The sequence below is a fragment of the Ranitomeya imitator genome, chromosome 4, assembly GCF_032444005.1.
Source record: "Ranitomeya imitator isolate aRanImi1 chromosome 4, aRanImi1.pri, whole genome shotgun sequence".
Lineage (NCBI taxonomy): Eukaryota > Metazoa > Chordata > Amphibia > Anura > Dendrobatidae > Ranitomeya > Ranitomeya imitator.
The window spans coordinates 479,605,613-479,749,791 of record NC_091285.1 but is presented as its reverse complement, the minus strand read 5'-3'; the positions used below and the strand labels follow the sequence as shown (position 1 = coordinate 479,749,791).

At 41.6% G+C, this 144,179-nt stretch overlaps 1 protein-coding gene across 2 annotated transcripts; it reads left to right on the top strand.

Moving 5' to 3' along the window:
* Nucleotides 1–27,199: 27,199 nt before the first annotated feature.
* Nucleotides 27,200–137,639, top strand: MYZAP (myocardial zonula adherens protein). Of its 2 annotated transcripts, XM_069765919.1 has the most exons (16): nucleotides 27,200–27,681; nucleotides 70,551–70,640; nucleotides 90,332–90,415; nucleotides 93,369–93,530; nucleotides 93,905–93,997; nucleotides 98,556–98,669; nucleotides 102,797–102,949; nucleotides 106,003–106,128; nucleotides 111,580–111,708; nucleotides 111,829–111,923; nucleotides 112,786–112,891; nucleotides 122,639–122,722; nucleotides 124,214–124,314; nucleotides 130,129–130,218; nucleotides 130,778–130,825; nucleotides 132,740–137,639. In XM_069765919.1, exons 1-16 carry the CDS (start codon nucleotides 27,625–27,627, stop codon nucleotides 132,852–132,854), a joined length of 1,647 nt encoding a protein of 548 aa, XP_069622020.1. In that variant the 5' UTR covers nucleotides 27,200–27,624; the 3' UTR covers nucleotides 132,855–137,639. The 2 variants fall into 2 exon arrangements, with proteins under 2 accessions (XP_069622020.1, XP_069622021.1); XM_069765920.1 differs by lacking the exon at nucleotides 130,129–130,218 and having other exon boundaries at nucleotides 132,740–135,564.
* Nucleotides 137,640–144,179: the final 6,540 nt, after the last annotated feature.

Here is a 144,179-nt window from a genome sequence, read left to right as displayed (position 1 = left end):
TTGCATGCATAGACATTTAACCACCATGCATTTGAAAGCTTGGACTAACTACCAAACGTCCCTTAAGGTTGTTGCACCCTCGGCCAATGAAGCTAGTCATCAACGCAACATCCCTTCCGGCAGTGTAGGACCACCATTTAGCGCACCACCTGCTGTATCTGTGCAGGTATCTTTGCCAGGCCAAAGCAGTCAGGGTCAGGGAATCACCAGTTTCGTAGTAGGAAACACTGCATCTAGGGCACCGGCGGCAACAATACCATCTCCCACCGTCTCTCAGTCTGCCATGTCCACCGGCACCCCCGCTAGTTCCACGATCTCCAGCTCTCCAGTCCAGCTCACCCTACATGAGACTATGGTTAGAAAAAGGAAATACTTAGCCTCGCATCCGCGTACACAGGGTTTGAACGCCCACATAGCTAGACTAATCTCGTTAGAGATGATGCCCTACCGGTTAGTTGAAAGCGAAGCTTTCAAAGACCTGATGGACTACGCTGTACCACGCTACGAGCTACCCAGTCGACACTTTTTTTCCAGAAAAGCCATCCCAGCCCTCCACCAGCATGTTAAAGAGCGCATCGTCCATGCACTCAGGCAATCTGTGAGCACAAAGGTGCACCTGACAACAGATGCATGGACCAGTAGGCATGGCCAGGGACGTTACGTGTCCATCACGGCACACTGGGTAAATGTGGTGGATTCAGGGTCCACAGGGGACAGCAAGTTTGGGACAGTTCTGCCTAGCCCACGGTCTAGTAAACAGTTGTCTGTAGCCGTTCGCACCCCCTCCTCCTCCTCCTCCTCGTCCTCCTGCAGAAGCAAGAGCTCGTCCACAGACCGCAGTCGCACAAACACTCCATCCGCACCTGCCACTGTTGCACACCAGGTCTCCCATTATGGGGCAGCTACTGGCATACGTCAGCAGGCTGTATTGGCTATGAAGTGTTTGGGCGACAATAGACACACCGCGGAAGTTCTGTCCGAGTTCTTGCAGCAAGAAACGCAGTCGTGGCTGGGCACTGTAGATCTTGAGGCAGGCAAGGTAGTGAGTGATAACGGAAGGAATTTCATGGCTGCCATCTCCCTTTCCCAACTGAAACACATTCCTTGCCTGGCTCACACCTTAAACCTGGTGGTGCAGTGCTTCCTGAAAAGTTATCCGGGGTTATCCGACCTGCTCCTCAAAGTGCGTGGACTTTGCGCACATATCCGCCGTTCGCCTGTACACTCCAGCCGTATGCAGACCTATCAGCGTTCTTTGAACCTTCCCCAGCATCGCCTAATCATAGACGTTGCAACAAGGTGGAACTCAACACTGCACATGCTTCAGAGACTGTGCGAACAGAGGCGGGCTGTTATGTTTTTGTGGGAGGATACACATACACGGGCAGGCAGTAGGATGGCAGACATGGAGTTGTCAGGTGTGCAGTGGTCGAAGATTCAAGACATGTGTCAAGTCCTTCAGTGTTTTGAGGAATGCACACGGCTGGTTAGTGCAGACAACGCCATAATAAGCATGAGCATCCCCCTAATGCGTCTGCTGATGCAAAGTTTGACGCACATAAAGGATCAGGCGTCTGCACCAGAGGAAGAGGAAAGCCTTGATGACAGTCAGCGATTGTCTGGTCAGGGCAGTGTACATGACGAGGTACCGGGCGAAGAGGAGGTGGAGGATGAGGAGGATGATGGGGATGAGTATATTTTTAATGAGGAAGCTTTCCCGGGGGCACGGGAAATTGGTGGCGTGGCAAGGCCGGGTTCTGGTTTTTTGAGGGACACAAGTGACGTAGATTTGCCTGCAACTGCCCCTCAACCAAGCACAACCGCAGATTTGACAACGGGAACTTTGGCCCACATGGCGGATTATGCCTTGCGTATCCTCAAAAGGGACACACGCATTACAAAAATGATGAACGATGACGATTACTGGTTGGCCTGCCTCCTTGATCCTCGCTATAAAGGCAAATTGCAAAATATTATGCCACATGAGAACTTGGAACTAATATTAGCAACAAAACAATCAACTCTTGTTGACCGTTTGCTTCTGGCATTCCCTGCACACAGCGCCCGTGATCGTTCTCACACGAGCTCCAGGGGCCAGCAGACCAGAGGTGTTAGAGGGGCAGAAATCAGAAGTGGCGTTGGCCAGAGGGGTTTTCTGACCAGGTTGTGGAGTGATTTTTCTATGACCGCAGACAGGACAGGTACTGCAGCATCAATTCAAAGTGACAGGAGACAACATTTGTCCAGTATGGTTACAAACTATTTTTCATCCCTTATCGACGTTCTCCCTCAACCGTCATTCCCATTTGATTACTGGGCATCCAAATTAGACACCTGGCCAGAATTGGCAGAATATGCATTGCAGGAGCTTGCTTGCCCGGCAGCTAGTGTCCTATCAGAAAGAGTATTCAGTGCTGCAGGTTCAATACTAACAGAAAAAAGGACTCGTCTGGCTACCCAAAATGTAGATGATCTAACCTTCATTAAAATGAACCACAACTGGATTTCAAAATCTTTTGCCCCACCCTGCCCGGCTGACACCTAGCTTTCCTATGAAAAGGTCTTGCCTGTGGACTATTCTGAATGACTTTTCCAATCTCGTAATTTTCTTCACCTGATTGTCCAGCATACGACATGTTTCCACCTCACGAAATGGCCAAACTCCCCACACGGGGCCGTGCTATCGCCACTTTGCGCTTGGACCCTTGAGAGTGCTGTTTGTCTGAAGAGGTGGGTGTGGCCGCTTTTGGTCGACGGCACTGCCACTGGGTCCCTCATAGTACAATAAAGTGTCTCTGGCGGTGGTGGTGCGCACCCAACGTCAGACACACCGTTGTAATATGAGGGGCCCTGTGCCTGTAACGCCGGCCACAAGACAGTTCCCCCCCCCAGCTCAAACAGTGCTCTACCACTAGCAAAATTATCTCTCACAGCTTCACCAATGTGTAGTCTAGGCGCTGACATCCTTCAATGCCTGGCACTGACAATACCATTGTTTTGACATTTTTGTTATGTTAGGCCTTCGAAGCCTGTCTGCGGTCCCTTCTTTCTACAACTACTACACTGACCAGGCCACTGCTGGCCGTGTTACCCTGGAACCAATTTAAAAGTGCCTACAGTCAGCCCAATTTTGTTATGCTAGGCCTTCGAAGACTGTCTGCCGTCACTCCTTCCACTAGACTTCCACTGACCATACACTGCTGCCCATGTACCCCTGGAACCAATTTAAAGTGCCTACAGCCAGCCCAATTTTGTTATGTTAGGCCTTCGAAGCCTGTCTGCGGTCACTCCTTCCACTAGACTTCCACTGACCAGACCACTGCTGCCCGTGTACCCCTGGAACCAATTTAAAAGTGCCTACAGCCAGCCCAAGTTTGTTATGTTAGGCCTTGGAAGCCTGTCTGCGGTCACTCCTTCCACTAGACTTCCACTGACCAGACCACTGCTGCCCGTGTACCCCTGGAACCAATTTAAAAGTGCCTACAGCCAGCCCAAGTTTGTTATGTTAGGCCTTGGAAGCCTGTCTGCGGTCACTCCTTCCACTAGACTTCCACTGACCAGACCACTGCTGCCCGTGTACCCCTGGAACCAATTTAAAAGTGCCTACAGCCAGCCCAAGTTTGTTATGTTAGGCCTTCGAAGCCTGTCTGCGGTCCATTCTTTCAACTACTACTACACTGACCAGGTCACTGCTGCCCGTGTACCCCTGGAACCAATTTAAAATTGCCTACAGCCATGTGTTATTATTTTAGGCCTTCGATGCCTGTCTGCGGTCACTCCTTCCACTAGGCCTCCACTGACCACACCACTGCTGCCCGTGTACCCCTGGAACCAATTTAAAATTGCCTACAGCCAGCCCAATTTTTTTATTTTAGGCCTTCGATGCCTGTCTGCGGTCCATTCTTTCAACTACTACTACACTGACCAGGTCACTGCTGCCCGTGTACCCCTGGAACCAATTTAAAATTGCCTACAGCCAGCCCAATTTTTTTATTTTAGGCCTTCGATGCCTGTCTGCGGTCCATTCTTTCAACTACTACTACACTGACCAGGTCACTGCTGCCCGTCTACCCCTGGAACCAATTTAAAATTGCCTACAGCCATGTGTTATTATTTTAGGCCTTCGATGCCTGTCTGCGGTCACTCCTTCCACTAGGCCTCCACTGACCACACCACTGCTGTCCGTGTACCCCTGGAACCAATTTAAAATTGCCTACAGCCATGTGTTATTATTTTAGGCCTTCGATGCCTGTCTGCGGTCACTCCTTCCACTAGGCCTCCACTGACCACACCACTGCTGTCCGTGTACCCCTGGAACCAATTTAAAATTGCCTACAGCCAGCCCAATTTTTTTATTTTAGGCCTTCGATGCCTGTCTGCGGTCCATTCTTTCAACTACTACTACACTGACCAGGTCACTGCTGCCCGTGTACCCCTGGAACCAATTTAAAATTGCCTACAGCCATGTGTTATTATTTTAGGCCTTCGATGCCTGTCTGCGGTCACTCCTTCCACTAGGCCTCCACTGACCACACCACTGCTGCCCGTGTACCCCTGGAACCAATTTAAAATTGCCTACAGCCAGCCCAATTTTTTTATTTTAGGCCTTCGATGCCTGTCTGCGGTCCATTCTTTCAACTACAACTACACTGACCAGGTCACTGCTGCCCGTGTACCCCTGGAACCAATTTAAAAGTGCCTACAGCCAGCCCAAGTTTGTTATGTTAGGCCTTGGAAGCCTGTCTGCGGTCACTCCTTCCACTAGACTTCCACTGACCAGACCACTGCTGCCCGTGTACCCCTGGAACCAATTTAAAATTGCCTACAGCCAGCCCAATTTTTTTATTTTAGGCCTTCGATGCCTGTCTGCGGTCCATTCTTTCAACTACTACTACACTGACCAGGTCACTGCTGCCCGTGTACCCCTGGAACCAATTTAAAATTGCCTACAGCCAGCCCAATTTTTTTATTTTAGGCCTTCGATGCCTGTCTGCGGTCCATTCTTTCAACTACTACTACACTGACCAGGTCACTGCTGCCCGTCTACCCCTGGAACCAATTTAAAATTGCCTACAGCCATGTGTTATTATTTTAGGCCTTCGATGCCTGTCTGCGGTCACTCCTTCCACTAGGCCTCCACTGACCACATCACTGCTGTCCGTGTACCCCTGGAACCAATTTAAAATTGCCTACAGCCATGTGTTATTATTTTAGGCCTTCGATGCCTGTCTGCGGTCACTCCTTCCACTAGGCCTCCACTGACCACACCACTGCTGTCCGTGTACCCCTGGAACCAATTTAAAATTGCCTACAGCCAGCCCAATTTTTTTATTTTAGGCCTTCGATGCCTGTCTGCGGTCCATTCTTTCAACTACTACTACACTGACCAGGTCACTGCTGCCCGTGTACCCCTGGAACCAATTTAAAATTGCCTACAGCCATGTGTTATTATTTTAGGCCTTCGATGCCTGTCTGCGGTCACTCCTTCCACTAGGCCTCCACTGACCACACCACTGCTGTCCGTGTACCCCTGGAACCAATTTAAAATTGCCTACAGCCATGTGTTTTTATTTTAGGCCTTCGATGCCTGTCTGCGGTCCATTCTTTCAACTACTACTACACTGACCAGGGCACTGCTGGCCGTGTACCCCTGGAACCAACATCAGAAAATATAAAAATAAGTATTTTGCTTATAAAAAAGAAAATACTGGTGAGATATCAAATGCAGACATTTTAACATTAAAAACAAACACACAACTAAAATCTGGTACAGTACTAAAAATGGCCACCAGCTACAATTACTTTCTCCTGCAAGTAGTTAACTGAAAGTTTTTTTAAATTGAAAACACACATATGGCATCCACCGAGTGTTGTCCTGTCGCGTCTTCTTTATATTATTGCCGAGAAGATGCAAAATAATGAAAATAATAAAATCATTAATTACCAAAATAATAGAGAAAGTCAACACCACATTGCAAATAAACATTCATTCCAAATAAAGAAGCAGGGCGCGTCCGAGGGTGAGTATATACCTAATAAGAATCTAATCACCCTCGGACGCGCAATGCTTATTTCCAACAGCCTTCCTTCCTAAGAATCATCCCTTCCGTGGTGTAGAGAGACGTTGTGTTACACTCCAAGGTGTTCCCCAGGTTGCCTTTCCTGAGCTTCGATCTACCGGCTCTCGTTTAGTAGTTGTTGGAAACTACGCTGCATTAGGCCTTCAAATTGGGTATGGGGTGTAGAGAGATGGTGTGTTCCACTCCAAGGTGTTCCCCAGGTTGCCTTTCCTGAGCTTCGATCTTCCGGCTCTCGTTTAGTAGTTCTTGGAAACTACACTGCATTAGGCCTTCAAATTGGGTATGGGGTGTAGAGAGAGTGTGTGTTACACTCCAAGGTGTTCCCCAGGTTGCCTTTCCTGAGCTTCGATATTCCGGCTCTCGTTTAGTAGTTGTCGGAAACTACGCTGCATTAGGCCTACAAATTGGGTATGGGGTGTAGAGAGAGGGTGTGTTACACTCCAAGGTGTTCCCCAGGTTGCCTTTCCTGAGCTTCGATCTTCATGCTCTCGTTTAGTAGTTGTCGGAAACTACGCTGCATTAGGCCTACAAATTGGGTATGGGGTGTAGAGAGAGGGTTTGTTACACTCCAAGGTGTTCCCCAGGTTGCCTTTCCTGAGCTTCGATCTTCCGGCTCTCGTTTAGTAGTTGTTGGAAACTACGCTGCATTAGGCCTTCAAATTGGGTATGGGGTGTAGCGAGAGGGTGTGTTACACTCCAAGGTGTTCCCCAGGTTGCCTTTCCTGAGCTTCGATCTTCCGGCTCTCGTTTAGTAGTTCTTGGAAACTACACTGCATTAGACCTTCAAATTGGGTATGGGGTGTAGAGAGAGGGTGTGTTACACTCTAAGGTGTTCCCCAGGTTTCCTTGCCATTGCTTCGGTCTTCCGACTCTCGTTTAGTAGTTGTAGAAAAGTACACTGCATTAGGCCATACAAAATGGGTATGGGGTGGAGAGAGATGGTGTGTTACACTCCAAGGTGTTCCCCAGGTTGCCTTTCCTGAGCTTCTATCTTCAGGCTCTCATTAAATTGTGGTTAAATGGAACAACTGCATTTGGCGTACTAGTTGGTTTGGGGCCTACTATCGGTGTCTGCCACTCCTTGCTGTTCTCCTCCACTGAACAAAGCTGTGCCGCCTGTTTACTACGGTTGCCAATTTTGAACTGCATTTCGACTACTTACTGATTTGGCCCTACTCTCTGTGTCAGCCTCTCATTCCAGTTGTCCTCCACTGCAATGCCCCCTGGTTATTCCTGTGTTACCAATTTTGAACTGCATTTAGCCCACTTTCTTCTTTGGGCCTATATCTGTGTTTCCACTTCATCGTGCCCATTGCCCAGCCAGTGATAGATGAGTCTGCTGGTACATTGACCCATAACGCAACATTCCCCGTGCACGCTACACAACAACATTGTGACCCTGCTGAAAGTCAGGTTGCTCTTCCCGCATACCATACCACCTTACACGGGGACAAAGAGGAAGGTGCAGATGAAAGTGCAGGTTCCTTCATCAGGTGGGGGGAGGAATACTAGTTGGCGACGTCACTGGCACAGGGCCTCTCATAGTACGCAAAAGTGTTGCTGCCGGTGGGAGGCGCCCCCGCCGTGCAAACACACCGCTGTACTTTGAGGGGCCCTGTGCCAGTGCCAATGCCAACGAGTGGGCCCCCCCTGCTTGCTCAGGTTCACAGCACTTGCAAAGTTGAAATACTTACCTCTCCCTGCTCCACTGCCGTGACGTGGTCCAGATTTCCTGGGCCCACTAATTACTTGAACCAGCCCTACCCCCCACAACTTTAGCCAAATGACCCCCAATTTCAAATGCCTTCCAATTATTATAAGGTAAATTACGCTTGACAAGCTTCATTAAGAAGAATGGATGGTTTTGACATTAAAATGGGCACTCTAGGTGTTTTCCTGGCCCCCACTCACTGCCGACTATGCTGCCCCATTGACTTGCATTGGGTTTCGTGTTTCGGTCGATCCCGACTTTACGTCATAATCGGCCGATTTCACTCGACCCGACTTTGGACATAGTCGGGTTTCGCAAAACCCGGCTCGACTCTAAAAAGGTCAAGGTCGCTCAACTCTACTGCCTACCAATAGGACCTCTACTTAATTTACATTGATATAGAGAATAGAATTGGACACATCTGTAGTCAGTAACTTGTAAAATGATTACTGGTGTCAGCATGAATTATTAAACAGCAGCACTGTGGCCGGCAGCGCTATAAAGCATGCTCAAATGACTGATCGTTTAAAACATAATGCTGTGTTCCCCCAACATGTTTTACTACACCAGTGGTATCTTCAGGGAATTAAAGAGTATAATTTTAGGAAGTTTATGTATTATCTGTATAGTTGTTCTGCTTCTATCTGTTCAGTCATGTCCAACCCTTGGATACTCTAAGGCTATGTGCACACGTTGCGGATTCTGTGCGGATCCACAGCGTTTTTTGCTGTGCAGAAACGCTGCAGATCTGTAAATGATTTACAGTACAATGTAAATCAATGAGAAAAAAAAATGCTGTGCACACTTTGCGGAAAATCCGCTGCGGATACGCTGCGGTTTAAAAGTAGCATGTCACTTCTTTTTTGTGAATCTGCAGCATTTTTGTACCCATTCCATTATAGAAAACCGCAGGGGTAAAAAACGCAGCAAATCCGCAGAAAAACCGCAGCAAAAATGCACCAGCCTAAAGGTCTTTTCTCATCATGTTTCTCTATTTTCGATTGCTTCTTTTGTGGTTTGATGTGCATTCTGACGTCATTTTTAATGGTATCCAACCAGCGATCCTTTGGTCTCTCGTTTTCTTTTAACACTGACCACTCTGATTAGCATCTCCCTCCATAGTTAATTTGCCCTCATCACATTTCAAAATAGATCATTTTCAGACTAATGATCTTGCCTTTTAGGGACAACTAGACGATATGATCAAGAACATCTTTGTAAATGATCCTAGCTGCCCATGGGATTTGTAGAAGTCTTCTCCAGCACCACAGCTTTCTTGAGAGTTCTTGTACTACGGTAACATGTTGCCATTGGGAACATCAGTGCAATTATTAATCTTTGTTTGATAGAGACTGAGATATCCTTGCAATTCTATATTTGTTCCATGCTCAGCATGGATACACATCCCAGTGCTATTGTTCTGCCCATTAATGTGCAGCAAGTTAATTCACAATGTAGTACCAGTTGTCACCATTAGAGGTCATTAGGTACACATATATCCTGTTCCTGTATCCAGGAGCATTTTGCTTTAAGCCTGTGCTCTGACTAGAACCGCCTCCCTGGTTTCCCGGGCAAGTGTAGCCATTTCCCCCCGGACCTTGAGTCTTACACACATGTTCCTGGCTCTTTCTTCCTGCAGATCATTGCTCTTGATAAGCAAATTCCGTTGAGGCACAAATGTACTTACATGTGTGTGTTATGTTAGAACAGTTATGCAGCCACTGTGTAGCAGAGTGTGTAGTTAGGCATATTGTGCTGTGTTTCACATTGCTGTTTCTCTGTATGCAGATAGATGTTTGCCTGTATAAAGTAATACAATGCTGACAGCCTGAAATTGCCATAAGATAGCTATGATAACTGTGTATCTGCCTTGTTCTATGTTAGCTCTGCAATCTCTTTTGTTCATGTTATTGCATTCTGTAATGTGCCAAATACTGATGCACTGTTATTTCCTTTGTAGTTTTTACCTGATCATCCATTATATCGCATATCTCACAATATCATCCACTATTGTTGTTCATCGTTCACCATCTCAATAAATATAGACTTAAGAACCTATACAGTCTGTTTACTGAGGAAATGGATGAAGTTTTAGCTGTATGCTAGAATCCACACAGCATCATACGTCGAGGAAGGCAGAACAGTAAAACGGAACCGTCAGTCGCATGCGGTGATTACTCAGACTGTACGGAACCGCTACCACCCAAACAGCTCCGCATATGGGTATTACAGCAGCCGCCATACAGCCGCAGGGAATAAGAACCCAGGACCCAGTCTGAACAGATTAGCCCCCTTCAGTGAAACTGATAGCCGGTCATAGGCTGTAGTTTATCAGACTATACGAGACCGCTAACACCCACACTGCTCCGCATATGGGTATCACAGCAGCTGCCATACAGCTGCAGAATGATACTGCAGCCCGCCAAGAAGTGCTACGCCATTCCAGCCAAGCGGAAGCTCGCCCGCACAAAACTCAGATTCCCACCAAAATACTCAGTAGTACGCAGCTAAGCGCACAATGTCTCAACGCAATTCATCCTCACTCAAAACGAGGTCACGAGCAGACTCTAACAAGTCTTCAATAAGAAAGCTTGCTGCTGTTGCTCGTGCTGAAGCCGAAGCGGCCAAAGCGAGGTCCTCTTTTGCCAAACAAGAGATGCATCTAAAGATAAGACAAGCAGAACATGAAGCAGAAAGTGCATGCCTGCAAGCATCTCTAGAAAGACTTGCGGCAGACAAAGAGACAGCAGCTGCAATAGCTAAGGCAGAGTACTTAGAGGATCCTGATGATGAGAGATGCAGCAACATTCTCGGAACACATCTAGAGTAGCAAGATCCAGCGCAGCGCATCGCAGAGTACATCCACCAACATTCTGGCATGGATGACAGCCCTGATGCACTACGCCGTCCAGCCTATGCTGATTACCAGCGATCCAACCCCGAACTTCGCTACTATAGACAAGAGGATGCCCAGCATAGAGATGTCGACCACAGCTACCATTCCACTGATCAGAAGGTACGGCTCCAGTCCCGCCTTAAAGAGACACCTTCACCGGAAAGGTACTATGCAGACTATCCAAACCCAGGAACGTTTCACAGGTATGGTGGTATACCACACATTAGACATGACTATAACACACCGGCTCATACCAGCACTGACCAAGCCACCATGAACTTTTCAAAGTTCATTGCCCTCTGAGAACTGGTTACTAAAGGACTTGTAAAGTTCACGGATAAAGCCGAAAACTATAGATCATGGCGTGCCTCATTCCAGAACGCCATTCAGGGACTGGTCCTTTCTAGTAGTGAGGAAGTAGATCTCCTGGTAAATTGGCTCAGAAGTGAATCGGTCGAGCACGCCAAAAGACTAAGAGATTTTAATATAAAGCATCCACACATAGGTCTACGTAAAGTGTGGGAAAGACTTGATGAATGCTGTGGGTCCATTATCAGAAGCTTAGAGAATTGAGTGATTTATTGATTGAGGTACAGATTGCCCAGAAGGAAGGTCACGTGCCCGGATTGGCATTCTTAGACACTGCTAGGGGTGTACAGAAACTCCCTTACAACTTGGGTTACACATGGTTCACGGTATAAGCAAACTCATAGCGTACCATTCCCTCCTTTTACTGTATTTGTGTAATTTGTCACCCAACAAGCTAGTATCAGAAATGACCCTAGTTTTGACTTCACTCTGTCATATTCCACTGCCCCTGGTGTCAAACCCAGTAAGACACCTGTGGCAGTCCACAAAACTAATATTGTTTCCACAGGTCCTCCTCACAATACAAGTAAGCCCCCTCCAGAAGACAACAACCCTCAAGATCAGTAAGCAGTGTCCTCTACACAGGAAACCACATCCTCTACTGAAATGCAGAGCCTTCAGGGAGAAGTCTCTGGAGGATCGCAAAGGTTTCCTCAAGGAAAACAACATTTGCTTCAAGTGTTGTGCCACAACCTTTCATCTTGCCAGGAACTGTGAAGCTAGCGTGAAATGTGCAGAATGCAGCAGCACGGATCACAACACAGCCTTGCACCCTGGACCACCTCCACGAGCATTGTCGCAAGCAGAGGAGCATGATGAGAAGCAAAAGAACACTGAAGAAGACACCCCTGTGGTTACCTCTCAATGTACGGAGATCTGTAAAGGACTCACAGGAGGAAGATCCTGTTCAAAAATCTGCCTTGTCCGAGTCTACCCAGCAGGCCACAGGGATAAAGCATTCAAGATATATGCAATCCTGGATGACCAAAGTAACAGGTCTCTAGCCAAGTCCATCTTCTTTGACAACTTCCGCATTGTAGGCCCCAGTTCTCACTACTCCTTGAGGACGTGTTCAGGTACCGTTGAGATGGTGGGGAGGAAAGCAACCGGCTACAAGGTGGAGTCCATAGATGGCCAGACCTGCCTATCACTACCGACCATCCTGGAGTGCAACCAGATTCTCGACAACAGGTCTGAGATACCTTCAACGGAGGCGGCAACACATCAACCCCACCTGAAGCGTATAGCCCACCTGATACCTGAGTTGGACACAGAAGCCCCAATGGCTTTACTCCTGGGAAGAGATATACTAGGAGCCCACAAGACTAGAGAATATATCAACAGCTTCCGGAACGCTCCATATGCACAGAGGCTCGACCTTGGTTCGGTCATTATAGGAGACGTCTGTCTAGGAGGAGCACACATGCCGGCCTCAGTCAACAGTATGCTTACCAGCACACTTGAAAATGGATATCCGTCTCTCTTCCAGCAATGTCACAATGGTCTACTGGTAAAGGAATGCCCAAACAGCACTTCCCTACCTTGCCCTTTCTCAGTTCTTACCGAAGAAGACCACGCCTGTGAAGGTGAACAAGATTACATAGGATGTACAGTCTTCCACAGGACGAAGGAAGACGACAAGGTAGTGATGTCTATAGAAGACAGGATGCTCTTGGACATCATGGATAGTCAAATTGTCAAGGACTAGTCAAACAGTTGGATCGCACCATTACCATTTCGACTACGGAGAACATGTCTACTCAACAACAGGGAACTGGTCTACAACCAATTCATCTCCCTCAGACACAAGTTTCAGAAGTCACCTGAGATGAAGGAACATTTCTTTACCTTCAAGGGGAATATATTCCAGAACAACCACGCAGAGATTGCACCTGCACTTCTGCACTCAGAGGAGTGTTGGTACTTGCCCATCTTCAGAGTGTACCATCCTAGGAAGCCAGGGCAAATAAGAGTGGTATTTAACTCAAGCGCCAAATGCGACGACTTTTCATTGAATGATGTCCTACTGTCAGGCCCAGACCTGAATAACAGACTTCCAGAAGTACTACTCTGTTTCCGCAGAGATACGGTGGCATTTATGGCTGATATACAACAGATTTTCCACTGTTTTCTGGTCAAGGAGGAACATAGAAACTACTTGAGATTCTTCTGATACCGCGAGAATGACCCGGGCAAAGACATCGCAGAGTACCAGATGAGAGTACACACCTTCGGGAACAGCCCTTCCTCGGCAGTCGCTACCTTCGGCCGCCGGCATTCCGCCATAGAGGGTGAAGAAGAGTATGGGTCAGACGTCAGACCATTTGTAGAAAAGGACTTCTACATAGACGACTGTTTGAAGTCCACACGAACAAATGAAGCTGCCATCAGTCTACTAAAAAGGGCTCAAGATATGCTCGCTCAGTCTAACCTAATGTTACACAAGATTTCCTCCAACAGCCGAGAGTTGATAGAAGCTTAAGACTATTCCAGCGATCTAAAAAACTTAGACCTAAGCATCGGCTCCCTTCCCATGCAACAGAGCCTTGGATTGCTTTGGGATCTGAAGACGGATGCCTTCCCCTATCAGATCTGCAAGGATGAGAAACCCTTCACGCGCAGAGGAGTTCCTTCTTTTGTGAATAGTCTATACGACCACCTGGGATTTGTAGCTCTGGTAACCATCCAAGGAAAAATGATGCTAAGGGACTTCACCCAAGACACATCTGATTTGGACAATCCACTTCTGGCAGACAAGGCTGACCTGTGGGCAGAGTGGAGGAAGTCTCTCGAAGCCTTGACTGACTTTTGTGTGAAATGACCGTATGCTCCTGTGCCATCCACAGAAGTCAAAACACAGACTTTGTATCTCCTGTGATGCATCAGTCAAAGCGATCGCAGCAGTGGCGTACCTCAAAGCCATAGACGACAATGAACAATACCATATCGGGTTTGTGATGATCCATGTGTCGTAGCTGTTTTCGTTCTGACCAATGTCAGCTGACAGATCACCAGTGAGGGCCAAATTGTGGAATTACGCCCGTCATTTTACAAGCGCGCTTGGAGACAAAAAGACACCTCACACATATCCTGTGAGCAAGTCACTTTTATCTGAAGTAATAGAGCAAGAAGCAATATTTTATACCATTTGCAAAAAATGCATTTCAATGTAAGTCATGTAGCCCCCACCATCACCCAGGGTCATACTTTATTTACCATAACCCAGAACTTGGTGTGACTGACTATTAAGAACATACATTGATAAGAAGTATAGTCTCCTTGAAAGGAGACCATCAGACTACTGCGTCAACAGATTCTAGCAATTCTAACAATTAAAGGCAAAAGGAACTTAAAGGCAAACTATTAACCCTTCTATATCACATGCTAAACTGGCGCCACTCCGTGAACACACGATACCCAGATTGGAACTCTGTGCTGCTGTTCTTGCAGTGGAGTTAGCTGAGCTTATCTCAAATGGGATGAATCTGGACATCAAAGATGCAGAGTTCTACACCGATAGCAAGATGATACATCTGTAACGAAACACGATGCTTCTATGTCTACGTCAGCAACCGGGTATTGAGGATAAGATGATCCACCTGCCCAAATCAGTGGCGCTACGTGCCTACTCACCACAATGCTGCAGACCATGTGACTAGATCCGTTGCACTAAGTCATCTTAAGGACACTACATGTTCACAGGCCCTGCCTCCTTGAACTGTTCTATGCCTCAAATCAGCAGGTCTGATGCATTCGAACTAGTAGATCCAGATACCGGCGAAGAGCTCCGTCCTCGAGTGTCTGCTTTACATACAGTGATTTCAAGTCAACACCTCAAATCTCATTGGTTCCTCAGGTTCTCAACCTGGAAGTCACTTGTTCGAGCCATCGCTTGTCTACTTCATGTAGTCCAGTCCTACAAGTGAGCACTACCTGCAAGCCAGAGACCTTGGAAAGGTTGGCATCACTGCAAAGAGGCGTTTACCGTTTCCAACCTAGAAAGAGCCAAGGTTACAATACTTCATGTTGTACAAAAGGAAACCTACACCAGAGAAATTGACAACCTCAACAAGGCACAACCTGTTCCTGGAGATAGTGTGCTGAAGGAGCTCGATCCGATTGTCGACCAAGACGGGCTGCAGAGAGTAGGTGGCCGTCTTCAAGAACTTGAGGTGGAAGTTTCAGAGAAACATCCAGTAATAAATCCTGGACGTCATCACACCACAACCTTGCTCATTCAGCATCATCACAATTTAGTGAGACACCAAGGCCGTTTGTTTACCGAAGGGAACCTATGGACGGCTGGACTTTGGATAATCGGAGCAAAGAGAAGAGTGAGCAAACTCATCTTCAACTGTTATTATGTGTCGCAAACTCTGAGGCATGTTACAAAATCCAAAGATGGCCAATCTGCCATCCGACAGACTTAGTACTAAACCCCCCTTCACTAACGTCGGACTGGACGTATTTGTTCCTTGGTCTGTGGCTACACAACGCACTAGGACGATCCATACTGAAGCAAAGTGTTGGGCAGTTCTATTCACCTGTCTGTCCATCAGAGCTGTTCATATCAAAGTAATCAAATCTATGGACACTTCGAGTTTTATAAATGCACTTCGACGCTTCATCGCAATCAGAGGCCCTGTGAAGCATATTCGTTCTGACTGAGGTACAAATTTCGTTGAATCAGCAAGATAACTCCAAATCCCTTCCAATTCAGACATTGTTATTGTTGAAAGGTATCTAGGTGACCAAGGCTGTACCTGGACTTTCAGACTCCCACATTCTTCACAAATGGGAGGTGCCTGGGAAAGAATGATAGGGATAGCACGTAAAATACTAGACTTTATCTTCTTACAAGCGAACACCAGACTTACACCAGTTTAACTATGTTCTTGGCTGAGGTCTCAGCTATCATTAACGCCAGGCCGCTGACAGCACTTTCCAGCGATTCTGGAGACCCAACAGTCCTTACTCCTGCAATACTGCTCACGCAGAAAACCTGTGTCCCGAGAGCTCCACTCAGAGAATTCAATGACAAAGACCTCTACAGGTGACAATAGAGGCAAGTGCAAAGCGTGTCCAATGTCTTCTGAAACAGATGGAGAAGGCAGTGTCTCTCCACTCTGCAAATCAGGACAAAGTGGCAGAAAGACCACCCAAACATCCAACCTGGCGATGTTGTTCTCGTCAAAGACAGTCAGTCGCATCGAAACTAGTGGCCACTCGTCACCAAGCCCTTTCCCAGCAAGGACGGGAACGTGCGCAAGGTAGAGGTCAGAGTGTGCAAGCTTGGGGAGAACAAACTGTTCCTCAAGCCAGCTACTGAACTTGTATTGATATTTTCCCCAAAAGAACCAAATAGTGGCATCCGTTGATGTCAAGCGGGGAGTGATCTGCCCATTAATGTGCAGCAAGTTAATTCACAATGTAGTAACAGTTGTAACCAGTAGAGGTCATTAGGTACACATTTATCCTGTTCCTGTATCCAGGAGCATTTTGTTTTAAGCCTGTGTTCTGACTAGAACCGCCCCCCTGTTTTCCCGGGCAAGAGTAGCCATTTTCCCCTGGACCTTGAGTCTTACACACATGTTCCTGGCTCACTCTTTCTGCAGATCATTGCTCATGATAAGCGGATTCCGGTAGGCACAAATGTACTTACAGTACATGTGTATGTTATGTTAGAACAGTTATGCAGCCACTATGTAGCAGAGTGTGTAGTAAGGCATATTGTGCTTTGGGTCATATTGCTGCTTCTCTGTATGCAGATAGATGTTTGCCTGTATAAAGTAATACAATGCTGACAGCCTGAACTTGCCCTAAGATAGCCATGATAACTGTGTATCTGCCTTGTTCTGTGTTAGTTCTGTAATTTCTGTTGTTCATGTTATTGCATCCTGTAACATGCTGTAATGTGCCAAATACTGATGAACTGTTATTTCCTTTGTAGTTTTTACCTGATTATCCATTATATTGCAAATCTCGCAATATCATCCACTATTGTTGTTCATCATTCACCATCTCAATAAATGTAGACTTAAGAACCTATACAGTCTGTTTACTGAGGAAATGGCTGAAGGTTTAGCCATATGCTAGAATCCACACAGCATCATACGTGGAGGAAGGCAGAACAGCTATTCAACACTTGATCTCTGCCACTGTGTTTTATGAGGAACCCCCAAAAAAACAAAGCTATTGAGCACTTCTTTTTTTTTCTGTGATCTTTTTCTGGACTTTTTTGTTGGTAGAAGGCATAATTTTGTCCACTTCTTCCTTACTCAGCACTTTTCAAGACTTATCATGCTCAACACAGCTTTAGGCCTTGTTATAATTATTGAAGCACAAGTAGAGCTCCTTTTGATACTCCTTCATCTTTTCTATGTCCAATTTCATTTTAGGTTTGCAAAGTAAACATGGGTTCCTCTCACATTACAGAATCCAGCTTGGAGATCAGAATTTGTATACTATCTAATATATATTGTATTTATACTACTTTTCAAAAATTTGCCCACTATGGTATTGATCACGGCCTGTTCAATTCTTTGTTTTCCTAAATAGACTTCCTGTCTTGGATACTAACCTGAGTTTTCTCTAACCTTGCCTTGTGGTTCACATTATATACCGGTCCAGTAATTTTTTGTCTTGTTTGATTACCCTTCTCAATCTGCCCTACTAGTTACTGACTGTTCTGAAAACACATCTTAGGAGCCCCAGCTACAAGGTCCAAATCTCAGTACATGTGTTAAAGGGTACATACCTGAGAATTCCTTAAATGCTGCCAAACAGAAAGCTGAGTGCCAAGTTTGACTGTGGAAACCCATTTCGAGCCGTAGGTATAATTACAATAGTTCTTTATTTCTTCACCAGGCCTTTAAAGTTGGTGTGCTGCCAATTGCGTGAGCTATTCTCCCTCCTCCCCGTAGTCCTTAGGCATATACTATCATTGTTATGCTTTCACTCTTCCTAAACACGTCACATAGAGTATACCATTCCATATATAGTCTGAAGAATTCTTGAGCAGCATTCACCAATGTTTAATAGGCAAGTTTCTTCATAACTACAGGTTACCCAGTGGTGTCTGTCGTGTCATACATGTAGAGCTGAAACTAAATGCAGAAGCCTAGAGAATACTGATCATAGTAAAGTTAGCATTACAAAGCAAGCATGTTCTATTACCTTATAATACATTTCAGGTTGCATTTTACAAATGGATGCAAAACATACTGCATATTAAATATCATTACAAGGCTAATAGAAAAAGGTTAAATAGTAAACATTGTGACATAATCACCTTACTGATTTTGCTTTGTTTCTCTGCCATCAGAATCTTCAGTATGACTTGATGACCACCGCTAGTACATCAGCACATAGAATTCTAAAAATCAAGGTACCAGGGAAATGACCTGGAGGGAAATTTAATAACCCTCTACATTATTTCTTCTATTGTCTATCAACTTTATGCATGTTTTTAGATCAGATTCAATTCTTAAAATAGTGGTAGAATTGTTATTAAAAATTATATCCGTAGTACCTGCCACCAGTTTGAACGAGGGATAAGTTAGACGTCAGCTGTTATGATATGGTGGTCTAGGAGCAACATGGAACGAGCTGTGAAGGAAGTGGTAACTGTACTGACCGCAGTCCCTAAGCTCAACACAACACTAGAAGTAGCTGTGGGATGCTCCTAACTCACCCTAGGCACCTCGTCACAGCCTAAGAGCTAACTACCCCTAAAGATAGAAGCAGAAAAACTATCTTGCCTCAGAGAAAATCCCCAAAGGATAGATTAGCCCCCCACAAATAATGACTGTGAGTGGAGAGGGAAAAGACATACACAGAATGAAACCAGGATGAGCACAGGAGGCCAGTCTAGCTAAATAGATAGGACAGGATGGAATACTGTGCGGTCAGTATAAAACACTACAAAAAATCCACGCAGAGTTTACAAAAAATCTGCACACCTGACTAAAGGTGTGGAGGGTAAATCTGCTTCCCAGAGCTTCCAGCAAGACAGAATTAATTCATACTGATAAGCTGGACAAACATAGAAAGCACAGAACGGATAAGTCCACAATCTATGGACAGAAAAGAGCAAAAACTTAGCTTTGCTGAACTGGTCAGGATAACAGGGAAATCCAAAGAGATGTGAATCCAACCAGGAACCATTACAAGTGGCACTGGCTGAAGGAAAGAGCCAGGCATAAATAGCCGAGCAGAAAAGACGATCAGTGGAAGCAGCTGAAGACAGCTAAATCCAAGGAGCAGCCATACCACTAGAAACCACAAGAGGGAGCCCAAGAGCAGAACTCACAAAAGTGCCACTTACAACCACCGGAGGGAGCCCAAGAGCGGAATTCACAACAGTCAGCATGCTGAATTGACAGTGCTTTTTAGCCTGGTGCTAGCAAAGAACCCATAGCAGTTCCAATTATTAGTATAAATATTATTTTCTTTTTAACAGGCAAAACATGTGAGCAAATTCTGCTGAAGAATTTATATGAGTGTGAAACTCTACTTAACATTTGGGTGTTGCTTTACCCACGTGCCACAGGTTTGTTATTTCAATTGTCATTTCCTCGAAGATATGCTTGATCTCACATGGATTTTGGCATTACAATGAATTATTGAGCGAGTCACTATTATGCTTAGATCTTAATTGGACATGCATATGGTGTACATTGCACCAGAACATAATTAATGCAAGTAGGACTGAAACCCAATATAAAAATAAATATATTGTGTTTGAATGGTGAGACCAAATAAATAATGAATGAGCAAACATAGGCATACTTTACTTAACCAAGGCCAACATGAACATTTCCAGAGCTTGAGGAAATGCTGCTGAACATTACTTCTCTATGCACAATGTAAATAAAACAAACTTATTAGCTGATAGTAAAGAAACATTATCAGGCAGATCATTATAAGCTGAATCTGAAATGTACTAAAACAAATGGAAAGATAGTAACATGACATAAAAGTTACACAAAGAAGCCATGTAGGAGTGATACGTTAAATGGCTACATTCCTCTAGTAAACAGCGAGCACAAGAGGGTGCTTTCATTGGTATTGGAATATTGAGTCTGTTGGAATAATTATAAGGACACTGTCACTGGGTTACCGCAACAGAGAGGAGCCAGAAGACCGCAGCATCTGATGGCTCCTACTCCTGCACTGAGAAGAAGCATTTCTCCTTTGTTTTAATGGTGTTTATTTCTTTTGGCAGAACAGGGGTTCAAATCCATGTCAGAGCTAGCATTTGCTGTATGGCTTAGGAGAAGAGATGTTCCTATGAGATGGAGTTTTGGAGGAGTTATCTGTGACTGTTCCATGGTTTGATAACAAAGCAAAATCTGTGTAATAAATACAATAAATAATCCTATAAATAATCCCAATACATGTTCCATGGTTTGCAAGTGTGGTAATTCAATTCCCTAATCTACTTTGCATTTTTCCTCATTCTCCACTCCCCGGTGCATTCCTTTGTTATATGTGAGTGAATACTTTGTATGCCTGGTTTTCAGTTTACCCTTGTTTGTGTAACCTTGCTTGTTGAGTTGGTGTACTGGGGTGCACAGTAGTGCCCCTCTTTCCTGGGTGGCAGAAAAGAACAGATGGAGGGCTGACTCAGGAGATAAGGCAAGGGTGGCGGCCCCAGCATCTTCACCTTCAGAAGTATCTCATGGAATAGAGCGAGCTAGGGTGCCCCCTAGTGTTTGGGACAGGGAAGGATACCCTAGTCCTGGGTCACCCGCCAGCTGAGTCGTGACATTAGCTCTGACCGTAACCATTTTTTCTGATCCATTATGGTTGCTATCACTTCTCTGACAAGGCAACTGCAGCAGATCAGCCTGGAGGTGGCAGATTTACCCACGGTTCATTTTGCAGTACCCAAATACATCTGATGTGGAAATCACGTCTCCCAGGTAAACCGTAGTAGAGCCCAAGATTGTTTTGTCTGACAGGTTCTCTGGGAGGCGTGACAAGTTTGTTGTTTTCAGAGAGGTCTGTAAACTGTACTTTAGGTAAAATCCTGTTTCCTTAGGTACAGAAGAGTAACATGTGAGGATGATAATCTCGTTGCTCCAGGGGGACCCCTAAGCATGGGTGTATTCTCTCCTGACTGACTCCCAGTCGCTTCCGACGGTGGAGGAATTTTTTCTGGTGCTGGGTCTTATATACGATGACCCCGACTGCGTCTCCTTAGCTGAGTCCACACTGGGCCGACTTCAGCAAGGAGACCATCCGGCAGAGGAGTGTTGCTCTGAGTCTCGGAGGTGGGCTACGGACACATTCCATAGCCAATTCTGTGAGGGACTTACAGTAAGGGTGAAGGATGCTTTGGCACTGTATGAGACTCCAGTCTCCCTTGAGACAGCCATTTCTCTGGCGATCTGGGTTGATCGCCATCTTCGCAAGAGACATAGAGAGACACCCTTGTGTGCAGGAGGTCCGGGATCAAGGGAGATCAGGACTGAGTCAACTTAGAAACCCATTCAGGTGGGTGCAGCATCTAACTCTTGTAAACTGTCTGTTGTTCGGCGAAAAGGGGAGTGGGTTTTTACTGTGATAAAAAGAGCCATATTATGGGCCCATGTCCTTCCCGACCTCACAATAAACAGCCACTGGAAAACTAGGTGACCCAAGTTGCGGGGAGGTTTGCATCCCAGGTGGGCTCATCACCTCCGTGGGTAGGACACAACTTTTTCTACCAGCTGAAATCCACCTGGGTGAGATTAAGGTAGATGTGTCTGCTTTTCTGGACAGATTGGCGGGGTTTAACTTCATCGATGCTAGGTTCATCCAGGTCCGAGGCCTCATTCCACATACCCTGTCTAGACCCATAGCCATAATCGCCATCGACTCCGCCCCTTTGAAACAGGGCTATTTTACTCAAGTCGTCTGAGGCTTACATCTTTAGGTAGGGGCTATGCACTCTGATGTAATAGACTGTTATATGTTAGAGGGTCTGTCCTCACCCGTGGTTCTTGGACTTCTTTGGCTCGCTCTGCACAATCCTTTAGTAGATGCGCAGACTCAGGAAATCGTAAAGTGGAGTGGGTATTATCAAGGACACAGCTTGGGTACCCGGCTTGCTAGGGTGGATACCCAGTCTGTGCCAAAATACCCGTCTAATTTTGGGGGGTGTTCTTGGAGCAGGGTTGCCAAGAACCTCCTCCCCATCATCCTTATGACTGCGCCATTAATCTTGTTCCTGGTGCCAAGCTGCTTAAAAACAGACTATATAATATCTTTGGTCCAGAAAAGCTGGTCATGAAGGACTATATCGCGGAAATCTTGGCAAAGGTTCATAACAGACCATCCTCATCCCTATTGTCATGGGGATCTTTTTTGTAAAGAAAAAAGATGGTGGGTTACTAGCATGCCTGGAATTCGGTGAACTCAATATGATCACGGTCCGTGATCCTTATTCGCTCCCTTTTATCCTGGACCTATTTAATCAGATTGTAGGAGCAAAGCTGTTCTCAAAACTGGACCTCAAGGGGTGTATAATCTCAATTGCATTAAAGAGGGGTATGAGTTGAAAACAGCATTCAATACGCCTGATGGACACCATGAGAATCTGGTTATTCCTTTTGGGTTAAAAAACGCGCCCGCCGTCTTTCAGCACTTTGTAAATGACATCTTTAGTCACATGGCAGGCAGATTTGTGGTTATCTATCTAGATGACATAATAATTTATTCACCTGACCTTGAGTCATATCAGGTACATGTCAGGCAGGTCTTATTTATACTCAGAGACAATATATTATATGTGAAACCCAAGAAGAGTATATTTTCAGTTAAGGAGATCCCTTTCCAAGGATATGTGTTGTCATCCACCGATTTTTCACATGGATTCGGTGAAAGTCTTGGTTGTATTGGATTGGGATGGTACTGAGGATTTGAATGCGATGCAAAAGTTTTTAGGTTTCACCAACTACTACCATAAGTTCATCAAAAAGTTTTCGGTAGTAACCAAACCTCTGATGGATATGACTAGGAAGGGGACGGACTTCTCCAAGTGGTCCAGTCCCACCAGAAAGGCATTTGATACTTTGAAGAGGTGATTCTCATCTGCACCAATCCTTATGCAACCTGACTTCTCTAGGTCTTTTATCGTTGAGGTTGATGGGTCTGAGGTGGGATTGGGGGCTGTGTGGTCGCAGGTTGCGTCTCCTGGTAAATGGTGATCATGTGCTTATTTTAAAAAAATCTTGCATCTGCTAAGAAAAATTATGACTTTGGTAGCAGGGATCTTGTGGCAATTAAGTGGGCTTTTGAAGAGTGGTGTCATTTTTTGGAAGGAGCAGTTCATCCGGTTATGGTAAACATGGATCATAAGAACCTAATATATTTAGAATTGGTGAAACGTCTAATGCCTTGCAAATGTTGGCAGGGAATACTGTAATTCTGGTGGTGGTAGATAGATTCAGTAAGATGTCTCATTTTATCGCATTACCGAATGCCAAGTCCTTGGCGCAAATTTTCATCAGTTATATTGTAAGATTACATGGGATTCTGACCGATATTGTTTCTGACCAGGGTGAATAGTTTGTTTCCAAGTTTTGGAGGGCATTTTGCACCCGTCTGTAAATCCATCAGTCATTTTCGTCTGCATTTCATCCGCCTCTAATGGGCAGACTGAACGGGTTAACCAGAATCTGAACATGTATTTCAGGTACTTTGTGTCTGAAAATCAGGAGGATTGGGTTACCTACTAATAGCTAGCTGAATTTGCTGTAAATAATCATTGTCATGAATTTACTGGTAAGTCCCCATTTTTCAGGGCGTATGGGTTCCATCCTCAGTTCAGCTCATTTAATAAAAATTGTCCTTCTGGATTACTTGAAGAGGAATGGTTTTCATAGTCTATTACATCCGTATGGCAGGGGGCTACTAATTTGAGGAAGATGGGATCCAAAAATAAGAGTGTGGCTGATCGGAGACGTTTGGTGAGTCTTGACCTGTGTGTTGGATACTTGGTGTGGTTGTCCTCTAGGAACATTAAGTTGAAGGTTTCATCTTGGAAACTGGGTCCCATGTTTATCGGTCCTTATAAGATCATAGCCAGCGTCAATCCCGTAGCATTTCAACTTGCTTTGCCACCCACCTTTAGGATTCATATTGTATTTCATCGATCTCTCCTCGAAAAATATGTTACATCTTCAATACCATCACCGCTGCCATCATCTCCTGTCATTGTCGATGGAAACTTGGAGTTTTGTATAGCAAAAATCATGGATTCTCATTTAGTCCATCAGTTGCTTCAGTATCTGGTATATTGGATGGGGTATGATCCTGAGGAGAGGATGTGGTAACCAGGATCTGACGTTCATGAGGCCAGACTGATCTGGTCTTTTCATGTGGCACACCCTGATAAACCTGGTCCTGAGGTTCCGGAGGTCCCTTGTAGAAGGGGGGGGGGGGTACTGTCACAGGGCTACCACAACAGAGAGGAGCCACAAGACCGCATGATCTGATTGTTCCTACTCCTGCTCTGAGTAGAAGCACTTTGTTTTAATGATGGTTATTTCTTCTGGCAGAACAGGGGTCAATCGACCAAGTTGGAAACTGAGATCAGTTGTTAGCCACTCCCATCCCCTTTATAATCTGGGTCCTGATTCAAATCCATGTCAGAGCTAACATTTGCTGCATGGCTTAGGAGGAGAGATGTTCCTATGAGAAGGAGTTTTGGAGGAGTTATCTGTGATTGTTGAGTGGTTTGTAAGTGTGGTAATTCCCTTCCCTCCTCTACTTTGATTTTTTTCCCATCTTCCACTCCCCAGTCCATTCCTCCATCCAGTTATATGTGAGTGAACACTTTGTATCCCTTGTTTGTGAAGCCTTGTTTGTCGGGTTGGTGTACTGAGGTGCACGGGAAGAGAACAGACGGAGGGCTGACTCAGGAGATAAGGCAAGGGTGACGCATCTTCACCTTCAGAAGTTTCTCCGGGAATAGGACGAGCTGGGGCGCCCCTTAGTGCTAGGGACAGGGAAGGAGCCCCTGGTCCCGAGTCACCCAACAGCTAGAGTCATCACAGGCACTTTAACTTCGGGAACTGGCTAGGAGTTTCTTAGAGCACAAACTGTGGCTTGGAATATTATATGGGCACTTACTGTGAATGACAATTTATTGGCAAGGGCACTAATTGATGCTGGGACCTAATACAGTGAAGGTCACTGAACATGTCTCAGGACAAAGAGTAGACCTGTACACATTACAGTTTAGGAATTAAGAGTAGTTGTTCTAAAATGTTTTTAATAAATGAAGAACCTGATCTGAATCATCCAAAGGGAATGTGACCTGAACAATGAAGATTTCACTCCTGGATACAGAATAATTAAATGTTACATTAGATTGGCTTTAAATTCCCAGACATAGACAAATGTCCTGATATTTACAGTGGAACTATCAAGTCTCCAATGCTAACCTATGTAAGGGCAGCTAAAAAATGAGACGCTGTCTTGAGGACATAGAACAATGATTTAAAGAGAACCAGTCCAAACTGCAGGCACCAGGTTATGGAGCTGGGGTGAGCTGAGAAGATTGATATACAGTTTTGGGACAAAATATTCAGTATAATCTGGGTTTTAATCCTTTAATCCTCTGCTCTTTTGGGGATCTTCAGTCAAGTGGGCGGTCCTTTCAGTGACTCACAGCTCCCTGAGCACATACTTAACATACTTAAACTGATACTGATAGGACTACCCACTGGACTGAAAATCCCAGAAAGAGCAAAGGATTAAATGATGAGAACACAGGTTGTACTGAATCCACTCCAATAAAACAATATATTAATTGTCTCAGCATCCCCTGCTCTATAACATGGTGCCTGCAGACTGAACTGTATTTTCATGGTGACAGGATCCCTTTAATTCAGTATTTTCATGTAAACGCAATGCTGCCAGTGCTCCAAAAGACATTCTGTAAATCCTGCTTGCCTCGCAAACACAGAGTGATTGACAACTTTTCCTGCATAAGTTTATATGTAGAGAGAAATGTCAATCAACTCCACGTGGATGGGGGAAGCAGGGCACATAGTTTTTATCAGTTCTGGCAGCATCTGCATAGAAATATTATATCAGATCATAAAAAACTATACTTCCCCAAATTCAGCATCACATCCTGTTTTTTTTTTCACCCTTCATATAGGGGACAACACAGATCGACCTTTAGGACATCATTTCGGAATGGGAATAGATAAAAATGCATTCACATAACTTCCTAATCTCTGTGTAATAACAGAGGCAGTGATCAGCGGCCGAACATAATCGAATTGCTGTGCTTCCACTACACATCAGGTCATCAGTAACACCCAACCATGTATAGATAAGATCCCTTACACGTAGGTAATCATTGCTAATAATGAATTGCAGATAGTATTTCTGGATGGGTCCACACCCTGACAATAAATCGCATATCACTGTCTACTGTCATGTACTGCCGCTGTCATTGAGTTGTGTAATGATGTACAATGCGCTCTCTGTTCTTTTTGCAAGTACTTCTCACATTATGGGAGGCATTTAACCATTACGATACGGTGGTTTCTGGCAAACAAAGGGTTGAGGTTGGCCTGTGTGTGACAGCTGTGGTGAACACTCCACCGCCCTGTGTGTGAGGAAGGTCTGGTAACAGGATCTGCCTGTACTATCAGCTGTCGCTGTGTATTGTGCTTGTTTGCCCTTTAGTGCTGCCTGCATGCTCCGCATCCCTTGTCAACTTCCCTAAGGGTGTGCCTGTGTGACCTGTTGTGTGTCAGGAAACTTCCACATCTGAATTTACCTCGATGACCATAATAATAATAATAATAATAATAATAATAATAATATATAAAATATGTAATAGAAGAAAATATAAACATCAATGTAGAAAAAAATAAATGCATGAAAAAAACACTTAAAAAAAACCTTAAGGGTGCAATAGTGAAGGGAAAATCTTTAAAAAAAACTAAATAAAATTGTTTGTGGCCACTTTACATATTCTGAGACTTTTAACACCACTAGAAGTTGCTAAAGAGCCAGAATGAATGTAAACCCCCGGATGAAACTCTCAGACAGTGTTCGGCATTGAAGATGTTAATAATTATGAAGGATTGTTACGACAAGGCCCCACCCTCGTGCTGGGAGGGTGTCGTCGCTGACTGCCACATGCGTATGTCCAGGTAAGGATCGAATATGAATGCTGCCTGACAAGTCGAGTAGGAAACTCCACGTGAGGTGACCTGGAGAAAAAACAACCCAAGAGTGTTTCTTGGCAACACGACAGTGGTCCGTGCAGGTGCTCGGAGTTTGAGGCATTAGCACAGGCTGGGAAGTTGTCTACTACGCCGAGTAAAGGGCTGACACTTGTGTACTGAGGATTACTGGTTGAGGACATCTACAGCAGCAGGAAAGGGGTGGAGAAGGAATTAACAGGACTTCCACTGATCACTGCGAAAATTCTTTCTCAGACAGTCTCCGGAACTCTTGGACATGCTTACAGATGTGAGGAGCGACTGAGCAGGCACTAAGATACAAGAATCTGACATTCGGGTCACTTTTTGGACTATCTGGACTTAAACAAGATGATGCGATATAAAACAGCGTCAACTGTGACGACCTCAGAGACTTCCCAGAAATCAGTGAGTATAGATGAATTGAGAGACGTATTCTGTAAATTCCTGGATTACATAATAATAATATTTAATTCTTGGTTAGGCGTCATGAAAAGGGCACAGTTTAAAAGATGCGACACCATGTCATAACACTTTATCGGAAATTAATGCAGAGCAAATATATACAAACACATACACACACATGTATATATGTTACCTATTTGGCATCAACATAGTCCACAGTGCGGATACTGTCATCACTCTTATCGGTCTGTGTCCCCAAATAGTTCTCACAAGCTAATTATTAATCTCACAAACTCGCATGATCAGTTTTATAGAAACAAAATTAGATAACACTAGGAGAACTTACAAACTCTAAGCAAGACCCCCGAGCTTCAAGGCAAGACTGCCAACCACTGAGCCACCATGCTGCCCATAGAGTTCTACACATGTAAATTCTGTCCATGGACACACAGAATAAATAAAAATGATAATTTTACTCATATAACGTCAACATATTCCGCAGCACTTTACAATTAATTGGTAACATATACAAACAATAAATTCAATACAAGGTAAGACAGTTGAACAGTTACAGGAGGCGTGAAGGCCCTACTCGCAAGCTTACAATCTACAAGGATGTCATCCGACCATACTGTTCCCCTAGACCTCATACTCTCTAAGCTGTTGCAGAAGATAAGTTATCAAGTGTAAGTGATTTAGAATCTTTCTTCTGCAAATTATGAGAACATTTAATTGCACATGGCCAACATTGAGAAGGTCTGCCACAGAAAAAGCCCGCTCTATAAACCAGAGAACAGAGTCTCTGTGAAGAGCTGTGGTGGTCTCAGTATAGGCATGTGTTATATTGTCACCCATCGATTTATGGTTGCCATTTACTGCTACATTGAGTATAGAGTGGCTGCATTGAGCTAACCCTGGGTTGTTTTAAAAATGCCATAGATAATAATTTTATAATTATGCAATAATGTAGCCATTTTATGAATTAGATACTGCTATGAGTACAGTTAAGAAAATCATGAGAGGTGGCTCCCAGGTACCAATGAAAAATCTGTTTTTGTCTCCCTCCTCCTTACCAGGTTCTGGCTACATTACTGGTGCTTTCTTTTGTAGCAGGTGCATCTCTGGGTACCTTATAGAAGCCCTGAAATGAAGATTTTTTTTATATTTAACCTGTTTATGTAATGTAGTGTGTATACGTTAATTTACTCCCCTACCGCTGCTCTCTCCGGGATCCAGCGCCGTTCTCTTCTCAGTGACATCACCACACTTCAGACGTTCCGGCTCACTCTATGCTCTATGAATGAGGGGAGGCCTGTTTTACAATGTAAGTCTATGGAGCGTCATTCTGACGCTCCATAGAGTTTAACTGTAAAAGTCACTTCTGGGTCACGCAGAGCACAGCGTGACTCAGAGTCTAAAGAGCGGTGACATCACTGAGAAGAGTAGTAGAACAGCATTAGACACAGGAGATGATGGCGTTAGTACAGTATATTAACACTGTCACACTAAAATCTACTATATAATTGTCTAAGGGTCACTTCTGTCTGTCTGTCTGTCCTTCGGTCACGGTTATTCATTCGCTGATTGGTCTCGGCAGCTATGTCATAGCTGCCGTGACCAATCAGCGACGGCCACAGTCCGGAAAAAAATGGCCGCTCCTTCCTCCCCACAGTCAGTGCCCGGCATCCGCATACTCCCCTCCGGTCAGCGCTCACACAGGGTTAATGGTAGTGTTGACCGTGGTGTAACGCACTCGGTTAACGCTGCTATTAACCCTGTGTGACCACCTTTTTACTATTCATGCTGCCTATGCAGTATGAATAGTAAAAATATCTAATGTTAAAAATAATAAAAAAATAAAAAATAGTTATACTCACCCTCCGGTGGCCCCCTCGGATCAGGAACCGGCCTTTTCCACTCCGCGCGATGCCCCGGTGACCGCTGCATGCATTGCGGTCTCGCGAGATGATGACTTATGGTCTCGCGAGACCGCTACGTCATCATCGCGCGAGACCGCAATGCAATCTTCAGACCGGACCATGCGCCAAGCATCGGGAACCGGCCGCTTCGATCCGGAGGCTCCAGGAGGTGAGTATGTAACTATTTTATTTTAATTCTTTTTTTTTTAACAGGGATATGGTGCATACTACGTGACTGGCCAATATACTATGTGACTGTGCTGTATACTACGTGACTGGGCAATATACTACGTGGCTCTGTGCTGTATACTACGTGGCTCTGTGCTGTATACTACGTGGCTCTGTGCTGTATACTACGTGGCTCTGTGCTGTATACTACGTGGCTCTGTGCGTAGCTGGGCAATATACTATGTGACTGGGCAATATACTATGTGAACTACATGGCTGGGCAATGTACTACGTGGCTGGGCAATATACTACGTGGCTCTGTGCTGTGTACTACGTGGCTCTGTGCTGTATACTACGTGGCTCTGTGCTGTATACTACGTGGCTCTGTGCTGTATACTACGTGGCTCTGTGCTGTATACTACGTGACTGTGCTGTATACTACGTGGCTCTGTGCATAGCTGGGCAATATACTACGTGACTGGGCAATATACTACGTGGCTGGGCAATATACTACGTGACTGGGCAATATACTACGTGACTGGGCAATATACTACGTGGCTGGGCAATATACTACGTGGCTGGGCAATATACTACGTGACTGGGCAATATACTACGTGGCTGGGCAATATACTACGTGGACATACATATTCTAGAATACCCGATGCGTTAGAATCGGGCCACCATCTAGTACATGTATAAATACACGGATTTATTAATAAAAAATCTTCATGGGAGTGCTTCTTTAAGACCCTGACTGTCCATAACCTATTAGTATACTCTTTCTCTAATACATCACACACTACCTTCACCGTTATTGTTTTTGTAACTACTGTATTGTACCGAGACTATGAGCTTTTTTTGGGTTGTTCACAATCATAGAATGTAGTGTAGTAAAAGGTTACTAGAATGAGAATGTGTTAGTTTTTTTCTATATTTCTCTAAGTCTCTATAGTGATCTAAGTTTTGGTTCAGGAGAAACTTGTAGGGTCTGGGTGTTGGGATTATAATGCAGAAACGAAAAGGAAATCTTATCACGGGAACGCAAAGAGGAGGCTCACTAAAGAATTTACATCAGTTTTCTATTCTGTATGGTTTATAATTTGATGCATATTTTGTACTAAATAAATCACCTCCACAAACTGAAAGAAGGATAACATGCAGAACCCATTCTCTATAAATGTGACACATATGCTTTTGCTACTTCAGCTGAAAAAAAATGTCTTCAGTTTTTTAAAAACGTGCCCCAATGTCTCCTTCTACAGTTCAGCTTTCTTGAAATAGCTGGTAGGGATCTTGACAAATCATGTCCGTGACAGCTTGTTTCCTCCACTTGTAAAGTGTCCTATCACCTGATAAATACCTGTCAGGCACGCATATTTCATTTAGGAATGTGGGATTGCTGGATCGCTGTGCAGACAATCACTCTGATGACTCAAATTATGAGCAAATTACGTGTACAAAACTCACATGTAAATGTCCAAATTCGTATACATACCGGTAAATATGAAATTTACCGTCTGCGTTGATTCATTTTTTCAGTATGACAGTGGATTTATATTTGGGTTTTTATTCATATATGATTACTTCTGAACATAGCATATTACATGTCAATTAATATTTATCACAATGTAAAATATACTCCATATTGTTCACACTCAGAAATACATTTTGAAATGGTGTAAAATCTCTATGTTTGGCTATGTGTATCGCAAATAAAATGTTATCTGTGCTACATGTAGTCAATATTTTCCATTCTTCAGCTGTTTGATTTATGAAAACGCATTGTCATTGAGTGAATACAGTAGAGTATCTTGATTAGGACCTTCAATTCTTAGTAAAAGCAGAAAACTGCTACAAAGAAGACTCGGCACATCGGTGCACCGTAGACCGTAGACATCCAAATTATAATAGACTATGGAATTTCTCCTTCAATGGTCCAACAGGCAACATCACATTAACATTACTACTGGGTTCCCCTACAGAATATGTGTTATTGGTGGGGCTCATCCACGGGACACACTGTTATCCGCTTATAGCCTAGCAAATAGTTATTGTCTTAAGTACAGACCTACTCTTACGTTAACCATGATGTCCACAAAAAACCTGTAATTCTGCCCGTATAACACAAACCATACTGTCCAGTTAACCTTGTTCACATTGCATCAGTCATTGTTCAACTATAATGGCAGCTGCAGTCTTTACATAATACCAGCCAAACTGCATAGAAAAGTCCACTTGCAGTGCCACAAATTACCAGCCACAAAATGCAACTCACAGTAAACCAGCTCTATATATTACCAGCTACTGCCCAGAGATTATCAGAAATATTGACCACATATAACTAATCATTGCCTATATCTAATACATGCCACATTGAACACATATTAGCTATAATGCTCACATAATGATAGTCATAAAGCAACAATGGCACATGACACCAACCAATCCATGAACATAGTAACATAGTAACATAGTTAGTGAGGCCGAAAAAAGACATTTGTCCATCCAGTTCAGCCTATATTCCATCATAATAAATCCCCAGATCTACGTCCTTCTACAGAACCTAATAATTGTATGATACAATATTGTTCTGCTCCAGGAAGACATCCAGGCCTCTCTTGAACCCCTCGACTGAGTTCGCCATCACCACCTCCTCAGGCAAGCAATTCCAGATTCTCACTGCCCTAACAGTAAAGAATCCTCTTCTATGTTGGTGGAAAAACCTTCTCTCCTCCAGACGCAAAGAATGCCCCCTTGTGCCCGTCACCTTCCTTGGTATAAACAGATCCTCAGCGAGATATTTGTATTGTCCCCTTATATACTTATACATGGTTATTAGATCGCCCCTCAGTCGTCTTTTTTCTAGACTAAATAATCCTAATTTCGCTAATCTATCTGGGTATTGTAGTTCTCCCATCCCCTTTATTAATTTTGTTGCCCTCCTTTGTACTCTCTCTAGTTCCATTATATCCTTCCTGAGCACCGGTGCCCAAAACTGGACACAGTACTCCATGTGCGGTCTAACTAGGGATTTGTACAGAGGCAGTATAATGCTCTCATCATGTGTATCCAGACCTCTTTTAATGCACCCCATGATCCTGTTTGCCTTGGCAGCTGCTGCCTGGCACTGGCTGCTCCAGGTAAGTTTATCATTAACTAGGATCCCCAAGTCCTTCTCTCTGTCAGATTTACCCAGTGGTTTCCCATTCAGTGTGTAATGGTGATATTGATTCCTTCTTCCCATGTGTATAACCTTACATTTATCATTGTTAAACCTCATCTGCCACCTTTCAGCCCAAGTTTCCAACTTATCCAGATCCATCTGTAGCAGAATACTATCTTCTCTTGTATTAACTGCTTTACATAGTTTTGTATCATCTGCAAATATCGATATTTTACTGTGTAAACCTTCTACCAGATCATTAATGAATATGTTGAAGAGAACAGGTCCCAATACTGACCCCTGCGGTACCCCACTGGTCACAGCGACCCAGTTAGAGACTATACCATTTATAACCACCCTCTGCTTTCTATCACTAAGCCAGTTACTAACCCATTTACACACATTTTCCCCCAGACCAAGCATTCTCATTTTGTGTACCAACCTCTTGTGCGGCACGGTATCAAACGCTTTGGAAAAATCGAGATATACCACGTCCAATGACTCACCGTGGTCCAGCCTATAGCTTACCTCTTCATAAAAACTGATTAGATTGGTTTGACAGGAGCGATTTCTCATAAACCCATGCTGATATGGAGTTAAAGAGTTATTCTCATTGAGATAATCCAGAATAACATGCCTCAGAAACCCTTCAAATATTTTACCAACAATAGAGGTTAGACTTACTGGCCTATAATTTCCAGGTTCACTTTTAGAGCCCTTTTTGAATATTGGCACCACATTTGCTATGCGCCAGTCCTGCGGAACAGACCCTGTCACTATAGAGTCCCTAAAAATAAGAAATAATGGTTTATCTATTACATTACTTAGTTCTCTTAGTACTCGTGGGTGTATGCCATCCGGACCCGGAGATTTATCTATTTTAATCTTATTTAGCCGGTTTCGCACCTCTTCTTGGGTTAGATTGGTGACCCTTAATATGGGGTTTTCATTGTTTCTTGGGATTTCACCTAGCATTTCATTTTCCACCGTGAATACCGTGGAGAAGAAGGTGTTTAATATGTTAGCTTTTTCCTCGTCATCTACAACCATTCTTTCCTCACTATTTTTTAAGGGGCCTACATTTTCAGTTTTTATTCTTTTACTATTGATATAGTTGAAGAACAGTTTGGGATTAGTTTTACTCTCCTTAAGGCTGATGCCTAATGAAAACCTACGTTGATAGAACTGAATTTCTTAAGATAGTCATACACGTTAGACAGCTGATGGCTGAATGATCACTACTAAGCAAATCCTAAAATCATATCCTGTTAAACACTCTTGATTTGACAATCACTGCTTTAGAGGATACATGCAAGCAAGCAATTTTAACCCCTTCACAACATTTGACATACATTTACATTATGGTCAGAAAGGGGTTACCGTTAAATGACATTTACGTCATGGCGATCATGTGGGCACAGAAGCAGTGCTCTCATGATCGCTGCCGGGTATTTGACCACATATGGGGTATTGGCGTTCTCAGGAGAAATTGTGTAACAAATTGTACTATTCATTTTCTCCTACTCTACCTTTTGAAAATTAAAAACTTGGGGCCAAAGCAACATTTTAGTGGAAAAAATGTTAATTTTCCATAAACTCAGCTAAATGTTATACATTTTTGTCAATTGCTTGATGGTTAAAATGCTCAGTACACACCTAGGTAAATTCCTCAAGGGGTACAGTTTGCAAAATGGAGTCACTTGTGGGGGTTTCTGCTGGTTTAGCATGTCAGGGGCTCTTCAAATGTGACATGGCATCCAAAACCTAGTCCAGTCAATTTTGCACTCCAAAAGTCAAATGGCGCTCCTTCCCTTCCCAGCCCTGATGTGCGTACAAACAGCAGTAGTTTTCCAACACATATGGGGTATTGGCATACTCAGGAGAAATTGCACAATAAACTGTATGGTCTATCTTCTCACATTACGCTTGTGAAAATGAAAAATTTGGTGCAAAACTAACATTTTTATGGGAAAAATGTATTTTTTTTATTTTCGGGGCACAATGTTATAAAATTCTGTGACGCACCTGAAGGATCAAGTTGCTCACCACACCACTAGATACATTCCTCGAGGGGGGCAGTTTCCAAAATGGGGTCATTTGTGGGGGTTTCCACTGTTTAGGCACATCAGGGCCTCTCCAAACACAACACTGTGTCCGCTATCTATTCCAGTCAATTTTTCACTCCAAAAGTCAAATGGTGCTCCTTCCCTTCCAAGCCCTGCTGTGCACCCAAAAAGTAGTTTTCCACCATATATGGGATATCGCCGTATTCAGGAGAAATTGCACAACAAACTGTCCATTTTCTCCTATTACCCTTGTGAAAAGTGCAAGATTTGAAGCTAAATCAACATTTTTGTGGGAAAAAAGTAAAATTGTATTTTTTTTACCAACCATATTGCTTTAAATCGTGTAAAGCACTTGAAAGGTTAATAAACTTATTTAATGTGGTCTTGAGCACTTTGAGGGGTACAGTTTTTAAAATCATGTCTCTTTGGGGTATTTTTTGTAATTTAGACCCCTCAAAATCACTTCAAATGTGATGTGGTCCCTACAGAAATCGGTTTTGTAAATTTTGTTGGAAAATTGAGATATTGCTGATTAACTTTTAACCCTTCTAACTTCTTAACAATAAAAAAATATGTTTCAAAATGCTGTAAAGTACACATGTAGTAAATGTTATTTATAAACTATTTTGTGTGATCTAACTACCTGGATTAAAGGCATAAGAATAAAAATTGCTAAATTTTCAAAATGTGTGCCAAAATTCCGATATTTTCACAAATAAATAAAAAAAAAAATCAGCCTAAATTTACCACTAACATGAAGTACAATGTGTCATAAAAAAACAGTCTCAAAATCACTGGGATACATTGAAATGTTTCAGAGTTATTACCATACAAAGTGACACTGATCAGAATTGTAAGATTTGGCCTGGTCAGGAAGGTAAAAACAGGTGCGGTGGTGAAGGGGTTACTACAGGTATAGGTTTAAGCCACAATTGGGAATGAATCCAAATAGCTACCCCCTCCCCTCACCAAAATAGAACAACATATACCGTAATGTGCAAATGTTTTAGACAGGTGTAGAAAAAATGCTACAAAGTAAGAATGCTTTCTAAAATAGAAGTGGAAATAGCTTATTTGTATTAATTAGCAAGATGCAAAGTGAAAAAAAACAGAGGAAAAATCTAAATCAAAGTTAAGTGTGACTGCCCTTTATCTTCAAATCTGCATTAATTCTACTAGGTACACTTGCAAACAGCTTTTTAGGGAAAAGCAAGAAGGATGTTCCAAACATGTTGGAGATTAATACAGATCTTCTGTGGATGTATGTCCGTGCAAACCCTTCTGTCCCTTCATAAAATCCCAGACAGACTCGATGTATTTGAGATCAGGTCTCTGTGGGGGCCATAGCATCACTTCCAGAACACCTTGTCGTTTTTTTATGCTGATGATAATTCTTAATGACATCGGCTGTATGTTTGGGGTCATTGCCCTACTGCAGAGGGGGCAGCAATGCAATGCAAAAAGAGCAGTAAGTAATAGTAGAAGTGGTGGGATAGCCAGGCCCGCAAGTGTCCAGCTAATGGACTCTCATGGGCAATCCGCAACAACCCCTCTCTAAATCGAGAGGGCATGACCAGCTGTCTTTCCCTCAACCACTCCTGTTTTGGGGTTACAGGGAAGAGTCTCCCGGTACAACCTCCCCTGGTCCCAGAATACCCTCTCCTTGTTGGATTCGGAGATGGGCTTCTCTGTGATGTCCCTCAATACATCTTGATAGGCATCTGAATGCATAGCCGCCATGACTAAAGGCCCCAACCACACTGGAACCCTTTGGAACCTGCTCTGAGTCCATAACTGGTTCTATTATCCCGCTGGATGATGGGTGTCCAGAAGGCAGTGCCTTACCTGCATTCTGGGCACTCTGCCTACTGGTGACTGCTGTGTATGCTGCCCCTGCAATGGAAAACAGCTTCCCATCATCCTGACCCAGCTGTGGATACCACTTTTCCACCATCCTGACAGACTAGGCACAACATTACAAGACCATAAGCTAATGCAGCATTATAATAGTATGGATCATCCTAAGTAGGAGTACTGACTATATAGTGATAAGGCTGTACAGAGTATATTTTTGTGTGCAAGTGCATACCCATGCTTAACCTGTCCAGATGTATCCCACGGACTAGTTTCAAACTAGCATTTATTTTATACATCTAAGCCAAACTGATTGGGAACATTCTCAGCTTATGGAATTTGGCGTTTGAAGACGCCACAAATGTAGATTGTGTTCTGTACACAATGTTTTTTTCTTCTAATTTCTATATTGTATGTAAAAAGTAATAAATAGTTCTGAAAAAATATGTGTAAAAAATTAACAAATGGCATTAAGCGCCTAGCACAATTTCGAGCCTCTAGGCTAATAAGTTTGACAAGAGTTCGTGAACAACATAAGAAGGAGAACAAATATTGACTTGAAGCTTTCTAAAACTACACACTAACACACTTGTGCTTTATTTTTCTTTAGAACTTCATGTAAGTGATATGTAAATATAAATTGACAGTCTACACAAACCTATTGCATTCAAGCTGACTTGTAATTCCAAACAATTCTTTTTCACCAGTGCTCGTAGTTAAACTTTTCTCTACTTAAATAAAATTGTTAACATACTTTATTTCTAACTTTTGTTTTCATGAGAACTATTTTTGCACTCCTCTTAATTTTAAAGCCCCTGTTCACATTAGATTAAAGTTAGATGAACCCGTCGACATGTGTATAGGGGCCTCCTGACACTAATACATATTGGGGAGAAATGGAGCGGACAGTTCGAATTCAAATTTCTGATCTTTTTTTATACAGGCGACAGCGGCTACCAGAGCTAGCAGAGTAATATTAGTGTTATAGAATACTATTCTTTGCCTTCTTCAGCAACTGGTAGGTGGATGTCTGTAGAATTGTTTCTTTTTTGTATTTAAAGGAAATTTTTCAGTAGGATCAACCCTCCTAAGCTGTCTAAATGGGCATGTAGGTCATAGGAAGATGAATAAAATGATATCTGTAATCCAAAGTCTTAGTCCAAAGAAATCCAAGTTTTTCTAATATGTAAATGAGCTGTTCAGGGTAATGGTTCGGAAACTGATGTGCATGAGAATCTGCCTCCAGAGCTTATTTTTAATAAAAGGGGGCATTTTTTTGTGTTGTGAAGATTCTCCGATGCTGAGAGCAGCGGGCACATGATCGCAAGTATACAATATCAATACATGCAGCCACATACTGACTAGGGTATTGAGCGAGGCTTGACACGTCTAGTCGGAATGTGACTGGAAGTATGCAATTCACATACTTACGGTAATATGACCGACTGCTCCCAGCACCGGAGAATTCTCACTGTGTGCAGTACACAATATTTGAAGATTCATAGGGTGACTGCAGATTTGTAGCCTAAAGCCGAACAGTACCTTTAATGCTTAAGTCCTGAATAGTTCTGTTAAGGGGCTATACCAGTAAAAAACAGTCTGATATTGAATGATGCATGGCAGGGTACATGAGAGAAACAGCTTAAGGCTACGTTCACATTTGCGTTGCTGGGCGCAGCGTCGTCGACGCATGCGTCATGCGCCCCTATCTTTAACATGGGGGCGCATTCACATGCGCCGGTATTGTTGTACTGTGTTTTACGATGCATGCATCCTATAGACGCACAAGACTGGGCGCAGAGGACGCTACATGTAGCGTTTTCCCTGCGCTGAAATTCTTGATCTGTAGGGTCTTATGACAAAGCATGCGTCGCAAAACGCTGCATTGTGTATTTGCGTTGTTGGTTGCATTGCGTCGCTGACGCTGCGCCCAACAACGCAAATGTGAACGTGGCCTAACAATGTAGAACTGTTGAAAATCTGTAGAGATCTCCACTTTTCTGTGAAGCCTCAGAAGGGATTGAGAGGAGAAGCATTGGTATAGATAGGAAAGAATAGGTTACATTATTATTGAATCATTCTGTAATGCATATGGGGTCATGTAAAAAGTTCTTAGTTCTCATGACTAGACATGAGCGAACATTGTCAGCTCCCTCCTTATTCAGCTCGCTAATAGAGCTTACCGAATATCTGCAGTGTTAACCCAGATACCTGGATCCCTCCCGATAATCAGGTGTCCAGCTACGCAGCTGCATGTGTAGCGGCTGTGTCACTGTCACAACATTCAGGCTCTCCATGCATGTGTCGCGACTGTCACACAGCCGCGACACATGCAGCTGCGGAGTCGGACACCTGATTATCGGGAGAAATCCAGGTATCCGGGATAACGTTACAGCAAGTCGGTAAGGTCTATTAGAGAGCCAAATAAGGAGGGAGCCGACTATGTTCGCTCATGTCTACTCATGACTTCGACTTTGCAGCGTCTTGTCTACTGCTGTAACTAACAACTTTATTCCAAGCCATGTCGCTCAATGGTAATCGTGCTTCAAAAGATGCAAATTACCAGTAAACATACCCTTTTGGGTTAATTTCTTCAATTACTTTCAAAGCCTAGAAAAATAAACTTTTTCAGATGTTAAATCTGCAAATTATCTAACCATAACTATTGGACAGATTAAAGAAGACTTGTGATGGTAAATCAAGCGATTGTACGGACGTCAGCTGCCGTGATCATCTGCTCTGCGCTGTGCTCAATGTCATGGGAGGACAGAGGCTCAGTGAACGTCTTAATGAATATTTCAATTGTCTACAAAATGTCTTGTTACAGAATAAGATTTTTGTCACAGGATGAAATAATCAGCACGTATTTCATGCTTTAACGAAGCCAGAATGTAAATGGTCTGTGTGCTATAATGAATGTCAAAAACAAGATTGAGCGCTAATTACAAAAATATAAAAATGTATATGCTGTAATTTGTTTCAAAAAAGAGAATATCAGCAAATGCTACAGTAAAGCATTGGCTGATATATGTCTGCTGAATATCAATACATTACAAGTGAATTATATGCATTTTCACCAAATAAAAATAGAATAGAAAGATGAGGTGCATAGGACATGTTCTTCTGATGTTTATAGGCCCACGTCGGGAGAAAAAATGATCATGAAAGTTGAACTGGAAACTTGTGTGATCCCCTATTCTCAAAATAGATGAGCCTCTGTCAGAAGTGTCTGGAAGATGATTACTCCATTCAGAGCACATAAATGAGTTTGCATGTGTATAGAAAAAAGCATTATAAAAAGGGCCGTTATATAGGGAAAATCTCGCTCAGGACCCCCTGAACGATGGGCAGGTAACACTACATTTTCCTCGCAGGGAACATGCATGGTCAAAATTGCTCCTTGTCCCTAAGTTAAACATCGAGGGTATGTGCACACATTGTGGATTCTCTGCGGATCCGCAGCATTTTTTGCGGTGCAGAAACGCTGCAGATCCGCAATTGATTTACAATACAATGTAAATCAATGAGAAAAAAAATGCTGTGCAGATGGTGCAGAAAATTCCGTGCGGAAACCCTGCGCATTAAAAGAAGTAGCATGTCACTTCTTTTTTGCGGATCTGCAGCGTTCTTGTACCCATTCCATTATAGAAATCTGCAGGGGCAAAAAACACTGAAAATCCGCAAAAAATCCGCAGCAAAACCGCACAAAAAATGCAGCGGAACCGCACAAAAAACGCGACAAATCCGCAGCTGCGTTTTCTGCCAAGACATGCAGAATCCGCACCAGAAATTCCTAAGGCTAATCCACAACATGTTCACTGAGTACCCTGAAGAAGTTAATTTGATCTATGGTTTGATTGGTGAGGTATGCATTCTGAGACAACTAGTCTTTAGAAAAAAAGGGGCACAAGTTATTTTTTGCACTGGTCAGGAACTGACAGATCCAATGAGAGAAGTAAAGTCTATTGAATTTAGTGTAAATGTATTTTCTTAAGTCTGGACTCAACTTTTTTAAAAGTCACGGCTCTTGGGAAAGTAATTCTTCTGCATCTAGACACTAATGGAGGTCTCTGCACTCGGACCACAACAACCAAGACTTTGACCCTTTCAGTCTGGAAAAGGAATGTGTGCAGCTCCAGTCATCAGCATGTGCATACTGATTCAGTCCTGCATAGAGCCTATAGAAGGTATACATGTGGACACATGGATTAGGTACTGTTGTGTGTGAACATGGGTGAACCACCAAATATTCAGAATAGGGCTTAGATCTGGCTATCTCCTTGTTTTAGTGCATTTCTGCGTAGCTCTAACTTCAGGTTCGGGATTGTTGTTGTATTACAAAATAATTCTTCTCCCAAATGTCAGTTCAGATGGAGACTACAGCAGACTTTCCTCCAGGATTTCCCTGTATTTTCCTGTATTCATTTCATCTTGTAGTTTCCCAAGCTTTCCGGGAGAGGGAATTACAGGTCGCATTGGGTGTGAGATTTAGGACTGATAAGATATTAAACTCACTCTCCTATTTAATAAAATCAGCCTTTGGACCTTTGGGGTTTCCCATGGTTTCTAAGCTTAGGGTAATTCTGCAAGATCATAAAAAGGATTTGCTTTTTTATTTCTTGGCATGGTGTCACTCCTGCTCATGAATTGCGTCTTTTATTGCTCTTCAGCCGTATTCAGTTGACAAGGCTGACCTACGGTACCAAACACAGCCCATATACTAATTTGGCACTGCTTCCGTGAAGGGAAATTAAACACAAAACATACTATAGATAATGAACAAAGAATAAAAAGAGATTGTCTCTATGTAACCTAAGAAATCTGCCCGCTCCCCATTATACTGAGTATGGCTGTGAGAAAACTGGCTGTTTGGGGCATGACACAAAAGATGACTAATCTCTGCCCCATTAACTAAGCCTCACCCTTCAATCATTTATCAGCCAAAGTTAAACTGGTCATCAGATTAAAGGGAACCTGTCAGAAGGTCTTCCAAATATAAACTAAAGTTATCAACTTTAACCTGTGTTGTGTCACAATCCAGAAATCTATTTAGGCCCCCAACTCCCCCTGCATATCAAAAAAATGCCTTTGAGAAGTCTACCATGTCATACGCAAATTGGCTCAGTGTAGTCCAATGGGTGTTTGCTCAACGCATCATCTTTCCTCACAATTGTGTCTTCCTGCCTTGGTTTGATGTGAACGACCCATCATACATCCTCTACACAGCGCTGTACGTCTCACGCCTGCACAGTTGAAGCACAAGCCTGCGCAGGTGCACTGTACTCTGCCCTACTAAGAACAGAGCAAAGTCCTATAATGCGTCTGCACATCCGCTAGTAGGGACAAAGCAAAGCGCACCTGCGCAGGCCTGTGCTTCAACTGCACAGGCGTGAGATTTTCAGTGCTGTGTGACATGACATAGGACGCGTCATCCACATCAATCAAGATAGGAACACACGACTGATTGGATAGAGCCAGGCAAACACCTGCAACACCCACTGGACCGGATGACACCAATTAACACATGATTTGGAAAAATCATAAAAAGTATTTTTTTTATATGCAGAGTAATTTGGGAAGTTAAAGGTGGTAGCTTTAGTTTATAATGGGAAAATCTGCTGACAGGTTCCCTTTAAACCCTGATTTCTTTACAAGTGTTCTCTTTTAAAAGACTGTTTGATTTGGAAACATGTAGATGATTGCGGAAACATGCTTGAGAAAAGCTAATGTTGTAGCCGAAATGTTTGACTACTACACTTGTTTGCAAAATGCTTGGAGTGCTGTCTCCTTCTTCTAAGATTATTACTCTTATGTGGTGGTCTGTCTTGGATTATCCACCATGACGCGTGCACTTGGATTGATAGATTGGAGTTCTGTCCGCTCTTCTATCTTTATTGAAGTAAATAGGAGAGGTCATCCCGAGAACAGGTAACAAATATAAAAAATAGTGGACAACTCCTTTAAATATTCCCTTAAGTAAACAATCTGTATTACAATAGTACTTAGAAGACATTCAGTCCTTAACGTCATGTATTGCCTAGGACAATGACCAATGAGAGCTGTTCCAGGCTGGCAACATTCTTCGGCATGTCTCCGGGACTCCTGTGTGCTCTGTGTAAGTATAGAAGGGAAGGGGCACAAGGATTTCCTGTACATAAACAGTCAGGATCAAAGTGTTGAGCAGTTCAGTAAGATGAATCCGACAGCTGTGTTACTTTATACTGTATATCTGTGCTTATTCTTCTTAGAATATACAGCATATCAGTAATTATCTGTATTCTATTCATTTTTATTCATCTATGTGAATTTACAATACAAATATTGTGACAAATACAGATTCGATTCTACTGAAGTAACCAATGTAACAGAGACAGTAAACTGATTTGAGGGCGATGAAGTATTAATAATGTTTTAGTACTATCTGTCTGTGTACAGCGGTGGGCAAACGTTTTGAGGCTGACACAAATTTTGTTTTTCACAAAGTTTATTGCTTCAGTGTTTTTTGATCTTTTAGTGTATGTTCACACGATCCGGAGTTGCTGCGGGTTTGACGCTGTGTACTTATGTAGCGACAAACCCGCAGCGACCAGATGTTGCAGCATAGTGGATGGGATTTCAAGAGATCCCATGTCCACTATGCGTCCACAGATGCCTGCGGATCACCGGCGGAGATGGACATGCGGCGCGTCTTTCCAGACCACAGCATGTCAATTTCTCTTGCGAAGACTGGCGTCTCAAAGAGATTTCTGGCTTTTCTCAAAGAGAATGTTTTGGATGGAGTGAATCTGCACGGTTCAGTGAATAGATGCGGATTCACCTGTGTTCAAAAGATGGCAGCGCTTTGGACGCAGCGAACATGTGCTGCGTCCAAAATGCTGCTACGTTCGGATCACGTGCTCACGGCCTTAGTCAAATGTTTTTATGATTACTGGAGTATAATTATCAGCATTTCTTACATTTTTACACTTTTATTGAGTAATACATCAAGTTTATGCCGTGACACAATATATACACTATTGACCCTTATTTTCCAACATTTCTGCAATTCTACCTGACGTGTCGGATATCAGTTTCTGGGCCAAGTCCCGACTGATGGTAAGCAGAGTTGAGCGATTTTGTTCAGATTCCTTCTTATTCGGCCAGCTATAGTGCTTGCTGGATAAGCTGCAGAGGGAACCCGACTTCCTGGATCACGCTGGCTGATCAGCTGATCGGCGCTGCAGCTGCAAAAGCTTGTTGGCAGACAGAAGCATGAAGTGCTCTTAAATTGCCTGGTAGATGGCTGCACTGACTTTGGTCTTCATAAAACACAGTGGACCTACACCAGAAGATGACATGGCTCCCCAAACCATCACTGATTATGGATACTTCACACTTGACCTTGGAAATCAAGGTCCAAGAGTCTGGAGGAAGAGTGGAGAGACAGACAATACAAGCTGCTTGAGGTCTAGTGTGAAGTTTCACAATCAGTGATGGTTTGGGGAGCTATGTCATCTGCTGGTATAGGTCCACTGTGTTTTAGGCCAGTTTCACACGTCAGTGTCTCCGGTACGTGAGGTGACAGTTTCCTCACGTACCGGAGACACTGACACACGTAGACACAAAAAAATCAATGCATCTGTGCAGATGTCATTGATTTTTTGCGGACCGTGTCTCCTTGTGCCAAACACGGAGACATGTCAGTGTTCGTGGGAGCGCACGTATTACACGGACCCATTAAAGCTCATTTACAGTAATGAATATGCAGCTCCACCTCCCATAGGGGTGGAGCCGCATATTCATTACTGTAATCGGCGGCCCCACGTGACCGCATACAGGAGAAGATGCGGCCAGAACAGGAAGCAGCGACAGCCAACGAGGGAGCTTGGTGAGTATTTTCAGAACAGCGGGGGGGGGGCACACAGGTTAGGGCACATAGATCTTTATTTTAAACACTATTATTGATATATTCTCTGCAGTAAACGCTGCTGCAGGGAAGATATGAATCGCGGCTTCAGCACCAGATGCTGGTACGTGTGGTACCCAGCACGGTGCGTGTGGTACCCAGTGGGCACACGGGCAGCACACGTGTGCTGCACGTGTGTCACAGAAACGTAGGGGCAAACGGACACGGATAATTCCAGTACCGATTTTTTCCGGTACCCGGAATTATCTGGACGTGTGAAACCAGCCTTATCAAGATCAAAGTCATCGTAGCTGTCTACCAGTGTTAGTGTTTAGCACTGGGGCTCTGGGATCAAGTCCAACCAACAACAGTTTTTACCATGCTTGCTCCTACATGTAAAAAAGGAGGGGAATTTGGTTCTCTCTGTGTGTATGACATAAGGAAATTAAACACGTGAGCCACTTTGCTGTACAGGAGCTGATATAAATGGCAAATGTCCCTGTATAGTGTAATATGCTATTGCTATATTAGCACTTGAATGAGATGGATTCTACCTTCAAACTTTCATTAGGAAATAATATACACATCTATTGGTTTTATTTATGAGACAATGTTGGGAATATTCCCGAAGTTGGAGACAATATTGTTCGCTGTCACAACAAGAATTTGCATTAGGTAAACCCTTCCATCAGGAGCCTCTACGTGTCACAGGTAAAAAAAAAAATATCTGAGCACGTATGCATTACCTCCAGACTCAAGATGAGAAATATGGACATGTTAAGATACAGCATTTTAACTACAGTAGAACGAAAATATTTGGAATTGGTCACCGAATCTGAATATGCCATATTTGTGCCATATTGGTACCCTATTCGTGTCGAATTTATGTTTAACGATTGATTCCGAACATAATCATTCATTTCTACTCCCATTTACTCCAATGATGTTTGGCTGTGTTTGGCAAATATTGCAAAATCAAAATTTGCCACCGATCGTAATCGGAACCGAATTTTGATAAAAATCGCTCAACTCTAATTTTAACCCCTAACAGGCATATGACATACCAGTACATCATTAGCCGGCTCAGAGTTTGATGTGAGCTCGCATTTCATCAGCCATTATGTGCCTCTAACAGCCGTGGCTGGAGTTAAATCCCGCTTTCAATCCCTGACGGCGGCATTTTTCATGATCCGCAAGGGGGGCACATCATTCCACACGCCCATCGGCTTGCCTGTAACGTGATTGGGGGGCGCCAATGGGTTGTCATGACAGCTGGGTGTCTGCTGAAGACCCCAGTGCCTGTAATTACAATCCACCTGTGAAAGTCGCCTGTGGCTGGGATTCACAGGAGATTGTGATATTAGCTATACATAGCAGTACTCATGCTCTGCTACGTATAGCACAAGTGATCGGGTGATTGCAACTTCAAGTCCCTTAACAAGACTATTAAATATAGTAAAATAAAAAATAACAGTTTAAAAAAATATGAAAAAAAAATAAAAAACACAAAAGTTAAAATTACCTATTTTCTGCCCCATTAAAAATAAAACAATAATCAAAAACAAACATATCTGGCATTGCTGTGCATGTAAAGTCCGATTTATCAAACTATAAAATAAATTAACCCTATCGGTAAACAGCGTAATGAGAAAAACAATCGAAACGTCAGAACTTTGTTTTTTTGGTGGCTGCAACTGACAGCGCTAAAATGCAATAACAAGTAATCGCAACAACATATATACCCCAAAATTGGTATCAGTAAAAATGTCTGTCTAGATCCCCAAAAATGAAAACATTACAGGTCTCATACAGAATATGGTGACACAAGAAAGTTTTTTTTCCACCACTTAAATAAAGAAATACTATGCATATTTGGTATCTGCCTACTTGTACTGACCTGGAGACCCATAATGGTGGGTCAGTTTTACTGTGTTAGGGCTCATACTCACTTGCGAGCAACTCGGATGACTCTCGCACGGCAATACCCGCACTGCACCTGGCACTCAGATTGGAGCGTGCGGCCACATAGCAATACACGCAGTCGCACGCTCCGCTCCTGAGTGCCGGGTGCAGTGCCGGATATTGCCATGCGAGACTCATTCGAGTTGCTCGCAAGTGAGTATGAGCCCCAATGAACATGGTAAATAATCCCCCCCTGCAAAAAATAAGCCCTCATATGGCTATTTGGATGGAAAAATAAAAACATAAATAGAAAATAAAAACATTATGCCTCTTAGAAAAAGGGGAGGAAAAAACGAGAAGGAAAAAAATGGAAAATAGCCATGCTGTGAAGGGTTTATATACAGTAGTTTTCCATAAAATCTGTTCCAATCTTTTGCCGACTCTTACTGTGAATCCAGAAACAAAGCTATGCTTAAATTCTAACAATAATTAGAACGTCATTTTTTATTTATATACTGTATATTTTTGCTGATTTTTTTTCATCCTCATTTGTTACATAAATTTAATATCTCATAGTCGATAGAAACGGTAGAGCATCTGCTTCATGATATTATATAACTCCATATTTAACTGTAAGTGCTAGCTGCTAAAGGTAAAATTCACGTGAACATTGAACTATGTGTCATCACTGGGAGATTTGCAAGTCAAAGTGCGGGGCTGGGATCTGTTTGTTACTGGGACATGACAAGTACAGAAACCGCGTTCTGCTAAGTATGGCTCAATGTGACCATGACAAGTACGGTATATGCAATGGAATATTTCAAATATTGATCTGTTTATACCAAGGAAGGTGACGGGCACAAGGGAGCATTCTTTGCGTCTGGAGGAGAGAAGGTTTTTCCACCAACATAGAAGAGGATTCTTTACTATTAGGGCAGTGGGAATCTGGAATTGCTTGCCTGAGGAGGTGGTGATGGCGAACTCAGTCGAGGGGTTCAAGAGAGGCCTGGATGTCTTCCTGGAGCAGAACAATATTGTATCATACAATTATTAGGTTCTGTAGAAGGACGTAGATCTGGGGATTTATTCTGATGGAATATAGGCTGAACTGGATGGACAAATGTCTTTTTTCGGCCTTACTAACTATGTTACTATGTAAATCTTTCTCATTTCAGACCACAAATATTATTTTACTTTTTAACATTCGATATCTGTTTATTCAATCTTCTGTAAGCTAGATACTATTGTCTCTTGAATTCCTGCCCTGGAATGAAATATTTTGGGTGCGTATTTCTTTTACAAACAGCAATATTTAGATTTTTTTTAAAGAAATGCAAAATTAAAATATTGTAGAAATTTCCATTGAAAATATGCATAAAGTTAATTGGAAAACTTGTATAAAGTAAATTTTGCTCTTTTTCCGGGTTGTATTTTATGCCCATAGAAACAGATTATACAATCAGAAGCTAGTTTTTCTTAGGTAAAGCTGATTAATGCAAATATCAATCCTGCAGCAGCAACTAATATATAACGTACTAGCTACTGAATCCATTCTAAGCCTGAATGGCAAGTCTCTTTAATAAAATGGCATCGGAGATCGCAGTATGTGCATGCACTGACTTCAACGCCATTTTATTGAAGTAATATACTACAACATCAACAAAGCACTGTGCATGCGCCAGCCATTGCCATTATCCATATGACTGGCGCTTGTGCACTGCTATGTTAACATTGTAATAGAATTCTTCAATAAAATGGTACCGGAATTAGTGCGTGCGTGTACCATGTTATATGGCGTAATTTTTTTTAAGACACTGTGTCTGTGAATTCGCATATACAGTATCTTCAATAAAATGGCTCTGGAGATCGCAGTATGAGCATGTGCTGACTCTAGAGTCATTTTATAGAAGTAATGTACTACAATGTCAACATAACAATGCGTACGTGCCATACATAGGGATAATGGAGACGGCAAGTGCACGTGCGCACTGCTATGTTGATGTTATAGTAGAATTCTTTAATAAAATTGTGCCAGAGTCAACGCGTGAACATCTTGCAATATCCGGCCCCACTTTGTTGAAGTAATGTGCTACAAAGTCAACATTGCAGTGCCGGACAGTGCGCACATGCCAGACAATGGTGATGACCGGCGTGTGCAAACTGGTATGTTGATGTTGTAGTAGAATTCTTCGGTAAAATGGTGCCAGAGTAATCACGTGCGCTTACTGCGCTATCCAACGCAAATTCGCAAACACGGTGTCTTTAATAAAATGGCACCGTAGTTGCTGTAACGAAACAAGAGTAGGGGGATACAGATATTCCACTGCTGCCACCAATCTGTGATGGAGCTTACCCAGTCACAGCTCTCTGGTGTCCCCTTACCCTCAGGTCAGTCAGAGAACTGCACCTAAGATAAGCAGTCACCGGAGGGGCTACCCTGTTACGTACTGGTTATCAAGGCACTCTGCAATGAGGGCAGTATATACATCACAGTCCCAGGCTGGGAATATATATGTAAACCTCCGGTTCCTCACCGCCAGGATCCCCCAATAAGACCAGAATGGTATGCTGCCACTAGTTCCTCATTAGATATAAGCCCGGTCCATTAACAAGCTTATATCAGGTCAGAAACCAACCCCAAGTAGCGTATAAGTACTAGCCGGACTCACTGACATGGGAAATCGGAATTCGAGATAAAAGAGCAGCCCAAAATTAAATAATATTTTCATTGCCGAAAGGCACTCTAGATAATACAAATATATACAGAGGAATATACAGATATTACAGCCATAAGTACATATAAAGTAGGGTACAGGTATGGAATTGCAGTTAGCTGTATGTGTCAAGTTACCATTCCTTATAACATGTGGGCCAAGGGAAGCGCATGAGTCCACAGGTACTGTCTTAGTTTCTGGTCCATCTCCTCGTGTGATGTAACGCGGCTTCCATGACAAAACAATGACACTGGCTAAAGATGTGTAGATATCTTTTAACCCTTAGCGAGCCCCTTCCATATTTGCCACTCTCTCTCTGGGTCAGACTGAAATCTCCTCCCCTGTCTACCTAGCTGCAATAATTCCCAATATCTAGGATCAGTCATAACTTTCTAGTGGGGGGCCCAAACGGGACGACTGACATCTCAACGGGTTCGTTGGGGCTTGACCAATATGGAGAATCCAAACTTGGGTCGGCTAAGTGGTTCTGGAGTTCCAGTATCGATATCTCGGTATCTGGGACAGCTAGAGAACGATGAGACCCAGATTTGTGTGTGTGATGGGCTACCTGGATTATGGTGGTGTATTGGACTTAATCCTGAGATGTACGGTACTCTCATAATTCAACTCTATGTGTCGATTCCTAACCGTCTATGCCTTCCATTGATAGCTGATTGATGCTGGCCACCTTGCACAAAAAACAGCAGGGGGTCCCAGCTCTGTTCCTCCCAGCATTAATTAACATGTGGCCTCTAAAGGCCCCTTCACATGAAGCGACGCTGCAGCGATACCGACAATGATCCGGATCGCTGCAGCGTCGCTGTTTGGTTGCTGGAGAGCTGTCACACAGACAGCTCTCCAGCGACCAACGATGCCGGTAACCAGGGTAAACATCGGGTAACTAAGCGCAGGGCCGCGCTTAGTAACCCGATGTTTACCCTGGTTACCATCCTAAAAGTAAAAAAAAAACAAACACTACATACTTACCTACAGCCGTCTGTCCTCCAGCGCTGTGCTCTGCACTCCTCCTGTACTGGCTGTGAGCACAGCGGCCGTAAAGCAGAGCGGTGACGTCACCGCTCTGCTTTCCGGCTGACCGACGCTCACAGCCAGTATAGGAGGAGTGCAGAGAAGCCCAGCGCCGGGGACAGACAGCGGTAGGTAAGTATGTAGTGTTTGTTTTTTTTAACTTTTAGGATGGTAACCAGGGTAAACATCGGGTTACTAAGCGCGGCCCTGCGCTTAGTTACCCGATGTTTACCCTGGTTACCAGTGAAGACATCGCTGGATCGGTGTCACACACGCCGATCCAGCGATGTCCACGGGAGATCCAGCGACCAAATAAAGTTCTGGACTTTATTCAGCGACCAACGATCTCCCAGCAGGGGCCTGATCGTTGGTCGCTGTCACACATAACGATTTCATTAACGATATCGTTGCTACGTCACAAAAAGCAATGATATCGTTAACAATATCGTTATGTGTGAAGGTACCTTAATTCTCTGGCCATGTGGCACGTTCCTGTTCTTTTGGGAGTTTGTGTATTTATCCCATGGGTAGAACCACAGTTCTGGGAGCAGAAAGAGATCTCTGAACATTACATTGGGTCTTTAATTAACAAATCCAAAATGCCATCTCCCTCGTCCCTCACAGTTGCGATATGCACATGCGCTGACTCCGGCGCCACACTACGCAGGCACAGTTCATCCTGGCTTCCAACTGATGCATCCACCATTAAATTTAAGATATCAGCACACAGACATATACACAAATTTATCACCACAGAGCATCAAGAAAAGCGGAGGTAACTTTTCTTGATGCTCTGTGGTGATATATTTGTGTACATGTAATAAATATTGACACTTTTTGCAAATATAATCAACTCTTGAGAGGGGCTGCTTCCTACTTTGACTACTGTTTTGGATTTGTCTCCAAGTTCAGCCTGCACCACCCAACTCAACAGAGTGCGCATCATTTTTTTCACTTCAGCACACAGACATAGTCATGGACTGGATGCTGCCTGAGAAGGTGGTTTCAGTATCTCACAAACTGACTATGGGCTTTTTAAGGAGGAAGACACTTCAGAACACTGTGGCGTCTTTAGTCCTGCAGCATCTTTTTTTTGCGTCTTTTCGGTCATTTTCATTGAACACTGACTTTTTACTATACATGTATTGAATAAAGTAGTGAGCAACTTCCAAGTGGAAGCTACTTGAAGAACGATGAAGTCACTTCTTTTAACAGCGTCTTGTCTTTGGGAACCTGAAGAGGTTAAAAGAAGCTCAAAAGATGGAATAAGTGCACAGCAAGTAATTTGTACATTACAATGCATATGTTCATTCTTTATAGTGTTCATTTAGCACTTTTACAGTTGGGTTATGGAATGTACCCACCTGAAAAAGACATGTACGCGTACATACCCTAAGCAATGTGCAAAAGACACTCAAGAAATAATTAATTAATAAACAGTGGGGTATATACACATTTCTTCCATACTATTTATTAGTCATTTCTGTTCCCTGTAGAGTGCCAGTTTACACTCTACTGCTCAATGCTTTACAGACATTGCCATCCATCACTCAATGATCAAAAAAGGAGAGTGCTGCAAGCAATGTTACTACTGAGCCACCATGCTGCCTATATTCTTTCTAAGTATGGGATGGGCAGTAGATGTTAAAGGGGTTGTCTGGTCCAAATCAATAAGTCTGCAGTCACTCTGTGTGATTACAGACTTACGAATCCCGAGTCTAAAGCATGCACTGTACACTGTGAGGATTGACCAGTATGTGACCCGGGACCTGAGGGTATGTATTCGTTATTCATACTCCCAGCCTGGGCCTATCTAATGGGGCCTATCTAATGGGCATGGGCTCACTCCATACACTTGTATAGCGCGAGGATGCGCCCCGTCTAGTGACGTGGCTGTCCAGTGGGCGTGGCCGAATAGAGAGTGCAGTCTAGCTCCATACAGGTGTATGAAAGAGAGGCCACGCCCACCAGACGGTAGTATGTATATTGCATACATATCATTCGGTCCCGGCTCAGAAACCGGCGAATCCCAGCAGCGCACAGTGCCTGCACTGGGAACGGGGATTCATAAGTCTGCAGACACACAGACTGATTGCAGACAACCTCTTTAAAGGGAACCTGTCACCCCGAAAATCCCGGGTGAGGTAAGCCCACCGGCATCAGGGGCTTATCTACAGCATTCTGTAATGCTGTAGATAAGCCCCCGATGTTACCTGAAAGAGGAGAAAAGACGTTATATTATACTCACCCAGGGGCGGTCCCGCTGCTGGTCAGGTCGGATGGGTGTCTCCGGTCTGCTGCGGCGCCTCCCATCTTCATTACAAGACGTCCTCTTCTGATCTTCAGCCACGGCTCCGGCGCAGGCGTACTTTGCTCTGCCCTGTTGAGGGCAGACAAAGTACTGCAGTGCGCAGGCGCCAGAAAGGTCAGAGGCCCCGCAGCGGACCGGAGACACCCATCCGAACTGACCAGCAGCGGGACCGCCCCTGGGTGAGTATAATATAATGTCTTTTTCTCCTCTTTCAGGTAACATCGGGGGCTTATCTACAGCATTACAGAATGCTGTAGATAAGCCCCTGATGCCGGTGGGCTTACCTCACCCGCGATTTTCGGGGTGACAGGTTCCCTTTAAAAGTACCAAGTGATCACCAATGTGGGTGGCTAGTGTCAAAATATCTTGTGAATTAGACATATTAGAAGAAAATGGTCAGACTAGTTCAAATTAACAGAATTGCAATAAGAAGTCAAATAAGTGCACACCACAACAGTAATATTCAGATGGGCATTTTTATATCTGTAAAAATGGGATGCTGTATGGATTATCTGTTTGGGAGACGATTTTGTGCACCCATAGACTTGCATGGACGATTCTCACCCAATAATTAGGAGAATCTAGTGCAAGCTGCAATTTTTTTTAATATGGACACTAAGTCCATGTGAAAAGGGACACTAAGTCCATGTGAAAAGAATTTAATCTGAACAGCCCTATTTAATTACATTGGTCAGTATGCTGTCCAATTTTTGCTCCGACAGCACAGATCCATATATTTCACTTGTTTGATCGAGCCCTAATAAAGAAACACTTTTATTATTTATTTATATAGCACCATTGATTCCATGGTGCTGTACATGAGAAGAGGCTACATACAAATTACAGATATCACTTACAGTAAGCAAATTACCAATTACAGACTGATACCCAGGGGCAATTTTGGCCCTGCCCTTGCGGGCTTACATTCTAGAGGATGGTGGGGTTGGAGACAGTAGGTCGTGGGTTGCAGGAGCTTCGTTGTTGGTGAGGCGGTAACTCCGGTAGTGGTGAGGAGGCAGAGGGGTCAGTGCAGGCTGTAGACTTTCCTGAAGAGCTCGGTTTTCAAGTTCTGTCAAAAGGATCCGAATGTGGTAGTCGGACATGTTGGGGCAAAGAATTCCAGAGGATGGGGGATATTCAGGAGAAGTCTTGGAGGCGGTTGGGTGAGGAGTGAATAAGTATGGAGGAAAGAAGGAGGTCTTGGGAGGACCGGAGATTACGCGAGAGAAGATATCGGGTGATTAGTTCAGAGATATATGGAGGAGACAGGTTATGGATGGCTTTGTAGGTCAGTATTAGTAATTTGAACTGGATACGCTGAGGGAATGGGAGCCAGTGAAGAGATTTGCAGAGGGGGGGAAGCGGAGTAGTAGCGAGGAGAGCGATGAATTAGTTGGGCAGGAAGAGTTAAGGATGGACTGGAGAGGTGCAAGGGTGTTAGCAGGGAGGCCACAGAAAAGGATGTTGCAGTAGTCAAGGCGGGAGATGATGAGGGCATGCACAAGCATTTTAGTAGATTGACGGTTGAGGAAAGGATGGATTTTGAAGATATTTTTGAGCTGGAGGCGACAGGAGGTGGAAAGAGATTGGATGTTCAGTTTGAAGGACAGGGCAGAGTAAAGGGTTGCTCCGAGGTAGCGGACTTCCGGTAAGGGGGAAAGCGTGATGTCATTAATGGTGATAGATCAGGTAAGGAAGATCTATGAGATGGAGGAAAGATGATGAGTTCAGATTTGTCCACACTGAGTCTAACTTGCCTATACAGCTCTGGCAAAAATTAAGAGACCACTCAAAATATTCAGTTTGTCTGATTTTTCTATTTATAGGTATATTTTTGAGTAAAATGTAAATTGTTCATTTATTCTATAAACTGCTGACAACAGGTCTCTGAATTTCCAAGCAATACATTTTGTATTTTTTTTCTGACAAAGAAAAATGGTCAAAATTAAAAAAAAACCCAGTGCTTTCAGACCTCAAATGATGCAAAGAAAACAAGTTCAGTCATTTAGAAACAATACAAATGTTTTAACTCAGGAAGAGTTCAGAAATCAATATTTTGTGGAATAGTCATGATTTTTAATCACAGCTTTCATGTATCTTGGCTAGTGATGGGCGAAGTCCCCGATGTTTGGGATCGGCGGGTTCGCCCAATTTTTTTGTAAAGTTTGAGTTCAGGGCCGGACATGACATGAACTTGCATCCAAACCCCGAACTCGGACTTTACATATATGGGATGTGGGGCTGTAAAAAAAGGCAGAAAATTAATAATAAATATTAGAATTATACTTACCTGTCCAGCGACGCGTCCTCCTGTCCCGCTGTCTCCCGGCCGCATCTCCTTCCGGGGCTGCTCATTAACTGCTGGCAGTATTCACTGCACTCGGCAGTCTTCGGCTTTTTCTGGCAGTGTTGTGAAAAACTGCCGGAAAAAGCCGAAGACTGCCGAGTGCAGTGAATACAGAAGGTAATGAGCGGCCCCGGAAGCAGATGCGGCTGGGAGACAGCGGGACAGGAGGACGCATCGCTGGACAGGTAAGTATAATTAAAATTAATTTTCTTTTTTTTTTCAGTCCAAACTGGATCAGAACTGTAAACCGATGTTCAGGACCATGTGACCGAACACTATGTGTTCAGTACGGTCCCGAACTTTGCAGTTCAGGTTCGCCCATCCCTAGTCTTGGCATGCTTTCTACCAGACTTTCACACTGCTTCTGGTGCAAAAATTTAAGCAGTTCTTCTTTGTTGGATGGCTTGTGTGGGCTACAAGTCCCATCCGGCTATGCCGGCTACAGTGACAGTGATTGACACATTAGCCAATGTTAGCTCAGTAGTAGTCCCATCATCCGGTTAAGGTGTTGAATGTAAAAAAAAAAAAAACACATACAGTACATATTTAGTTTATACTGGTCATCTACAGCTAATCCCTGAAGCCCTCGCTCACCTGAAAAAAAATTAACATAATAAACCAACAATATACTCCCTGTGTGTGTCCAATTAATACGATTGTCCAACGACAATCTCCCATGGAGAGCTGTAACATCAGCTGATGCGACCGCTCTCCAGGGGCTCCGGGATACAATGATGGAAGGTATCCTTCTACACTGTATCTCTCCACCACTATGAGTACAGTACAGTTCATACTGTAACTTGCCATAATCTCCTGTCAGTGTGTCACTTGAAGGTCCATAGAGCTGTCACATCTCCTGATGTGACCGCTCTATAGGGGAGATCATCGTGGGACGAGGTTGGACAAGAAATTATATCACAAATCTTTTTTTTTCTTCAATAATAGATCTTTATTTAGCTTTCAAAAACACATACAAAAACGCATAATAAAGCGCATAAAAAGCACATTAAAAATGCACCAAAAACACGTGGATTTCTGCCAAGAGATGCGGATTCGGTGCGGAAAAATCCTCAGGCAAATACGCAAGGTGTGCACATACCCTACAAGTTCCTGTTCATGCGGAAGCCCCTGAAGCGGCTGCTGTCTGCCTACAAGAACAAGTTTAGGGAGATCAAGGAGTATCAGCAGTGGTACGGCCTGGAGATCGTGCGCCGGTACCGCCAAAACCCGGCCCCCCACCGCATCCAATGGGGACGACGTCACCTTCTCCGAGTTCCTGCGGTACCTGCTGGACGAGGACGAGGAAAAGATGAATGAACACTGGATGCCCATTTACCAGCTGTGCCAGCCCTGCGCGTGCCCTAGAACTTCATCAGCACCTACGAGCGGCTGCGGGAGGATGCTAACTGGGTGCTGGACACCATCGGCGCACAATACAAGATGGAGGCGCACAAAACAGGATGAGGGTGCATGATATCGGCTGCACATGACAGGAAGGGGGCGCAGGATGGGGGCTGCACATGACAGGAAGGGGGCGCAGGATGGGGGCTGCAAATGACAGGAAGGGGGTGCCAGATGGTAGCAGCACAGGACAAGATTAAGGCGCAGGATGGAAGCAGCACATACCAGGATGGAGACCATATACCAGTATAAATGCTCGCCACCCAGGCGAAGAACATGTTCAATAGCTAGTCTATATATATTTGCTCTTGGGCAGTGGAACACGGTTATAGGAAAGCTAAACTAAGGCGTTTTCTTCTTGTTAATCTGCCTTGCATGTGATCAGATCAAAGGCTGTGGTCCACAAAATGTCACCATTCTTCTTTGAGGCAACATTTACAGCTTTATTGAAACCTTTATGTGAGAAGAGTGTCCTGCAACGATTCAATTGACTAGTAAAGTACAAAACCTCCAGTCAACCAAATACAACCAAGAACTTCTTACTTTTAGTCTTCACATAATAACTCATTGATGTACAATTACAACTGTGAATTCTAGTTTCAAACAAGAAAAGGGCAAAGGAATGATGTCAGCTAAAACAGAGATACTGGATTTGGTTGACTGAATTAACTGATTTTTGTGTTTCTGGAAGAATTATCATACTGTTACTGATGTGAAAATCTGAAAAATTGAAAAGAACTTACAGAGGTTGAGCATTCTTAGTTAGTTTTTACACTAGTACTTTGCTTAGCAGTTTCCAGGGAACTCTTTGGCCAGGGAACTCTTTTCACCTCTGTATAAAGATCTGGCCTTCACTGTGAATCAATAAACAAATACAGCATCAGGACATTGGCTGCGGTCAAAAACAGAGACAGAATGAGATGCAAAGTCAACAGGCAAACGAAGGGTTAATCCGCCCAATGTCAATTCCAGGAACCAGTCCAAAGGTAATCTAGTGGTTATGCAGGCTAGCAATCAGAGTAATGTAGCAGCATTCACACCAGGAGCAATATCAATCCGCAGGAACCTCCTAGAGAAACAATGTGGCAGTTATCTTACCGAACACACTTCAAGCATTGTATAAATACCACACATGAGAATGATGTATCCATGATTCAGGGAGATATTGTGTTCCTGTGGTTGCAAGCTACCTACACCATTGTGATTTTAAACACAGTAGCAAATATGTTCCCTGATCATGAATATATCCATGGATTGTGTCCAACTCTGATTATATAGATATGGCATGGAAAATATTGTACTTCTATTGACATGTAAAGCCTTCTGACATGAAGCCACTCAGTCTGCCTTCGAAGCAGTATCTCGAGTACTGAATCGCACCACTTTATTAATTAGGATGTACATAGTCAAAGTTTGCCCTTCAACAACTGTCAGTAACTTCAATTACCTGTTCACAGCAGCAGTGCATGCAGATATCCAAGATAAAACTATATTTAATTCTCAGTTGTAGCCTGCGGAAAATCATTAATACCAAATGACAAATCTGCAGCCCATCAATGCAATCTTAGACTCAACCACAAATCAAGAAAAAAGATAAATTGTTGTTTTGTCATTTTAACTTATTGTGTTGTTGTACAAAACGGCAACCTTCACTGACCGAGCATGAACATTAAGTTGTTTGGAAAAAGGAACTGCAACCTCCTACTCTCTGGACTCCCCTCTAGCACTCTGGCACCACTCCAATCCATCCTACACTCTGCTGCCTGACTAATCCACCTGTCCCCCCGCTATTCCCCAGCCTCTCCCCTGTGTCAAGCCCTTCACTGGCTTCCTATCGCCCAGAGACTCCAGTTCAAAACCCTCACACTGACATACAAAGCCATTCACAACCTGTCTCCTCCATACATCTGTGACATGGTCTCCCGGTACCTACCTACACGCAACCTCCGATCCTCTCAAGACCTCCTTCTTTACTCCCCTCTCATCTCTTCTTCCCATAACCGCATCCAAGACTTCTCCCGTGCTTCCCCCATACTCTGGAACTCTCTACCCCAACACATCAGACTCGCGCCTACCATAGAAACCTTCAAAAAGAACCTGAAGACTCATCTCTTCCGACAAGCCTACAGCCTGCAGTGATCCTCAACCTACTGAACAGCCGCACAGCCAGCTCTTCCCTCTCCTAGTGTATCCTCACCCACCCCCTGCAGACTGTGAGCCCTCGCGGGCAGGGTCCTCCCTCATTATGTAGACGTGTGCCTTGTTATCTGCTCATGTTTAATGTATTTGTCTATATTTGCCCCGTATTCACATGTAAAGCGCCATGGAATAAATGGCGCTATAAAAATGTATAATAATAATAATAATAATAAAAAAAGGCTCTCTGACAATGTCTGATGAGCTTTAAAAATTAGATTAACATAGGTAACAATGTTTTATGTAGCCCTATGTGGATCCTCTCTGTGATTACCATTATATAGAGTTGAATATTATGCTGCTTGCAATAAACCAAACAGGAACAATTTAACACTTTTTATGACTGCTACTATCTCAGAATGATTTAACCCCTCACAGCAACCAACTTTGGTATTTAGTATACTACCTTTGGCTATTATGACCTACCGCAAATTAGATGCATATCCAGTTACCAGTATTTGGTAGCAATACTGAAGACTCTCGCAGAGTTTATCATAGGAAATACATCCAGTTCACTAATATATTTGGGTTTGCAAGCTGCAACCGCATTCCTCATATCTCATCAAAGATTTTCCAAGGGTTCAAGGCAGGCAACTGTGATAGTCAATGTTGAAGGATTTCTGAAACCAAGCGTTAGCAGCTTGGGACCACTGCCCTGTTGAAAAGTCCAATGAGACCCACGCTCCAGCTTCCTCATAGAAAGCATGATGTTTTCTCTTAGGATTACCTGATACTTGATTCATTACATCGTGGCCACCACACACTGCAAGTTTTTAATGCCAGAGGAAGCAAAACAGACCAAAACGATCACCAAGCCATTACCAAGTTTCACTGTAGGCAGGAAGCTCTTTTAACATATGCCTTATTCTGCCTCCTCCAGACAAATTGCTGGGCCATAGACTTGAAAGGTTTCATTTTTGTTTCACCACTCCACAGAAAAGGATCACAAAAAGCCTTTGACGTCTGTGTATGTTTTTTTCTGCATGCTAGAACTAATTTTTCTTGTGCTTTAGAGTCCATCTTAAGATACCGTCACACATAACGATTTCTTTAACGATATCGTTGCTTTTTGTGACGTAGCAACGATATCGTTAATGAAATCGTTCTGTGTAACAGCGACCAACGATCAGGCCCCTGCTGGGAGATCGTTGGTCGTGGGGAATGATCAGGACCTTTTTTTTGGTCACTGATCACCCGCTGTCATCGCTGAATCAGCGTGTGTGACGCCGATCCAGCGATGTGTTCACTGGTAACCAGGGTAAATATTGGGTTACTAAGCGCAGGGCCGCGCTTAGTAACCCGATATTTACCCTGGTTACCATTGTAAAAGTTAAAAAAAAAACAGTACATACTCACATACCGGTGTCTGTCACGTCCCCCGCCTTCAGCTTCCCGCACTGACTGTGAGCGCCGTCCGTAAAGCACAGCGGTGATGTCACCGCTGTGCTCTGCTTTACGGCCGGCCGGCGCTGACACAGTGAGTGCGGGAAGCTGACGCCGGGGGATGTGACAGACACCGGAATGTGATTATGCACTGTTTTTTTTTTTTTTACATTTACAATGGTAACCAAGGTAAACATCAGGTTACTAAGCGCGGCCCTGCGCTTAGTAACCCGATGTTTACCCTGGTTACCCGGGGACTTCGGCATCGTTGGTCGCTGGAGAGCTGTCTGTGTGACAGCTCTCCAGCGACTACACAACGACTTACCAACGATCACGGCCAGGTCGTATCGCTGGTCGTGATCGTTGGTAAATCGTTTAGTGTAACGGTACCTTTAGAGTTTGGGAATGGAGCACTTAACTGTGACCAACTACATCCTCCAGCATCTGTTGGCAGCCAGTGATATATTCCTCTTTCTGCCCTCCTCCAGATAGTGTAGTCAGTATTTCTTAAATTTCAAACTTGCGAACTATGCTTCCATCTGTATCTCTAGGATCATTCAATGCCTTTATGTTCCTGTATCCTTTTCCTTGTTTGTGCATGAAAATGATTTCTATTCTCAACTTTTTTGACCACTCTCTTAAAGAGGCTGTTCACTACTTTATCATTAATGACCTATCCTTAGGAAAAGCCATCAATGTCTGATCAGTTGGGGTCCAACACCCGACACTCCCGTCGATCAGCTCTTCTTGTTGTTGGTAGTGGGTGCCAGCTGGAAGTTCTCAATAGCAGAGCAGCTTTGTCTCCTGATGTTGGCTTAGCCAGGGTACTGTTTGTCCACCCCCTATTCAAATTAATAGGAGGCAAATGTGCAGTACAATGCCATGGCCACTATCAGAGCATAGAGCAGCTCCGCAATTGAGCACTTCTGGCTGGCAGCCACCGACACTGATCGGAGGGGATGTCGGGGACCCGACCGATCAGACATTAATGGCATATTCTAAGGATAAACCCTCAATGTTAAAATAGTAGACAACCTCTTTAACTTAGCCATATTGCTAACATGCAATCAATTGTTACAGTCCACAAAACTTAAGCCTGTCCAGGTATTTGTTGTGTTTTATGTCAAATACAACCGCTGAAACTAATAAAGCCATTGATTAATTACATAAGGTGTTCTTAAGAAACACCTGATTGGTAAATGTGTACTTTTATAAGGCATTGTACTCAGGGCAGTGAATCATTATGAGACTGCAGTAGTCAGTAAAAGTGCCATTTTGTGTTGAATTTGAAGAAACTAGTTGTATGCAATTGCGTTATGGAGCCATTTAAAATGCTCTTGTTTGATTGGTTAATGCAAACAGAAGAAAGTTTGTAAATTTTGCTTATAAAACTAATTTTCAAGGGAGGTTGAATAATTTAAATTGCAGCTGTATTTCAAGTAAAATATGTTTATCAAAGGGATTACTTTTGTAAGACTTTCTAGGTATGACATAATAACAAAGGACTGGTTTAGGCAGGACTGTAATGAAGGTCTTACAACTATAAAACGCTTCATGTAATTAACTCTAACAAAAGGGAAAACTATGAGTAATGTTGTAATGCCTTTAGATTAAGTTCATTCATTCTCCTAGCCTCTGATGTCGAACTTTAATTGACCAAGCTAAACCCTTAATGCGGTATTTACTAAGCCAACAAATTGATTGTAGTTTAATGTTGTTATACAGAGGAATGTGTTCACTGGGGGAAATACTTTTTATTAGTATTGTATAAAGATGTGAGAAGTTAAAATTTTACATGGCGGCTAAGCTATTATTATACAAGATCAGGGGTTCTTTTATATTCCCAGCCTTAGGAAGGTAGATGATGGATGCATCCCTTGGTAACTGCTTCTAAAAAAAATGGCTGCTGTGCTCTAGCAACATCCGACAACTTCCGTCCAGCACCAGTAACAGCTGATTGGTGAGGATGTCGGGCTTCGCACTCCCACCGATGAGATATTAATGGCCTATTGTACAGATATGCCAACAATAAACAAGCAGTGGTCAAACCCTTTAAATACGGTATATTACAATAAACTGCAGCAACATTTTTGCAAAACATGGCATTCAGTATGTGATATAAAATATGCTGAAAAAATGAAAGAGTGAAGGCTTGCATAAAAAATGAGATTAACACCACATTCTTTGCTTGTTTGGTGGCAGATAACTGGATATGTTTACTAGAGCAATAATCAGGTACAAGTCTGTATTGGTATTTTCTCCCTGGGTTTCCTCTGGGTTCTCCTCTGGTTTCCTCCCACACTCCAAAAACATACTGATTGGGAATCTAGATTGTGAGCCCCCGATGGGGACAGTGATGATGATGTCTGTAAAGCGCTGTGGAATTGATGGCGCTATATAAATAAGTAAAATAAATAGAAGCAGATTGGCGGTCTTATTGTTCTGCGGCACTTCCACGCACACACAACAATTTGTAATACATTCTGTACACTTAGAATATCATTGTTCTTGGCAGAATATGTCCTGTTTACACAGGACAAGGTGCTAGTGAGAACAATGATTTTTAAGAAAGTCTGAAAATCATTACACCCAATGAACAACCTTTTTCTTATTCGTTGGGTGATTGTCAGCCTGTTTATACTGGCCACTTATAGGGAAACTAGCATTCTTATAATTGACTAGTGGAAATGCACAGTTACAGCGATGTACAATATTAATGAATCTGCATAGCTTCTAAGCCAATATGTAGTGCTACTGATAATATCACATTCCACTATGTTTTTTTCTATTAAACGAACCTTGCCAGACCTGTCGCACGCTATATTAATCATGTATGGCATGTGGCTCTTGGAGCTCAGTGCACACCCTGGAATGTCCCTCTTGCATATTTGTACTTGCGGTAGACTTTACCTTCCTTCATTTGATAAATCTCAGCTTTGTTTTTTCCCCAAACCGCACACAGTAGACAGAGGGTTCTGTGTAAGTCACCCGCAGTAAGCTGGGCAAGAGGATTATATTTTTTGAAATCCTGCTTGTTTGTGGAGTCATTATAAGCTGTGCCCTGTCTCCAGCTGAAACGATAATATTTATCAGTAAAAAATTATAATAGCACTACATTATTAAAATTATTTATTTCTATACACGGGTAGGGCTCATAGTCATTGGTGAGAGCCTAATAGTCCACTATCTCTATATACAAATATATAACAACACCGCTAAAAATGTTATGATGTTTTGTTTATGCAACAAATCAATTGTTAAAAACAATAGTAATTACCATAACAATGGAACAAAAGAAAATGTAGTAAATGAAAAAATTAATTAACAAACAGTGGATATACAAAGTCTGCACCCTCTGTTAAAATGCCAGGTCTTTGTCATGTGAGTACCGTAAATAACACCAAGGAGAATCATTTCAGAACATTTTTCACCTTCAATGTCACCCACAATCTGCACAATTTCATTGAAAAAAAAAATCTTTTCAGGAGAAAAAAAGCTAAATACTAAAGTAATGTGGTTGCATAAATATGCAGACCCAAATACATTTATGTCAGCCGTTTAAGAGTGTAAGAGCATGACACATCTAGAGTTGGCAATCGTTTCCCACTCTTCCTTACAGTAGCAATCTAAATCCAGATTGGGATGACATTTCCTTGGTTCAGCTCGCTTCAGATCAACCCTCAAATTTTCAATAGGATTCATTTCTGGGCTGTGTCTTGGTTTGGGCCATTTCAAAACTTTGATCTTCCACTGGCAAATTTTTCATTTGGAGATGTAATTAGGTTTGTTGTCATGCTGAAAGTTGAAATTTGTCTTAATCTTCAGCTTTTCAGCAGAAGCCTTGATATTTGGAACTGTTAATAATTCCCTCACCTTGACTAAGGCCAGAGTTCCAGATGCTTAAAAACAGCCTGAAAATATAATGGTGCCTCTACCATACTTCACTGTGGGTATGGTGTTCTTTTCATCATGCACAGTTTTGGCTTTGTGCCAAACATACCTTTTGAAGATATGTCCAAAAAGCTCAACCTTGGTCTAATCAGTTCATAACACGCTATTCCACTTGCTTTTGGCAGATTTAATGTAGGTTTTTGTAAAACATAGCTGGGCTTCAATGTATTTTTTTGTAAGAAAAGGCTTCCGTCTTAACCTACATCATAGGCCAGACATATAAAGAATACAAGAGATTGTTGTCACACACAACTAGGACTTGCCAGAAATTCCTGCAGCTCCTTTAATGTTGCTGTAGACCTCTTTGCAACGTCCCAGAGCAATTTTCTTCTTGTCTTTTCATCAATTTTTGAGGATCGTAGAGTAATGCCACTATTGTGCCAAATTTAAACCACTTTTCGATAACTGTCTTCACAGTTTGCCACTGTACATCTAATACCTTAGAATTTTTTGTGTAGCCTTCTCCTGTGTGATAAGTTTTAACAAAGAGATCCCATTGCTGTGTTGTAAGCTGTTTACAGACCATTGCTTTTACTGTAAAATACAACTATGAAAGTGTCAGGAAAATCCTCATAGAAGAGCTAAACTTTATATGGTGCTAATCAGAGTCACTGTAAATGATGGCAGCTGTGTCTACTAATTAACATGAGTTTAAGTGTGATTGACTAATTCTGAACACAACCACATCCACAATTATAAGAGGATGTTCACACTTATGCACCCAGATATTAGTTTTTGTTATTTTTATTTTCCGCCTAAAAATTATGTCTGTGTTTCCAATGGACATGTACAGATCTAGGGTGACATTAAAGGTGTAAGAGTTCTGAAAATTATTTTTATTGGTATTAATTTTTTACGCGACAAAAACCTGGCATTTTTAGCAGGGGTGTGCAAACGATCCATTATAAAATATTATCCATTATAAAATAACATCAAATTCGCATACTTATCAATAGTCTCAAATTTACTGGGACTATCCCAACATTTAATATGCTATGCAGCAAATGACTGATCTAAGAAAGCTTGCTCCCCATGATGTAAACTCTCACATGACAAACTATCATACCCATCAGTATGGTATTTTTATCATATACACTTTATATACTTACTAGATGGCAGCCCGATTCTAAAGAATCGGGAGTCTAGAATCCATATATACTTTATTTATTCAAATGTAAGAATAATACAATTAATAAATAATAGTAAGAAAGAACAGAAAATGGCTGCACTCACCAGCTCTTGACAATTCTTGTTATTTAAGGTTGGTAAATGGTATTATCATTTTTTTGACGAAATTCGGCAGGAGCTTGAAGAGCAACGTCACTGGGCCCGCCTCCACGCAGTAGAAACTTGCTGTGAGGTAAAAATTCAAAAATCACACCAAAATGGCGGGCGGAGTGTGTCACAGTACGGCACGTTTCTGATTGGTCGCTCGCAGCAGGCGGCAACCAATCAGACACTGGACACTGTTGACGTCACTTATCTCCGGACATTAGCTCCGGACATTAGCTCCGGACATTAGCTCCGGACATTAGCTCCGGACAAAGCCACGGAAGTTGGCACAAATTGCAGGAAGTAGTATTCTAGGCAATTATATATTAGATACTATATCTATAGTGTTCTCACTGTAAGGACTAAATAGTGAAGATAGTATATAGGGGATATGTGAAAACAGTGTGGCAGATTTGCTATCCTGCAGAATATTTTCAGCACTCTCTTTGGCTTCTCTGATAAGCGAGTATAGAAGTGGTGGAAAATAGCTTTGGCCTAATATGTGGCATCATATACCAAAACTTGTGTCAAAATTTTAGCACAAAGATAATAATGGTGAAAATGTTGACTATAATCTTGAATAGCATGAGCCACTGGGATAAATCTAGTTCGTTTTCAGACTGTATAGTCTAATGATAGTATAAAAAAGAGACAATTTTAATTCATCTTCTTTATTGTATGTTCTGACAAATACAAGCTCCTGACAAACCTTGCACCAATGTGTTTGCATAACCAACGTTTCCCAAGATGTTCAAAATGTTCCCAACTATGAGTCTGTTATTGTCAATGTACATGCAAAAATGTACATGTAAAAAAAAACGCGTCCTATGCAACGAGCAATGCACCATAGACAATAGCTATGAAAATATTCTGGGTGGACAGACTAGACTGGTGCCCATAGGAGCACGGAGATCGAGTGTCGTCACTTTCTGGATGTGATGCTTGTTTGCAGGCTATTCATAAACTACAGTACGTGCAGGTTTAAATGAATCACTAATACGTTTTATGTGCAGATTCCCATTGGCTAGATTCATACAAAGTGCTGACATATTTTTCATCATCATAAATATCCTGAATAATTGGGATGGTCATAGCAGTAAGAGACGAGTGTCATAATCTTGTGGAAGAACAGATCCTGTCTGCACTTTTTTTTAAGGCAAAACTCAAAGGCCTGTTTGATGCCATGCTAGGGGAGAATAAATATGTTCAATATCTACTATATAAAGCTGAATGTGTGTATGTGTGTGTGTATGTCCGGGATTGGCATCTGCACCGTCGCAGCTACAGCCACAAAATTTTGCACACTCACACGTCTGGACCCCGAGAGCGTCATAGGCTACGTTGTGAGGCGAAATTTTAACCCCGCGTGTTCCAATTCACCAATCAATTTTGACCCTATCTACATAATGGGGAAAAAAGTGAAAGGAAAAGTGTTGGAGGCGTCGCAGCTACAGAAACAAAATTTTGCACAGTCACACATCTGGACCCTGACAGCGTCATAGGCTACGTTGTGAGGTGAAATTTTAACCCCGCGCTTTCCAATTCACCAAACAATTTTGCCCCTATCTACATAATGGGGAAAAAAGTGAAAGGAAAAGTGTTGGAAGCGTCGCAGCTACAGCAACAAAATTTTGCACAGTCACACGTCTGGACCCTGAGAGCGTCATAGGCTATGTTGTGAGGTGAAATTTTAACCCCGCGCTTTCCAATTCACCAAACTATTTTTCCCCTATCTACATAATGGGGAAAAGTGAAAGGAAAAGTGTTGGAGGCAAATTGACAGCTGCCAGATGTGAACAAGGGGGACTTAAAGAATGAGAGCGATGGCGCCAAAGAGTATATACCGATCAGTTGCTAAGGTGGGGCCCCGACATGAGATACTCACCACACATGGGGATATGAACACACACACAAAATGCGCCACACACTACCACGTGCTTGAACACATATACCACCCTCAGCACACATTTCACCACACATACACAAACCTCGCCACATAAAAGTCGAAACACAAAAGTCGCCGCTCAAAACTCACCACGCGCAAAACTCGCCACATGCAAAAACTAGGCTCACGCAAAACTCGCCACAAGTGCAAAACTCACCTCATGGAAAACTCGCCACACGCAAAACTTGCACACGCGGAAAAATTGCCACATGCACAAAATTTGCAACACATGCAAAAGTTGCCTCACACAAAACTTGCACATACTCAAAAGGCACCAGACGTAAAACTCACCACGTGCAAAACTCGCCATGCGCAAAACTTGCTGCACACAACTTGCTACACTAACCTGTCACATGCAACTCGACACACAAAAAGTTGCTACACGCATGTTGCCACACAAAACTCATCTCACAAAAGTCGCTACATGCATGTCGCCACACACAACTCAACACACACAACTTGACAGACGAAACTCGCCCTAAAACACACACAAGTCTGGTATTAGCCTTCAAAAATAAAAATCTGATTAATAAGCAGACAAACTACAAGAGCAACAAATGTACCATGTAGGAAATACAGCAGCTGTCAGTCACATGACCTGTCTATTATGTGTATGTGTGAGCTAATATATACTGCCAGGGGGAGAGCTTCCTGTTGGCTGGGGATTTATCAGGCTGCCAATTTATCTTACAAATACTGAGGTAAAAATACTGAGCAAATAACGTGTTAACGAGGTCTAATACAGGAGATCACACAGGTATATACTATATACAGGGGAGATGACACACAGATATATACAATATACAGGAGAGATGACACACAGGTATATACTATATAGAGGAGGAGATGACATACAGGTACATACTATATACAGGAGGAGATGACATACAGGTATATACTATATACAGGAGGAGATGACACACAGATATATACTATATACAGGAGCAGATTACCTACAGGTATATACTATATACAGGAGGAGATGACATACAGGTATATGCTATATATAGAAGATGACATACAGGTATATACTATATATAGAAGGAGATGACATACAGGTATATACTATATATAGGAGGAGATGACATACAGGTATTTACTATATATAGGAGGAGATGACATACAGGTATATACTATATACAGGGGAGATGACACACAGCAGGTATATACTATATACAGGGGAGATGACATACAGGTATATACTATATACAGGAGATGACATACAGGTGTATACTATATATAAGGGAGATGACAAACATGTATATACTGAGGTGAAAATGAGAGGTGTGAGGTGAAAATGAAAAGGTGTGAGTGCAAAATGAGAGGAGTGAGGGAAAATAGTGTAGTGATCGGAAAATGACAGATGTGAGGTCGAAATGACAAGTGTTAGGCGGGAATGAGGAGTGAGGGAGAAAATGAGAGATGTGAGGGGCAAAATCAAAGATGTGATTGGGAAAATGAGAGGAGTGATGGGAAAATAAGAGAAGTGACGTGCTATAACTAACCACAGATATTTACTATGCCCAGGCAACGCCGGGCTCTTCAGCTAGTTACATTATATTTTATTTCCCATGGATTCCATTTCAATTTCTATAAAATTGGAGGCTCGCAGAGTAGAGGCCAATAACAGTTAGTACCAGATCCATCCAATATCCCTGCATAATATCTTATTAACAGGTGAAGCAAATACAAGTGCTTCTCCCAAAATTAGAATAGCATCAAAAAGTTAATTTATTTCAGTTCTTCAATGCAAAAAGTGAAACTCATATATTATATAGAGTCATTACAAACAGAGTGATATATTTCAAGTGTTTATTTCTGTTAATGTTGATGATTATGGTTTATAGTCAATGAAAACCCAGAAGTCATTATCTCAGTAAATTAGAATACTTTATAACACCAGCTTGAAAAATGATTTTAAACTCCGAAATGTTGGCCTACTGAAATGTATTTTCAGTAAATGCACTCAATACTTAGTTGGGGCTCCTTTGGTATCAATTACTGCATCAATGTGGCGTGGCATGGAGGTGACCAGCCTGTGGCACTGCTGAGGTGTTATGGAAGCCCAGGTTGCTTCGATAGCAGCCTTCAGCTCATCTGCATTGTTGGGTCTGGTGTCTCTCATCTTCTTCTTTACAATACCCCATAGATTCTCTATAAGGTTAAGGTCAGGAGAGTTTTCTGGCCAATCAAGCACAGTGATACTGTTGTTTTTAAACCATGTAATGGTACTTTTGGCAGTGTGGACAGGTGAAAGTCCTGCAGGAGAATGAAATTTCCATCTCTGAAGAGCTTGTCTGCAGAGGGAAGCATGAAGTGCTCTAAAATTTCCTGGTAGACGGCTGCACTGATTTTGGTCTTGATAAAACACAGAGTACCTGTACTAGCAGATGACATGGCTCCCCAAACCATCACTGATTGTGGAAACTTCACACTAGACCTCAAGCAGCTTAGATTGTGTGCCTCTCCACTCTTCCTCCAGACCCTGGGACCTTGATTTCTAAGGTCTAGTGTGAAGCATCCACAATCAATGATGGTTTCAGGAGCCATGTCATCTGCTGGTGTAAAACAACTGTGTCATATCAAGACCAAAGTCAGAGCAGCCGTCTAACAGTAAATTTTAGATGACTTAATGCTTCCCTCTGCTGACAAGCTTTTTGGAGATGGAAATTTCATTCTCAAGCAGGACTTGGCACCTGTCCACACTGCCAAAAGTATCACTTCTTGGTTTAAAAATAACAATATCACTGTGCTTGATTGGCTAGCAAACTCACCTGACCTTAACCCCATAGAGAGTCTATGGAGTATTGTCAAGAGGAAGATGAGAGACACCAGACCCAACAACGCAGCTGAGCTGATGGCTGCTATCAACGCAACCTGGTCTTCCATAACACCTCAGCAGTGCCACAGGCTGATCACCTCCACCTACTGAGATAATGACTTTTGGGTTTTCATTGGCTGTAAGCCATAATCACCAACATTAACAGAAATAAACACTTGAAATAGATCACTCTGTTTGTAATGACTCTATATAATATTTGAGTTTCACTTTTTGTGCTAAAGAACTAAAATAAATTAACTTTTTGATGATATTCTAATTTTGTGAGATGCCTCTGTATGTAATTCAGCTTAGATGGCTTATGGAATTAATAAAATAGCAACCCATAATAACTATTGTGTTAATAAGCAGGAACCAACACTTTTGTTATGATGTGTGCCACAGCCACTGGATTTTTTGTCCTTTATTACATTTTAGTATTTGCATCAATTACATATACATACAGCAAAATTATTATTGTATTATTATTATTATCATCATCATCACATGCTGGAAAGTAATGTAAGCTACCATTCTGTGATCTACAGGGGAACATCTGTCGGCTACGTCTCACACTACCTGTCGATGGAACATTGAAAACAGAACAGAACGATTTGAACAAGGAGAAACAATTGCATGTAAGTAAACTGTGAATTATTAACCAATAAATCCCTGGTAGAAATGAGCAACAGACCAAAAATGTGGGTAAGTTAATTTTAGGCTTAGCATATGTTTTGTTTTAACTACAGTTAGATTTAAAATTACTTTAACCCTGTGGACATTAAAGGGGTTGTCTAGCCTTAGGCTACAACTCTGCAGACGCTATATGTGACAATTCAGATACTTGCAGTCGCGTGTCCTTGCAGTTGCACTCGATGTGAGGATTCAGAAAGTGGCTGCAGACTTGTACCCTTAAGCCAGAAAACTCCTTTCAGAAAAAAATAAAATAATACAAAGTGAAATAGTTTAAAGGGTTCCCATAGCTACCAAATAGGTTGTAGTGTGAAATGTTCTAAGTTATTATGGGTAAATGCTACATTTTAGTGTATTATTATTATTTCCTATAGTTTACTATATGGAAAATTTTGAAAAAATGTGTAAAAACTGCAGACAAATTTAAAGTTACTATAAAAGTGTTTAAAGGCAATCTATCACCTCATTTTGCCGCTATAAGCTGCGGCCACCACCATTAGGGGCTTATCTACAGCATTCTGTAATGCTGTAGATAAGCCCCCGATGTAATCTGAAAGATAAGAAAAACAAGTTAGATTATACGCATCCAGGGGCGGTCCCAGTTCGGTTTGGGTCCGATAGGCGTCGCAGGTCCGGTTTCGGCACCTCTCATCTTATGCGATGATGTCCTCTTCCTTGCTTCTGTTGCTGCTCCTGTGCAGGTGTACTGATTTGCCCTGTTGAGGGCAGCGTAAAGTACTGCAGTGTACAGGAGCCGGTCCTCTCTGACCTTTACCGGCGCCTGCGCACCTCAGTACTTTACTCTGCCCTCAACAGGGCAAATCAGTACACCTCCACAGGAGCAGCAACAGGAGCAATGAGGATGACAACATCGTATGAAGATGGGAGGCGCCAGACCCGGACCTGCGATGCCCATCGGACCCGGACCGCACTGGACCGCCCCTGGGTGAGTATAATCTAACCTCTTTTTCTCATCTTTCAGATTACATTGGGGGCTTATCTACAGCATTACAGACTGCTATAGATAAGCCCCTAATGGCGGTAGCTACAGTTTATAGCGGCAAAATGAGGTGACAGATTCCCTTTAAAGCATCACTCCAGCATTTTTTTTACATCATCACTGGAGTGATGCTTAAAATCCATGTCCCCTAACTCCTATCTGATACCAACTTTCCAGCATTTTCATCAGTTTTTGCCAATGCTTCAGCAGCTTGTGACCTGCTGGCTTCTCCAGTGTTTCATGGAGCACGTTGGAGATCACTAATCAAAGTAAGTCTATGAGAGTCTTGTTCTGGCTCTCATAGACTTGCATTGAGAGCCTATGATATAGCTTCTGAGTTTCGGCCAGTCAGAAGATGTGCTCACAAGATGGCGCTGCGGGACCAGACCAGTCGGTGAAGACGCTGGAGAGCGAGTATATGACCGGAGCAGGAGATTTATGCTTAAAGCACCACTCAGGCAGTGAAAAAACCCCAAATTGTTGGAGTGGTGCTTTAAAAATTTGAATTTGGGATACAAATTTGAATTACTGATATGAGCAATTCCTAATTTCCAAGGTCTTTAACCAACACTCTTCTCTTTCCCTGTCCATAAGAACATGAGGAAATATGGTTCTTTGAATTGATTTAGCAAGTAAATGCCAGAATAACAAACACGGAGACCAAATTCAAAACATACTTCATAACAAAGAATTGGGATGAAACACTGACAAACCATGCCGACTAACTCACCGTCAATTCTGAGCGCATCACATAAAATGTTTACAAGGTCAAAACACATTCCTCAGCCAAATTAGTTGCTCTTTGTCATCTGTGTAATATTATACTCATCCTTGTGTTCTTCGTAATGTTGAAAGTGTAACGGTGTGGGTAATTTTTAATTGATCTTTCAGTGGCTGTCCTATGAACATTCTCATAATACATTTTCAAGTTGGTGGTAGCCACCCAAATAGTGAGTCCCATTGAGTTTATACTTCTGTCCCCTGATGCTCAGAGACCTCATGAAGATATAAGTCATAAAGGCAACGTTCAGTATTATGCGTGACCTTGTAGTCATCTAGCATAATGAAATAATTGCATTGCCCATCAGCTTTTTGCATTATCTGGCCATACACATAAAGCCTACGAACCATTACTTAAAGCAGTCAGGTGATGACCTCCCATAGCAGTACTGATGTAATGTAACAAAAAATGTAGCAGGGGTAGAAACTTATATTATTATTTTATCAATTTTATAAAAACAGGGGTTGTCAACCTTTGGAACAATTTTTCTTACTTAAATACTTGTTTTTGGGGGCTAAAAATCTCTTTTAAAGGGGATATCCGGGACTTTAAAAAAAAGGCATGTAGAGGCAACTACCTGTCTGTTGTACCCAATGTGGTCACTGATTGCTCCTGAAAGAGATTCAGCTGCTCCCTGTCAACAGATCAGTGGTTTCTCCTCCTTTTGATAGGGCAGGACTACTGATGTCATGCTGATTGACGGCCGGTTTCCCAAATTAGGCAGCAGAAATTCGCATGTCAATCAGCATAACACCAGTAGTCCTGCTTTGTTAAGAGGAAGACAAACTGTCGCTTTGTTAACGAGACGTTAGCAGAAGTCTGTGCTGGCGGAGAATGGTGCCGTGCACAACAGGCATGTAGATAGCAAATACCTGCCAGTGAGTGCTTAGGCACATACTTTTTTTTTAAAGACCTGGTTGTCTCTTTAAAATTTTGCACTGTTAGCCTTTTATAGCCTTTGTCTTACATTTCTTCAGCCAGATGTGGAAAACCCTTCAGGAGGGATTGCTTTTTTTCTACCGATTTTTGGTTGACATTCTAAAAAAGAGTGAATTGGAATTAAAAAGTCACCAATTATTGTATTGACTATTTGACAATGACTACAGTGACTCAATAAATTATTTTTCTTTATTTTAACGATTTTGGCCAAGATGACAAATTTTAGGAATCTCATAGATGCAGTAATACATGGGATCAGAATGATCAGGGTTGGCATTGTATAACCTACAATTGTGTTATGTCAAACAAGACACATACAATCGGTCTTTGTTTTATTACTGGCAAACTGCTACTGTTTGCTTTTGTGCACAGTTTTCTTCCGGTATAATATTTATGTGTCCTTGCCGTTCTGTTTGTTAGTTTTGGCATTAAATATGCACAACACTTTACCACAGAGACAACAGGATAAATACAAAGCAGTGGACAATGCTGAAGCCCATGAATCCGAAGGGGGCTCGCCGTCCTTGTAATGACACTACGCTGCTTATTAGCTACATGTCATTTTAATGGATTAGTAATTTAGTCACATAAATACAAAAGATAATCCAGCCATGAAAACACATACACACTTCCGTACTCACCTAGACTGATGCAGCCTGAAAAAAAATATTATTACAATGAAACTCTGTTTTTTCCTTCTTTTTTTCTTATCAAAAGCTGAGGTATATTTGTATGGAATTGAATAAGAAATACCCTTATTATGAAAAAATAGTACTTTAAAATTGGGGAAAGTAGTAACATAAAACATAAATGAATAATAAAAATAAATGAACAACTAACACACATCTGTAAAACATATCATGTATGATATCTGCTTTTCTATTGGAGGAAGCTGGTCACATGCTCCTCCACTGGCCGCCATTTTATAGACATAAGTGCTGGTCAATATAAGCGGAAAACTGTACTAATAAGAGAAAGTGGTCGACCTCTTTATCCGTCATTCTGGCAGTCTATCAGGACAGTTTATAACTCTTTCATCTGTTTTTTTCTGAGCGTCTCTCATCTGATTTATAACCCCATATTGAATTAAAGTTGAATCTGCAGTGAAAGAAAAACCATGTAGCAGCCAAACTGTGCAAAATTTGTAATGAAAACCAATGACCAAAATTATTTTTAGCCCAAATTACGGTACATTCATTTAAGTACAAAAAATTCCCCAACGGTGGTCAATCCCTTTGAATACTGTATAAGGATTTTAAACAATTTCATAGCACAGTGACATATTACCACAGAGTCGCTGAATAACATCTAGTTACTTGTTTTGTATTTATCTGTGAATCAGAGCTCATGTTCCCAGGGGAAGCAGGAAAAACACGTCATCAGAAAGCTCTTATCAGCAAAGCTGCCTCTAACTGCGAGATGAAGGCCAAATATACGGATAATTTATCAACATTTTATCAAAAGTTAAAAATCCTGATCTTTTTAGTGTGGGAACCTACAGTGATTTAGGTCCTGAACTGGTGCATAGGATAAATATATATACTAATAAATAGTATCACTTCTACAAATGGCAATTTCTTAAAGGGTTAAAGGTTAATAACGTTCTGAACCTGCCCTGCGCCCACACTAAGAACCCCGATGCCTGGAGGAAATTGTCTTTATTCCTCCCTTGATATAATTCAGCATTCAGTTTTAGTAGTGGTATCGTCACCGCTCAGTGCATAAAGAGAGGCAGCTGTGACTAGTCTCTATACACAAAGCAGTGACTAAACCTGCACCGACACCAACCTGTGACTGAAACCCAAATGGAAAGTTAATTTCCTTCCGACAGGGAGGCTCTAAGGGCAGGTGCCGAGCAGGTTCATAACGTTATTAACCAGCTGATGAACTCAGTAATACAGCTATACAAACAGACTGAACTATCATGGAAGTGTTTTAGAATATTTTTTCAAAGAAGTCGCAACACATGACTAGAATATGTAAAGTAAAATTTTGTTCATCTGTCACGAGTGTGTCATGGCCTCCTGGGAGATCTGGGGTTAGCAAATCTTTATGCATTGTGAATCGCAGGTCTTCCATTTAGCCTGTGTGTCCCATATTAAATGCATTTTGTTTCCTTTGATGCTGAAGAGGTTAACAACCCTTTATTTGCTGGCTAGAAACATGCAGCAACATCTTACAGCTGCTCCTGACCTGGTCATTTCCTCTCTCTATTAAAATCTGGCAAGATCTCCTCTTCCTCGCCAGTGAAAGTTACTTCCTGGTTCCCTGGAGGAGCTGTGCTGAGTTAAAGATCGTTTTTGCTGCTGTACATTGTTGTATGCTGTTTTTGGGTGTATGTTTTCCTGTCTACCTGTGGTGAGTGTTTTGTATGTTAGTTGCCTTTTCTTATCCCTGTTTGTCTTACGTGTTATACACTAAGGGTACCGTCACACTATACGATTTACCTACGATCACGACCAGCGATATGACCTGGCCGTGATCGTAGGTAAATCGTAGTGTGGTCGCTGGGGAGCTGTCACACAGACAGCTCTCCAGCGACCAACGATGCCGAGGTACCCGGGTAACCAGGGTAAACATCGGGTTACTAAGCGCAGGACCGCGCTTAGTAACCCGATGTTTACCCTGGTTACAAGCGTAAAACTAAAAAAAAACAAACAGCACATACTTACATTCTGGTGTCCGTCAGGTCCCTTGCAGTCTGCTTCCCGCACTGTGACTGCCGGCCGTAAAGTGAAAGTTAAAGCACGTCACCGCTGTGCTCTGCTTTTACTTTACGGCCGGCTGTCACAGTGCGGGAAGCAGACGGCAAGGGACCTGACGGACACCAGAATGTAAGTATGTGCTGTTTTTTTTTTTTTAGTTTTACGCTTGTAACCAGGGTAAACATCGGGTTACTAAGCGCGGTCCTGCGCTTAGTAACCCGATGTTTACCCTGGTTACAAGCGAACGCATCGCTAGATCGCATCGCTAGATCGCTAGATCGGTGTCACACACACCGATCTAGCGATGCCAGCGGGAGATCCAGCGACAAAAGAAAGTTCTAAACGATCTGCTACGACGTACGATTCTCAGCAGGATCCCTGATCGCTGCTGCGTGTCAGACACAGCGATATCGTAACGATATCGCTGGAACGTCACGAATCGTACCGTCGTAGCGATCGAAATGGCAGTGTGTGACGGTACCCTAACATTTCTGTCCCAGGCCTCCTGGGGAGGGGGCATCTTAGAGTAGAACAGTAAGGCACGTGGCCCAAACCTCCTCACCATCGGAGGTACCTTTTAGAGCAGGGATAATTAGGGACTCAGTCCTAGGGACTGTGCAGGACCCCTTTCCCTAATCACATACAGTCACAGCATGACATCACAGACAATGATACACAGATCAGCACAAAGCCTATGGCTATGTATGCTATATAATGATTATATAGTGGATATTATAATGCCATCTACTAACTACTATTTATTACAAATACACAATAGAAAATTCTCCTTCTGCCTTCATCTGCCCGCAGGGATTATGAACCACTAAAATAAACTAGAATTTATTCCCATGCTTTTAAGACATTTTCTGACGCAGTAATTTCTATTGCCTGCTATTTCACCTAATGATTAGAGACTGTCAAAAACCTTCAGGAAGTTTTGGATGCTGTTGTATTTTACTGCACTGTTCTGCTTTGCAATAAGTGTCATTCTAAGTATACTGCATGTATGCACATTAAGTATTTGCAGCAGATTATTTCTGTTGAAAAAAAGTGTTTACAACAAAGAAAGCTGCAAAAAAGTGAATGTTTTTGCCACCTTTTTAGGCATATTTATACATGTTTTTGTGTGTTTTTCTTGATTCTTTTTAAAGGGTGAAAATGCTGCAAAAACACTAAAAGAATTGACATGCTGCAGATTTGAAAAAAAGGCTTTGATGGTTCAAACCTGCAAGAAAAAAATAAACTGTGTGTGCATGAGATCTCAAAAATCTCATTCACTTTGCTGGTGCTGTAAAACATTTTTTTTCCACAGTAAAAACAGGCAGAAAAATGTTGCAAAAATGCAACATGTGAAGGAGCCCTTAGACCTCTCATTGACACCATACTGGACATTTTCTGCCTCATTGTAGCAGAACGTTTAGGATATCTCATCCATGCTCTGCAAAAGAAAAAATTCTGAGTGGAAATTTAAAGGGACTCTGTCACCTGAATTTGGAGGGAACAATTTTCAGCCATAGGGGCGGGGTTTTCGGGTGTTTGATTCACCCGTTCCTTACCCGATGGCTGCATGCTGGCTGCAATATTGGATTGAAGTTCATTCTCTGTCCTCCGTAGTGCATGCCTGCACACATCAATATTGCCTTGTGCAGGCGTGTACTATGGAGGACAGAGAATGAACTTTAATCCAATATTGCAGCCAGCATGCAGCCAGCGGGTAAGGAAAGGGTGAATCAAACACCCGAAAACCCTGCCCTTGTGGCTGAATATTGTTCCCTCCAAATTCAGGTGACAGAGTCCCTTTAAGCTTGGTGAAACACACATTTTTTTCTATCACATATAAATATACCTATGTAAGAGTTTCTCCATCATTTTGCCAAGAATCTATGCACAACATAATTTTCAACTTGCAGATTTTGTTACAGATTAAAATCCACATTGAAGGTCAAGTTCCATGACTCCATTTTTCTGCAGTGTGTTTATGTTACTGTGATTTTCTACTACTTTTGTGTCCGCATATCTGCAGGAAGATCCACCGCATATCCAGTATGTATATAACCTAAGGTATCTTTGGGAAGAGGAAGTCCAGACAGAGAGAACCGCTTTATGAAGTACATAGAAACAACATATTTTGCATTCATTCTCCTGACAATGTTCAACTTACTTCTGGTTAAGCAGGTTAGACATTAAACAAGAAGCAATGAGTGGAATGTAAAGAGGGCTGACGTCCAGGCAAAGAACCTTTCTAAGAAATGCCTATCATACGGTCATATTAGGAAGAGAGACTGAGGCACAGCAAGCGCCATGATTAATACTTTATATAAGATTATCAATTAAACCAGATATAAACACTTTTCACTTACATTTCCATGTGTAGGGTAGTTTAAGGAAGGTAGAATCAGAACCAATGCACCCACATGCCAAAATCCATAAATAATAAATACTATATTTCCCATTGTACCCTATACTCAACTCCCACATCAGTGCCGTTACAGTGATGGTAGCACTGGGCGTTTCGAGGCTTGCATGACATTGTTATGCTTTGTGAATACTGCAGCCAAATAGCAGTCACTAGTGGGCTGCAGTTCTCACACACATCTTTCGGATGTTAGAGATTCATCACAAATGAGAACATCAGCTCAAAGACTGACATGTGCGGCAATTGGCAGGCTTAATGGAGGAAGAAGGCTGCCATCTGCAGACCTGCCGAATGCTAGTGTGAAACTAGCCTTAAAGATACTTTTGTCACTAGAACACAGGTTATTGTGGGAGCTTAGATGACAATTACAAGGACGAAACCAAGCAGGTAAGGCCTCTTTCACACTTCCGTCTTTTGGCATCCGTCACAATCCGTTGTTTTGGGCAAAAAAACTGATCCTGCAAATGTGCCCGCAGGATGCGTTTTTGCCCATAGATTTGTATTAGCGATGGATCGTGATGGATTGCTACACGTCGCGTCCATCATACAAGGGATCTGTCGTGTTTTGGCAGACCGTCGTCACAAAAAAAGTTCAATGTAACGTTTTTTTGTACGTCGCGTCCACCATTTTTGACCGCGCATGCGCGGCTGAAACTCCGCCCCCTCCTCCCCGGACTGCCGAATGGGCAGAGGATGCATCAAAAAACTGCACCCGCTGCCCACGTTGTGCAGTAAATTCACAACGTTCGTCGGTACGTTGGCCCGACGCATTGCGACGGACCCGTCCTGACGAAAGTGTGAAAGAGGCCTAAGATACATGGTTTACAGGGGAATGGCACTAAGCCATTGTCTTTTTCTACCAGGCAACTAGCAGAATTACAAACAGCAGACACTGGAATAGTGGTGCCAAAGTCACAGCTGTGAAAGGATCAGTAGTGTACGTGTCTGACCAACACTTCCATTACTTCTATTTGACTAATAGAGGTAGCCATTCTGTCCATTCCCATTGAAGTAAAAATATTGGTGGTGGTCACCCATGCACATAGGAAACGTTGGCATCCCTGTTCTGGTACTGGTTGGATCCACAGTTTATGACCGATTGAAAGAGGATCAATATATTTAGTGGTAAACCCCTTTAAAAAAAACAAATAACAACAACAACAAAAAATAATAACAACTCACATTTGCTATAAGGCCAATATTTATATTACAGGATTTTTTAACTTCTAATTTAATGTTTGCTATTTAAAAAAAAAGTTGTAATGCATTACATATCACATTTCAAAGAAAATCAGTACAACAGCTACATGGCCATGACTACCCCTGGGGCTATTACGGGCTTTTAGTGATCGGAATGTCTTCTACTCCAGGTAGCTCCATTGTTACTTTATAAAACAAAATTACAACCTGTCAGGAATAGCTTTAAGGCTTTACATTACTTTATGCCTTTTCCATTTGATGGTATGCAAACCATCTTAAAAAATAAAATTTTCAACATTTTCTAAAAACCAGGTCAAAAAGAAAAAGAACTTTGTTCTTAAAAAGAGGAAGAAAATCCTGAAGATCTTTAAACAAGTATATGTGGAAAAAACCTCCAAATAATACATATTTCCTAAAAAACTAAAGAGTCACAGATCTCCACACATTACTAAAAGTGTTAATTTTTATTAGTATACAATATAAATATGATCTCAATAAGGAGTGGATAAGTAATAAGTAAATGCAACCAAAAGAACAAAATTATAATACAATGAAAGGTGGTATAAAATACATAGTGAAGATCCCAAACGAAAGGGAGGAAGGATAAAAGACACTAGTATATGGGTAAATGAATATACCCCCAAAAATTGTCTTTAGGCAAATAGTCTCGTGACACTTATCAAATGGATAAATGTAGAATAAAAAAGTGAATACATACGAGCGGCGTTCATGAAAGATTTCCCCTGACCCACTTTCTGTGGACTGAGAGCAATGAAACATGGCACAGTCCTTCTCTACATACAGTAGGCGCCACCTATGGACATACACTTCTCCCATCTCTTTAAGTAACTGTAAACATCTCGCTTGTAGAAGTCGACAGGTTGCTTCAAAAGCCACGTTGTGTCTTCGGACATCAAAGTGTCATCCTCTGGAAAATGCTTGCCTTTCAAAATAATTTAATTGTTGGAAAGAGGTGGAAGTCCGATGGTTCGAGGTCGAGAGCATAAAGGGGATGCGGAAGAATTTCAGAGCCACAGGAGCAAGCTTCCATTTGGGCAACATGTGAGTTATGAACTGGTGCATTGTTCTGCAGAAGGCAGACACCCTTGGTGAGCATGCCATGTCTCTTGGTTTTGATGGCTTCCCACAATTTCCTCAGCAGTGAAGCATAGTATGCCCGATTGATCATTGTACCCTTTAGGAAATGTATCAATACTACTCCATGCAGGTCCCAAAATACCGTGAGCGTGACCTTGCCTGCCGAGGGTTGGGCACATGCCTTCTTTAGAGGTGGTGAGTCATGATGCTTCCAGTGCATTGACTGAATTTTAGTTTCAGGATCACAGTGATGGACCCAGATTTCATCTTGTACGATCAGTCTGTTGAAAAAATCCTCCTGGTTTCCATGGCACATCGTCGATAGAGCCTGAGAGCATTTGACTCGTTCCTGCTTCTGGAAAGGTGTAAGCAGCCGGGGAACCCAGCGAGTGGATACCTTATGCATGTGAAGATGGTCTTGGATGATTTTTCCACAAACCCCACACTAATCTTGACATTTTGGGTTATGTGGTGAATGGCTACGTGGTGATTTACCAAAATGGTGACCTCCACTTCATGGATGGTGTGTTCCTTAATAGTAGAGTGGGATCTCCCTGTAATTGGAGCTGTGTGCACCAAAGTCCAACCACATTTGAATTGATGATGCCAGTTCTTGACTACATCATATGATGTGGAATCATCAACATAAACCTCTTTCATCTCATCAAGCACCTCCTTTGGTGTGCGGCCTTTCAAGTAAAGGAACTTGATGACTACTCTGTATTCCACTGGGTCCATTATCAAACCTTACACCACTTCAGCACCTGTAAAATCAAGATGTTATTAACTCTGAGTTACAAATTGGCATGTAAACTATAGAGACTTATATAATTAAACAAGTGCAGTTTCAGCATCCTGTGATAAATAGAAGTGGGTCGGAGGAAATCTTTAATGAGCGCCCCTCGTACATGAATAAATCACAAGGACTCAATCAGTGCCCTGTAAACAGTATATACTGTCTATGGAAATCTGGAAAATGTAGCTAACAACATTGGTAAAGAGGAACAACCATAGGCATATTGGAGCAAAGATTCCTAAGTAACCAAAAAGACATTAAGAATTAATAAAAAGAGTAATTACCCATAAGACTTGTGTCAGGATAAGCACCTCCTGCAACAGGAGGAACAACTGCTATTGTTGGATACATTTTCCGGCGTTCCCGACACTATATACTGTTTGCATGGTATTGATTGGGCAACTGTGAGTTATTCATTGATGCATTTACTTTGTTATTCTACATGCATCCGTTTGATAAGTGTCACCAGACTATCTGCCTGTACACATTTTTTTCAATATATTCCTTTACCCATACACTAGTGCCATTTGTCCTTCCTCCTTTTCGTTTGGGATATTCACTGGCTTTTTATACCACCTTTCATTGTATTATAATTTTGTTCTTTTGGTTGCATTTACTTATTATTTATTCACTCCTTAATAGATATTGTGTATTATATACTAATAACAATTAATATTTTTATTAATGTTTGTTCTTAAAAATTAGCAATCGGGCAAATACACAATATCAATTGAATTGCATGACATAACTAAACATTATTTTTATTGAACGTTTTCTCACTGACTTTATACACAGGAGTTTTCTTCTGAATATCTAATGGACATTTCCATGTGTTCAACAGATGCCTCCATTTTAGAACCCAAGTAGTGGTATTTTTGGTCAATCCTACATTCTGCTCCCAGTGGGTGCTGTGTGTCCACAATGGAATGATGTCTGTAAGGATTTCATGACTCACAACGCACCATCTTAATAACTTGTCACAGAAGGTTATAATCACTTAAGAGGATTGAGATAAGTAAATATCGAAAAAGTCATTGGCCAATGTCAAGTTAGGTGTCAAATTTCCCTTTTTGTGCCATGATATCCCAGTGCCATGTTATGAGTCAGTTTAACCTTTGCTCAATCTGTATGCAGCAGATACTTTAGGGATATGCAGTACTGTGTCTAACATGTCAGACATATGTTCTATAGCTCAAACATCATAATCATTTCACTGCTCATTTTTACCCATGTTATACAGTCTGTTTACCAATGGCTGGTACTATACCATTTCTTATCTCATCAATATACATGTATCAAGTTTGTGTAGTTTAATAGTTTCATTAATTTTTTAACTGTAGTGTTTTGGATATTGGATAATGTGTTGGAAAAGAAAATAATGACCTAACATTGTGTCTTTGTGTTATATCTAGTAATATTGGTAGTGGTGATATTAGTAGCAAATCTAGAAATAATGGTAGTAGTGACAAAAACATTATTCTACTTATGGAGGTTTTGAATTGAATTATTTAGCCATTATAAGGGTATGTGCACACATTGAGTAAAATTTCTGCACCATTTCTGCATCTCTTGGCGCAGCTGCAAAATGCATTAGATATTTGTTGCCTGATCCAATTTTGGTAAGCTTTCATCACAGTCTTGTGTCTATGGCCCATCATAGACATTTAATTACATCACATCCCACCAAAATGATATCTTCGTAGATTGTGTTCAAACGCTGTGAGAAAAAAAATCCAATCCATGACCATTAAAGGGAACCTGTCACTTTGGAAAATGCTATTTATCTGCTAATATAGGGTTAACCTGCAGGAAAACAGGGTACTCTGCAGTGCTGCCCAGCCGCCTTATTGAAAGTGCAGCTACAGGGAGAAAATGAACTTATTTCCTTTTGGAAGCCACCGGCTTTCAGTTGTAGGGGCCGTGCACAGAGTGATTAGTCATTACAGATTACAGGATCAGAATATACATTGTTTGCATATAGTCTGTTACTTTGGACAAACATATGTCTAAATATGAGCTGTAGAATTGTAGGAAATTGTAATGAATGTGTTTAAAAGTGAAGGTTTTGGTAGACAGCTTCCAGTAGTTCAACACAAAGCAATTCTTATAAACTCGTTCCTGTTGGAGCACATTTTTGTTTCCACATTCATTTTCTCCTTCTCTTTTTATAAAAGTCAAAACTTTTTTCTTCTTTTGTCAACATAGTCATATCAGAACTTCTGCTTTTTTTGCAGGAAAGGTTGTAGTTTTAAATGAAACTGCTCATTTTTATCAGGAACTGTAACTTTGCAGTGCGGAAACCCTGGGTTTAATTCGCACCAAGGACGACATCTGCAAGGAATTTATATGTTCTCCCTATGTTTCTCCCATACTGCAAAGACTTACTGTTAGGGAATTTAGATTATACGTCCAAACAGGAATAGTGACAATCATGTCTGCAAGTAAAATAGTTTTTTTAGAAAATTGGGAAACTAAAATTCCAAATTGGGGTTGATGTGACAGGAATTCTGGCATCTTGGTCTATTTTTTCCTATGGGCTCTACCATATTGGTTAAATAATTTTATATTTTGGACCTTTACAGATATGGCAATTTAAAAATAAATTCCTTGGAGAGGGAAAAAGAGAGTGATTTAAAGTTTTATTTTTTTAGACTTTATTACAGTATTTTTTTATGATTTTATCTTTTTTAAGCTAAACTAGAAGATAAGAATCTGCTTGATCGCTTGTACAATATGCTGCAATACTTTAGCACTGCTATATATTGTTAATTTAGTGATCACCTACAAAGCTCAAGAACAAACTGGGCTTCAAAAGGAGTACAAAAATGTTGGCAATGGGGCCTTCAGTAGGCCTTGGTAACTCCACCATCACCCCATGATTGCATCACATGTTGGGAGTGTGGGGGTGCATGATGGGCTAAGTAACTGCCTCCACTCATGGTCTTGGGGCTCTCATGCGGTTGTTATGACATGTGAGCCCAGTGCTCATTCAGTGCTGGCATCACTGTCCCTGCCAATGTACAAAATGAATACGAAGAGGAAGTCAGAGATGCGCTACAGCCCTGACTTCCTCTTCATGGTCAATTCGTATAAAGGCGGGGACAGTGACACCAGCGCTGATTGGGCGCCATGCTCACATGTCAAACAACAGCACGAGAGTACCGGGACTGCGAGTGCTAACACAGATGGAACGGCGCCGGCAAGGGAGGAGACTATAAGATTTTTTATTTTATTGGGGCCAAACATTTAGATCAAGAAGGGATTGTCCTAGTAGTGGACAACCTCTTTAAATAACAGTGATCAGACCACACTTTGATCACGTCTGTAAAGCACAGGTGCCAGCAGTATTACACATCCCATTCTTTACCCAAAATGTGGCAACAATGTACCTGACATGTCTGGAAAGGCTTAATTAAACGTCTATTATGATTAATCCCTAACTATACTACTCGAGGTAATTTTGAGTTAGACCAGGCGTCTACTGGACCTTGTAAAGTATTTTTAAAAATCATTATTTTTTCAAGCCAGTCTAAAGTAGTATCAAATATAAAGACAAGGCGAGTGTGAAGCTTACCACAATACAGAGATTTTATCCTGCCTGTGAGCTGACAGTCTACTTTTTACTTATTGGAACATTTGTATGACATGAAAGAACACCACAGATGCTGACTGAAGGAAGATACCTGTGAAAAAGTCAAACTGTATTTGTACTTTTTCAGTTGTTGTCTGGTATTGTTGTTTTATTTAGAAAGTTGCTTTTAGCAAATAATAGTTTACACTACATAGCATGTCACAATTGTGGTGTCATGACTATATCTTTGTGACAATGCTCTGCAATTTTTGGTTATTTTGCACTGCACATATTGAACATCCATGGAAAATACAGGTAGCATCTGTTTTTATGTCACAATTATTTTGATTATTTCCCTCGTTTGATGGCTGGGAGGGTCTACATTGAGCAATGATAGGGATTGAACCTCTTTGCCCTGTGTAAACACCTTAACACATGGAAACTTATGGCAGGCAAACCATGAACAAATCGTTCAGAAAGCAGCAGTGGCACATACCCACTGTTCCCCCTAATTATAGATAATGAGAGGTGCGTCTTAATCTCCACAGCTGTCAGAAAGTCTGAGTAAAACTGTACAATAAAAGTGCAGGGATTATATAAGTATAATGCTGATCCGGTATATTTCCTCCCATCCTAATTATAGCAATATAATCAGGGCACAGGTACGACTTGTTTTAGGCGAGGTTGCATTGAGAGGGAAATCTCGAATTATGGAATTATGTCTATAAATAGAGCATAGATATATAATTTTGTATTACATAATATTTCACATTAGCGTAATTTATTTTTTGTATACGATGAATTATTTGCTTACTACAAGCAGTTCCTATTCCTGGTATTTATATACAATGAGTCAAGAATTGATGATGGCTGTTCAGAGAGAAAATGTGCCAATTATCATTGTCATTTGTACTGTACAATTATTGTTATACGATGATGTCTGTTCTTGGTACACCGTGGAAAATTCCTTTTGAATGACAAATTGTATCTGACTTTCAGTTGAGACTATTATCCACATTAGCCATGAATTAATACAGTATACTGGATATAAAGAAGGCAGTATAGTGTAGCGTTACATGAGTTTACCTTGTTACATTGAGAATTGCTGCTCATTACTAGGAGATTTACAAACCATGCCTCGTAGGTAGAGATGAGCAAATCGATTTACTAGACCCTAGACTAGTGACCTCATCCGCATTCCTTGACCACCATACTGGAACCCCATGATCCAACCCAGTGGGCCTACTAATCTGGATGTCATGGATTTCCGCTGGTATAAGGTAATTCACCCGTCTCCTGTCTGGTGGCCATGGAATAGTAACCTGGCAGCTGGAAAAGGTTCCTGTGAATCAATTCACTCATCTCTACTAGTAGGCAATTCAGTCAACAAAAAGGGGGATTAAGAGAGAAAACTCTAAACATTGCAAGTAAAAAAATGCAAAGTTAAAGTTGCACTGTTTTGTTTTATAAAATCATAAACTAGAAATCCAGAGCCAAGACATGCCCTCTTGTTACATAAGTGGGTATTTCCTTTTCTACTTGTAAAAGAGCTGTTGTGATTGACCTTTAATTTACAAAGCCAGGTAATTTCAAAAAGGCATGCAATAGATAAAATGGAAAATTAGTAATTAGGATTGCCAAATTCTGTCTTATTTTATTACGAATAGTTGAATAAAGGGGCAATGCCTGAAACTGTAAGCGGAAGAGCAGGAAATATGAAATAACTTCAGAGAGTTAATTTGTCTTCATCTATCTTTCTTTATCAAAGGAGACAATATTAGGGTTTCTAGTGTAAAGAAACAATTTTTTTAAAGGGGCATGTCACACATTTAAGATATAACTGTGCAAAGTTTCGAAGAGTAACCCTCTTCTTCCTCAGGGTACCATGAGGGTTATTCTACGAAACGCGTTGGTTGTTTCCTATCCCCCTTTTTGAGCGTTCTAGCGCTCCATACTGCAGGTGATGTCACTAGGTAGGAGGAGCCTATTGGCCATCTTTTTTGCTACATGCAGCATTCAGGGAATGCTACCGGCCAGGGCTTCCCTATACCGCACCCCGCCATCTGATACACACCACACCGCAGCCCTGGGTGAACCGACCGGGCGGGTGAAGACACACTCAGCACGGGTCCACACTCAGCCGCATCTAATTGGTATAAGGTAAGCTGAGGGACATCGGCGTCTGAGCGCAACTCAAACTTAGTGTGTGGTTAGTGGAGGAACCTGGGGGTATATTGATTACTTGGTACCAGTCCCGGGATTTTTTGCCACTAGCTATACTGGTAGGGTTTTGGTGGATTATTTCTCACCAGATATTGCACGTAGGTGGCATCTGTTTCTAGTATCCTCAAGCGCGGCATCTATTGGCTTCATTGATTTATATTGACATACAGGGGGGCACTACCCTGACTGATTCCAGCAGCTGAGGACCGATAGTTTCTGGGTGAGCGCCAGTGTTATTGTTTTACTAATATCTAATCTGTATCTTCTCCCTTTCAGTTTCATCCCATTGCTTTTCGTGAATCCATGTGCAAATAAGAATAAGGATGATCCCTCTACACTGTGATATCCCTTCAGATATTTGTAGACAGCTATTAAGTCTCCTTTAGGCTTTATTTTTTGCAAGCTAAATATTCCCAGATTCTTTAACCATTCCTCCTAGGACACACTCTGCAGTCTGTTCACCATCCTGGTAGCTCTTCTCTGAACTTGCTTCAGTTTTTTAAAATGTGATTCCCAGAACTGGACACAGTATTCCAGATGAGGCCTGACCAAGGAGGAGTAGAGAGAGGAATAAGTACTTCATGCGATCTAGACTCTAGGCTTCTCTAAATACATTCTAGAACTGTGTTTGCCTTTTTTGCTGCTGCATCACACTGTTGACTCATGTGCAGTCTGTGATCTATTAGTATACCAAAGTGTTTTTCACACATGATGTTGCTTAGTTCTATTCATTTTTATTGTCCAGATATAGAATCTTGCATTTCTCTTTAAGTACCATTCTATTAGTCACTACCCATTTTTCAAGCTTATCTAGATCCTTCTGAATCATTTTTCTGTCTTCACTACATTCATATATGTTTGAATCTGCAGCAAAACTCTCCAAGAAATACACAAAATCTCAGTTTGATAGTCTGCAGCTCACCCTAAAATGTATGCAGATAATTCCACCACTTGGATTGTACTGTATTTTGTTGCAGACGTTCAGTGCATATTTTATACCAAGAAGATCCAAAACAAACTGATAGAAGTGGTGGCTTTAGTTTATATTGGGAAAACCTGATGACAGGTCCCCATTAGGAAGTGATGTGTCAAATGTATCAATGAGCATGCGCCACGATTATAAATTTACCGTAGTGTCTTTTAAGACTATTTATGACAAAGTTTATGCTGTATATAGATTAATCTGCCCCATTATGTCTGTTAAATATAGAAAATTCTTGATACCAAGTAAAAGATTTACTTGTTTGGAAAAATGTATCTCAGGAAAGATGTCTCAGTCGCTATCTAGTATAAGTGAATAACTGGCTATGGGATTAATCACTATTTAATACATTTGCACATTTTGCTTCAGCATCTGAACATAATAGAGTAATTTAAGATAATGTTGGCACAACGGATTGAGCACCTGATCCGTGCCAATATACTATGACCAGCAGGTGTATTGTACTATCACTTGCAGTAAATGCAGAACTCTGTGACACTTGATATCTTCAATGTTGGAGACACAATGTAAGGCATTAAAGGTTGATTGTTGGAGTAATATGACCACACACATACTTAACATCCAAGGAAAAGTAGCTATAAAAATTTAAATTTTCAGATTAGGTAAGAGTACAGGAAAACAATGGTTACAAGCTAATAATTAATAATGGTAATAAATAATGTGCCAGGCCAGCGTCGTGGTCGTGCCGCTGGTCAGAACTGAGCGCTCTCCTAGGCTGCTATGAGTGGTAACTGCACCTCTTCAGCTTGGGAGCAGTACAAGAATAGTGAAGCAGCCCTGCCAGCTACACAACACAGAGCCTGCTTATGCCATGCACTCCTTGCCTAGGTAACCGACCACTCTTGAGATTGCATGGTAGCTGGTAACCTAGGCAATGTGCTGTAAACTATCGAATTAAAAATTCTTCCGCTCATAAGAAAGGATTTTTCATAAGGAGTAGATTGCAAAGTTGCTAGTTTTTACAGGCACTTTGCCCCCTTTGTTTTATGAACTTGAGACACCTCTTTAAGTATTGCATAGCCTAATGTGATGTAAAACTTCTATATAACCTCTGTCATGTATTGTAGCATCTGGACAGTGGTTTCCCAGGCATGTAACATTATCTTTTTACACTGCTGTTTAGTAAATGCTACATGGCACCCCCTGATATTTCACATCAATGTGTTATTCTTTTCACATGCCATAAAGCCTATCCTTTTACTATTAATAACACTTTTTATTGTCTTTTCCGCTTTATTTTGTGTCAACTCGGAAACAGTTATAGCTGCATTTTTAGTCAGTGATCTATGAATTTGAATAATTGCCCTCAATAATATTGTAAATTTTGTAAATCCTGTAAAAAATGAGGTCTTATGTGGTTATTATTAGGCTCAAGCTATGGGGTAAATTGCATAATATACAGTATGTGTCTATTCATATCATTTTTTCTGTTTTCTATGTTTAGTTATACAAATTGTCTGTGTATATGTAAGTCTAACTTATGAAATTTGCATTTTACATTATTGATTCTTCAAAATACAAGGTTATATTCATTCAATGGGAATATGATTGCAGAAATTATATAGAGTTGCCCAAAACCCTATCACTGAAATATGTTATGCCAAGTTCACAAAAGTAATGCCAGTGCCGGATCTCTTGTATACAGGACACAAGTAGTATCAGACTACATGTCCATCAGGTTTCCGTTATGGTGTCTGGACCTTTCCTGGAAGAAATAGCACTTGAACTATATTTGCATTCTTCCCTATTAGTTTAGCTACAAATGACTTTTGACAAATGTTGATAGTGTCTAATTTTTTTTGTACATTTAAGTAAATCCTTTTTTCTTTTTTTAGGAAGAATTTATAATTGTGGATAATTTAAATTAGTTCTGCCATTAAAAACAAATTTTTTTGTCTGTGAAGGTGGACCCCAGACATACACCGGAAAGGAGAAGAAAACGAAATGGCTACATTTCTGAGAAAAGCACGTCAGAACCACAAACCCTGGTAAGGACTTTTCACTTCGATACTGCTCTCTTTCAGTACCACTATAACATATGTACAGTTCATGGTCAAAGAAACCTAAAGAGTAACAAATTACCGTAGCTAAACTTTTATTTAGAACTCAACACAGTACAAGTGATGATAAGAAAGTTTGATATCTAGGGAAAGAAGATTTTCTCAAAATCTGTGATTTGTTTTCCAAGATGATTGGAACATCTTCCTTGCCGAGTTCTTTCAAAAACTATGTGCATGTGTCAAGACGAATTGTCCAAGTGACCTAGAAGAATTGATACTGTTTTGAAGGCAAAGGGTGTTCACACCAAATATTTAATGTCTCTTTTGTTCATTCACTTTGCATATTTTTAATTGACAAAAAAAACTATTATCACTTCTATTTATGAAAACATTCTTACTTTGCATTATTTTTTCCACACCCCTTACACCACGTTTAAAAAGTGAGATGATAATCAATATTTCACTGAATACAAGATCAATTTCCAAAATTTTGACAAGACTGAGTTTCATTGAATATTTTGTTAACCTATAACATGAAAGTAAGGTTACTAATATACCTTTCATGACAAAATCTTAAGTTTAACTCAAAGTAATTGTATGAAAACAACTACATGTAGTATTTTGTATGACCACCATGATTTTTAAGGGCATCTCTACTAGGCATAGAATGATCAAATTGTCGACATATTGCAACATCCATCTTTTTCCATTCTTCAAGTATGACCTCTTTTAGGTTATGCTCAACTTGTCTCTTCAGAATTTCCCATAGGTGTTCAATTGGGTACAGATCAGGAGACATACTTGGCCACTGAATAGTTTTTACCCTGTTCAGAATTGCAACATATATTGTATATGTTTTGGATCATTGTCATATGGAATAAGTGCACGTGTACTATGGGCACTATGAGAAATAATTGCACTTACCCGCCTTTGGTCAATTAAGTTATTAATGGTTGTCTGAGGAATGATCTGCCGCACAGGATGCAATTGGGTACGCAAATCTTCAAAATCTGCTGCTAACAGATCAATCTGTGATTGCACAGATTTGTTTCATGAGAGACAAGTTCAAAGATGCTGCAGTCTATAGTTTGGGTCACAGTAGCATAAGCAACATGCGACCTGGTGTTGTGTTTAAAAAATTGCCTCCAGGGACACATTGGAGAAATGGATGTACCACTGGTTCCACGATTGATCTATCCTATCTTATGAAGATAAAATTATAAGTTACATACCAAGTCTAAGGCATCAAACAGTATCTACACAAACCATGAGAAGATGTTGGCACAACATTGCGTTATGAGCCATACAGCCATTTACAGGTGTTCCATTGACCTCATGCCATCATTCTTAAAGGCTATTGAGGTGCACAACAACAGAAGAATAGAGGCTTGAATGGACATCTATCCTGTTCAGCAATAAGTCCCGCTATTGTCTTGTAGGAAATGATAGCCAGAGATTGGTCTGAAGACTACATGAGCTATACCCACCAAGGACAACATCTGGAAGCAGTTTGTACCATCTCCCCTTGTTTCCTGGGTTTCCTCCAAATATTCAGGATTCCTCCCACACTCCTAATACATACTGATAGGGAATTTAAATTGTGAGCTCCAATGGGAAAGTGTGAGCTCCAATAAGGGAAAGTTACACAAGTTTTACTCCCAGGATTATGATATGAGGTGGCATAATAAACTTGAAGCCGAACCCCTTTTGTCTTCATTGCAGGTACATTAACAACTCAATGGTGAAATGATTTGGTGGTGGAACTAGTGCAACACCCATTCCTCCAAAGTTTCCCAGGAGTCATTTTTCAACATGTTAACCTCATGTTACTGTATGGCCTGAACGTGCCAACATGGTCTATAGCATCTCCGTGCTTGTCTTTCATTGAGCACATATGGGACATCATTGGTCATTATTTGCAAGTGGAACCGCAAGCTGCAGAAACTGTTTTTTTATCTATTCATCCCCAGAAAGATTTAGTAAAAGCTAGGGCATAAGTTATAAGTACCCCAAAAATGTGCAGTTGAAAAGTACAAGAAAAAGAAGAAGAAAAAGTACCAACAAAAAAGGAAAATGGGAAAAAAAAATTGAACAAAGAAATTGGAAAGAAAAACATTTGGTCAAAGGGATTTTCTGCAGACTTGTGAATCCTCCTAGCCCTGTGATCATAAACCGTTATCTACCCAGGGAATGGCAGTTAAGTATGTGATATGCATACTCCTGAGCAGAACCCGTCTAGTGGGCACAGGCTCAGTCAATACAAGTGTATTTAGTGAGTACGTGCCCCGTCTAGTGGTCATGGCCATCTAATGGGCCCGGCCTTACTCATGATGATCAGGTTTTTAAATACATCAGATAGGGATTATATACATTAGACAGGACTGCTCTATTATGGGTATACCTTGGCGATTGGTGGTGCAGCTTGACATACATTTTTTTGCAAAAAAACGTATTAACTAAATACCCTGTGTTTTTTTTTTTTTTTTCATTTTTTGACTAGCACTTGCTTATTTACTGTGACTTTTTTACAACAGAGTATTTTTGACCTCTCTGTGCGTTTTTGTGTCTTCAAGTTCTTTGGTGGTGTGTGAACAGGTTCCTACAGACTTGTTCACTATGCAAGTAGCCCATGTGTTTTTGGATCTAAAAACTCTAATAGAGCAGCTGCACCCAGTAATCTAAGTGATACATCATGGATTCGGGGTTTCTTTGTTTACATCATGCTGCTCTCAGATATGGTAGTAAAAACCTGCTGTGACTATCATAATCACAACTGATGATGTGACAATGCCGTGTTATAACTGAGTTTACACATTTTTAATATATTATAGAATACCTATAGAGAAATTTTAACAAATTTAAATGTGAATTTTGCTAAATGCTTACTTATACAATTATATGTAATTTTTGCTTATTTTATTTCTTATGATTGTCTTTACAGCACCTCTATTCTGTACCCAAAGGCAATGCACCACCCGGAGCACCTTCTCATGGAGTGGTTTATGGAGTTGTACAAAGGACTGAAAACAATCATCAAAATGAGGTGGTTGTTTATGAATGGTCCTCCCATCAACTGAAAGAAGAAATGAATTACATTAAAGATGTGAGTAGAGCATAATTGTCCATGTCAGTAACTCATATTCTGTAAGTATAAACATATGAAGTTTGTATGGAACAGGTACAGTATTTACAGTAACCATTGTCAAAATTAAGAAAAAAAAAGTATTAAAGGAAATTTGTGAAAATTATTAGAGATTTTCACGTTTATATACTGTGGAAAACAACTCTGCTTCATAACAGCTGGAGAGCTACATGGTGGATATTGGTTTAATGCAACAAAAATCAATTTGTGAAATAGGGAATGGGTAAATGATACTAAGAAGTCATAATTCTTGAGATTATTTGGATCATATTGCAATTCTTCAAGCATTTTTCTTTTCTTGACCTAATGCATATATAATTCTTATTGCACTGTAGGTAAGAGTGACCTTGGAAAAGATAAGAGAAAGAATGTTTGGAGAATACGATGATATGAAAGAGAAAATTAAACATCTTACTCGAGAAATGAAGGTAAATTCTTAAATGTCACATTGTACTAAAACAGGGGTGGGCAATTAATTTTCCCAAGGGGCCACATGAGAGGGTGTGACTGTTGTGGAGGGCCGAACCAATAGGCTGAAATGAATTCTGCTCAATATCAATATTAACATATTCATTATACCATATATGCTCGAGTATAAGCCGACCCGAGTATAAGCCGACCCCCCTAATTTTGCCACAAAAAACTGGGAAAACTTATTGACTCGAGTATAAGCTTAGGGTGGAAAATGCAGCAGCTACCGGTGAATTTCAAAAATAAAAATAGATGCTCCATACCGTTCATTATGGCCCCAGAGATGCTCCATATAAAGCTGTGTCACATATAATGCTCTGCACCGTTCAGTATGGCCCCATAGATGCTCCACATAAAGCTGCGCCATATATAATGCTCTGCACCATTCAGTATGGCCCCATAGATGCTCCACATAAAGCTGTGCCATATAGAATGCTCTGCACCGTTCATTATGGCCCCATAGATGCTCCACATAAAGCTGTGCCATATATAATGCTCTGCACCGTTCAGTATGGCCCCATAGATGCTCCAAGGAAAGCTGTGCCATATAGAATGCTCTGCACCATTCAGTATGGCCCCATAGATGCTCCACATAAAGCTGTGCCATATAGAATGCTCTGCACCGTTCATTATGGCCCCATAGATGCTCCACATAAAGCTGTGCCATATATAATGCTCTGCACCGTTCAGTATGGCCCCATAGATGCTCCAAGGAAAGCTGTGCCATATAGAATGCTCTGCACCGTTCAGTATGGCCCCATAGATGCTCCACATAAAGCTGTGCCATATAGAATGCTCTGCACCGTTCAGTATGGCCCCATAGATGCTCCACATAAATCTGTGCCATATAGAATGCTCTGCACCGTTCAGTATGGCCCCATAGATGCTCCATAGAAAGCTGTGCCATATAGAATGCTCTGCACTGTTGATTATTGCCCCATAGATGCTCCACATAAAGCTGTGCCATATAGAATGCTCTGCACCGTTCAGTATGGCCCCATAGATGCTCCATAGAAAGCTCTGCCCTATACAATGCTCTGCACCGTTGATTATTGCCCCATAGCTGCTCCACATAAATCTGTGCAATATATAATGCTGCTGCAATAAAAAAAAAATGACATACTCACCTCTCTTGCTTGCAGCTCCTCAGCGTCCCATCTCGGCGTCTCTCCGCACTGACTGTTCAGGCAGAGGGCGGCGCACACTAGTACGTCGTCGCGCCCTCTGACCTGAACAGTCAGAGCAAGAGGACGCGAAGATGGAGCTGCGCCCGGCGGGTGGAACGCGGACAGGTAACTATGAGATACTTACCTGCTCCCGGCATCCCTGGCTCCTTCCCCCGGACAGCTGGTCTCCGGGTGCCGCAGCCTCTTCCTCTGTCAGCGGTCACCGTTACCGCTCATTAGAGGAATGAATGTGCGGCTCCACTCCTATGGGAGTGGAGTCCATATTCATAACTTTAATGAGCTGTACCATGTGACCGCTGAACAGGGGAAGAGCTGCAGCACCGAAGACCGTGGGATGGGCAGGGGGAGCGCCAGGACTAGGTGAGTATGCGACACGCTCTCTCCCCCTCACCCGCCGACCCCACCGCCGACCGTGACTCGAGTATAAGCCGAGAGGGGCACTTTCAGCCCAAAAATTTGGGCTGAAAATCTCGGCTTATACTCGAGTATATACGGTAATTGTTTTATATTAATAATAATTGTCTCACTTAATATTGAGCGGAATAAAATATGCTAAGCTAACATCCCCCTATATACCGTATGAGCTTGCACAGCTCGCACACAACCCCCCTATATAACATATGATCCCACATAATCTCCTATATACAGCATGAGCCCCCACATAACCTACTATATACAGCATGAGCCCCCACATCGCCTCCTATATTCAGCATGAGCTCCCACATAGCTTCCCATATACAACATTACCCCCATATATCTTCCCATATACAGCATGAGCCCCCACATAGCCTCCCATATACAGCTTGAGCCCCATATAGCCTTCCATATACAACATGAGCCCCACTTAGCCTTCCATATACAGTGCGAGCCCACTCACAAAGTCTCACCATATTCAGTATTAGCACCACATAGCCTCCCATATACAGTGTAAGCCCCGATACATTGCCTCCCATATGCAGCGTGAGCCCCCACATAGCTTCCTCTGTACATACAAAAATACCATACACATAAAAAACAACAACACATACTCACCTCGCTCTCATTCCTCCGTCCTCTGCCTCTGCTCCTGTTCCTCTGTTCCTGTTTCCAGTGCACTAACTCTCCGCAGTGCACAGCTGATGCAATTAAATTACGTCATCGCGTCAGCTGTCTCACCCACTGACTGATGGAAGAAGAGGCTAGCGGCCCCTCCTCCACTAATATATTCACCACTGTCTGGGGGACAGGTGGGGGAGTGCACTGTGCGGCCTGTGGGCCACTGTTTCAGCCCTTCAGCTGTTTCGGTCCACAGGCCAGACTAGAACAGCCAGAGGGCCAGATGTCGCTCGCGGGCCCCACTTTGCCCAGCTCTGTACTAGAAGCATAATACTTGCTGTCACTACATGCCACGATTGCCCAGCAATCTACATTTTTTAATCACTAAATGCTGCAATTACTCTTTTGCCTATATAATACCTTTGTGTTGTGATGCTTCTCAATACAAGTAAAAACCAAAGTTTTTGTTCCTTCTTTTTGTACATTCAAGATTTAAAATTAATTTAGTAATTCTAAAAGCCCTAATTATGTACAGCCACCAACAAATCATCAGTGGTTTTAAAAGGTTTAAAAGGGTTATAGGTATCGGATGTGGATTTGGCAGCTTGGACAAGTAAAACACATTATAACCATTTGTTTCATGTATACAAGTCATGCACAAAAAATCAACACTTCTTAGGCCCCTTTCACACATCATGTTTTTGCCGTCAGGCTAAAGCCGGCGATTTTTGAAAAAAACTGATCCATTGCAAATTGTGAACAACTGATAAGATGGATCCGTTTTTTTTGCTGGATCCGATTTTTTATTTTTTACCCAGGGATAGAGTTTGGACTTCATGTCCTGGGGGGGGGGGGGGGAGAGAATGTATGATTTGAATGGAAAATGCATGATTTGTGTAAAAAAAATGGATTCAGTTGCCGGATTCCATCATTTCACCTCACGTTTCATACGTTTTTCGCCGGATCCATCTCTGTCCGTTTTTTCGCCGGAGAAAAAAAAAGTTCCTATGTACGTTTTCTCCGGCTGCCAGAAAATGAATTTTCAATGGATCCATCAAAAAACGGATGAAATGTGTGGCCATCCATCACAATCCGGCACTAATACAAGTCTATTAGAAAAAAACGGATCTGGCATCCACTTTTGCCGGATCCATTTTTTTTCAAAATTTGCCAGATTGTGCCTGACGGCAAAAACCTGATGCCTGAAAGCAGCCTTAGAAAAGTTAATTGGCTACAGGCACTGTGTAGTCAGAGAATTATCTGCTAGACAAAGTATTAATTATTATAAATAGAAATAAACAAATCAAAACTATTTTTGTCACGTGTAAACAGACCTGCATGCTAAAGGGAATCTGTCAGTAAGACCCTCCTAAGCTGTATATATGGCCACTCAGGTCATAAAAAGCTGAATAAAATGATACCTTGATAGCTACAATCCGATGTGTTATGCCAGAAATCCATGTTCTCTTTGTGTGTAAGTGAGCTGTTCAGGACTATGGGCTGGACAGTGATCTACATGAGAATCAGCCTCCAAAGCTTATTTTATATGAAAGGAGGAGTTACCAATGTGATATATAATGGTGCCTAGTGTTATGTGTATTGGCTGCTCTCCTGATCTCACTGCAGAGCTGTGTGTGATTATAACAGACACATATGTAGGTGCCTCTCAGTGCTTCATCTTCCATCTCACAGACAGTGTTTCAATACAGCAGAGCTGTGAAAGCTGCAGCAAATGTGTTTGTCATGAGACAAAATTCAGTTCTACTGTTCTGTGTTAGTTATATGCCTCACACTGGTAACTCTTCCTTTCATTTAAAATAATTTCTGGAGGTAGATTCTCATGTTGATCATTGTCCGGCCCATAGTTCTTAACAGTTCATTTACATATAAGAAAAAAGTGGATTTCTCTGGAATATGACATAGGATATCAGATAAGGGATAATTTTATTTAGTTTCCTATGACATGCATGCCCACATAGACAGCTTAGGAGGGTTGATCCTACTGACAGATTTCCTGTTGTTGTCTTCGGTCTGGGGAGACCGATTTTGAACTTTGGTATTTTTTGGGGTGTTCAAGATGCGGTTCTGAAACTTGTGGTTGATTGACTTGAATGAAGATGGGTCGGTTGGCCACGGGTTTCAGAGCCGCATCTTAAATATTTTAAAGAATATTGAAGTTCAAGGTCGGTCGTTTTTGACCGAAGACAACAGCAGGGTTAACCAAAAGACTAGCCTCCCATTTACAAATATCTATTCAAAATCTCTATTCATAGAGTTTTTTTCTTTGTTTTAGGTCTCAACAGCTCAACAAGAACTTTTGGAAAATCATACACAGGCACAAGCTTCTGCCATTGACAGTCTAGGAGATGTTAATAGTTCGCTAAATAGTTCATCAATAGAATTACAGGTATGTTAAACTATTGCTAGACACACAATTATTTAACTGTCAAAACGATATTTTTTCATCCACAGTGTTTTAATTTTCTGTATTTTTCCAAAAAATGCAGTTTTATTCCAGAGCTTCCACAAGTCAGTCACAATCCATGATAATTTCAAAACTATGACCCCAATTTAGGCAGGATTTTGTGAGTTTTATTCTGTGAATTACCTTTTTAATAAAATAACCGAATAAGTTAAGGAAACAAAACAAAGCATGAGACTCCCTGCTGCTGAGGATTTCTACATTCCTAGCAGTATTTTCATGCAGATCTCGGTTCATTCCTTTAGGTGAAGTTCTGTCCTATAAACAAAACAAGACCTTGTTTAAGACATTGTATTAAATGAATGCAGAGGTGCATATGTCCCATGGTCACTGTACATATATTATATACTAACAAATGCATTAGAACACTGCGATTAATTAACATACACAAATTCCTTGAGTATCCCACTTAATTTTTTTTTATCAAAAAGCATATCTAATATATAATTGCCTAGAATACTACTTCCTGCAATTTGTGCCAACTTCCGTGGCTTTGTCCGGAGCTAATGTCCGGAGCTAATGTCCGGAGCTAATGTCCGGAGATTAATTGCCTAGAATACTACTTCCTGCAATTTGTGCCAACTTCCGTGGCTTTGTCCGGAGCTAATGTCCGGAGCTAATGTCCGGAGCTAATGTCCGGAGCTAATGTGCGGAGATAATGTCCGGAGCTAATGTCCGGAGCTAATGTCCGGAGCTAATGTCCGGAGATAAGTGACGTCAACAGTGTCCAGTGTCTGATTGGTTGCCGCCTGCTGCGAGCGACCAATCAGAAACGTGCCGTACTGTGACACACTCCGCCCGCCATTTTGGTGTGATTTTTGAATTTTTACCTCACAGCAAGTTTCTACTGCGTGGAGGCGGGCCCAGTGACGTTGCTCTTCAAGCTCCTGCCGAATTTCGTCAAAAAAATGATAATACCATTTACCAAAACTATATATATTTAGTTGTGAAGTGGTTCAGTGACATTTTCACACCAATTTTGAACTTTTGTTTGGTGTTTTCTCCATATACTGCCTATTATTCACTAACTGTTATACTGAGAGACTGCCGTTTATTAACCTCTTCTTTGCCACATTGGGTATATTGCTCTATTATTTGCCACATAAGGACATTGTCCATTATTGCCCAGCAATTTCTCTGCAATATAAACTGCCTATTTATTAATATCTGCATTCCTGCAAAGAACTATTGCCTATTATTAACTGGCTATTTTCCTACTACCTGACACTGCCTCTTATTAACCTGTTGTTTGCCACCACCACGCTTAAAGCTAAATAAAGTATATATGGATTCTAGACTCCCGATTCTTTAGAATCGGGCTGCCATCTAGTCTAATATATAATTGCCTAGAATACTACTTCCTGCAATTTGTGCCAACTTCCGTGGCTTTGTCCGGAGCTAATGTCCGGAGCTAATGTCCGGAGCTAATGTCCGGAGATAAGTGACGTCAACAGTGTCCAGTGTCTGATTGGTTGCCGCCTGCTGCGAGCGACCAATCAGAAACGTGCCGTACTGTGACACACTCCGCCCGCCATTTTGGTGTGATTTTTGAATTTTTACCTCACAGCAAGTTTCTACTGCGTGGAGGCGGGCCCAGTGACGTTGCTCTTCAAGCTCCTGCCAAATTTCGTCAAAAAAATGATAATACCATTTACCAAAACTATATATATTTAGTTGTGAAGTGGTTCAGTGACATTTTCACACCAATTTTGAACTTTTGTTTGGTGTTTTCTCCATATACTGCCTATTATTTTTGTTCTTTCTTACTATTATTTATTAATTGTATTATTCTTACATTTGAATAAATAAAGTATATATGGATTCTAGACTCCCGATTCTTTAGAATCGGGCTGCCATCTAGTAAGCTATAAACTCATAACACACAACATTTTTTTCAATAGAAAGCCAACTAAGTGATTTCATTAAATGGACTGTAATTCACTTCTCTATGTGCCTAAGCAGGCCTTTAGTAAACTGGGGAAAGGGTAGGATCTGGCTTAGCTCTAATTATAATGTGCCTGTGGCAGTGCAGCCTTATCTATCCATCTTTTACAGCTAAATCCAAATCCTACCGATGTGACTGCAGACTTGTAAATCCTCGCATGCACGTATCGCACACAGTGAGGATTCTTCAGTGTCAGCACAGGGATCGGCAGTTGTGTAACGGTGATTATGCAATACTAGATGGCAGCCCGATTCTAAAGAATCTGGAGTCTAGAATCCATTTATACTTTATTTATTCAAATGTAAGAATAATACAATTAATAAATAATAGTAAGAAAGAACAAAAATAATAGGCAGTATATGGAGAAAACACCAAACAAAAGTTCAAAATTAGTGTGAAAATGTCACTGAACCACTTCACAACTAAATATATATAGTTTTGGTAAATGGTATTATCATTTTTTTGACGAAATTCGGCAGGAGCTTGAAGAGCAACGTCACTGGGCCCGCCTCCACGCAGTAGAAACTTGCTGTGAGGTAAAAATTCAAAAATCACACCAAAATGGCGGGCGGAGTGTATCACAGTACGGCACGTTTCTGATTGGTCGCTCGCAGCAGGCGGCAACCAATCAGACACTGGACACTGTTGACGTCACTTATCTCCGGACATTAGCTCCGGACATTAGCTCCGGACATTAGCTCCGGACATTAGCTCCGCACATTAGCTCCGGACATTAGCTCCGGACAAAGCCACGGAAGTTGGCACAAATTGCAGGAAGTAGTATTCTAGGCAATTATATATTAGATGTATATTTCTGGCCAGAATCCAACTAGATTCTACACGGCCTCGCTCAACACACTTGTCCTTTTAGACCGGACACATGGATACAGGCATGGCTAAAAGTGATGGCAGGCTTGAAATTGTTCAAGAACATGAAGTACAGCACAGTCAATCAACAAGCTTTAAGGCTGTGGGCACTTCCGGCCACATCACAGCCATGTCAAGTAATGGCTGGCACAGCACGTGAACCGGCTTGACATTGTGAAATAAATAATTTTTAAAAACTATGTGGGGTCCCCCCCTATTTTAATGACCAGCTAAGGCAAAGCAGACAGCTGCGGGCTAATATGAATAGGCTGGCAAGGGCCATGGATATTGTTCATGTCCCAGCCTAATAAGACCAGCCCTCAGCCAACCCAGTAATGGCGCATCCATTACATATGCAAATTCTGGAGGTTAGCCTCAGCTCTTTTCGATTGCCCTGGTGTGGTGGCAATCAGGATAATGGTTTTGGGATTGATGTCAGATGTGTAATGTCGGCTGACATCAAGCCCAGGGGTTAGTAATGGAGAGGTGTCTATCAGACACCCCCATTACTAACCCAGTAGTCAAAAGAAAGAAACGCGCACACACACCAACAAAAGTTCTTTATTTTATAAAAATCACTCCCCATCATTTACCCATTTATTACCAAAAAAAGTAATACACAAGGTCCGACATAATGAAAATGGAGTCCTACAATGATCCTCGTTTTCATCGTTCAGTGTTGTGTGATATAACTGTCTGAAGGTCATAAGAATTAAAAGTTTGAAAATTGCAACATTTTCAAAATTTTTGCCAAATTTAATTTTTTTTTTTTACAAAAAAACACAAGCCATATTGAAGAAATTTTACCCCTATCATGAAGTACAATATGTCATGAAAAATCGCTTCCGGAATCAGTGGGATCCGTTGAAGCGTTCCAGAATTATAAAATCAGAATTGGTGGTCAGAATTGTAAAATTGGCTCGGTCTTTAAGCGTTTAAGTAACGTCACAATGAAATTTACTATAATGATGATTACAAGACACATGTTGTGTCGCAATGATTGGCTACATGGATTTTGAGTGTTAACATTATAGGAGATATGCCTGTGAACTACATCTCACTTCTCAGTGAATAGTTTCATTCAATGCTTGCCTTCCTGTACTAGTAATATTATAACATGTCGCTACCATTCCTATTAGGTATCCCACATCAATAAAGTGGGGACCGGTGTTTAATTGTTGATCACTGCCATAAATGACGTTTTCAGTACCATTATTGCATGTATTCATCTTTGTTTCAGAAATCATTAGTAGATATGACCCTGGAAAACTGCAACATTAATGACGAAGTGAAGAATCTGAAACATTCCTATAATGAATCTGTAGATAAACTGAAAGAAAAACAGCGTTTGTTGGAAGCAGCACAAGCTGAAAACCAGTTGTTAAAAGTTAAGGTAAATACATTCCCTAACCACGGTCATCATATGCACAGCTGCAAACTTTGATTTAGGGTTAAGGAGTGCTAGACATAACAGTCTGAAACGCCAGCTGTATTTTCCAGTTGGTTTGCTGACTGCGTCATCATTTATATGCGAGTTTTATGTAGACAACTTTATCCATGCAAGTAATTTACTGGCTGAGGGGTGAACAGTCCAGTCCGTAAGGTGAGTCCAGCTTCTGCTAAGACCACCACTGATCATCATGAGAAAAGGGTCTGCAATATCCTGAATGAACTGAGGGACAGATCAACATGCTCGCCTCCACTCAGTTTATTGTCTATGGGACTGCCAGAGATGGCTGAGCTCTGAATTCTGCTATCATCGGGAGTGCTATGGACAGTGGCATGGTGGCATGTATGCCAGACTTCCTCTCCATGAAACCTGTGGATAAATAACAACTTGTTATTCTGGTAGAACTCCTTTAAATAGGACCTGTCAGTAGGGTTGAGCGAAACGGGTCGGCCATTTTCAGAAGTCGCCGACTTTTGGCAAAGTCGGGTTTCATGAAACCCGACCCGACCCCTGTGTGGTGTCGGCCATGAGGTCGGCGATCTTCTGAATCTGGGATCAGAATTCCGATACCGAGTTCCGATATGTTTGCAATATCGGAAATCGGTATCGGAATCCATATTTAAGTGTAAAATAAAGAATTCAAATAAAAAATATTGCTATAAATATTCCTATTAGGTATATACTATTAGGTATATACTCACCCTCGGACGCGCCCTGCTTCTTTCCGGCAGCCTTCCTTCCTAAGAATCAGCGCTTGAAGGACCTTCGGTGACGTCGCAGCTTGTGATTGGTCGCGTGAGCGGTCACATGGGCGGTCGCGCGACCGATCACAAGCCACGACGTCATCTAAGGTCTTTCACGCGCTGATTCTAAGGAAGGCTGCCGGCTAGTACCAGGGCGCATCAGAGGGTAAGTATAGCAATATTTTTTATTTGAATTCTTTATTTTACACTTAAATATGGATCCCAGGGCCTGAAGGAGAGTTTCCTCTCCTTCAGACCCTGGGAACCATAGTATCCCATTGCACTGCATTGGGTTTCGTGTTTCGGCCGACCCCGACCCCGACTTTTCTATAGGATCGGCCGATTTCACTCGACCCGACTTTTGAGAAAGTCGGGTTTCGTGAAACCCGACCCGATCCTATAAAAGTAAAAGTCGCTCAACCCTACCTGTCAGTTCTGAGAAAAATGCAAGAAGTGAAATGATAGGAACTTTCTCAACTAGATGTCAATTAGCAAATCAGTTGGTTTCACTGCAAAGCAGGTTTTCATTTAATTTTACTGTGAGGAAAGAACAGCACTCTTGTGTTGTAGCTAGGTGCACGAATAGGGTCCCAATCCATTATATGTAGAAAGTCCAAGAATCCGGCACTCAATATGATGAATTTATTTTCAACGTGTACAAAACGTTTCAGCCGTTAGACCTTCATCAGTTATACACTAAATGGTTCAATTAGATTCCGAGAGATACAAAACTTTTGGCATCTGTGTATCCGTCTCTTTTTGTTTCAAGCATAAGCTTGTGCCTAAGAGGAAAGCGAGCCTACGGCAGCCCGCGGTGTTACGACTCCTTTCACGCAGTGTCAGAAACACAGCCTGTATCTTATCTATTCACATAAACATATTCACATACATGATGAATCGTTTCACTAATGCACTCCAATTAGCAGTGAATCAGTAACACGCAAGTCAGATGGAAATCTTCTTCCTTTCAGTTAGTAGCACAAACTTCAATTAATACTTAGTATTGATATATACCAGACAAGTAATAGGATGTCCCTATATATTCTCCATACCAGTTAAAGAAGAGTTTTGAAAGGGTTAAACTGCATAGCTGTCTCCAACATAGCTAATCTTCTAAAAGGAGGACATAGCTGCATGTAAAGGGTTCTGGTATATTCAAAATTATTGATATTTGATCTGCACAAATCAAGCAAAATAATAGACAGCTGGGGTCCATTTTGGTCTATTCTTTTGAGGACTGGTTAAAGAATAGTGATGCGTCATACCCTATGTATTCGTGTGAGGCCTTGCACAGGTGAATATAATCTTTTATTATTTTTGTAACCTCTAACCTCCCCTCTGTTTAGTATGCTTTGGTGTCTTGGTGAATTGTGGCACTTTTGATTCGGACCAAATTGAAACTATTGGACGATTCTCTTGAATCTGGTTGAAAAGAATTTCAGGAGATTGGCTCATCTCTAACGAGGATCCATTTTACAAAGGAATATATAACTACATTTAGCATGAGATAAGAGACTCTCCTGTGTTTACATGCTGCACTCTCCCAGTCTCCTCCCAAACAGTGGTATCTCCCAGTTCAAAAGCAGGAATTCTTCCAGAATTGCCAAACAGTTCCTAGAGCTTTTATTAATTTACCTTGTGTTGTTTTAATAAAATCCTAGTTTTATCAGTGGGAGATAATCATTAGAGAACTAGTAAACATACTGCCAGGTAGTCCAACTACTTCACACCACCGATTGGCAACTTTTTCATTATGCATTGAGTGCACAGAAAACTGCCAATCAGTGGTGTGGATGGGGTTTTACAGAGTTCAGCATTTAGAGAACTGCTGGATTTGAAGCAGATGACTGTAGCACCCATTAAAGTAAGTGATACATCAGTGGCATCAGGGTCTTTGCCCCGACATTGTGCTGCTGTCAGATGGCATAGCAAAAATCCAGTGACAGATTCCCTTTAAACTTCAGCTAGTCTTATCGATACCTTAGTCTGCTTCCACTACTTCTCTTTCCCTTTTAGAGTTACTCTTTCTGTGATATGGCAAAATATTATTCCACATTTAACCTACTCACTTAACCTACTACTTAACATTCCAATATGAACAAGAGAAAATATTAGAATTGGCATTCATGTGTAAAAAGACAATGGAATGTTCCAGATATCAGATCAATGTTTCTTGTCCTTATCTTGAATATTTACTCAGTTGGCTCAGGTATAATGTTTTGTAACCTTATCTTTCGGGTTTTTTTTAAACAGGTAGAATCTTCTCAAGAAGCTAATGCCAATGTCATGAGAGATATGACACGAAAGCTATATAGTCAGTATGAGCAGAAACTACATGAGGAGGAGATGAAATATACAACAGAAAGAGAAGCCATGGTTGTACGTACTTTCTACATTTTTGAAATGTTTTATTGTTGTATGGGTTTTCTTTCTGGCTATATTTAGTCCATAGCTGAGTTTTGTTTTCCAGCTTCCAGATGAAAAAATGTGTAGGATGTATAACAGGAGTGTCAAACTGCATTCCTCGAGGGCTGCAAACAGGTCATGTTTTCAGGATTTCCTTGTACTGCACAGGTGATAATTTAATCACCAACTCATTATTTGTGTAGGTGATCAAATTATCACCTGTGCAGTACAAGGAAATCCTGAAAACATGACCTGTTTGCAGCCCTGGAGGAATGCAGTTTGACACCCCTGATGTATAAGAAATAATAGTTTGAAATTATATGCTAATAGATATGGTAGATCTAAAGCATGTGTCACTCCAGCTTTATTCTCCACCCAGCGTTGCTGACTCTTTCTTGACTGATATCTTCTTTACTGTATGACTTAGGACAAAGGACCTGTCAGTCATTCGTCTGGAAGCGGTACTGGGTGGGGAATAGAGCTGGAGTGACAGAGGCTTTAGAGCTACCATATCCATTTAAATATCAATTCAAACACTTATTCCTCAATAATGGAAAAACGGACTAGCTATGTCAGGCTTCCGTCACCAGTACCGATGCTGTCCGTTTATCCATGTGTATCATACGTGTGACATGTACTGGTGCTTGGAAAAAGCAGTTACAGTTATCGCTGTTCCCAGACGCCGGGTGTTGAATGCATACCTCATCATTGTCGTCTGACTCCCTACGATCAGCGAGATTAGGCGACGCTGATGAGACTTGTAGTCAGCCCTGGCCATCTCTGTATTGCGCGTATTAAATAAATAATTAAATTAAAAAAAAAAAAACGGTATGGGGTCCTTACTAGTTTTTCCTTAGTTCTTAGTCTGGGAGGCAGCCAATATTCATGGCCATGTTCCAAACTATTAATATCAGCCCGCAGCTGTCTGTTTATTCTTTGCTGGTTAGTAAATATAGGGGGGACCACACGCCATTTTTGGGGGGGTCTCCTTATAATAACCAGTAAAGGTTAAGCAAACAGCTGTGAGCTGTTATTACTAAGCTAGAAACCTCTATGGGTATTGGCCCATTCCCAGATTATTAATATCAGCCCGTGTGTCATCAGTGTGCACGTGTGCGGGACGTATTGCGGACTATTCTGTTGTAAAAAAAAAAAAAAAACATGTCATCGTTTTTTGCACATGGACACACGGTCTGTGGAAACACACTGACATGTGCGCTGACTCATAGATTTGAATGGGTCTACGTGTGTAAGTTTGTCCTGTACATGTGGAAACTGTCACCTCACGTACCGGAGACACTAAAGTATGAAAGAGGCTTAGAAGGTATTTCTGGAATTGTCTCTGAAAGAGCTACATGTGCATATAAATAGTTTGGAGTGTGAAATCCTGCTGACAGTTTCCCTTTAACATAGGAAACTGAATTTGGTCTTGTAAACATTATTAATTGTTGATGTATAATACAGTATTTTACCCAAACTGCAGCAAACAGCCCAGTAAGTGACACACCATACAAATTAGAGTCTGTTTCCTTAAATTATGCAATTTTAAGGTGAAATAATAATAATAATAATAATAATTTTATTTATATAGCACCAACATATTCCGCAGCGCTTTACAAATTATAGAGGGGACTTGTACAGACAATAGATATTACAGCATAACAGAAATCACAGTTCAAAATAGATACCAAGAGGAATGAGGGCCCTGCTCGCAAGCTTACAAACTGAGGAAAAGGGGAGAAACGAGAGGTGAATGGTAACAATTGCTTTAGTTAAGGTACCGTCACATTTAGCGACGCTGCAGCGATCTAGACAATGATCGCTGCAGCGTCGCTGTGTAGTCGCTGGAGAGCTGTCACACAGACAGCTCTCCAGCGACCAACGATGCCGAAGTCCCTGGGTAACCAGGGTAAACATCGGGTTACTAAGCGCAGGGCCGCACTTAGTAACCCGATGTTTACCCTTGTTACCAGTGTAAATGTAAAAAAAAAACCACTACATACTTACATTCTGGTGTCTGTCGCGTCCCCCGGAGTTCTGCTTCCCTGCACTGTGTAAGCGCCGGCCGTAAAGCACAGCGGTGACGTCACCGCTGTGCTCTGCTTTACAGCTGGCTGGCGCTGACAGTGCAGGGAAGCAGAACGACGGGGGATGCGACAGACACCGGAATGTAAGTATGTAGTGTTTTTTTTTTTTTTACATTTACACTGGTAACCAGGGTAAATATCGGGTTACTAAGCACGGCCCTGCGCTTAGTAACCCGATGTTTACCCTGGTTACCAGTGAAGACATTGCTGAATCAGCGTCACACACGCCGATTCAGCAATGTCTGCGGGAGATCCAGCGATAAAGTTCTGGCCTCTCTGCTCCGACCAACGATGTCACAGCAGGATCCAGATCGCTGCTGCGTGTCAAACACAACAATATCGCTATCCAGGACGCTGCAACGTCACGGATCGCTAGCGATATCGTTGTTAAGTTGTTCAATGTGAAGGTACCTTTAGTCGGACCAGCCATAGTGTAAGGCTCAGGTGTTCCTGTAAAACTGCATGAACCAGTTAACTGCCTAAGTATGTAACAGTACAGACACAGAGGGCTATTAACTGCATAAAGTGTATGAGAACATGATGCGAGGAACCCAATGATGTTTTTTTTTTTTTTTAATGGGCCACACAGGGATAGTTAGGTTAATGCGTTATGGCGTTAGGCCAATCTGAACAAATGAGTTTTTAGGGCACGCTTAAAACTGTGGGGATTGGGGATTAATCGTATTAACCTAGGTAACGCATTCCAAAGAATCGGCGCAGCACGTGTAAAGTCTTGGAGACGGGAGTGGGAGGTTCTGATTATTGAGGATGCTAACCTCAGGTCATTAGCAGAGCGGAGGGCACGGGTAGGGTGGTAGACTGAGACCAGAGAGGATATGTAGGGTGGTGCTGAGCCATGGAGTGCTTTGTGGATGAGGGTAGTAGTTTTGTACTGGATTCTTGAGTGGATGGGTAACCAGTGTAATGACTGGCACAAGGTTGAGGCATCGGTGTAATGGTTGGTGAGGAATATGATCCTGGCTGCAGCAATCAGAACAGATTGGAGCGGGGAGAGTTTGGTAAGAGGGAGGCCGATTAGTAGAGAGTTACAATAGTCCAGACAAGAATGAATAAGTGAAACAGTAAGAGTTTTTGCAGAGTCGAAAGTAAGAAAAGGGCGAATTCTAGAAATGTTTTTGAGGTGCAGATAACAAGAGCGAGCCAGTGATCGGATGTGGGGGGGAATGAAAGCTCGGAATCAAGTATGACCCCAAGGCAGCGGGCATGTTGCTTTGGAGTAATGGTGGAACCGCACACGGAGATGGCAATGTCAGGCAAAGGTAGGTTAATAAAGGGAGAAAACACGAGGAGTTCAGTTTTTGACAGGTTCAGTTTTAGATAGAGGGAGGACATGATGTTAGAGACAGCAGTAAGACAATCACTGGTGTGTACTAAAAAGGTCAGCGTGATAACAGGAGAAGTGGTGTATAATTGGGTGTCGTCAGCATAGAGATGGTACTGGAACCCAAATCTACTGATTGTATACTGCCCCTATTGGACAAACAAAGAGAAGAGGAGGGGGCCTAGGACTGATCCTTGAGGAACCCCAACAGTAAGGGGAAGGTGAGAGGAGGAGGAACCAGCAAAAGACACAGTGAAGGAGTGGTCAGAGAGATAGGAGGAGAACCAGGAGAGAACGGTGTCCTTGAGGCCGATGGAGCAGAACATAGTGAGGAGGAGCTGATGATCCACAGTGTCGAATGCTGCAGAAAGATCCAAGAGAATTAGCATGGAGTAGTGACCATTAGATTTAGCTGTTAGTAGATCATTAGAGACTTTAGTGAGGGCAGTTTCAGTAGAGTGTAAAGAGCGGAAACCAGATTGAAGAGGGTCTAGAAGAGAGTTATCTGAGCGATAGCGGGTAAGACGGAAGTGGACCAGGCGCTCGAGGAGTTTAGAGATGAAGGGAAGATTAGAGACAGGTTTTTTAGGGATGGTTTTTTAAGTAAAGGATGTATGATGGCATGCTTAAATGAGGATGGAAAAATACCGGAAGTGAGAGAAAGGTTGAATATTTTTGTTAGGTGAGAGGTGACAGCCGGGAAAAGGGACTGGAGGAGATGTGACGAAATGGGGTCACTAGTGCAAGTGGTTGGGTGAGAAGATGCAAGGAGCCTGATTACTTTTTTTTTGTGAAATAACTAAAACCAGTTCACAGAGTATCTATAAAGTGTATTTTCATATGTTTGCATTACAGGGTGCCACTAGGTAATGCACTTCATTTAATAAAAGAAAACCTTAACCGTAGGATTTTGTGGATTTTGCACTTACTGTTGACCTGCTTGGTGCATTAAATCAAGTAGACACAGAAGGCACTCAAGAAATACTACATAAGTTAACTTCTTATGTGTGTACAAACTTCTAAGAATCTTCTATAGACATGACCAAAGACAGATCCTTATCCCATGCAAAATGGAAGATAGGAAGAGCAAGAGAAAAAAATCAACATGTACACATGTATAGTACAGACCAAAAGTTTGGATGACCTGGCCTCCACAGTCACGAGACCTGAACCCAAACGAGATGGTTTGGGGTGAGCTGTACCGCACAGTGAACGCAAAAGGGCCAACAAGTGCTAAGCATCTCTGGGAACTCCTTCAGGATTGTTGTAAGGCCATTCCCAATGACAACCTCTTGAAGCTCATCAAGAGAATGCCAAGAGTGTGCCATGCAGTCATCAAAGCAAAAGGTGGCTACTTTGAAGAACCTAGAATATATAAGACATAATTTCAGTTGTTTCACACTTTTTTGTTAAGTATATAATTCCACATGTGTTAATTCATAGTTTTGATGCCTTCAGTGTGAATGTACAATTTTCATAGTCATGAAAATACAGAAAAATCTTAAAATGAGAAGGAGTGCCCAAACTTTCGGTCTGTAGTGTACATTTTATTTGGCTAAGCCTGACTACTGCCATTAGTTTATGGTGCAAAGCATTAAAAACTGTGCATGAAAACTAATATTAAGCTGCAAATACAGATGGAAATAGTTTAATAACCTAAGTACATTAATAAGGGATGTAGAGATGTATTTACATCAATACTTTGGCTCTGTAATACTGAGGAGCTGTCGTCTAAGCAGGAAATTTAATTATGTAAGGCAGATTCTTTAAGGTAAAGTATGGATGCAATATCGGTGACATAAGGGTAATATAAGGGAAAACGTATTTTGAATACTCTTAATAACTTTACTCAGTGTTTCCAACTGCAAAAGGAATTAAATTATCTTGTGCTTCATTTTTTAAAATGTAATTGTACAGTGCAGTTTTCCAGCTAATTATCCTCTGCTCAGCTCGTTTTTCCACTAAAACAATATTTATATATTATTTGTATTTCAGAGCCAAGCAGAGCAGTATCTCAGGGCCATCGAAGATGCCAGTGAGAAAGTTAAAGTCGCAGAAGCAAAAATAGAAGAACGAGATGTGAAAATTCTAGAACTTGACCGACTAGTTCATAGAATGCATCAGGTACCTGCATTCCTAATTTTAACTAATTTTTCAGGTCTCATGGTCTGTTTGTTACTGTGACATGTTGTGTTTTATATGGTCTACGTGTCTGGAGGTGTATGAACAAAGTGTTCTTTGTAGGAACGAGAGCAACTTCAGGTTCAGCTAACAAGGCATGAGGAACGAATTCAGAGACTTGATCAAAAGATGGAGATAACATCGACAGAACGAGCAAGGTAAAATTTCAACTAGCCCATGTTCTGTCGAACAGATTCAATCTCAACTTCTCCGCCATACAACCAACCATAAAACTCAAGCACAACATAGTAACATGATATAATAAAAAGATATTGTGTGAGACAAAGATTTCATCTATTACTTCGATGCTGTAAAATATCTTTGCAGATTTACTTCTATAATAATAACAATTTCCCAAATTAGTAAAATAAGGCACCGCCCTATTAATTGTGCCCCATAGAATATGTGGTTCTTTAGAGCCATAATATAACAGCAGTACAAAATATTATTACAATGATCTGTTTATCTCTTGTGTTCCCTACATTTAATACAATTAAGGCCTTATTCATTCGTTTGTGAATCATGTACGTGTTCTGTAATTTTCACGGATAGAATGCCTACTTATTATAGTTTGTGATTGGGCACATGCCCATGTCTATTTGAGGATACAAAGGTCTGTAAAAAAAAACAAAAAAACTGAGACATGTCATGGACCAAAATCTATCAATGGATTCATGAAAAATCACAGACAACACACATTGTCATCAGTGTGCAGTCCGTGATTGACATTATAAAGGATAGAAGAAGCTTTGGTGTTCATTAGAAAATCACTGATGAAACACTGATAAAAACTGACTCACTAACCAAACACTGCTGAAATTCAAATCAAAGACACTGACGAAAATTGTACCTTTTTCCACGTACCAGAAAAATCACTGACATCAGAAAGATGCCCAAGTCAGAGGAACATCCCATCTTCAGTTTCCCTGAGCACTGGACCCCAATCCCTTTTCTAACCGTAGAAACATTGTTGTTTTGTTTTATAATTTTGCAATTCATTTATTAATATTTGTTCTTCAGGACCCAAAATTTAGAGGAAGCTGCAACAAGTTTACGGGAGCGCATTAAGCACCTAGATGACATGGTAAACTGCCAACAGAAGAAAGTAAAACATATGATTGAAGAGGTGAGGATATCAGTATGGCTTAAAATGATGAAGAACATGAGCCTTTTTTTTGCAGCTGTGACATTGTAAGTTGCAGGTCTCCAGTGGGCACAGTTCACTCCTCTCAACCAAATGGTGTAAAGCATATTATTGATGAAAATCTGGTAAAGTCTGGGTTATCCACAAAATATTTCATTACACCTCCGTCCTTCCCGATGCGTGCAAACTTTCATTTTTGTATTTTCTTTTTACCTCGCCTTCTTCTAGAACTTTTTAATTTATTCCTCAACGTATCCATGTATGAAGTTATTTTTGAGACGTACTTTTGAATAACACCATACAATGTACTAGAAAATAGAAAAAAAAATACAAGTGTGGTGAAATTGTAAAACCCCTTGTGATTCAGACATTTTTGAGTGTTTTAATTTTGCGCCATTAATTGTGTGGTAAAAATTATCTGGCATCATGATTCTTAATGTCAGTAGAATTTAGGTAATACAAAACATGTCTATTTTTGTCATTACTTTAGTGGTGAAAAAAATGTAAACTTTTTTTTTTTTTAAATGTTTTTTGTCAGCATTTTCTGAGACCCGTAACTTTTAATTTTTCTATTGATTGAGCTATTGCAGGGCTTGTTTTGCAGTGCAAGCTGACATTTTTAGTGATACCATTTTTGGGACATGTATGATGTTTTGATGGTTGTCTGAAAATCAATCAATTCTGCCATGTAACCCTGCTGTTGTCTTCGGTCTGGGGAGACCTATTTTGAACTTTGGTATTTTTTGGGGTGCTCAAGATGCGGTTCAGAAACTTGTGGTTGATTGACTTAAATGAGGATGGGTCGGTCGGCCACGGGTTTCAGAGCTGCATCTTGAATATTTTAAAGAATATTGAAGTTCAAGGTCGGTCGTTTTTGACCGAAGACAACAGCAGGGTTAAAAGTTTTGTGGGATTCATATTTTGAAAGACTAGACTTTTACAGATGCAGTGATATTTACATATTGATATCTTTATTTTTAATGGGAGAAAAATGAGTTGATTTGAGCTTTTATGTTTTTTTATATATTTTTTATATGTCTCATTAGAAGACTTAAACTTGCTTATTCTATAACATATTGTTATACAGCTATTGCAGTATATAGTAAAAACCATGGTCTTTTATGAAGCCCATTCACAGGCTGGGTTTCAACGGAGACAGATAATGGCAGGCATGGAGGTCTTCAGCAGACCCCAGCTGTCACGGCAACCTACCAGCACCCACAATCATGCCCCCCTATCCATTTACCACCGTTATTAGAGGCCGATGATGGCTGTTTTTGTCAGCCTCTGAGCTCGTCCCATACATCTGTTGCCGACTTACGCTGGATAAGTACGGCGAAGGTCAGGAATAGGCTAAAGGGGATGTCCTCCTTTACTTAAATGTGTATAATTGAGGATAGAAATCCTATTTACAATTGCGAGGGATTAAAAAAAAATTCACTACCTATAGCCTCTGTGTTGCACAATTTATTGTTGGCTGCAGAATGGGTTAAGAATCCATCAGTCAGCTCGCCTAAGTCTCTTGAGGAATTTGTAACTGTTTAATCTGTCTTTTTCGGAGCTGTTCTCAGCTACTTTATCATAGTTGAATGTGCCTAAAAATCAAAGCCTGTAAAACCCCAAATTTCCAGATTCTTATTAAAACCTAACTGCAAAATTCATTTTTAGCCCCAAATGAATGCATTTAATTAAAAATAAAACCCTTCTAAACATTTTTCTTGATGAGGGAAAGAGGTTCAAATCAACACTGTTGCTATGAATACCAATATACAGTATGTACCTTACAATGCAACACTTACAGAGTGTTGCATTGTAAAGAACATACTGTATATTGGTATGTGATATTTCAGTTATTCTTTTTTAATAAATTTGCAAAAATTTCTACATTTCTGTTTTGTTTTTCAGTCAAGATGGGTTGCAGAGTGTACATTAATGTGAAAAAAGAACTATTTTGAATTTACCAAATGGCTGCAATGAAACAAAGAGTGAAAAATGTAAAGGGGTCTGAGTACTTTCCGTACCCACTGTATATGTACAGTCAAACATTATAGTCCATAACGACAGTGGCCGTCGGACATGAAGAGATACCAAACTTGAAAGTTTAAAACCATAATATTGTATTAATGATATTATAAAAAACAATACTAAAAAGATCAGATAGCCTAGTAAGCCATATAGAAAATTATGCTATGTAATACATGAGAAGATAGAGGCAACAGGAAAGCAAAGAAAAGCAAGGAAAATCAAAGCAAAGAAAAAATATTAATCCAATAAATAATTATATATATACAGTACAGACCAAAAGTTTGGACACACCTCATTTAAAGATTTTTCGGTATTTTCATGACTATGAAAATTGTACGTACACACTGAAGACATCAAAACTATGAATTAACACATGTGGAATTATATACTTAACAAAAAAGTGTGAAACAACTGAAATTATGTCTTATATTCTAGGTTCTTCAAAGTAGCCACCTTTTGCTTTGATGACTGCTTTGCACACTGTTGGCATTCTCTTGATGAGCTTCAAGAGGTAGTCACCGGGAATGGTCTTCCAACAATCTTGAAGGAGTTCCCAGAGATGCTTAGCACTTGTTGGCCCTTTTGCCTTCACTCTGGGTTCCAGCTCACCCCAAACCATCTTGATTGGGTTCAGGTCTGGTGACTGTGGAGGCCAGGTCATCTGGCGTAGCACCCCATCTCTCCTTCTTGGTCAAATAGCCCTTACACAGCCTGGAGGTGTGTTTGGGGTCATTGTCCTGTTGAAAAATAAATGATGGTCCAACTAAACGCAAACCGGATGGAATAGCATGCCGCTGCAAGATGCTGTGGCAGCCATGCTGGTTCAGTATGCCTTCAATTTTGAATAAATCCCCAACAGTATCACCAGCAAAGCACCTCCACACCATCACACCTCCTCCATGCTTCACCATGGGAACCAGGCATGTAGAGTCCATCCATTCATCTTTTCTGCGTCACACCAAGACATGGTGGTTGTAACCAAAGATCTCAAATTTGGACTCATCAGACCAAAGCACAAATTTCCACTGGTCTAATGTCCATGCCTTGTGTTCTTTAGCCCAAACAAGTCTCTTCTGCTTGTTGCCTGTCCATAGCAGTGGTTTCCTAGCAGCTATTTTACCATAAAGGCCTGCTGCACAAAGTCTCCTCTTAAGGCCGGGATCACACACAGAGAGATATGACCAAGTCTCGCAGGTTAAAACCAAGCTCTGGCACTTCAGAGCGGAGCGTGCGGCCGCATAGCAATACATGGAGCCGCAAGCTCCGATCCGAAGTGCCGTTGCCAGAGCTTGTTTTTAACCTGCGAGACTCGGCCGTATCTCGCTGTAGTGTGAATCCGGCCTAACAGTTGTTGTAGAGATGTGTCTGCTGCTAGAACTATGTCTGGCATTAACCTGGTCTCTAATCTGAGCGGATGTTAACTGTTGTGAATTCTGTGGCAGAGCTCCCTCCTGTGGTCACAAGTGGTACTTTGGCTGATTCTCTCTGTGAGCTTCTGTTGGTGGAGGGAAGTGGTACTGCGGCTTCTGAGTTTCCTCCCTCAGGTGATCTGGTGAGGTCGTTAGGTGCTTCTCTACTTAACTCCACCTAATGCTTTGATCCTGGCTTCCTGTCAATGTTCCAGTGTTGGACTTGCTTTTCCCTGGATCATTCCTGTGGCCTGCTGCTCTGCATAGCTAAGTTCTTCTTTGCTATTTGTTTGCTATTTTTTCTGTTCAGCTTGTCTAATTTGTTGCTGGAAGCTCTGGGACGCAAAGGGTGTACCTCCGTGCCGTTAGTTCGGTACGGAGGGTCTTTTTGCCCCCTTTGCGTGGTTTTCTTTAGGGTTTTGTGTAGACCGCAAAGTTACCTTTTCTATCCTCGATCTGTTAAGAAAGTCGGGCCTCACTTTGCTGAATCTATTTCATCTCTACGTTTGTCTTTTCATCTTAACTCACAGTCATTATATGTGGGGGGCTGCCTTTTCCTTTGGGGTATTTCTCTGAGGCAAGGTAGGCTCATTTTCTATCTTCAGGCAAGTTAGTTTCTCAGGCTGTGCCGAGTTGCATAGGCAGAGTTAGGCGCAATCCACGGCTGCCTCTAGTGTTGTTTGGAGAGGATTAGGGATTGCGGTCTGCAGAGTTCCCACGTCTCAGAGCTCGTTCTATGATTTTGGGTTATTGTCAGATCACTGTATGTGCTCTGACCGCTATGTCCATTGTAGTACTGAATTGCCTTTCATAACAGTTAACCTGCTATTTCTGAGGCTGGTGACTCGGATAAACCTATCCTCAGAAGCAGAGGTGACTCTTGGTCTTCTTTTCCTGGGGCGGTCCTCATGTGAGCCAGTTTCGTTGTAGCACTTGATGTTTTTTGCCACTGAACTTGGGGACACTTTGAAAGTTTTACCAATTTTTTGGACTGACTGACCTTCATTTCTTAAAGTAATGATGGCCACTCGTTTTTCTTTACTTAACTGCTTTTTTCTTGCCATAATACAAATTCTAACAGTCTATTCAGTAGGACTATCAGCTGTGTATCCACCAGACTTCTGCACAACACAACCGATGGTCCCAACCCCATTTATAAGGCAAGAAATCCCCTTTATTAAACCTGACAGGGCACACCTGTGAAGTGAAAACCTGTGAAGTGACTACCTCTTGAAGCTCATCAAGAGAATGCCAAGAGTGTGCAAAGCAGTCATCAAAGCAAAAGGTGGCTACTTTGAAGAACCTAGAATATAAGACATAATTTCAGTTGTTTCACACTTTTTTGTTAAGTATATAATTCCACATGTGTTAATTCATAGTTTTGATGTCTTCAGTGTGTATGTACAATTTTCATTGTCATGAAAATACAGAAAAATCTTTAAATGAGAAGGTGTGTCCAAACGTTTGGTCTGTACTGTATATATATATATATATATATATATATATATATATATATATATATGTATACACGGTATATATATATATATATATATATATACATATATTCGGGATCACAGCATCCGGAATGACCTGACTTATAAAACTCTCCCGATAGTTAACTGCTTTGGTAAACACAGTAGAAAAAAAAACACTATACTTTTTCATCATACCACAGATCAAAAAGTGGAATAAAACGCAAGTAAAAAGTTGAATGTAAATAAAGATGGTATCTCCAAAACCACACAGTGAACGGCATAAAAAAAAATCCTGAATTGTTGTATTTTGTTCATTCTGCCTCCCAAAAATCATAATAGGAAGAGTACATAAAAATGTTATGTGGCGAAAATCGTATCAATAAAATCGCGTAATTCAGAGATTTAGATGAGAATCCTGATGTAAGTGCTCAGCATAGAGCACAGGATAAATGTGATCCAAAATGTTATGTAAAATGTTCCCCAAAAAAGCTTCAACTCAGTCCACTAAAAAGCAAGTTACAACTCAGGTTCATGAGTTTCCTCTGCTTAGGCACATCAAGGGCTCTGTAAACGCGACATGGCATCTGCTAGCTGTTCCAGACAATTTTGAACTCCAAAAGTCAAATGGCATTCCTTCCCTTCTGAGACCTGGTGTGTGCCCAAACAGTAGTTTTTGCCCATATATGGGGTGTCGGTGTACTCAGGAGAAATTGCAAAACAAATTGTGTGGTTCATTTTCTCCTGTTACCTTGTAAAAATGCAAAATTTAGGGCTAAATGAACATTTTTGTGGGAAAAATTAAAATGTAAATTTTTTCCTTCCACATTCCTTTAATTCATGTGAAGCACGTGAAGGGTAAATAAACTTCTTGAATGTGGTTTTGTGCACTTTGAGTGGTATAGTTTTTACAATGGTGTCACATTTGGGTATTTTCCATATGTGCCCTGTAAGACACTTCAAATGTGATGTGGTCCCTAAAAAACTGTTTTGTAATTGCTGAGAAACCCTTCTAGCTTCCTACCAAAAAAAAATATGTTTAAAAAAATAAAAGTATATATGAAATGTCATTTATAAATCATTTTGTCCACAATGACTAACTGGTTCAAGGATATAAAAATTGAAAGTTTGAAAATTTCCAAATTTTTGCAAAAATGCTGATATTTTCACAAATAAACACACAAAAAAATGTAAAACTACATTTTCCACAAACATAAAGTACAGTGTGTCATGAAAAAACAATCTGAGAATCACTGGGATTTGTTGAAGTGTTCCAGAGTTATTACCACATAAATTGATACTGGTGAGAATTGTAAAATTTGGCCTGGTCAGGAAACAGGTTTCGGGTAGATTTGTGTTTAAGCGCGTATATTATAAAATAAAAAGTGTTTTTTCAAGGAAGATGAGTGCCAACTTGTCTGCAATTTGAATCTTGACCAAGGAAAGAAAATGATCCCGGCAGAGCACCTATTATGATTTCATTGCAGGAGTGGGGAAATGATTGTTTCTTACATTGCATTAGTGCTCTAGATAGTTTTGAAATTTGTAGCTGCTTTTTATTAAATGTTTTCAATGAGCAGTTCTGACAGTACTGACTATTTGTGTCCTTAAACTACTCTGATTAAGCTTTAAGAAAAGCTTAACTTCCTGGAAAAACATCAACTTAACCCACTTAGTGAACAGCTAGGAATAAGGATGATCAACTGTAACACAAAGCACAAAGCAGCACAATTTGTAGACATGCATAAAGGTACCTTCACACTGAGCAACTTTAGAACGATAACGATAGCGATCTGTGACGTTGCAGCGTCCTGGATAGCGATATCGTTGTGTTTGACACGCAGCAGCGATCTGGATCTTGCTGTGCCATCGCTGGTCGGCCAGAACTTTATTTCGTCGCTGGATCACCCGCTGACATCGCTGAATCAGCGTGTGTGACGCCGATCCAACGATGTCTTCACTTGTAACCAGGGTAAACATCGGGTTACTAAGCGCAGGGCCACGCTTAGTAACCCGATATTTACCCTGGTTACCATTGTAAATGTAAAAAAAACAGTACATACTTACATTCCCGTGTCTGTCGCGTCCTCCGGTGTCAGCTTCCCTGCACTGTGTCTGCGCCAGCCGGCCATAAAGCAGAGCACAGCAGTGACGTCACCGCTCTGCTTTACGGCCGGCGCTGACAGTGCAGGGAAGCTGACGCCGGGGGACGCGACAGACACCGGAATGTAAGTATGTACTGTTTTTTTTTTACATTTACACTGGTAACCAGGGTAAACATCGGGTTACTAAGCGCGGCCTTGCGCTTAGTAACCCGATGTTTACCCTGGTTACCGGGACTTCGGCATCGTTGGTCGCTGGAGAGCTGTCTGTGTGACAGCTCTCCAGCGACCACACAACGACTAAACTGCGACGCTGCAGCGATCGGCATCGTTGTCTATATTGCTGCAGCGTCGCTTAATGTGACGGTACCTTAAGGGTACCGTCACACAGTGCAATTTTGATCGCTACGACGGCACGATTCGTGACGTTCGAGCGATATAGTTACGATATCGCAGTGTCTGACACGCTCCTGCGATCAGGGACCCCGCTGAGAATCGTACGTCGTAGCAGATCGTTTGAAACTTTCTTTCGTCGTCTAGTGTCCCGCTGTGGCGGCATGATCGCATGGTGTAACATATATCGTATACGATGTGCGCATAGTAACCAACGGCTTCTACATCGCACATACGTCATGAAATTATCGCTCCAGCGTCGTAGATTGCAAAGTGTGACAGCAGTCTACGACGCTGGAGCGATATTGTTACGACGCTGGAGCGTCACGGATCGTACCGTCGTAGCGATGAAAATTGCACTGTGTGACGGTACCCTTAGATCTATTTCCAAAACAAGGTGTTGACTGAAACTGCACAAACTCTTAGGGTGAATGCACAGCAGAATTCATGTTCTAGTATGTCAACCGTCAATCTCAAAAGATATTTTTTGACAAGGCAATAAGATTTGGCTATTGTGCCGTGACAAGCAAAGTTATTACTAGGAGAAAATAAAAAATAGGGAAGGGGGTATAAGTGGGTTCTAAAAAATAAAGCCATATTTATAAAACAGGTGAGAATTTATGAGGGCACATTTTAATTTAACATTCAGAAAGGGCATTGTGAGAGAATGAAATAGGTGTAACACGACTGTCAAAAGACATCCCACCATAGAGGAATGGGTCTCAAAGATTAACATAGTAACATAGTAACATAGTTAGTAAGGCCGAAAAAAGACATTTGTCCATCCAGTTCAGCCTATATTCCATCATAATAAATACCCAGATCTACGTCCTTCTACAGAACCTAATAATTGTATGATACAATATTGTTCTGCTCCAGGAAGACATCCAGGCCTCTCTTGAACCCCTCGACTGAGTTCGCCATCACCACCTCCTCAGGCAAGCAATTCCAGATTCTCACTGCCCTAACAGTAAAGAATCCTCTTCTATGTTGGTGGAAAAACCTTCTCTCCTCCAGACGCAAACAATGCCCCCTTGTGCCCGTCACCTTCCTTGGTATAAACAGATCCTCAGCAAGATATTTGTATTGTCCCCTTATATACTTATACATGGTTATTAGATCGCCCCTCAGTCGTCTTTTTTCTAGACTAAATAATCCTAATTTCGCTAATCCTTTGGTAAGCGGTTTGGTGATGCTTTCGAAGCAGCTGGTCCCGGCTGTACCCAACGATCTTCTAGCTTAGGGAGACTTCGCTTCTCCCAGAAGGCACCTGGAATATGCAAATTAGCCTCCTAAAGCTTGAATCCCTGGTTTGGTGATGCTTTCGAAGCAGCTGGTCCCGGCTGTACCCAACGATCTTCTAGCTTAGGGAGACTTTTCTGATTGTGATTAATTTTCTGATTGTGATGAAGGAAATATTAGCAGATGACCTTGGTCTTTTTGATGAGTTTTATAACGCTTGGGCTTCCTGTTGGAACGTTTGTTGTGGTTCCGGTTTAGAAAGATGGCAGGGTTGACTCTAGAACTTATTAAAATGGCAAGGTGTACGCTAATTCGGTAATTGTTTCCTGCATGCCCCTTCCTCCCCCTCTCTAAACCTCTCATTACCCCTACTGTTTTATAGCCTTTTCTTCCTACTACTTTTATTTACGTTTGTTTTCTATTGAGCATATCATCATACTTCTGAAACAAACACATAGACATGGATTCTCTTTTTGTATAGACTGCAACATTGACATCTAATGTGCTGAGAAGTATTTGATTTTTCTTATTTTCAATATTTATTGGGATATCTTTGTAGTTATGACCCCTGTTTACATTGTTCCATGGTTTGCATTCTTTTGTTTTTTTTACACACTTTATATTTTTTTTCAACAAAAAGATATCAAGTAAAAATAAGACAATTGGCTTCATACACTTGATTACATGTTCAACAGTTCAGAGCTTGCTCCTGTTCGGTTGCCAGAGCCCCTGCCTAGTATTGAACTGCACACTCTGTGTGGCAGAGCTTGGGGCCTCAGTATGACATGCTGGAACATGTAGTGTGTATGGAAGTACAGCACTGGCTCACAGAAATTATTGCCATGTTATGTATCACTATAAAATGAATTTGTCGTAGTTATAATTAGCTAAATGTTTTTTTTAAAGGACATGTTACACACATCGTTTTAATTAAAAAGAGTTTTCACTGTATAGGTGGCTACTTTTTTTTGATAAAGGTAGGTTTTGTAGTCCATGTTCTCATTGTGAGTTAGGTGTTGAAAAAGAGTTATTAATAACTACCAGATGTTATCAGAATCCATTTTTTTTAATTTTTTTTTATTTTAGATTGAGCTATTAAGGAAAAAGGTCCACTACAAGGATTTACTTATTCAACAGCTTCTAGAAAGAATAGCGATCTTGGAAGGAGAGGTAAGAAGAGAGCTGTTAACTGTATCGTATCATAGCATAAACACATACTAGTAGGATATTGAACCTTAAAGCACTACACATCCCATTAAAGTTTTCATCCTCTTAATATATTGCAGCCATCATATTATATAGCACTGTAATAATAATAATAATAATAATAATGATAATAATCTTTATTTTTATATAGCGCTAACATATTCCGCAGCGCTTTACAGGCTGCACACATTATCATTGCTGTCCCCAATGGGGCTCACAATCTTAGATCCCTATCAGTATGTCTTTGGAATGTGGGAGGAAACTGGAGAACCCGCAGGAAACCCACACAAATACGGGGAGAACATACAAACTCTTTGCAGATGTTGTCCTTAGTGGGGTTTGAACCCAGGACTCCAGCGCTGCAAGGCTGCAATGCTAACCTCTGAGCCACCGTGCTGCCCCATACTATACTTACAATTGCTTGTTTTGCCTTTCTACCCAGTAAATTTTTCTCTTTTCCATTAGGTCTATGACATCACGTGATTAAAAACTGACCAACTGAATCCTTCTAAGCTCTGTGGAAACAGGAAGTCTCCTTTACCTGCATTTATCATTTCCCTTTTCAACTCTTGACCCAGCTGCTCCCTCCTTCACCCTGTCAGGGACTTTTGCAGTGACTGATGATTTATACAGGGAAAATTGACCTCTTGTTTCTACACAGAGCTCAGAAGGATTAAGTTAGTCAGTTTTTAATCACATTGTTATCATAGACCTAATGGAAAAAAACATAATTATCTGGGTAGAAAGGTAAAATGAGCAATTGTAAGTACCCAGTGCTATATAATATGATGATTGAAATATATTAATAGAAAAATTTGGATGGGATTGCTTCTTAAAGGACCAAGTCCAGATACATTAAACTGGTTTTCCAGACCATTTTTTTACTGTGGCAAAAAAAGGGGGAAAAATCCAGCTCGCCAATAAAGCGTGACGTCCTCCAGAGTCGAAAACAATGTCACTGCCATGGTCAGAAAATGGTTAAGGATATAGGGGAGATGCAGCTCAAGACAAAGTAAAAAAAATTCCAAACTTTATTGAAGCAAGTTAACATAAGATCAGAAAAAAGCACCGATCAGCATGCAGTGCCTGCCTTTTTCTGGTGTGTATAGCATCTTTAATTATGGGACCATGAGTAAGGATGCTATACGCCCCAGAAACGCGCAGGTGCCACATGCTGATAGGTGCATTTTTCTGTTATCATCACTATTTTAACAGACTTCAATAAAGTCTGGAATTTTTAGTAGTCATTAATTATGTCTCATAAATTATGTCTCTTCTGCAATCTGTATCATTATTACTGAATTGTGCAATGAAGATTAGGATCATTTTAGTGCTGCAAAGCCTAAAATGTCTAACATTTTTATGTGGTGTAAAGCATTCTTACTTATGATAATATTTGCTTCACTGTATTAAAATACTACAGCATCATCCTAAATTATTTGTATTTTATTTTAGAATAATGAATTACAAGACAAAATGGAATACTTGATGGCAAATCAACCAAAAGAAGCCCCAGAAACCAAAGATGCTTCAACTTCATGTGAACCTCCACAAATGTAAGTAACAGGCACTTGGAAATAGGAAATCTTTAGAAAACTAGTTCTGTAAGATAGTTGTGAGCATGCTCTGTTTCATGTGCAGAGGTTACTGTGCAGTCACAGGGAGGAGCTGTGCTGTCTCCATTATCTATTGGCAATGATGTGATCCTCGCTAATCTCATTTTTTCACTGTAATTCTGCTTTGAAGATAATGAGATGATGGCTGAGGCTACATCCCCATGGTCAGTAACTGGCAGCGCTTTGGACGCAGCACATGTCCGCTCCGTCCAAAGTGCTGTCGGCTTTTGAACGCAGGTGATTCCGCATGTGTTCACTGAACTGTGCAGAATCACCGCTCCCAATACACTGGACAGGTGATATTTATCTCCGCAAGATAAATAGACATGCTGTGGTCTGGAAAGACGCGCCGCATGTCCGTCTCCGCAGGGAAGCTGGATGTATCCGTGCATGCATAGTGGACATCGAATTTCTTGAAATCCCATCCACTATGCTGTAACATCTGGCCGCTATGGGTTGGACGCTGCGGATGTACGCAGTGTCCAACCCACAACATTTACTGACCGTGGAAACATACCCTGATACTACACACAATGTACACAGCACAAGCTGAAAAATACACTGATGAAAAGTGTCAGCATAAGAAATGGTCCAGTGGCCAATGTAACAGTGGAAGTTTAAATGGATAATAATAGGAAAAATGTAGAAACTCAAAGGTTACTTTCTAACGATATATTCCTTTTTAGGTAAGGCTGTACTTAAAGCAATGCATTTTTAGCTTTCCTTTCATAAGGTACAAAACAAGCCATTGGGCACTTTAAAAACTTGCACTGTTAGTTGGAAAATCGCTGCAAATCACAGCGCTGATGTTAGGTCATGCTAATAATATGTTAAAAAGCAGAGCTAAATTGTTCTCTGATAGGGTAAAAAAAACCATAGCATAACGCATGACAAAGCCTTTTTTTAATTATAACATTTACCTTTAGGCCTATTCAGACATCATTTTTTTTCACTTACATGAAAAAATTAAATGATTTTAATCAGTGTTTTGAATTAGATTTTTATCAGCGTTTCAGTTTTTACCATACAGTTTTATCAGTGATTTTCTAGTATGGAAAGATACAGTATATACTCGAGTATAAGCCGACCAGAGTATAAGCCGACCCCCCTAATTTTGCCACAAAAAACTGGGAAAACTTATTGACTCGAGTATAAGCCTAGGGTGGAAATGCAGCATTTACCGGTGAATTTCAATAATAAAAATAGATCATTATTTCCCCATAGCTGTGCCATATAGTGCCCTGCACCGTTCATTATTGCCCTATAGCTGTGCCCCATATAGTGCTCTGCACCGATCATATTGCCCTATAGCTGTGCCCCATATATGCTCTGCAGCGTTCATTATTGCCCTATAGCTGTGCCCCATATAGTGCTCTGCACCGTTCATTATTGCCCTATAGCTGTGCCCCATATAGTGCTCTGCACCGATCATATTGCCCTATAGCTGTGCCATATAGTGCTCTGCACCGTTCATTATTGCCCTATAGCTGTGCCCCATATAGTGCTCTGCACCGTTCATTATTGCCCTATAGCTGTGCCCCATATAGTGCTCTGTACCGTTCATTATTGCCCTATAGCTGTGCCCCATATAGTGCTCTGCACCGTTCATTATTGCCCTATAGCTGTGCCCCATATAGTGCTCTGTACCGTTCATTATTGCCCTATAGCTGTGCCCCATATAGTGCTCTGCACCGATCATATTGCCCTATAGCTGTGCCCCATATATGCTCTGCACCGTTCATTATTGCCCTATAGCTGTGCCCCATATAGTGCTCTGCACCGTTCATTATTGCCCTATAGCTGTGCCCCATATAGTGCTCTGTACCGTTCATTATTGCCCTATAGCTGTGCCCCATATAGTGCTCTGCACCGTTCATTATTGCCCTATAGCTGTGCCCCACATAGTGCTCTGTACCGTTCATTATTGCCCTATAGCTGTGCCCCATATAGTGCTCTGCACCGTTCATTATTGCCCTATAGCTGTGCCCCATATAGTGCTCTGCACCGTTCTTTATTGCCCTATAGATGTGCCCCATATAGTGCTCTGCACCGTTCATTATTGCCCTATAGCTGTGCCATATAGTGCCCTGCACCGTTCATTATTGCCCTATAGCTGTGCCCAATATAGTGCTCTGCACCGTTCATTATTGCCCTATAGCTGTGCCCCATATAGTGCTCTGTACCGTTCATTATTTCCCCATAGCTGTGCCCCATATAGTTCTCTGTACCGTTTATTATTGCCCCATAGCTGTGCCCCATGTAGTGCTCTGCACTGTTCATATTTCCCCATAGAAAGCTCTGCCATTGTCGCTGCTGCTGCTGCAGTAAAAAAAAAAAAAAAAAAAAACACATACTCACCTCTCTTGCTTGCAGCTCCCAGCGTCCGGTCCCGGCGTCTCTCTGCTCTGACTGATCAGGCAGAGGGCGCCGCGCACACGATATGCGTCATCGCGCCCTCTGACCTGAACAGTCAGAGCGCAGAGACGCCGGGAAGACGCCCGGCGGCTGGAACGTGGACAGGTGACTATGCGATACTTACCTGGTCCTGCCGTCCGGCTCCTTCTCCCGGACAGCCGTCTTCGGTGCCGCAGCTTCTTTCTCTATCAGCGGTCCCCGCACCGCTGATTAGAGAAATGAATAGGCGGCTCCACCCCTATGGGAGGTGGAGCCGCCTATTCATTTCTCTAATGAGCGGTCCCACGTGACCGCTGCTAGAGGAAGAACTGCAGCACCGAAGACCGTGGGACGGCAGGGGGAGCGTCAGGATCGCTGGAAGCAGGTAAGTATGCCTCAGCGCCCTCTCCCCCTCACCCGCCGACCCTGCCACCCACCTTGACTCGAGTATAAGCCGAGAGGGGCACTTTCAGCCCAAAAATTTGGGCTGAAAATCTCGGCTTATACTCGAGTATATACGATAATTTAAAAAAATAAATTGGAAAAGCTTCCCCTACTTTATAGGATAGGTTTACTCTAGCGTATAAAAAAAATTGGTCCAAGTTTTATCCAGAAAAGTGGGACAATTTTTTTCTTACTTGCTATCTGTGTGCAAATTATTTTTTTACAGGAACATTTACAGAATTGTAATGTAACCATAAAAATTGAATGTTATACTGTGGATCTGTATGGCATCGAATTATTTTACACACCCAATTGACTTGAATAGGTGAGTCTCAGCCGATGTACAGAAGAAACACGGCCTAGTGCGATGCGATGTTTTATCTGATAGCGCTCGGCTCAAAGTTAGACTATGGGGCAGTGCAGATCTGCTATTTTTTTCTTGTACGATTTCTCATGCCAAGTCTGTGAGTACCTCTGGTGATCAGATCATGTGCACCCATAAAAGTCTATTGGGTGGGTGTGAAGAGCCCTTACAATGTCATGATTTTCACGGAATTATAAACCTGTATGTTTCATTCTTGACCCAGAACAAAAGCAAGATTTTTTTTTTGTGAACACGTAGTCCAAAAAAAACAAAACACAGACATATGGCTATAATAAAGTATGAGTTGTAGTCATGAAAAAAGTAGATAAAACATACAGGTCCTTCTCAAAAAATTAGCATATAGTGTTAAATTTCATTATTTACCATAATGTAATGATTACAATTAAACTTTCATATATTATAGATTCATTATCCACCAACTGAAATTTGTCAGGTCTTTTATTGTTTTAATACTGATGATTTTGGCATACAACTCCTGATAACCCAAAAAACCTGTCTCAATAAATTAGCATATCAAGAAAAGGTTCTCTAAACGACCTATTACCCTAATCTTCTGAATCAACTAATTAACTCTAAACACATGCAAAAGATACCTGAGGCTTTTATAAACTCCCTGCCTGGTTCATTACTCAAAACCCCCATCATGGGTAAGACTAGCGACCTGACAGATGTCAAGAAGGCCATCATTGACACCCTCAAGCAAGAGGGTAAGACCCAGAAAGAAATTTCTCAACAAATAGGCTGTTCCCAGAGTGCTGTATCAAGGCACCTCAATGGTAAGTCTGTTGGAAGGAAACAATGTGGCAGAAAACGCTGTACAACGAGAAGAGGAGACCGGACCCTGAGGAAGATTGTGGAGAAGGACCGATTCCAGACCTTGGGGAACCTGAGGAAGCAGTGGACTGAGTCTGGTGTGGAAACATCCAGAGCCACCGTGCACAGGCGTGTGCAGGAAATGGGCTACAGGTGCCGCATTCCCCAGGTAAAGCCACTTTTGAACCATAAACAGCGGCAGAGGCGCCTGACCTGGGCTACAGAGAAGCAGCACTGGACTGTTGCTAAGTGGTCCCAAGTACTTTTTTCTGATGAAAGCAAATTTTGCATGTCATTCGGAAATCAAGGTGCCAGAGTCTGGAGGAAGACTGGGGAGAAGGTAATGCCAAAATGCCTGAAGTCCAGTGTCAAGTACCCACAGTCAGTGATGGTGTGGGGTGCCATGTCAGCTGCTGGTGTTGGTCCACTGTGTTTCATCAAGGGCAGGGTCAATGCAGCTAGCTATCAGGAGATTTTGGAGCACTTCATGCTTCCATCGGCTGAAATGCTTTATGGAGATGAAGATTTCATTTTTCAGCACGACCTGGCACCTGCTCACAGTGCCAAAACCACTGGTAAATGGTTTACTGACCATGGTATTACTGTGCTCAATTGGCCTGCCAACTCTCCTGACCTGAACCCCATAGAGAATCTGTGGGATATTGTGAAGAGAAAGTTGAGAGACACAAGACCCAACACTCTGGATGAGCTTAAGGCCGCTATTGAAGCATCCTGGGCCTCCATAACATCTCAGCAGTGTCACAGGCTGATTGCCTCCATGCCACTCCGCATTGAAGCAGTCATTTCTGCAAAAGGATTCCCGACCAAGTATTGAGTGCATAACTGAACATTATTATTTGTTGGTTTTTTTGTTTGTTATTAAAAAACACTTTTATTTGATTGGATGGGTGAAATATGCTAATTTATTGAGACAGGTTTTTTGGGTTATCAGGAGTTGTATGCCAAAATCATCAGTATTAAAACAATAAAAGACCTGACAAATTTCAGTTGGTGGATAATGAATCTATAATATATGAAAGTTTAATTGTAATCATTACATTATGGTAAATAATGAAATTTAACACTATATGCTAATTTTTTGAGAAGGACCTGTATGTGAACATCAGACATTTGAATGAAGCCTTAGACAATGTTTTAGGAGGTTTTTTTTTATGTAGAATTTTTTTTGACCAGAAGAGGACTTGCAATATAAGCAGTCTTAAAATGAAAATGACAAAGGCAAGAACACTATAAAGTCACGAGAAATGTTTATTCTACTTTTATTGCATTCCTTTCCACATCCTTGTGTCTTGCCTATGACAATCAATATTATGCCAGTAAACATTTCTATATGACACTCCTTCTTTCAGCGTATATTTGTTTTATCACAAAGTGCTGAACAGAACATAATTGGGAAATCATGCATAGCAAAGTTCTTGGTTTTCGGAAGACACTTGCACAAAATGCCTTGTACTACGCGGCACCAAATGAATGATTTGTCATATACCTGTGCATACTGTATAGTTTGGGTACAGACATGGCGGCTTAAACAGTACTGCTATAGTACTTGGTAATAAAGAACATTTTTTGTAGGCTTTTTACAATGTTATTATATAAATTCATCTAGTTTTTATCTTTTGCCTTTCCCTGCAGCCAGGATTTACAGATATTGTACCCTAAATGCTACCAATTTGACCATCTTTCCCCTTGTTACTCAGGGAAAAAGTGCAGCCCCAACAACCACGGATAGTATTGGCCATTACTCAGTCCAGTAAGAAAATGTATAACTACGATCCAGAGGTAGGCAGGTAAGGACTGGTAATCTAAAGAACACTATATTAGCTGCCTGGGAAACACAGAGTGGACATAGAAGGTGTTTAGTTATCGTCACCGGTATGTATATATTGTGTCGTGTTACTCATGACCAGGTCACTGTTGGCTCAGGAGTAAAAATGCTTATTTTATTGTGAGTCTTGAAGGGCAATGAAGGTTTGTAACCTTTAGTGTTCTTTATTACCTTGCACAGTTTTCCCTGTGGGTAGCAGTACTGCTTTTGTTACAGTCAGATGCCATAGTATACGTCTACGGCTCTATAAAGTTATTTTGTACATTGTGCTATAACCGTGCATTTGGTAACCTTTTGTTCCAGGGACCCCTGGGTATTGTGTAGTAAGAACAACATCCTGTTCGGTTCACTGTAGTAAGCAACGTTAACAAAGATGAAATGGTCCCACCCAAAAGTGCTTTACATGTGTTTCTTTACTCAGATTCTCTGAGCCCGTTGTTCCCATTATATGTGATCATGGAAAAGCAGTTAGCATGTGGAAAAATCTCATTGTTTTGGTGTCGTGTATTTTCTTTTCGCAGTTTCTCATCAGATTCACCTCCAAGTACAAACACTACAACTACCACCGAGTAAGTTAAAATTTGTAATAACGAATAAAATATTAGTATGGTATTAATTAAAAAAAGATTAATTCAGAAGGCAAGGTCTACTGTGATATGAGGATATGCATGCTAATTTCCTAAATATTGTATAGAATTTGATCTTCATAGTCAATGACCAACATGGCCACAATGTGACCTAAATGTGTAGTTCTCTTTCATACAGGTATTTCTTATGAGGTAGGGAAAAATCTAACTGTCCAGTCAAGTCTTGAGAAATTATTGTATGTTTTATTGTCTGGGAACAGTATCAACCACATTTGGTTGGGAAATATTGTAGCAGAAACTACTAAGTGGGCACTGTTAAGCTACTTGAAATATTTTCTACTTTGACTGAGTCTTCTGAATCAAGGCTAGTTGATAAGGTACCGTCACATTAAGCGACAATGCAGCGATATAGACAACGATGCCGATCACTGCAGCATTGCTGTTTAGTCGTTGTGTGGTTGCTGGAGAGCTGTCACACAGACAGCTCTCCAGCGACCAACGATGCCGAAGTCCCCGGGTAACCAGGGTAAACATCGGGTTACTAAGCGCAGGGCCGCGCTTAGTAACCCGATGTTTACCCTGGTTACCATTGTAAATGTAAAAAAAAAACACTACATACTTACATTTCGGTGTCTGTCGCGTCCCCCGGCGTCAGCTTCCCTGCACTGTGTAAGCGCCGGCTGTAAAGCAGAGCGGTGACGTCACCGCTGTGCTCTGCTTTACAGCCGGCCGGCGCTGACACAGTGCAGGGAAGCTGATACCGGGGGATGTGACAGACACCGCAATGTAAGTATGTAGTGTTTTTTTTTTTACATTTACAATGGTAACCAGGGTAAATATCAGGTTACTAAGCGCGGCCCTGCGCTTAGTAACCCGATGTTTACCCTGGTTACAAGTGAACACATCGCTAGATCGGCGTCACACACGCCGATTCAGCGATGTCAGTGGGTGATCCAGCAACTAAATAAAGTTCTGGCCTTCTAGCTCTGACCAGCGATGTCACAGCAGGATCCTGATCGCTGCTGCGTGTCAAACACAACGAGATCGCTATCCAGGATGCTGCAACGTCACGGATCGCTATCGTTATCGTTCTAAAGTTGCTCAGTGTGAAGGTACCTTTACTTTTCGGCAAAAAGGAACTATTGATGATCAGACCATCAGTTGATCTGTGGTGGTGTTATAACATCAGATGAATGGCCGTCCATGGTGGAGCAGATCCACCAGACCAAAAGACATTGTTTGTTAGCTCATTGAGAAGGATCCTCAGCTGGGGGTCCCCAACTTGCCTAGGTTTTCAAGTGTTATCAATGGCCTGTTGACATCCATACAATGCTGAAATGCTTTGTCTAATGTACAAATAAAGTTTTCCTTTTACTTACTACTTCTTCAGCATTGTTTCCTTATGTTTCAGTCCTGCAGTGATTCTAGAGCTTTTTCCCCAATTTATTTTTTTTTAAAGTTAATTAGGTTTATATGAAATCATTGTACAAAAATCAATCTGATTAGTATGATCATTGTGAACAATTGTATAATTAAGAGTATCTTTCACCAAATTGTTCATGTTGAACTGGACACACAATGCAACAGTGGCTTTGGAGTAGAATAAAAGGTTTTCTTTTTGGATAGGCGAAATTAAAAATAAATAAAAAAAATGTATCCTGCTCTGCAGCAACAATTACATGGCATGTCCAGTTCAACAAGACAAATGTGGGAAAAGGTCCTTCTTACATGCATCCACATTATACAAATGATTACTTTATAAAACTCATCACAGTCTGACAATGAGAGATTATTCTGTCATTTGCCGAAAAAGTAAAAATCTTGGTAGTAAAGATTTTTCTTTTGTAGTTAATATGCAATTGCTATATAATAATTATTTCCACTTCTTTTTAATAGGATTGATAGCTGTAAACCAAATGGCATTGCACCTGAATCTAAAGGACCTCCTCAAAGATCATACACCCCTTACATGAGAGTCCTAGAGTTGAGTATGAAGAATAAAGTGTCCTAAGCTCAAGATTACTGAAGAAAATAAACATTCCACCAAAAATCTTCCCACTTCTACATTCAGACTTAAGTGTTGGTTTAAGACAAACAACTCAGCAATATGGCACATGCAGGCAACTGCAGCAAGACAGTTTTACAGTATCCAAAATAATCAGGTGCCAAAATGATCTCAGAAGCATCAAAATATTATTTAAAAGCTGCCTCACATTTGAGCTCCTAAGTATGAATTGGTAACAAGAAACACTTTTTTATTGCACTCCTGTTTGGGTCTGGTAAATACGCATCTGTCACTGCTATATTGATCCTTTATCCAAATGTAATGCACTTCGCTATACGTTGATACCCACGAATACAATATTGCTGCACTGTGCACATATATACTGCACTTACTGTATATTATTAAATATCTATAACTCATGAAGAAGAGAGGCTTACCACAACCCAACCCTCTAAAATAACACTCCATTTTTTAAATCATACTTTCACTGGACCCCAAAATGTATAACTCAGCTAGTCTACCTTACTTGTTTCTTTATATCAGGAAATTAATGACATACTTCTCTGTGGGAATTACATGCTTTTATGTTCCTAAAGAGATCACCATCTTAGTCAATAGAAGTTACTGTATGATGAATTTGCATTTACTATACCACTGAAGTTCTTCACAGGGAGAAGACAGAAGTTCCTATCGCATATCATGATAATGACAGCACAGCTCCTGCCACACAATTACAATTCAGCCTCCTGACTTTATATGTATAATTTATTTCCATATTTAGGAGAAACAATATAGATGGTTAGGATAATCATCATGTCATCCCAGCTGACAGCAATAATATTGGCTCAAGTTGGCTAAGAGATGTTGTCCTGATGCATCATGGAATTTATAACAGAGTATAAATTTATAAATTGCTAAATGAAAGCTAACAATCAAGATGCTGTCTGAAGGGAAGAAAACAACAGTACATTACATATAAAAATGTAGAGTATAACCAAGCTGGGGGTGCAGTTATAGAAAAAAAAAAGGATTGATATTTTAAGCAAAAGAGAGCCCTTGATTTTCTTACAAATTTAGGAATGCAAATCATCCAAAAGTAATAGTTGGACTTGATTTCAAAAGGTACAACTATGTTTAAAGGTGCTGTCTCATGAATCTGGTCCTCATTAACCGTTTTCTGCTCTTGCCCCTAGAAATAAGATCTCTTTTTAAAGGGAAAGAGTTGGAATAACTAACTTATAACAGTAGATATATGAGCCTTGTATTTTCATGACACTGCTGTGCCTTATTAAAACTGCATTATAATACTACAGTTTATATAATAATACAACAAAACTGATTATTTTTTAAACTTCAGGTCAAATGGTTTTTATTATAAGAGTCTTATATATTTTATAGATTTTATGAATCACTGCCTGAAATCAAATAGACCAGCATAACATAGCTGTAGATGTGGAACATGGGTAGATATGCCTTAATTAAAATGTCGTGGGCTCTATGACCTCACAATACCATATAACAATATTTAAGGATTGATGTATAAGGAAACGCAGAATGCTGGTGTTCAGTTTGGCTCTATTTAAATGGTTTTGAATGGTGTATGTATGTACTTACAATGTTTGTGCGAGAGTAAAGTAGAATTAGTTTGTGAGCTCCTCCGGGAGCAGGGACAGATATCAGTGTATTCTCTGTACTGGCACTGGAAAATATGTTGTATAGTAATGAGTAATATTCACACGCAATGTAATATTATAGGTGAATTTATGAACTTGCATTGTTACTGAATATACCGGTATGTGCTTTTTTTCATTTAAGACAAATACTTTATAATGTCTGTCAGCCATTACTCTGTGTATTCTATATTCCCTTGTGAAATAGGGAGATGTCTTTTGGTATATGATGGTAATGAATATCTTAGTTAATACTCAGTGTTCCAAATTCTTCATCAACTTGCATGGATAATCAAATAGATTTAGTGAACACAATACTAGATATATCAAGAACCTAGAAATGGCTTGGAATTAGAACATCATCAGATACTAATCGAAATATCACACTGCATATACTGGAGCTGATAATTATGCTCAACGCTGACATTGCAATTCCAGGTAGAAAAATATGTATATTTATTGAAATCACAGCATCGATAGACAGATTAATGATATACAAATGATGAAAAAGATGAAAACACAAATGTCTGTTTATTCAGTATCAAGTACGAGCACCACAGGCAGCAATATACACAACAACACACCTTGGCATGCTATCAATGATATTTTTAATGGTTGTCTGAGGAAAATTCTGCTACACTGAATACACTTGGGCAAATCATCAAGATTTGCTGCTGGCAGCTCCTTTTGCAATTGCCGACTAATTATGTCCCAGATGTGCTCGATGGGAGACTAGTCTGGAGATGTTGCAGGCCATGGTGGCTTGTTTAGGCTATGCTGGCTGCTCAAAGTAACATGAGTAACATGTGGCCTGGCATTGACACATGGCTACACAACCAAATCAGTTTTACTCCAAAAAAGTAGTCAAAGCTGATAAGTAGTTTTTCTACCAAGGCAATATTTCTATAATATGGAAAATCAGAAGAAGTAAATATCCATTTTATGGCTGTGTACAACTTGTATGGATAGATATAGAGCCAAGTGCATGAGGCCTTATGTAAATATTTTCCCTAATGAAAAATAAACTTTTGGCTATGAAAAGCCTGTCCGCTCTCCTGCCATGTCTCTTATTTCTATTCCGTTACATAACAATTTATTAGTTTTTTTCTAAGAACACTCTGTTGTGCTACACCTCAGTTATTGCTCCTAGTAATGTATGAATAAATGGACAACTTGGTGTAACTCATTAAGGGGTATGTTCCTGCACAGCCTGGCATTGTCCAGTCAGTGCTGTCAGTACCAATCCGTATAGTGACATGCCCCTTTGTCAGAAAAATGATAACACTCAATTGTCAATTTATTTGAAAAATAGATCAAAACATCTTTAAAGGTTGTCATATGCGTTAGCTAGAAGTAAGTTTATGGCTGAACAATGGTAAATAGTGATGAGCGAGTATACTCGTTACTTGGGTTTCCCCGAGCATGTTCAGGTGGTCTCCGAGTGTTTGTTAGTGCTCACAGATTTAGTTTTTGTCGCCGCAGCTGCATGATTTGCGACTGCTAGACAGGTTGAGCACATGTGGGAATCCCCTAACAAATAGGCAACCCTGTTGTGAATTCTGTTATCGAACTCCCTCCTGTGGTCATGAATGGTACTTCGGCGAGTTCTGTCCATGGACTCCCTCTGGTGGCTGTGAGTGGAGCTGCTGCTTCTGAGGTTCCTTCCACAGGTGACGTAGTTTATTCTTTGGCTGGCTGCTCTATTTAACTCCACTCAGATCGTTACTCCATGCCAGCTGTCAATGTTCTTGTACTGGTTCAGTTCGCACTTGGATCTTTCGGGTGACCTGTCTACTCCAGCAGAAGCTAAGTCCCTGCTAGTTTATTGTTTGTTCATTGTTTTCTTGTCCAGCTTGCTATCATGATTTTGCCTTGCTAGCTGGAAGCTCTGGGATGCAGAGTGGCACCTCCGCACCGTGAGTCGGTGTGAAGGTCTTTTTGCACACTCTGCGTGGTCTTTTTGTAGTTTTTTGTGCTGACCGCAAAGATACCTTTCCTATCCTCAGTCTGTTTAGTTAGTCTGGCCTCCCTTTGCTGAAACTTGTTTCATTCCTGTGTTTGTGACTTTCATCTTAACTCACAGTCAATATATGTGGGGGGCTGCCTTTTCCTTTGGGGAATTTCTCTGAGGCAAGGTAGGCTTTATTTTCTATCTCTAGGGCTAGTTAGCTCTTAGGCTGTGAAGAGGCATCTAGGTAGAGTTAGGTACGCTCCACGGCTATTTCTAGTGTGTGTTATAGGATTAGGGGTTGCGTCAGCAGAGCTCCCACTTCCCAGAGCTTGTTCTGTGTTAGTTTAACCATCAGGTCGTTCCGGGTGCTCCTAACCACCAGGTCCATAACACAACCCCCACATGTATTCAAGCTGTCTAGCAATCGCAAATCATGCATCTGCTGGCGACGAAAACTAAATCGCAGAGCACACCAAAATACTTGGAGACCACCCGAGCATGCTCTGGGAAACCCGAGTAAACAGTATACTCGCTCATCACTAATGGTGAATAATATATCATATGGTGAACAATTGTTTAACGATGCAGACATCCACAATTGGCTGATAGTCATTTGAACTCCTCATACATGTTCAATAATACCTGATTAAGGATTATTTATTTTTATGGGAATGTTTTGATAAGGAAAGATCATTCATGAATAATATAACTTTGACTAGATCGAATTAAAATTTTAAAAGCATCTGACTTTTTTCCAGCCACTAAAAGTGTGTTATTAGAGTTCATCAATGTTACTCTAATGTGTATAGGACCCTTAAGAAAAGGTGCTCCAAAAATGAAATTTTATGAATACAAATATTAGCTAAACAGATATGTTAGGATTTGGTAACGGCTCCCATTTTAAGAAAGCTAATGAACATATCTCGAAATATGTTGAATTTTGTCCCTCATTCTGGTTATACATACAGAAAACATTGTCTGAGTACTGTATTGTACAAATCTTCAGCAGGCGGTAATAGATCTTTTACATTGTTCAACCTATAACTCAGCTACAATGGACATACGATATACTGTATCTATAGATGTAAACCTTGCCTCCAGTGTACATTTATTTATAACCATAATAAAAAGACTATGTTTTAACACATGTTCTACATGTAAATACTGCCATTTGCCTTAAATGCAACTTTCTTGAAATTTTAATATTCATATGTAAGTTTTGATATTTTGTGGTGTTACAGTACATTATACAGACTCGATACTATAAATGTAACATCAGTTGAAACATATTTGCGTAAAATGTCTGCAATCTGATTTTTTAAATTAAAACCCTGCTGCAATAATTATTCTAACTACTGATATAATTATGGTAAATGGAGTTGTTGTACAAAATGCAGACTATAATACATGAGATTGCAAAGGTATATTTTGTAAACTTTTATTCACTATAAATGCATAAGGTTGGTATGGCACAAGTTTTGTCCCAGCTCCTGATCATCTTTTAATCTGGAGAGCCTGTACCACGCAGACTTACGTAATGTGTTCAATAACCTGACCAGAGAGTGTGTATTGACTCGGAATACTAACTGTGAGAATAATGTGCCTGCTGAAAGGCCCAGCTCCTATCTGGCGTATTTTACGCATCCATATTTTACGGTCTTGTACGGCCATAGACAATCGCAGCATGCTGTGTTTGTCAGCGTATTGCGCAAAAAATCCACCAATGAAAGTCAATGGGGCAAGAAAAATATGGATTACACACGGACCAACAGTGTGACTTGCGAGAAATACGCAGCGGTGTTAGAGAGAAAAGCCGGTAATTCATTGCGGTGTACAGTAAAATCACACTGACAGCTTACAATAGAATAGATAGAATAAATGTCTACACATAGTATAGGGATATATATATATATATAGACATATGTGTGTATACCGTATATACTCGAGTATAAGCCGACCCGAGTATAAGCCGACCCCCCTAATTTTGCCACAAAAAACTGGGAAAACTTATTGACTCGAGTATAAGCCTAGGGTGGAAATGCAGCATTTACCGGTGAATTTCAAAAATAAAAATAGATCATTATTTCCCCATAGCTGTGCCATATAGTGCTCTGCACCGTTCATATTTCCCCATAGGTGTGAACCATATAGTGCTCTGCACCGTTCATTGTGCCCCCTAGCTGTGCCATATACGGTGCTCTGCACCGTTCATTGTGCCCCATAGATGTGCCATATACGGTGCTCTGCACCGTTCACTGTGCCCCATAGCTGTGCCATATACGGTGCTCTGCACCGTTCACTGTGCCCCATAGCTGTGCTGTGCCATATACGGTGCTCTGCACCGTTCACTGTGCCCCATACATAGCTGTGCTGTGCCATATACGGTGCTCTGCACCGTTCACTGTGCCCCATAGCTGTGCCATATACGGTGCTCTGCACCGTTCACTGTGCCCCATAGCTGTGCTGTGCCATATACGGTGCTCTGCACCGTTCACTGTGCCCCATAGCTGTGCTGTGCCATATACGGTGCTCTGCACCGTTCACTGTGCCCCATAGCTGTGCTGTGCCATATACGGTGCTCTGCACCGTTCACTGTGCCCCATAGCTGTGCTGTGCCATATACGGTGCTCTGCACCGTTCACTGTGCCCCATAGCTGTGCTGTGCCATATACGGTGCTCTGCACCGTTCACTGTGCCCCATAGCTGTGCTGTGCCATATACGGTGCTCTGCACCGTTCACTGTGCCCCATAGCTGTGCTGTGCCATATACGGTGCTCTGCACCGTTCACTGTGCCCCATAGCTGTGCCATATACGGTGCTCTGCACCGTTCACTGTGCCCCATAGCTGTGCTGTGCCATATACGGTGCTCTGCACCGTTCACTGTGCCCCATAGCTGTGCTGTGCCATATACGGTGCTCTGCACCGTTCACTGTGCCCCATAGATGTTCCACATAAATTTGTGCCGCCGCTGCCGCAATAAAGAAAAAAAAACACATACTCACCTCCCTTGATTGCAGCTCCCGGCGTCTCGTTCCGGCGCCTCCATCTTCCCGGCGTCTCTGCTCTGACTGATCAGGCAGAGGGCGCCGCGCACACTGTATGCGTCATCGCGCCCTCTGCCTGAACAGTCAGAGAGCAGAGACGCCGGGAAGATGGAGGCGCCGGCCGGGAAGATGGATCGGCGCCCGGCGGCTGGAACGAGGACAGGTGAATATGCTATACTCACCTAGTCCTGGCGATCCTCGCGCTGTCCCCTCCTGTCTTCGGTGCCGCAGCTTCTTTCTCTATCAGCGGTCACCGGCACCGCTGATTAGAGAAATGAATAAGCGGCTCCGCCCCTATGGGAGGTGGAGCCGCTTATTCATTTCTGTAATGAGCGGTCCCACGTGACCGCTGAAGAGAGGAAGAAACTGCAGCGCCGAAGCCCGTGGGACGGCAGGGACAGCGCGAGGATCGCTGGGACTAGGTAAGTATACCTCAGCGCCCTCAGCCCCTCACCTGCCGACCCCACCGCTACCGTGACTCGAGTATAAGCCGAGGGGGGCACTTTCAGCCCAAAAATTTGGGCTGAAAATCTCGGCTTATACTCGAGTATATACGGTATATATATATATATATATTTATATATATATATAGATATATATTTATTTATATTTCATACAGCGCTAGATAGCTTAAAAGCCGGTAATTCAATTGCCAGCTTTTGCTATCTCCTTCTCAAACCCGACAGGATATGAGACATGGTTTACATACAGTAAACCATTTCATATCCCTTATTTTTTTTACATATTCCTCATTAGTAATGTTACAGGTGTATGTGTGTAAAATTTGGGGGCTCTAGCTGTTAAAATAAAGGGTTAAATCACGGAATAAATTGGAATGGGCTCCCACGCAATTTTCTCCGCCAGAGTGGGAAAGCCAGAGACTGAGGGCAGATATTAATAGCCTAGAGAGGGACCATGGTTATAGGACCCCCCCTGGCTAAAAAACATCTGCCCCCAGCCACCCCAGAAAAGGCACATCTGGAAGATGCGCCTATTCTGGCACTTGGCCACTCTCCTCCCACTCCCGTGTAGCGGTGGGATATGGGGTAATAAAGGGTTAATGTCACCTTGCAATTGTAAGGTGACATTAAGCCAGGTTAATAATGGAGAGGCGTCAATAAGACACCTATCCATTATTAATCCAATGGTAGTAAATGGTTAATAAAACACACACACATTATGAAAAAAGTATTTTCTTGAAATAAAGACAAAGGGTGTTGTAATAGTTTATTATACTCTCAATCCAATTGAAGACCCTTGTCACCAGAAACAAAGTTAAAATAAAAAAAGAACAATATCCCATACCTCTCCGATGCTCAGTCATGTCCCACACTGTAAAATCCATCTGAAGGGGTTAAATAATTTTACAAGCAGGAGCCTGCTAATGCAGCCGCCCCTGCCTGTAAAAAGTGGGGAATGAATGGGAAGCAGGGGAACGTAGCTACCTAGACTTGTGGTGCTGCGCCCCCTGCTGGTATAACCTCAGATGAACTCGAGTGTGGGAATTTTTCTGAATATATGTTTTCATGAATATTTGTGCCCAAGGATCTATTGTATGTCCGTTTTGCAAGCCGGTGAGAAAATCTCGCAGTACGGATGCCATACGGATTACATACGGAGGTTAACATGCGCAAAATACGCTGCCACACCCTGCCTACGGATGACATACGGATCACTATTTTGGTAATATTTCTGCGTATTACGCATGTAAAATATGGACCGTATTTCCCTACGCTGAGTGTGACCCCGGCCTAAGGGTGCAGAGTGCACCAGAAAAGCATCAGTTTTATAATCTCTCCCTTATTTTTCTTTGTTTGTAATGAACTAAATGAAGCTGCAGCACGGTGGCGCAGTGGATAGCACAGTAGCCTTGCAGCGCTGGAGTCCTGGGTTCAAACCCCACCAAGGACAACATCTGCAAAGAGTTTGTATGTTCTCTCCGTGTTTGCGTGCGTTTCCTCCGGGTTCTCCGGTTTCCTCCCACATTCCAAAAACATACTGATAGGGAATTTAGATTGTGAGCCCCATCGGGGACAGTGATGATAATGTGTGCAAACTGTAAAGCGCTGCGGAATATGTTAGCGCTATATATAAAAATAAAGATTATTATAAAGCTATTTTTATTCATTCTTACTGGATGCATGTGCTGAACAGCTTTCCTTTTTGCCGATTACTGCTGTGCACCAGCAGCTGATTCAAGCACCCTCTGGTTCCAACTATCCCTGGCTTTCCTGGCGATTGCCAAGTGTGGATGAGCTTCTTCCATTTTTTTTTATTAAAAAAAGAAATGTAACTTGAAAATTGGAGCAAAACGTATATAGAATACTAAAGCCAATATAAGGGAGGAAATTACTCCAGATAAATGGAGAAACAGAAATGATGAATGGGGGCAAAATAATGACTGTAATCCAAGTCTAATATTTTTATGGCAATACTAGAAGATAACCCATTAGCAGGCCTGCTTTAGAACATTAGTAAAATGAAGTACCAGTGAACTTTTATTCACGTACAAATGTAAATATTAAAAGCAGTTACATCTCTGTGTAACAATCTATCCCAAAGTCTTAGTTCTGATAAAGTGTGTTGAGCCACCAGGGAGATAAACATCTTTAAGGGACCATTGATTATTCTATGAAGCTTGTCTACTATGCTAGAGTCCCCCATGGGCGTTCTTGCTAGTGGCATTCACAGCATTTCCCAAAATGAAGAATTAAGTTTTATGGCTTCTATAAAATTGTGAAACTGCTTCAGAACACTTGAAGCTTAGGCCAGGTTTTGTGGCTCCCCGAGTGCCAATGCTGTGAATCCTACAGTGACCCAGCATTAGCCACCATTCACTTGAATGAGTGCTAACAATGTATAACTAGCTTTTACTTCTGTCAGCAGCTGTAGGAAGAATGAACTGTATAGCATTACCTTCATAATGCTTGGTATTGAATAACTATCACATAATGTTCACAAAGCATCTTTCAATGGAAATAAAGAGAACACCATAAGCCCTAAGAAGTTTCCACGTGTGCTTCATCTGAAGAGACAACTCCATAATACATGCAGGTTTTCTTTTTTTGTGTATTTTCCTCTCTCCTTCCAAATTCGTATGTTCGTGGATAGGTGTTACAGAGCAGAAATATACAGAATTGTTTATTATTTACTTTACTCACTTATATAGCGCCATTAATTTCTGCAGCAGTTTACAAACATAAACATCACTGTTCCCATCGGGGCTCACCATCTAAGTTCGGTATCAGTATGTCTTTGTAGTGTTGGAGGAAGCCGGAGAACCTGGAGCAAACCCACGCAACCATGCAGGAAGGGTACCTGCCGACGCCAACAACTATTTCAGCTGTAATTGCGTTCTCAGATGCATATTCAGCTGAAATGTATTGCGGCACAGAGACTTGCCGACTCCCTACATCACCAGATACGTTGGATTGCCTGTGAAGGCTGGCACATGGAAATTATCTTATGCATTGACCATGCTGGCCCACTGAAGTTAGCTGCCAGCTTCTGTGCCTGCTATAGAAAAAGTCGCATGTGGGGGCATTGTACAGGATAATGGACATGATATCAAGAAGGGGCCCAGGATAGGGAACATTATAAAAGGATGGTGAACATCATACCGGGAAAAGTCCCAGGATGCGGGACATTTTTATAGGATGGGGCCCAGGATGGGGTCATTATTACTGGAAGGGCCCATGACGGAGAACATTATTACTGGAAGGGGCCAGAATGAGACATTATTACTGGAAGGGCCCATGACGGAGAACATTATTACTAGAAGGGGCCAGGATGAGACATTATTACTGGAAATTGCTAAACATAGAGGACATTATTATGGGAAGGAGCCCAGGATGGGGGAAATGATTAAATAAAGGGCCCAGGATGGGGGACATTATTCCAGGTAGGGGCCCTAGATGATGGACATTCTTATACCATGGGGCCCATAATGGGGGTCTTTCTTACTGAAAAGGTCAGGAAGGGGCCCAGGATGGGGGACATTATTCCTAGGAGAGGTCTTAATGGGGCGATTATTATAGGAAGGATCCAGGATGGAGGACATTATTATACAGTGGGTACAGAAAGTATTCAGACCCCTTTAAATTTTTCACTCTTTGCTTCATTGCAGCCATTTGGTAAATTCAAAAAAGTGCAATTTTTTCTCATTAATGTACACTCTGCACCCCATCTTGATTGAAAAAAACCAGAAATGTAGTATTTTTTTGCAAATGTATTAAAAATGAAAAACTGAAATATCACATGGCCATAAGTATTCAGACACTTTGAGTAGAAGCACCCTTTTGAGCTCGTACAGCCATGAGTCTTCTTGGGAATGATGCAACAAGTTTTTCACACCTGGATTTGGGGATCCTCGGCCATTCTTCCTTGCAGATCCGCTCCAGTTGCGTCAGGTTGGATGGTGAACGTTGGTGGACAGCCATTTTCAGGTCTCTCCAGAGATGCTCAATTGGGTTTAGGTCAGGGCTCTGGCTGGGCCAGTCAAGAATGGTCACAGAGTTGTTCTGAAGCCACTCCTTTGTTATTTTAGCTGTGTGCTTAGGGTCACTGTCTTGTTGGAAGGTGAACCTTTGGCCAAGTCTGAGGTCCAGAGCACTCTGGAAGAGGTTTTAATCCAGGATATCTCTGTACTTGGCCGCATTCATGTTT

Bases quoted from the DNA above. Each gene is read 5' to 3' on its own strand.
- MYZAP (XM_069765919.1), top strand. From the start codon at position 27,625: ATGATGCGATATAAAACAGCGTCAACTGTGACGACCTCAGAGACTTCC. The intron at 111,924-112,785 runs GTAAAATTTCAA...TTTGTTCTTCAG, and splicing joins ACATCGACAGAACGAGCAAG to GACCCAAAATTTAGAGGAAG. The intron at 122,723-124,213 runs GTAAGAAGAGAG...ATTTTATTTTAG, and splicing joins TAGCGATCTTGGAAGGAGAG to AATAATGAATTACAAGACAA.